The sequence below is a fragment of the Myzus persicae genome, unplaced genomic scaffold (assembly GCF_001856785.1).
Source record: "Myzus persicae strain clone G006 unplaced genomic scaffold, MPER_G0061.0, whole genome shotgun sequence".
Lineage (NCBI taxonomy): Eukaryota > Metazoa > Arthropoda > Insecta > Hemiptera > Aphididae > Myzus > Myzus persicae.
In genome coordinates this window covers 1,258,256-1,384,374 of record NW_019100581.1, presented here as the reverse complement: position 1 = coordinate 1,384,374, position 126,119 = coordinate 1,258,256, and the positions used below count along the sequence as shown (strand labels likewise).

The 126,119-nt window shown below is 29.2% G+C and overlaps 1 protein-coding gene across 2 annotated transcripts; it reads left to right on the top strand.

The window, feature by feature from the left end:
- Window positions 1-14,084: 14,084 nt before the first annotated feature.
- Window positions 14,085-92,475, top strand: LOC111034377 (chaoptin). 2 transcript variants are annotated; one of them, XM_022315572.1, is made up of 7 exons: window positions 14,085-14,179; window positions 72,785-72,932; window positions 73,497-73,644; window positions 78,694-78,804; window positions 78,910-81,382; window positions 81,540-82,056; window positions 89,983-92,475. In XM_022315572.1, the coding sequence occupies exons 2-7, from the start codon at window positions 72,785-72,787 to the stop codon at window positions 90,330-90,332; spliced, it is 3,747 nt and encodes a 1,248-aa protein (XP_022171264.1). In that variant the 5' UTR covers window positions 14,085-14,179; the 3' UTR covers window positions 90,333-92,475. The 2 variants fall into 2 exon arrangements, with proteins under 2 accessions (XP_022171264.1, XP_022171261.1); XM_022315569.1 differs by lacking the exon at window positions 14,085-14,179 and having other exon boundaries at window positions 72,752-72,932.
- Window positions 92,476-126,119: the final 33,644 nt, after the last annotated feature.

Here is a 126,119-nt window from a genome sequence, read left to right as displayed (position 1 = left end):
CCAGCCATAAATACACGTCCCAACAAGACGAATGGCGATTAACGATACACATCCATAATAATAATATTATGCAGGCAGGTAAAATTTTTTAACGATTTCTTGATATTATTTAAACATGTTTGTTTTTTGATGTACGTGTAGACACGTGCTATTCACGATAGGTTTTTTTTTCGTGGAAACGAGTTAATTCTCGTACGTAAATAAACTAGCGTGAAAACTCGCATGTAAATGGGTTTTTTTTTGCTACCTGAAACTTTAACGATATTCACTCTTTTAATTTATAAATGTTTCGTTACTTTTATTAGAACTTTTTTATAGTCTAGATAAATATCTGATAAAATGTCTTTAATTTTCGACGTTTGACATTATTACGGTATTTTTCCTAAATTTATAATACTTTTTACAATACTTATTTTAATGGTTATTATTTTTTGTTATTACGATCATTACTTATAACAATAATTCAAATTCTTTTTACAGTGATATTGAAATTGAAATAATTAATAAAAATAAAAATTATTAAAATTGTATAAAACAATATTGTTATAATGCAAAATTAACAATTAGTTATTTTCAATTAAGTTTATCCATTGCATAAACAGTTAGGGATCTGATATAAAAGTGTGTACAGTAATTCGATAAACGCAGTAAATGCAAGTCAACCTAATTTTAAAACGTATTTCTTTTTTTATCATATTTATTTACGTTAAAAATTATAACACAATTTTAACGATTCTGTTTTTACAAAAAAAAAATATACCCAAAAAAATCTCATCGTTCAGTCAACCGTATATTTTTCGGGTCTGGTGAGTATTTATAATGCAGTAGAAAAATAAACTTGCTTATTTTACTTTCATTTATCACAGACAAAGTTAATATCATTTATATATTTTATATTAAGACATTCAAAATTAGCATAATAATAGCGTGAATGGACATTTTAGTATCTGCAGTTTTCATTTTTATATAATTCAGTAAAAATAATTATAATTATAGGTGTTTAGACAAACACTAAAGCATTTTAAGATCAATTATAAATTCCATTTTAAATATCATATCAATTTAAGTAATGAACTATTGCTTTTATCATTAATTTCTGTAAAATTAATTTAAATTAAAAACATAATATCTATGTACGAATGGTCCTGAAAACCCTATGGTTTAGACGATGAAAGATATCATTTAAGTCTTAGCTTATTTTACTGTTGCACCTTTATAATTTTATTCGTCGTTTGTACCTTACTATGCATATTATTTTAAATATGTTTATGAGTCTTATACAATTTACTTATTATTGAAGATTCATAATAAAAAAAAGGTTAAAAGCTATTCATTGTATATTAAAAATTGTTAATTAAACGAATGTATGTACTAGTATTATAATGAATAAATAATTAATTATTAATATTAAATAAATATATAATATTTATGGTAATGCAATATCATTCATCAGAGGTATTTTATTTTCACATAAGGTGACCTACAATAGTAAAAATATAGTATAGCATGTAATATCTGATATTTTTTCTGTAACAAAATTTACAAAATAAAAATAAAAATATATTTAATTGCTTAAAATCAGATTTTATAAAATTACACATTGCATTATTTACACTTAACGACTATCTAGTGCATTATGAAGTTTTGGAACAAGTATAAAAATGTAAAAGGAAAGAGTACATATATTTATTTTATTAATTGTTGGTACCATTAACACTATCTATAGAAAATAAAATGTCTACCTAAATGTTATAACGCTCTAATTGAACTTATATTCGTTTCGTCCTACCGAATCATATCCTTCATTCTACGTTCAGCAAACAATTAATTTCTTTTTATTTAAATTTATAAGTTTATTAAAATAATATATGTACATACCTCACTGATATTTTTATAAAACAAATCAATACCAATATGTATACTTTTTTTGTCCAACCATTATTTAAACCTTTATGAAACTTGCACAACAAATACAATTAGAAATACATGTAGTCTTGTTATGAGACTAATTTATAGACATCATGTAAAGTTGGACTGGTTACTTCGATTTTTATTTTTTACTAAAAGTTTGAGCACAGAATTTATAGAGAGCTGGAGTTGAATTTGAAGTAGCGTTTACAAAATTTAGTTTAGTATTAGTAAATTGGTGGTCGGGGATTTTTTATTTTAGAGTAGTCAGTAGACAGTCTTAGCGGCACCGTCAACCCACCGAAAAAACATATTTTGCTAAAAGACTCAAATATTTTTGAGATTTATTAGATAGATGGTTGTCACCATAATGGTCACATGTTAGTAGCAGGGGGTCAATAGGATTTAATGTGACCCTAACAACAAAAACATTCTTCTTCTTCTTGAGCTTTTACAGTCCTTGAAGGACTTTCGCTGCCTCTACTACTTTCCTCCATCTATCTCTATTCATGCTGTCTGCTATAGTTACTCCCTGGGTGCATTTGTTTAAATCATCATCGATCCTGTCTGCCCAGTTCTGTCTAGGGCGACCCATAGGTCTTTTCCCATCGATTTTTCTTTTCAAAGCTTTCTTTAAAATTATATTTGACCTCCACACATGGCCTGCCCACACGATTCGTTTACTCATGAAGTACGCGTTGATACCAGGTTTTTGGTAAATTTGTTGTATTTCTCCATTAGTTATTCTTCTGAACACTTCATTCTCTAAAATAGGTCCATATATCCTTCTAAGAACTCTTCTCTCGGAACACGCCATTTTGTACTCATATCCTCTTTAGTATCAACCATTTTTCATACGCGTACGTTAAAGCTGACCACAGGAAACTTGAGTTTATGCGTTCTTTTGATTGTCTAGAAAGAAGTTTTGACTTGAACCATTTTCCCAAAGCATAGCAGCCCTTGTTAGTGGCAGATATCCTCAATTTAATTTCGTTATGCAAGTTATTGGGTTGGTTTATGTACTTCCCAAGATATTTTAAATCTTCCAATTGTTCGAAGGTCTAATTTTCTGCTACCAGGTCCGAGCCACCTCTCTTCCTTTTAGTCATGACTAAATATTTGGTTTCTTCCAGGTTTATTTCAAGGCCCATTGGTTTTGCTTCTTTCATCAAATCATTGGTTCGAGTTGTGTATTGCCTATTATATAACTATGTCATCTGCGTGGACAAGGAGCATACTATTGGATAAAATCGCCATGCCTGTCACATTGACATTGACTTGGTCACCTTCTCAAGAGCTAGGTTAAAAAGTTCTGGTGATAACGCACCACTCTGTTTAAGTCCAGTTTTAACCTCAAAACTCTTTGATATACTGTTTCCAAACTTTACTTTGCACACTGTATGCCTGTTGCACGCTTCTATAAGTTTTTTCTGGTTTAATTATTTCATTTCAAATATGTTAATGCCAGGTTTAAAATGAACAACAAAAAGTGTGAGAGAAAGCTTGATGTTGTGTTAAAGAACATTTTTCATACTTCTGTAACAATACTATGATAGTAATTGATTCCCTCTATCAATAGGTAGAGTGGTGAATATTTCTGAGAACCACTTTCTGAAACTACTCTATTTTCTTTGAATTGGTATATGTGTCAAAGTCTTCTTTGTGTGATAGGAAGTATTGAATAACTGAGAAGTGAGACTCTGAATATGAAAACTTTATGACTGAAGATGAAAATAAGACTGAACTGGTTGAGCGTTTAACATAATTTGATGAACTTTTACAGGAGAAAAAATCACTTGTTGGAGTATCACAGAAATAATTGAAATCAGTTACTATACACGAATGAAGATCGGGAAAAGTAGTTTGGTTGTGATTATAGTTCCACTATAGTCGGACTCTAATTCAATGTTGTGTGTTTGGTTATCATGGTTTTCGGGAGTTTTTCTTTTTTTAGAACATAAGGTATTTTGTTTTTGTTTGACGATAAGCCGTGTTTAGTAATTGAGTTGTCAAAATAAGACATTTTAGAAGCTGTATTATAGTAGTGATGAACCCGTTATTTTGCTTAGATTGAGATGCTGAAATGGTATAATGCGTTGACACACTTTGTTTATGAGATTATTGTATTATTTATGTAGTTTTATTTAGGGTGGTTATATAATGTTTATCTGCCATGGTGTATGCCGGTTTAAGTTTATCGCGAGATAACGGCTATGAGCGGGAAAGCGTGTGTGGGCTACCACAGCCGTAATAGTTAAGTCTTAAGTACAACCAATTTCAGTCATTATAGTTTGCAATTAACTTAGTTACAAAATATTTTGTGTTGGCGACGCTCCTTTTCGCTGACGGCACTTACACTATAGCTGGAACTTAATTGATAAAGCAAGTTTTTTGTTGTGAAAAATATCAGAGAATAACTTAATAAAATAAAAGTACCAACCTACTTAATTTTTATATTATAAATAATTAATAGTTTTCTAATTTATTATTAACAAGATATTAGGGACATCATGTCTTATAATGTAAACTTAAAAATGTTGTATATTTCTGCCTAAAATTGCTACAGCCTTCTGATTACTGATTACCCCCAACTATACGTATATACTAGAGTGTAAGACCTTTCATTATGAAATGCATCGTTCTTAATTTTATCGACTTAATACTAATTCACCATACCTGTCAATTAGGGTTGGAACTCTCGGGAATTTCCGGGATCTATCTCTTGAAAAATAATATTCCCATTTTCAGGAATTCTCGAAGAGGTTAGTGCTGGAAGTTACCAGGAATACCCAAATGTGTCGAAAATAATACATTTTTCAATTAATATTCTGTTTTTATGGTATAGATTAATTGCTCATTGATTTATTTATTTTTTTACTTAAGCTTAATTATACATTTAAATAATTTCAAAACGTATTATAAAATCCTATACCTACCTCATATAGTAAAGTATAGTTATTAGTTATTCATCGTCATTAGGTCCAGTTAATATTTTCACCATAAAAAATTGTGATGTTGTCCATAATAAGTACCTGTATGGCTATAAATACTACTCGACTAAAGATGAAACCTTTTAAGAGGTATTCACATTCTGAGAGGAATGAGTGAAATATTTTTTTAAAAACACCAACAATAGATATAGTTACACGCAAATGGTTTGTTAATATTATATTATGCATTGATATCGTTGCACAAGAAATGCAAACACAATAGTCATATCACATACACGTATTATAATACAATACCTAGTGTATTTTCGTTATTCGCCATTTACAAGATATAATAAGTATTGACAGTGTATATCACCCGAATTGGTTTTAGTCAAGGACGTGTCCTGAAAATCTTTATCAAGTTTTCGGTAATATGTCAAAATAATATAATTCGTTATTTTAAATTCTTATTGCATCATTGATAATTTATATTACCTTTCTGAGGTATCTCCCGTTTTTGCTATACATATTCATTTAATAGAGAGATTTTGATTGTTTAAAATCCTTTAAAATATTACGAAGAAAATAAAAAAAAATCTGATTTTTTTTATAAATTGAAATACCTAAATTTATATTGAGTTATTATTAACGCTAACGTTAATTGTTTTTTTTTCTGTACTAATGCAATAAAAAATCAGATCATTTTAATGGGTCCTAAGCTCAACGATTTCACCCATACAACATGAATTCCACCAGTACAGGTACATAATATATATATCCTAGTTGAAATATATTTTTCGATTTTTTATATTTTGAAGCATGAATTCTATAATTGTCTTTTTTAAATGGTAATTTCCCAAAAAACTTGAATATTTAAAATTTAAATGAAATACACCATTATATTATTTTAGCCTTATACGATACGTAAACTATAATTAGTTCTCAGTCAGTATTTCCGTATGGTACTCGAGAGGAGTGAATACCCAAAATGCTTCCAGGAACTGTTCATCCTTGATGTCAATTAATTTAGTTTACAAAATATCATCTATAAGATACTTAATAAATACTTATCGGCTAAAACGAAATCATGAATACGAATTAAAACATTTTTTAGTCAATTTAAATCGTATTTCTGACTAGTGTAATGCATTGTTTCAATCTGATTTTTTATAAATATTTTAAAATTACCAATTTATGTTTTAATTACTCCGTGAAAGTATGGTGGAGGGATATCCTCCAGTTAATGTTGATGAGTTGGAAGTATAAAATGCTATTATTTTTTTTATTAACATTGACGAAATTTGTACAGTAAAAAAAATTGAAAAATATTTAGGTAAGTAGGTTTTTTCCAAATATAAAAAAATACTATCAATATGAAATAAAAAACAATTACATTTTTAAAATATTTAGACTAATAATTTTAATATATTTAAATAAATATTTTAAATTTTTGAATCTTTTTGGTTTTTTTTTTTCTATAGTGTTCACAAAAATGTTTAGGAACAACGTTTCTGAATATTAGAAAAACATAACTTACATCACCATAACAAGTTTCATGGTTTACAAGGTTGTGAATATAATATTAAAATACTATGAATATTTATAAATCGCCAATTACTTTAATTATAAGACCAGTGCCCACAGCGTATAGCTAACTAAACTTATGTTGAGTGTGGGAAATCGATGCAGCGGCATAACTATATACCTGTAAACTATGTACCACGAGGGAGAGATAATTTTGGGGCAACAGTGTTTCACAATGGATTCATACCAAACTAACCGTACATTAATCAAGGGAATTCACTTTAATATATTATATGGTTAATATAATAAAATGTAATGTTTAGGGGTATCAAAAATTTGTTGTACAATAATGGTGAATGTCTTATCGTAATATGTACTTATAGATTTCACTTGAAATCATTACTATTTTACATGCAAGTAAAAACTTAGGGCTTTCGTACGGTTTATTTTAATAAGACTTATATTATTTATGTCAATTTTTAATCTAAATGTTAGGTACCTCCTATACTCATAAATAACTGCATTCTAAAACGGCTAGATTGGTTTATTTTTCATTTACTCATTGTACTATACTATAATATTATATTATACACACAACCAGTTTTCACTTTTTATTTTAGATTATTTACTACGACTTTAGAGAAAACAAAATATTAATGCGATTGATTACTTAACACTGACTTTCCAAAATTGAAATGCACCGTACTGCAGTTGATTAGTGAAATAAAATACGTCGACTTTTTTTTAAGCAGAACTCAACCCACTAAGCCTATTTGAATGTCAATATATTAAACCACCCACTGACCACTGTTGCAGCGATTTCCCGTTCACTATAGTTACAGTAAGTTTTGTTATGGACAAATGATAAAAAAAAAAAAAATAAAATAAGAAAATACCGTTGAAACGCCGGCGTAAGGCAATCACGGTAATTGATAAGTAATCACTGAACATCACGGAATAGGTTTGGGAAAATGTAAGAGTTATTAATTCGCCATGAAAATTGATTGTTATTAATTATTATCGATCAACTGGCACAAAATAAATGCGCGCGCTGCATGTATACATAGAAATGTAATTTCACGTTGAAATTGTACGTCCATAGGTGAATCTTCTATGGAAAACGTTACGTAATGCCATTACTTACGCGATTATGTGTACAGTGTTATGTTGGAAGTAGAAAATTGAAAACACACCCGCACATGCATAATAATATGAAACGTATCGACTGTGCCCACCCTCTGCAATTTCCTGCTATTCGTGCTGTAACACTGACGGTGCTGTAATTACAATTAAAGCAGAAAAGGTATGTGGAACTTTTAAATCATATCCGCAGATTTCAAACCCGATACAGAACCGATGTGTAGGTAGACCGTGCGTGGGTAGGTAGGTATAGGTGTATACCGTATTACGATGATGGTATAGTGCTCGTGACAGTATTATAGTTGTTTGCTGTCAGTACATGTGAATGTAAAACTCCACACAAATTAGATATTATAGTTTATCAATCCGTTTCTCCGCGCTCATATCATATTATTATTATGAACAACAATAATCGCAATAATATTCAAGTGCGGATATCGTCGTTATAATAAACCTACGCGTTATCAGGTATATACGGTGCACTTTATTCCGTTTGTCTCGGCATTTCGATTGACATACTATCGCGGCCGAAAATAAATGTTAATGTTTTGTTTATTTATTTTTAAATCGAACTATAATCACATTTTTGCCGCCAGAGCGTACTCGAGCGAGAAATTAAATATTTTTATAGTTTCATAAAATGCAGTATGTTTTGCAAAATATTATACTTGGCCGCATTGATTCGCCTACGATCTGAATTTAACGTGCTTAATTATAATTATTATCAAAAATGAATATTGCTGTACTTGTCTGTAACGTTATTAATAGAGTACCTCTGTAATGAAACATCTATTTTAATGTGTCTTTAAAATTAAACAAAATTTTTTTTGTGTCTAAATAAATTAAGCTCGAAAACATTTCGATAAGTATATTGAACAATTATATACATATCAATAGTTCATGCACGATTGCATTTATTATTGAAATAGTAATTTAGGTGTTAAGATAAAAACCACTTTCTTAACGAGTGTATACATTAGATAAGATACGATTATTTAATTTTTAATTCACTGGGAAAAGAATTTTTCGAAAATTCAACGTTGTAGAGTTATGTATGTACAAAATGTTTCATTGTCATTTCAGCTTAACCACTTAATTAAAAAAAATTAGTTCATGCAATTATAAGACAATATACTGTACAAAATTCATGATTCTTATATAATAGAATAATAATTGATGATTTTAAGTTATAGTTATATAATTATAACTTGTTGGGACATCAAAGCAATATATATGGTGGTGTTCAATTTAACATTAAATGATGTTGAATCTACCAGAAAAGTTTCAGCTGCTAACTGAGAAATACAAACAAATATCTACTAGTTTCAATAATATTTAAATTTGTGTGGGTGAAATCCATATTGAATTGATTTTTTTTTAATTTGTATATTATACAATGCTAAATCCTTTTATTGAATTTTCAAAAAAAAAAAAAAATTAATCGTAAATAACGCTTGTAATTATAAACTTAATTTTTAAATACAACATGTTTTCGCAAATAATAATCAATATTCAATAACATATTTTTAATTGAGCCGATGTCAAACTATTTTTGTCATAATATTTTGTTACTCTTGCTAGCGTATAACAAAAGTATGTTCATTTTTAAAAAAAATTACCATACAAATTGACAAATTCAGTGTAATTAATGGTCCTACAAATTCAAAAGTTGTTTCTATACAATTTTTTTTATTATTACGGTTACCCTCGGCCACTATAGCATCTGAAGTAATTTGCAGACATTTATTTATATAATTTGTAAACACAAAATTATTATTGTTGGACTTTGAACATTAAAATATAAAGATATTTACAGTGACATAAATTGTAGAGTTACATATTTTATTCTATTGTCATATTCTTAGTTTATATTATATTTTCACTTTTATTTTCAAAATTAGACGAGCATATTTTTTCTCAAATTTTTAACCAACAATTTTATTGTTGCTTTTAATTGCAATGAAAATTATCATCGTCAAGCGTATAACATTTTATTGTACGATTGGTTTTGAAATGTACAAAGTTTGAGATTTTTGGCTCGATAGGGAAACTTAATTAGTTTCCAGAAACGTTGGGTGAACAAATAAAAGCTTTACACTGTCGTTCAAAGCATGTGTTTCCTTCTATTTTTATTTTTTCATTTTATTTCAAATCTCAAATTAGCAAAAGAGTAAGTTGTTTTGATTTGAGCCTTTTAAGGTTTTTTTTCACTCTCTATAGAATAATAATTATTGAATGTGAATGCACACATACATGAATTGGAGAGACAAAACATGATTTACGGTGAAAAATATGGAAATCATCCAAATTATTCACAGTTCATTGTTGTATAATATTATATCGACAATACAGCTGAGCTATAATACTAGTATACTACTATGAAGTATAATAATCAAAATAATAATATGTTCAACGCTGAAAACAGAAACGTTAGAGTAACAAATTATTATTTTAATATCAAGTATTTAGTTACGATTCGTATTGATTTAAATATTCTGAATCATCGATGTAGGTGCTAGCATTAATTGTAATCGATGGTGCTAGATAGGTGCTATAGATATAGGTAATAATATCATTTAACTACTAGTTGTGTACAATAAATTTAAATAAAATCATCTCCATATCATTGTAGTGTAATATAATTATAACTGATTTTCTTATTTGGGAATTTTGTCAATGATTCCCCTTGTGTATTATATATTTTTTTTTAATTCTGCACTATACCCACCTCGCTTAATTTTTGTGTCTTATTGATTAATATTTTTAAAAATAAAAGTACAAAAACAACAATTATAATAATAATATTTTAAGGAATAGCTGTGTACTGTATTTGTTTCTGGGGAATCAGTAACTGAATCAATGAACCAGAATAGATTTTCTTTGAAACTAATTTAATTTAACTAATACAATACAGTTTTACAATGAACATTTGCTTAATTTTTTTTTTTCACACCACTTTGATTTGTAATGCTCGGGTAAAAAATAAAAGAGATGCCAAAAATGCAATACCTACAAAGTATTAATTGTATTATTTAAGACTAGGCAAGGCTATCGTTGTTTTAAATACATTTTATTACCAAACGCTTATGCACAGAATAAGATTAAAAAATATTACTATTCAATAAATAAATGTTAAAAATACATATATTGATGCATACTTAAGTACTTTATTCATATTGTTTTATTTTTCATAACTCAAAACATATAATATGTTATAGATAATACATACAGAATCATCAGAATGTAGTGCATATTATACACAATTCACTGAATAGGCATGTTTAAAATGTTAAAAACCGTACGTTATTGTTTATAAATATGATTTAATTAACTATATGAATAGCTTATAAAATTAAGTTACATTTTTTACGATTATATCATATGTATATACTATATATATATATATAATATAAATAAATGTACCAAAATGTGTGAGCAACAAGTTTATCTTGATTAAACTATGTCATTATAATATAACTATTCATGATACATTATCATTACATTACTAAACATTATTTTTTTTTTTAGAAGGGAGGGGGATTAGTCGGATCCTGTAGAACAGACCAACCGGGTTATAAAGGTATTTTTATTAATTAATTCGATTTGTCATTGTGTTTTACTGCTGACTTATAAATTGCGTAATATTTTTAATAGCATCTGTATCACAAACTGAATAATTAATCGTTTAGGTCAAGCAATGTAATTTTAGATTACATCATGAAAGTCAATACACGTATAATTATGAGTACAACTCCCAAAACTGGGTACCATTGACCCGGTTGGGTACCAATTATAATCAAATGGTCACGGCATTTTTGGATAAATTAAGGGTAGGTACCTATATAATATTACAAATACATATTTACATATTATTATATGTATGCCTAATAAAAGTGTATTGAAGTTTAACAAAAATTAATGAAAATTTTTATCGAATTGACCACTAACCTTTTTTTTTTGCCACTGTTATGACACAGGTAGGTTTATTTTTTGTAGCTGCACACGCAACACAGTGATGTTATAGAAAACAAGTGAGGCAAAATTTAAAAACTAAATATAATAATACATACTAAGTCACGAATTAAAAGAAAAAAGTTTCGATATTTCATGATTTTTGAAAAATAATATTATATGACCCCTACTTTAAGAATTTATAACACAGCAATAATCACTTTAAAATGTGCAATGAAATCGAAAATAATAGGTGTAGAATTTTATACTTAAACTGTATAAAATTAAAATATATTAAGAATATCAACTTGCATCCTGTTTTAAATTTATGTTATTATTTTTATTAAAAAATATTAATAATTACTGTTTTTACTTTTTGCATTTTGTATGGTATATTTTGTTTTTAATGAAAAGTAAGCCGTGATCAATATACTAATGAATATTTTTTGAAGGAACACATTTTAAGAAAGCTGTTATTATTTTATGTGCTTATTATAAAAAGTATAGTAAATATTTGTTTCCCAAAATGTATAAAAGCCAATATGAAATAATTACGATCGGTATACATCATATAATATATAATTTATTATCGTGAGTCAATAAGTGAAAGACAAGAAAATTACATAAACATTACAATGTTTAAGTTTTAAGTTCTATTATTCTGAACACATGATGTATGCCTGATTCGATACTAATCTTGTTGTTTAATTTTAATCAAAATATATTCGATGCAAAAATTTCAAACAATCCAATTGTATTTAAATTTTCTTTATCTACATGTACACAATAAAATGTTCAAAATATTTAGACTGATTTTAGACTATGTTTTATACCAAAAACATTTTCAAGCTGTTATACGGGGTTAAATTCACAGGTAATGTGCGGCATACGAACATTATAATGATCAATAATAATATTTAGGCGATGCTTTTGAAAAAAATGATTTCAACCTCCCAAATTATTGATAAAAATAAAAATAAATATTAATAACGACAAATACCTATCAGCCTAAGAATCCTAAATATCCTTAGAAATATAAGGTGACAGATTGGTGTCACATTTCAGCAGACCGTGTTCGTTCAAAATCGTTTTTCGTGTAAAACGATTAATCATTGAATTCAAATTTAACACATCCGTTAAATTGACCTATTAAATTACAAGGAACACTCGACACCTATTATAAACAGTAGAGCGAATTTCCCCGTTTCTTTCGGTGTTGCACTCGGTCGGAAAACAGTGAAATACTGTGGCCAGTGTATTATTATAATGCATTTATTTGTATTATGTTTATTTATTATAATAATATGATATTCTCAGCAAATGTTAAAGAAAATAAAAACGTAAAAACTCCAACGTAGGTACGTAATTAATATAATAAACTGCCGATTAACAACTTTAGAGATCACTGCGTGAAAAACCAGACATCCTGTACCGTAATCAAAGCATTTTGGTCATGTGCCAATTTATCTTGGAACATTATTCTGCTATTTAATAAACACTGGTAGGTACTGGTGGTGTTATGATTAAATTGTACTGATATTTTTTATCAAAGTTAATATTTTTTAAATACAATTTAATACCAGTCATAACTGACATTTTATTCCTAAAAAAATACAACTTTTCAGTTTAAAAATGACTATATTTCTAATAAAACATTGTATTTAAATTAACAATGTTAACGTCCTCTAGCCTAATTAGCACCTATGTAAATAATGACGAGTGTTCCATTCAATATCATTTATTGTGTGAAATAATCATAAAAACTTTTTTAAATAACATTAATTTATTTGTTTTTTTATCTTCATCTTAATTTAAGTATTTATATTTATTATTATGATGGACACAAATATTTATTTCAATCCAAACTTAATCAGGCTTAATCACTTAGTAAAAAAATGCAATTAAAAATTATAGTAATAGAAAACACAATCTTATTCAGAGTTGTACTGTTCAAAAGCTGCATAATAATTTATTAAAATATGCGTCCATATAATGTGGTGTATAATATAAAAATAATATTTTATCGCTGTATCTTCTCTGTGTACATTTGACATAAAATGTAGTTGCCATAGAACACTTTTGATGGTTTTGATTTTCATGTGTTAATTAGACAATATTTCGCTTTGCCTTCTTCGTTTGTTCTAAAGCCGAGAAGACCTTAGGTAGTTTTGATAACAATAAACCGATTTTAAATTTTCACGATTTGGCCACACCGTAAATTGGTCGCTTGTTTAACGTTTGGACGGGCGTAAGACAACTTTGAATTAATGAGCCGACCTTTTGGTGGCATCGCAAAAGGCAAGGATGAGACAACGACAAGGGAGGTGCTGCTTTCAGTAAAGAGACGGGTATTTTGTTAAAATACCCGAAAACTGTTCGGGTGGGAAAACGTTTGGGAATCAACGTTAATCGAGATTAATGATTGTACAAAATTGAAGGACCTTTTACAGGATAGATTATATTGTTCTTCGCATTCTCAATGTACAACCCATAATATAAATACACAATATACATATATCGATAACTTTGTAATATATAATATATATACACATAATATATGTATACAATAAATGTATGTAGTTATTTCTAGTTTGTTGAGAATTATACAAAATATTGTTTTTCGACAGGGGCCGATTTTTGAAAAGGACTCAACACTACATGATGTGACGGAGAAAAGAAGATTATTGAAAAAGAAACCGTGACAAAGCAAAAATATTATTTCGAAGGTAAGTAATTTTTTATACTTTTTTGGGATCGTTAAATCCTTTAACCCGAATTATTATTACTCTTAGTATTATTATTATTATTATCATCGGTCTTTGATACCATTTATGTTTAAAAAGTAATGAAAATAATTTCCCAAAAACCATCCTTTGCAAATACTGTACTACTATGTATCAGAGAGAGTAACTTTAATAATATTCATAAATTCCTGGAACAAAATAACGTAATTATATATTTTTATATTTTACATAAATGTAAATAATATAATCATTTTATATAAAATGTAAGTATCTACGTGTTCATCGTACATACTTATGAGTAAATATAGAGACTATAATAATGAAATAATATACGGTTGAAAGATGTGTCTTTATTCTTGTGTTGTTCTAACATTGTCACTTTACAACTCGCAACTGACCTCTCCATTGTTTTTCGGGAAAGCTTTCTTAAAACAACCCAACAGAAACAACCGCATAGTGAAAATAAGGATTACTTACTTCACGTGTCAACGAAAATGCAGTTAAATTTCTATGAAATTAAAATTCTGACCACACAGTCGTTTTTGGTATTTATTGGTTGATGTACCTACCGCTTAAAGGGTTTGTGTCTCACTACTAAGTTGAGATTAAAAAAAAACCAAATTCAACACATAAATATTATAAGATTGTCAACAATTACACTGAAGTTAATAAAATTGCTATCGGGTATTAGATATTTATTCGAATTGCTCTATCAATATACATTATGTTATATTTTATTATTATATTGTATGTTGTAGCAATTAACAAAATAAATTAATAACTTTTATTTTGGCTTAAAAAAATCATGTGATAAAAATTTACTTAAGATAGTATGATGTTGAAGTTAAAGTTAAAGTTAAGGCTACAATTTTAAGTACTTAATCAACTAATTTAAAAAATGTATTAGCTTAACAAATCATAAATTATATTAGATAGACATAACATAAAATCTATTTATATTTCAAGCCAATATTCAATAAAAATAATAAATGAAAAAAAAACAATAAAACTCATTTAGTAGGTTAGGTACACAAATATTGTGTTTCGAGATATTACAGTCGAATTTCCTACTAAAATGGACATATTTTTAAATTTGTATTCCTAAATGTGAGAAAGAAATTTTAGAAACTACTTAAAATTCAATATAAACTACCGTGCACGTAATGAAAACTTAAAAATAATCACGAATTACTGCTGAGTGAAGAATTTCCTAAAGCAGCCAAGCGTCAAAACTCTTGAAAGTTTAATATCGTTTGATTCAGAACCTTCAAAGAAGACATACTCAGTTTTAAAATTTAATTTAAATAGTGTCACCATGCATTTCTGAGGACGCGTCCGGGTGAGGCGAAAAAAATGGTTATAGGCAAAGGGTTTTTTTTTGTCAAATAATATTATTAAAAAAAAAAACTGTTCAATACCACGTGGGAAATGATACAAAAAACCTAAACATAAATATTCTGACAAAACAAAAAAAATCGCATTGTTAAAGAAAACAAAAAGCAAAATATTACATTATAATATCATCGCGGTAAAATGTGCAGTTTCGTTATTTTCTTCGATGTTGCTTCATTATAATGAAATAATATTATGATTAAAAACTATATACTGATATAGTACTTACAATACACATCCACCGTTCTAAAAATAACATCAAGTATTGTACCTAAATTATGTAATTAAATTGCATACACACAACGCCGTCTTCTGAATCCGTTCTAATGGTGTTATACACTATTATAATATTGTAAATTGTAATACTGCGCGTTTTTGAAGAAAAACACTTTTTCTTTACCTCGGTGGTATTAAGTTCTTGATATTATACGAAAAATTGTCTTTAAGGTGTAGCAAACGAAAAACATCTGGAGAATGATAAAGTTAATATATTATTATAACGAACCAACAACAAGATTATGCCTAATGTCTTGTGCACGGCGTTCCAATTTTTAGACAACAGTACGTTTTTTTCTCCTTTATTTTTATGCCCATTACTATTCGCTACGTGACGTTATTATACGCACAAAAGCATCTTATGTATAGATAAACAGGAAGCTTAATTTTTTCTGTTTTTTTTCCTTTATATCCTTTTATTTCCTTATTTATTATTTTTTTTTTTTTTAATTGAGTTCTAGACGGTGGTACAATTTTAAAAATTTGCTTTCGAGGCGTGTGCACGACTTTAATATTATATTACACTATAATTATTTCTCGATGAAATATGCATCGAAGAACACACTATTTACTGGGTGTGCCGATAACATTATATCGATAGTGTTTCTCTAGTCTCATAATGAAAATTAAATTTCCCTAGAAACACTCTCTGCTTATTCAACAACGGAAAATGTTCACTAATTAACTGCTACGCTTGCTAATCTCCTGCAATGGTGAAAATTTAACTTGTGAATTAACAAAAAAGATTAAAAATTAAGTTTTGTATTCCATACTAGAAACGAAGAAAGAGTTAAAAATGCGTTTGGAATCGTCAAATGTTCATTTGATAATACTACATCTTTTATACATTTTAACTAATGGTTCTAGTTTTGATTATAGCTACCATCATATTACATGAATTTTCTATCAACTCTCCCTATTCGTGGAAATAGTAATTACTTTTACCCGTTTGTAAATGACGAACTGAATTTTTTCTCTGCGACATTATATAATGCGTGTCCAGTCAATATTTACAATATTTTACTACACATATCTAAAGAAAAACTATTAAAACATTAATGGATGATTCTGTGGGTTTTAAAAAAAAAATGTCAATCTATAAACAATATATTGGTATGTAAAAGATAATAAGTACTTCTATAGCAAAAGTTTTAATATTATTTTCTTGTCAAATAAATTGCTTTAATTAACATCATATTAAATAAATTATGGTTCGCAAAGGAAACATCTCTTCATCCTCAAATAATACATAATATAACTAACCTAACCTAACCCTAAAATATTATTTTATTTAAACTCTGATTTATGGAATTTCCATATACCATATTTTTGAATAATTTTTATTTACCATTTAAAGAGTGCTTTGAAACCTTCCTTTTCTACTCTAAATAGTTGTTAACCTGCTGATTTTTTTTTTTGAAATGTCGATACAATATCTAAACGTATAATTTCTGAAATATTAGCCACGGTGTATAATAAAATATGTAATTTATTATAATAGTTATACAATTTTTAAAAATTATAACATTTCAATAAATTAATATAATTTAAAATAAATAAATAAATAGCCCCAATTTCTTCTAAAACTATTTTCATCGAGAATAAATAATTATTCGTAGAAATTAAAGTCAAATAACTCTAAATCAACTGCTTGATTCAAATTAATTATGTCAACATTTAAAATAATTCACTTAAGCAATTTATCATTAAAAACTGATACTTATAAATAATTGAAGAAAAGAGTATATCACCACGCTAATTAAATTATAAATCTCTTTTAAACGAAGTTTTTGAAAAAAGGTGCTTAAGGTCTACACCCTATACATACCTTCATGTGATTTTTAATTAAACACTCATTGTTCCAAAAACTATTTATGTTCTTTAAATTAGGTACTATTCATAGTTTAAGTCGTTATGTACACTTGTAAAACGATATTAAAAAAAATATATATTTGTATTTCAGTTTTCTAGTTTTTTTAAATGACAACACACATTATTGATTTCATATTCAGAATCAGATTATTATTCGGAGTATTTTTAATATACAAAATGTACAATTTGTTAATGAATTATGTATATGTATTATGTTTAAAATTAGTTTGTGCGGTGTAGTGGACCGACATTTTTCCCGAATATAGTAGCCACTCTATTCCGCTTACCTAAATTTAAAATTCTTTTAAATCATTTATAATACTAGTCAACCAAAATTTAATTTTCATACATTGAAGTACTCCGGATAAAATATTCTGCCTTGGAACAAGACATTTAATATACAGTTAAGCTAAAAAGAAAAAAAATTAAAACCTATCCCTAACGACAAAAATAGAAAAAATATTTTTTCAAAAATGCTTTTTGTTACGACTTAAATTATGTGAACGCAATAGTAAAACGTTAGTTGGTGTCTGTTATTTCATAAAAAAAATTAACTGTGTATATACCTACAAATTTCAAAAATCAGAATTCAAATAAATTCATTATTGGTGGAAAAATGGACTTTGCATGCTTAGTGAATCGCCCTGTATAATATAATTTATATAATATATGTTATAATTATATTGTTGGATAGTACTAATGTATGGAAAAAACGGTATATGCGACGAGAAATAATAGTAGGTAATAATAAAAAAAAAACAAATGATTTATCACGAAGGGGAGCTAAAACTTTTTGGTTTAACTTTTTCCGTGAGATAGATACTATAAGGTTTTTGTCCGTGTATTAAACAGCGATGGGACATATACCTGGGCCAAAAAAGTTATGTATGTGTGTGTGGTTTGGCTGGAATATTAATTTATGAGAAACGTCTGTAACACGCGTGTTGTGGGGAGATTTTTTCATGTGTTTCTACCAATAATTCCTTCGAGCAAGGAACACATTGACCTAAATATATCATCAAAGCACAACAATACGAGTATGTACAAAGTCATCGAATTTATTCGTGTGCGGTCGTGTTGCATTTCACATGCATTTTGAAAAGTGATACTCTTATAGACATTCAAATAATTTTTCCAGTGTAAATTATACTTTTGGAAATAGAACTGTCTGAGAACAATTTTTTTTATTTTATCATCCAAGCTATCAATAACCACATTCAGCATTAAATATGATTTAGTAAAAACACAAACGACATCCAATATGATTTCTCATTAATTTCTTTAACTGCTTATATTTACTATAGAAATAAAAATTTATTTTTAAACCGATTGCACATTTGCCCGTGATCTTGAGTTACTCAAAGTTCAACTTTTCATGAAAAAAAAAAAAAATTTATTTCTTTAATATACCTGCGTCATTAGTCATTTGTGGATAAAACATAGGTACATGATATATATAATACTACAATTTAACATTAAACTCAGTATGTAAGATAATAATAATAATAGGTAATATTGATTTATATAATATAGGAAAATTTATCATTAACAAAAAGCAGTTTGCATTATTTTTAGTATTCATATGTTCAAAATTGAACAATTGTTTGCTTTAAATTCGAATTTGGCTTAGAACATTCTAAATTTCTAAACTAAAAAATGTATCTAGTATTTTTATGCATTTATAAAAATAAAACAAATTGTTCGCAATTAACAACAATAATATCATTTTAGATGAATACATATTTAAGTTATAAGTACCTAAATGTTAAATTGAATACATATATTTACCTAATCTATGCATAATATATTATAGTACTATTAGTACTTACTTTCTACAAAAACAAATAATATAGTACTCATTATATAGAAGTACATTATTACAAAATAAACTACTAAGTACCAATTTTTTTTTTTTTTTTTTGATTGCTATTAATATTTAAAAAGATGTTAGTTAAGCAATCCGATCAAAATCAAATAATATGTAAAAAATAAAGAGGTCGGTAATCAAACAAAATGTATGAAATCATCAAACCGATATTATATAAATTTATAAATTAAAGTAGAATTTTAATTTTAATATATATTATATATGTGTAATAATATTAATTACAAATTAAATTTATACATATAATAATTGTATGAAGATTAATTTAAGAAAATAATTTATTTTGATTGAAACATCAATAAAATATGTATAGTAATAACCATGATTATCTACTATATTCCAGGGATAAAAATAAAGTAGATTTTTTCGTGATAAAATAAAGGTTTATTATGTAGTATTCAACTTGGACAGATCTCGTCAAAGATACATAAATAAAACATTATCTTAAAGTGACACCAGTCGACAATAAAATATTGTGATTTTTCTTATTTATTTGGGAATGAAAATAAATGGCGGGTGATAACGATAAGGAAAGTAGGTGACTAAGAACATTCTTTTTCTAAAACTGAGTAAAAAATTTATAAAAACCGAACAGTGTTAAGAATATTATTGAAGTTGTTTTATTAAAAAAAAAAACTAGTACAATTAAAAACATATATTGTATGTTTTGTTTTTATTAATGAAAACATTAAATATTTATAAAGCATAATAAGTAAAATATTATTTAATTTTTTCTGTTAAAAAAACTAGTAGGTACAGATAAAAATATATCAATTTATTATCTTTTGTTTTTATTAATGAAAATAATATGAAGTATTTATAAAGCATTCTAAGATACTACTGAATATGAATATAATTTTAGTATTAAAAACGTTTTATACTTTAAATTAAAAATTTCAATAAATATAATACTGCATATATTATTGGCAATGATCTCCTTTGTACAATACATTATTAAAAACCAATAATACAGTATACAATTTGTTTGAATTCAATAGTTGACGATTCTTCTATATTATAATTATGTCTCATGTTAATAATAACGTACTAAAAACATAATTCTTTTTTTTAAATATTGTATTTATTACATTTATATCCAACAATAAGTTTTTATAAGCAAAGGTCACTGCTTTGACATTTTCATTAGTTAGGTATTATAATGTTACATAAATTAACGAATTCAATTTTTAAATTAAATAGAATGTATGCTCTATATGGTTTAAATTGTACATATTTAATTTAAAAGATTTTACCATCTGAATATTTTTTATATTTATATTTACAAAAACATTATAAACGCACAACCTACGCAAGAAGCAACTACTGTGTATATTTTTTTTGTTTTTCAAATTATCTGAATCTGAACCGAGTAATATAGCGTACATGGTATTCGGATATCAAATGGTTGTTTCAGCTATTTTTTTAACCTTTTTATAAAAATACAATACTTATTTAGGATAGAATCGCAAAAACTCTTCACTCCAAGTATTAAAAATAAATATATTTATCTCGATTTCGAACCAAATTAATTGCAAATTCTTAAAAAAAATGTTTATATTCAATACGCTATGCATATTAATACCTATCGCATTTCACAAACAGTTAAACTAAGCATTTTAATGTTAACAAATTATTTTGGAATTTCGCTTGCAATTATTTAACTCGATGAATTACATCCTGAAATCTTACAAAAACACATAATATAAAAAATATTAATTGTTAAGTTGAGACTAATAGTGAACAATAGAATTTTTAAAAACTATACACATGCATGAACAAACATATTCTTTAAAATATATAATAATTTTCTATGATACAACTTTAGAATAATTCAAGAAAACAGAGTTTAATGTAATTATAAATTATAATACTCTTGTTCAGTTGATAACTTTTTGGTAAACACACATTTGAAGGACCCCCAAAATTAATGATTTTTTTTTTAATTTATCATGGCTAAATGATAATTAAATTAATTTTGAATTCTAAACGGAGCAATAATAAAATAAATGATCAACTATAACATAAAAATGTTCATTTCATGGATCATACGAAACAATTTACTAGGCATGCCATTATTTTCTTATTCTAATGATTCTTTATACCAAAATGATTGACGAAAAACATATATCAACCATTTAAAAATTAAAAGTATTTTGGACACATGATTTATCAAAAAATATGTAAGAACGTCATTATTATATAACATTGATAACCATTTTTTATAAATTTCGTTTCCGTTTGTAGTAATATTTATATAGTACAATAATTTATAACTATATAATGTATATTCCTGATTTGATTTTTACTTTTTAGTTGATTATCATCTACAAAGTTTAAGTTTAATTTTTGCTTATAGTTACCTACTTTAATTTGATATAAAACGGTTGCAAAATAAAAATAAAAATAAAATACATTTTCAGAAGACATCTTATATTTGTAAAATCAAACTAGTTTCCAAAATTAAAAACCGATCGGTTAGAAGTATACTTTTTCCCCGCTTATTGGACTATTCTTATGAAAAAAGGTTGTTCTGCCCCCTTAAAAATTATATTTTATAATTCGATGAACAATTTAAAGATCATATTTCAATTTTCAAGTCACTATGCGCCAGTGAGAGTTGACCCGTGGGTTTTTGAAATTGTAAAATCGATTCTAAACGAACCGGAAACCGAAAAAAATAAAAATATATATTTGATATTAGCTATGTGACATTAATGAGGTAACTGCAGGTGCCGTGAGGCATAAGTGTACGAAGGAAGTTCGTGGCCTGTGGTAAGCGATGAGCGGTTATCGAGCATTATAATATGATGGCCACTTTCGGCAGCGGTGCAGCATCGGTTTAAATTGATATTCGATCAACGAGTATTGGGTATATGCCGTATACGCAACATGACATGACCACACGAAACATTATAAAACTGATTTTAGCACATTTCTCAATTTTATGGTTTTTAGTGATTTGAAAATATATATATTTTGTTAAATTTAAAAATGATTTAAGACAGCTCTAAGATCTCATTTAAAAATGTCTCAAGTTATAAAGGTGAACAGTTTTATAATATACACTTTTTAATCGCCTAAAAGCCTTTCAAACGAGAATACATGACAAAATGTTATAAAGTTTTCGAAACTACTTCGTATACACTTATACGACTTACGGTAAAAGCACTAGGTCCTTTTTCATGTCCGGTAGAATTAAAGAAGAAAATATATTAGTATTGCATATTAAGGGGGGATCGGTGGTAGCTATTGGAAACTTCAAAAGGATAAAAACTGACCGCAGGCAAAATTTGAGAAAAATGTATTTGCAGTAGATCTTTGAGACGGTTAGATAAAAGAAGAAGCGTCGCAATTAGGATAAATCCCAATATATGAGATGAAAATAGGAATGATGTATAAAAAAAAACATACAGAAATTTATTACTCTAATTTCAAGGAATAATGTTTTGTGTATCAAATAAATTATATTTTTATACGAACAAAATAATAAACGGTTCCTTTTTAAGAAATAACAATTTCTCACTCAAAAGTAAAAACACTTTTGATCACATTTTTCTGCTTGTAAGTACACCCACTCTAAATTAAATGTAATTTACTATATATTTTATTATAAATTAAATATTCAATTGAAAACCATACAGACTCGAGAATCAAATAAACATTATCTTTTGACTGAGATATAAAACTACTATTCATATCGGCTTAATTTAATTAATATTTAAAAACTGCTTAAGTGTACCTAATAATGAATGTCTGGTTGAAAATAACTTATAATTATTTGTTTTTCTTATTTTTGTAGTAACATTACCACTTGGTTATAAATAATATGTATTATATGGTTACTAGTAAGGTTAGGTTATCCTTAGTTTATTCCTATAGATACTAATAGAATAGTTTGATTTTAATAATAATTACATTTACATATGTACCTACGAGAAAATTTGTATTACAAAGCATCATTCAAATATCTATTGCATTTATCCTAAATAAATTATAATAATGTTTTCCTACAATATTACGAATTCGTAATAATAAAAAAATATAAATGAATGCAAACTATAAATTTTAATGTTTGATTATATTTATGTTATCATTTGTATATAAAACTATTATAATACCTAAACCTTACAAAAAAAAAATTATTTTAATCATACCTTTTTCAATATTGTTCTTGGTAAGACAAACATGTTATTTTATGTTTGAAATATTTAAAATATTATAATACATCTGTAAAAAAAATTCTTCATCTATTTTATAGCCTATGATATACATTGAGTTACAGTTCTAATATTTGAGATTTAAAAAAAAAAAACGTTCAAATACTGTATAGAATTTTCCTGTGTTTATTATTGTTTATAAATATTGTACTCGATGTTTGCTACCCCTGACGTGATTTGCACTTATTTTGGACAACTGTGATTTATATTGTATTACTATTTTAAATAACGTAAAAGGATTAATTATAATATGGTATTTTTAAATATTATTATTTGTTATATCTAAATTGGTGACAGAAGTTTTTTTTATTCAGATTCCATGAAAATACAGCACTTAACAAATAACAATCAAAATAAATTAAGCTCAACATTTCAAAATGGCGAAAAAATTAAATAATAAAAATTAGAAACGTTGTTTGTTCAGAACAAAATTTAAAAAAAGTAAATAATAAATATTGTATACAATACTGCGAATATTGTTATTATTTTGATATTTCTATCGTGATTATTTACCATGTTATTTTGGCTTTACAAATAAATCAAATCGTTGTTGAAATGCTACTGTAACGGCTAACAGAAAACGTATTCTACTTATCTATATGTATATAAATGAATGTACGTTTTGTGTGGGGCTAAATGAGGCGTATAGACTTGGAAACTACTGAACAAATAGCTCTTACTCACCTACTCAATGACTAGGTGGTACACGTTGGTACACTTCCCATACAGCAGAGCGAGTTCCTCGATTTTAATTTTTAATCATTTCCATCCAACCCGCCCGTTTCTGTACGTAGTGTAAAGGAAATAAATCAAAGACTTAAAGATTTTGTTCATTATTATTTATTTTATAAAAAAAATATGCGATCCGGTTAAGAAGTGGTTTTATAACATCACTGTCGTACTCAAGTATCTCGATATTTTATAAATGCGTCTTAATGAAATACTTATACAGTCATAGCTTAACTGCTTCTACTTATAACTCAATGTATACAACTGAGAAGAGAATGTCAATGCCATACCTACGCGAAAATATATAAAATGGAGGTATGATTTACATTTACTGATATTCAAACACCCACTCAATACCTTACTCACATACATGATACATGATATTATACTTAATATTTTGGGCGTGTGTGTGTGAATGTGTGTGTGTGTGTGTGTGTGTGTGTGTGTGTGTGCGGCTATCTGGTTGGCAAGTTTTCTGGCAGCAGCTCGTCGAATGATTTAGCAAACCGTGTCACTCGGTTGGATCACGTCGAAGGGGAAAAGTAGCTTTTGCTGTTACTCGATGGTATATATCATATATGATATACATTGTGGTACAAGCAGCCAACATCCGAGTGTATTACTATACAAGGGGATCTCCACTTCCTGGTTTACAATTGCGTACGTCGTAGTTAATGCGCGAGTGCAATTCAATATTCCAAATTAAACTCGCAGTTATGCGTCGAGCACAGTATAATATTACTAGATATTTTTCACGTTTTATTAATAAAAAAAAAAAAAAACTAAATATAAACAATATAAAATTAGAAACGTTTCGTAATCGTCATATCACTTTCTCGTCGCATTTGATTCGTACATTTTGTTTTTAAACGCATTTTTTATACTTATTTTGGACTTTAACAGCTACGTATAGCTTATAATTTATTATTTTGTACACCCGAGAACATTCAAAGATCGATTTGGGTGAAGGGCTGGAATTCGAACTCTTTTCCCGTTTTACCGTGACATGTATTAAACATGTACATTATATAGGTACAACGAGATGTGCATTTTTATATCAACGAGCATTAAATTAAAATCTAGTTAATGGGAAATAATGCTGTAGGTATTTAATTATTGGATAGTGTTTTATCTAGGAATTTGTTAATTAATTTAAGCCTTCGTCATAAACATCGAACGAAAATGTTGTTTCATCCCTAAACCGAAATACCTACTTGTAGAAATGGTTTTGAAGTCGGCGGGACTCCCGTAGAAGTGCCGGCGCGTCGTGAAAAACAAAATAGTGATCGTCTTGAGACTAACCACTTGTCATCGACGGGTCCACGTGGTTTATTTAACGGTGGTAAAATACACAAGCTTCCCGACCAAACCTTCTGAAGAGAACACGAAAACATCAGCCGAAATGTCTAGTAGGTACTGTCAGAATAAGCTCTTATTCGATATCAAACGTATATAATATAATACTATACGAGTACGAACAGGAAATATCGTGTCAACGTACCGCCGATTGGTAACGATTCATTGTAAGCACGAAGTCGGATGAGAGCTACTCTATTATAGGTACAACAAAAGTTTTCTGGCTGTATGTCTAGACTCTGCGTAACCCACATACACGGTGTTCGGAAAATGAAAAGAAAAATTGCTTACACAACACGCATAATGTTTACGATGTATGCATATTTTATCATATATTAACAGTTTTGGAACTTGGTTTAAAGAACTTAACGTTATAAATATTAGTTGAATTTATATTCGTTATCACCTGCTAAGTCGTTTTCGTCAAAGAAAAATACATTTTTCTCGGGGAAAAAATTAATCCAGGAAAAGAGTGAATATGGAATATTAATGTGAAATCAATATTATTTAAATAATGTAAACATATTGTTTTTGTTTTTATTTGCTTAAAATTATTTTGAATTTATATGTTAGCTATATTTATGACGAAAAGTCTAAGTATTAATAATTTTGTTTAACATAAATTTATTTACTTTATAGTGAGAATATTTTTGATTATTTTGTTTTAAGCCGTATTGAGACTCTACGGAAGAATGGCTATTTTTGAAATGTTTTTTTTTTCATGGATATTTTTAGTATAGTAGCACACCTTCTACTAAGGTATCAAGTAAATCTATATTTTTTTCTATTTAAAATTGACTATTGATGAGTGATATTATAGTTTTGGGTACTTCAAAGAGATTTTTTTTTGATTTTTCATGTATCAATCGCATCACATAAAATGTATAAATATACACTTTCCAAATATCTAATAATGTTAATTGATTTATTAATTAAGCTGTTTGAATAGATTATGTATGTTGTATATAAAATTGGATGATTATTTTATGCCAAGTAATTTTTTGTTTGTTGAGAATTTAAAAAAAAAACGCAATAAATTTACAAATTTTAGTATAATTCATCCTTTTTTCACCATATATCTACAAAAAACCTTTCTCTTTAGCCTATATTATTTCCGATGGTATAATTTTATATACATAATTTATATACACAGTCAATGGCTGGAAATAACATGTTCTCTAAACTAATAATTACAAACTAATCATTAATCATGATTTAAAAATAAAATAATATATTCTTTGAAATATTAAACTTTATAATATAATAACCCGAGGCGAAAAAAAATCTGTGAATTAATATACAATAATTGTCTACGTTATTTTACTTATTATGATATAAAAAATGAAACATTATTTCATGCAATACTATATTTAGGTATCTATAGTAAGTTAATATTTTATTATATTTTGTTTATAAAATAAACATAGATTTTATAGTCATATTTATAATGATATGAAATCGTACTTTCGGAAATAAACCATTTTAATTGCACATAAAAATGAATTTAACCGATTCTAAATTATTATTTATTAGTGCCTACTCAATTGTATCGAAATACAAATGAATATTTTATAGGTGTTTGATTTCTAAATTAAATTAAATATTATAGTTGCACGTACCAGGTACGAACAGAAAAATAAACTATGATTTCTCACGCTGAATTATTTGATGTAATAATCATACTACACCATAATGTATTGGATAATGTTATATTATCTGTCTCATGATAGCATTGTTCAAGATTTTAATAACACGAACGGTGCTTCATATCAACACTTGGACAATGTTAACAATTCGCATTTATCGTTACTATTTATAAAACACTATACCTATTTGTAAGTATTTATTAAACGATATAAATTGACAATATAATTTTCGTGCAATATTTCGTTTATAATATTATCCATCGAGCTCAATACTGTTATTGGTAATGGCTATAATTATATGAATTTAATGCTAGTGAATATACACATTAATATCCTCCCTACAGTAACCATGACTACTTAAAATAGCTTAAGAGGTGACAGTCAATGTGTATTGCATGGTATTGTATATTGGAGAAAACATTTGATACTAAAAAATTAATTTTGTATATTATATAACTACTCGAGTAGTTATATATTTAAATGATAACAATGGTAATCTTTGGTTAATAAAATATGATGGTATATTTTTGGTATAAATGTTGATATACATTTCTGGTATATATTTGGTGTGTAATTCTTAACTATTTGCTTTTATAAAAAAAGGTACACCTATACTAATAAATTACATTTTTAATTACAACATTTACAATAATTATGAATTTTTCAATCTTACCAAATAATGTTTTAACATTTATTTAAATACAGGCAAAATATAAATATTATTATTCAAATTTAATATTGTATATATAGCATTTTATCTTCCTATTTTTATATTATTTTTCAAAATTTGTTAAAACACTTACCGTTTATGGCCGGAAACGTTCACCGGGGGAATGTTTTACGATGACGGCCATTGATCGGCTTAATTTTAAGCACTGCGCAAAAATCAACAATGTTTGTGGGCGTGGAAATTTAGGACATGTACTTACCTCTAGTCTGAGAAGAATAAAATAAACTTATTTCACGCGTGTTTCAAATTGCACTATGTGTCTGAAAGAGATTTTTATATAAAAACTACATTCTTTTATACCTACTATAATATACATACTACATCAAGTAACTTCACGTTACCACAGCCTTATAATTTATTGGAGTATCAATAATATAGACATATTAAATTATATATTTGCGTCATGAAAAGCATAAAAAAGTACCTAAAATGATTATGGACCATGATGTATAAAAATATTAAGTTAGTTCCGTAAACATTTATGTGAGAAGTTTATATTTACAACGTCGATCATATTTTATTTTATTTGAATACAATTACAGCACATTTTTATCACTTGAATAAGATTTAAACAAATATTATTTAAACGACGCAAACGTTAGGTACTTAAATACATTAAAAAGTTTTTAAAAAAAGATTGTTGAAAAAAATATAAATATTTCATTGGTATAATCTCACAGTAGTCTAATTTATTTTGACAGCGAAATTATAATAAGTAACTATAATATTATCGTAATAATAAGAAAATAACGTTTTATTAACATCATAAATTCTGACTAGTGATGAGTGGGTTTTTTCTCAGGTGGTTAACCAAACATCTAACACAAGAAACAATATTATGCCATCTACTACCCTAATTAGACGTAAATTTCAGCATGTTTAATAATTGGCATAATATGCTATGAACTTGTACGAGGACGAGTATACTATTTTATACTTACATGTTGATCACGTGATTGGTCGAACATGTATTGGCTAGGATAGGCATTTAAAATTGGCACAAAATAGTAATCAAACGTGACGATATTTTAAAGGCTAACCGAGTTGCTGTGGGAAAGCGTAAAAAGTTTTCTCTGGGTAGCCACAGGTGTCGTATAGATTGTTCACGCACGAAAACTTAAATTAATCTAGCAAGAAAAAAAATAACCATAAATTAAATATGGTAGAGAAACTTCGGGTGAGCTCCCGGTTAAAATTGAAAACTTTATAAAGTCATTTTCACCGAAATCAATAAGGTGAAGACATATTGTGCGTGTACAATAGGACTGAATTAAAAAAATATATTATCAAAACCGAGGAAAAAATGACGGAACAGAAAAAAAAATGATTAAGAAAAATTGTCTCTTGTTGGCAGCTGGTGTATTATTATTATTATTATTATTATTATGTAAGATGCTGAGTTTTCGCATTTTAAAAATAATTCGCCCGTGTGAAATGATTAACACCAACATTTACGTGTTTTTGTGATTCGCTGTCTAGAAAAAATAAAACTAAGAATTTCGCCAACGAAATATTATGTATTACATACAAAAATGTAAATATTATGTTTATATCTTCCATGTTATTACTATTTGAACTACATTATTGTTGTGTAAATTCTCATCATTTATTTTTATTTTTACCATACCATTGAAATAACAATTTTTTTCATCATCGACAATTCAGGAATTCCGTGCTGACCGAATAAAAATACTTTTTTTTATCCACTTCTACACTTTTGTATGTAATGCTATGAATTCTTGAGATTTGAATATAAATGATGTGTGATTCGTGATTTTCTTTAATAAATTCGTATAATAAAGTTTTTCAACGACTATTATTGTTATTTTAGAAACAGTTGCGTTATTATTATTTTTTTGAACCGGAAATGAACAAAATTTAATTTTAACAAAACTATACCTACCTACTTTTGAGTTACTATATTCAAGTAATTTATAAATATAAGTTGACAACTTCACACTATAATATAATATGAATGCAACAGTTTTTTTTTTTAGCAATAATCACACAAAAAATGAATTTACAATAAATAGCTACAGTTCAAACATAAAAGTAATTCAACAAACATCAAAAAAATATTTTCAATATTAAACATTAGAGAGAGGTAAGTATTGAATGTATTTTTGACGAAATATATCGAACATAAGCATCTGCCACAATATGTGTAGTTTGAACGAATAAAGTTTACTAGAAAAATATTTTTCAATAATGAATCCCAGTAATCCTCAAAGTCATAAACTTCAAATGTTATACTGCAGAGTGCAGGTTATAATATTTTTAAAAGTTTTAATAACGATTCTTTCAATTTGTTGATAAAAACTAGACATGAAAACACTAAATATTGTGTTGGCAGATTACACCATATTATTTATTACCTACATCATAAATATAGCACAAGATATAACTATGATTACATACACTATATTTTATTCTAACCTAACCTTAATATCGGATAACACATTTTACGTAGTAACTTTCAGATGAAAGTATGAAACATAATTATCATAATGTATTTGTGTATACCTTTATAACCGCAGCTATGGATGAGTTTCAATAATATATAGTGAGATGGCGTGCGCCAACTAAAAAATGGAATAAAACTTAATTTATTTTAGTCGTCGAATCTATCTGCAATGTTATGAACAGGTACCTAAAAAAATGTCTAAAATAACAATTATATAAGCTCGATGTTCCTTTTCGAGAGTTTACTAGAATTATAAAGTGTTAATAAATATATATATATCTATTTAACTGCAACAACCAAAACCCTATATTTTGATGTCACTAATGAATAGTTACGTATATTGCATAATATCGTACTCCTAAGTGCATTTGTTCGTCTGAACGTCAACTGTGCGATCTTGTATCATATTATTACCATATCGGGGCCTTGTGCATGCGAAACGTAGTAACACCATATTATATAGCCGTTTATTACTCCTAACACTCCGACCGATTATTACTCGGAGGATTTTAGACGTCTATAAGAAGTGGGCACAATAATCAATAATTTAAGGTGGATACTTATAATATCAATAATGGACGAGGCGACGTCGTCGAGTATCATGTGCCTATGATGTCCGTCGTAAAAAAAAATTAATTTAATTATGATCAGTATTGTGGTAACAGTGTAATACCTATAATAGTACTATATAGTAGGCATTGTAGTATAATGCGCGGATTGTCATATTCTTCCCTCGGGCAGAAACTCTTTAACCTGGTTGGCGGTCGCAATTTATCTATAAGCCTTATATTATTAAGTCTTAGTTCATATTTCGATTTGAAAATGGTCTTAAGACGCTGCAGCCACGTCCACGTGTGTAGGCTCCGTCCTAAACGCGTAGGTACAACGTAACAAGTTTGGGCCAGGTAGAATTTATTTTATGTTTTCAGTTTTAACGAGAGGTTTAATCTTGGAGTGAGTTGACCTATTATCTTTATATGATTAAAAGGTTTTATTATCTTGGACAAATTATCGTAGACTTTAATTAATATTTAATTTTAAAGTTATAAATATTTGAAGATAGTAATGTTTTACTCTAAAATAACTGACTTTAAAATTAAAAACTAAAATACCATTGAAAGCATACGAAATGCCTTTAGTAAACAATGAACAATGATTTTTGACGATTAATGTTTTTCTTCATATCAACTTTTAACTTTTATAGTTGAATACTTAAATCAATTACTTATTAACAACCTGTCAATTGATAGATTGACGTCGAGAGTTAACTCAACTAACTCGAGTTAACTTTTTCATCGAATTGCCAAATTTGGATAACATACTTATTGCGCAATAAGGGATCTATTTTAATGAATAATAGTACATGATTAAAGCTACCTACTCTATCTACCTATCTACCTACTATAAACCGATGTTAAATAATTGATAATATATGAATTAGGTACCTATGCCTACACCTGTATACACCATGAGACATTATAACACTTTAAAATTCAGCGATCTGCAGCATAATAAAATTATGAAATTCCGAAAAAAAATTTGCTCACAATTCACACTCTCCCCCCCCCCCCCCCCTAACAAGTGCCTTTACTCCTATCATAAAAATAAACCCCTGTATAAGTGGAATAATTGCAATAACCTCGGAATTTAAAAAAATCGATTTTCATTTTTACATTGTATACTTTCTTATAAATTACAGTTATAAGCAACCGATTTAAGATTCGATAACGTATCGTATCAATTACGTACATCGAAATTGATCATATTATTTATTGGCAATTGTAATAATATTATGGTTTTATTGGGTATTGATTACAATGCTAAAAAACAGTATTCTATTTGCCGGTTTAATGGTTTGTATTTTAGACGCAATATTGAATAAAATTAGGACCAAGTGCGCAGTTTATACAAATTACAAACATGCGTGTAATACTGTTATGTATAATATATCACAAACGTGTTTTGTAATGCTAATAAGTAATAACTCTCTGTTTCGTAAATATGAAAAGCAAATCATGCATAAATAAATTGCAATGTTAATATGTTATCAAATAGCAACTAAACTTTGAACGAGGTGCTATTAGAATTTACATAAGTAAATAGGACTATAGGATATAAACCCCGAAGTGAAGGTTTAGTTTAATTAATTAAACGTAATTTTATCATTTATCTCTATCAATATAGTAGTACCTATTTAATAGCACTTCTCTAATGTATCTTTTCCTCTACAATTTTCTTCTTGCTTTCGTGTGATGGTATCTACAGTATTACGAATAGACATATCAAAATATATTCATTATACTATTTTTGAATTAAAAACACATGGTTTTGACCGAAAATCCATATTCATATAATATATTTGAAGTCGTACGCGACTATAAAGACATTTTACCATAATATTTGAGTTTGAATTTATGTCCATCGATTCGTCATTTTAACCTATATAAGTACCCAAGTGTACATGATATAATATTATCGTAGTATGATCCATTGATAGCTGATAAAATGCGATTTTAAAATTGCGTTGATTTGTTTTTCGATATGACGTGGGTAGGTATCTAATTATTCACAACGACAACTTATGGTTCATTTTTATTCTCGTTTTAAAATAGAACGTTTACGCCTCAGTGATTATCTATTGCATTATATTTATCTATTCTGTGATTTCTGATTGCACAGCACGCGGCATAATTAATCGTCCTTCACCGACGACGTTTTGATTTCAATACAATCCATCAAAGTCCCGGGTGAAAAATGTCGTTGCCTTTTCCCGGCGAGTCCGAGTTTGAGTGAGATTGTGAGCGTAAAAGCGGTTGTTGAAAAAATGAACACGCAAAAATAAATTACGCACAGGTTACAGTGGCGGTAAAAATAAAGACGTACTTAACTTTTAAATTTCATGGAAAATTAAACCCTCCGTGAGGCGACTTTTTTTGCTACATTTTAATAACTTCGTATATATGCAGCCACCGCTAGACGAAAGTGAGATTTTATCCATTGGATCTCAGCTAGGGCCTGCAAGTAAGCTGATAAGGTAGAGCTAAGCATTAATTGTATATTCTATATTATATTGGACTAGTACAGATGTGATCAAACACAAAAATGAGTAATGGCCAATGCCCATCGATCAATGTCTCATACGGAATTTGAAAAAAAAAAGAGCATTACGGTTTTATTTTTATTTAATAATATATACAGTTATTGATGATTTATACATATATTTGTATTGTATTTGTATTCGGTAAACAAAGTGAAAACATATTTTGTAAATAAAATTATACTTTAACAAAACAAGATGAGTAGTAAGTATAGAACTTACAAGGAACACACAAAGTTTTTATTTAAATAATTTGTTCAGTTTTATACGATTATTGAATGACAAATGAGAAGTACCTACATGGTTACATATTATATACGATATAAGACTCATCTGCAGATTTAATATTTCAATATGTATTATAAGACAATAGTCATATTTTATTGTTAATAATAAAATGTTAATTAATTAGTTCCATCCACTGATTATTGATCTATACATAATTACGAAAACTATTTTTTTATACTGTCCATTGTTGTAACATATGTTATCGTTAGTTAAAATAAGTTTTATATTTACTTTCTAGCCATACAATATGTACAATATTATATGGCCACTCGTTAAGTAAATGAGGATCGATTAACGCATGTTAAAAAATAAAAAATCTGAACAGAAAGTCGTTTTCATCATTTAGTATAAATATTTATATTCATAAAAATGAACTTTTTCAGTTAAGAAAGTTATAATAAAAAAATATTAATATTTTCTAATTTAATAAAGCGGAAATATTTACAATATTCGATGTAATAAAATAAAATCTAAGTAGTATCAAAAACATTATTAAACTTTTTTAATTATGCAGAAAGCCTATAGAAAAATTATTTGTTTGAAAATAGTACCCATGTAAATTTACTATTTAGTTTTTATCCACGATTGTTTACTTGAGTTATACGAATATTTAAATTTGTAATACTTATTAAAAATTATACAAGAAATGCATACATTCAAAAAAGTAATAAATCTGCAAGAATACAATTTTTAAATTATGACTTTATTATTCACTTATATAAAAATATAAACATTCCATAGCTAAAGGTTATAAGTTCTTAAATGTCCGTTTTACATTTATACATTATTACCCAACAAAAAAAATAAAAATATTAATAATAATAATAATATCGAGTTTACCTATTTCAATTATGTGTCCGACTTTTCTAAAGAATGCCAAACACCATTTCCTAAAACTTCACTGACATTGATTCAGGAAATACGGAGGCTGTCGAAAAAAACATACTTTTATTATTCGCAGAATATATTATTAAATATCTGAAGAAGATAAAAAAGAGAAACTAAATTGTAAGTATAAATAACTTAATAAACATTATTGATATTGAAAGCTGAATAATGCAATACAATATACTATAGTTTTAGTATGATACTGTTTGCTCTTATATTGTTCTTTAATATTTTTCTCTCATTCGGTTAATTTGTCTGCACAAAATTAATATAACACGTCAATAAATGTACGATTAAAGCATAATTTGGAGTAGTAGCGTATACATTTTAGGAACACTAAGCAAAGTATAACTTTTATTTGAGGTGTACCTACCTTATTTGTATATTTTATAGGATAGAAAATCTGAATATTTAGGTTTTGTTTGTTGGTGTTTTGGATACTTCATTATAGCATCCATCATCGAGTAACAGATTTCGAACTTTGAAATTCAAAGTTTTCAGCGAACAAGTTAGACGAAATAATCACCGAAATTGACACCTTGGGACTAATAATTTTAAAATAGAACCAGTGGTTTTGAATAGCCATCCTCAGATAATTCACGATAAAATTAGGTATATATATTATTTATAACTCGATACTATTTTAAATAATATAAGCTTATAATAATATATAATTATTATGAGTATAATACATGAAATGCTCCACGCCAAGGAAATCGTCAATAATCGTCAATGCTTTATTCGATAATCTTTACCTTCAACGAAAATTGTCTGGAAATTGTTTTTTACATTGTTACTTTAGAACAAAGTACATTTATATTTTGGGATTATCTGACTGAACAGTTCTTCGTCGCTTGAAATGTCGCTGTTCAAATATTCTGAAAATGTATGAAAATGTGGTGAATTAACATTTCTAGTTGTTTCCGCGTAGTGCGTAGACTCGGAAGTCTATTACAATAGTGTGTCGTTCATCGTAGAAACGGCTAAATTGCTACATCCGGTTATCAATAAATTGTCCATGTGGTCGATCGTTAAAAACAGTGAATATACATGTATATATATAATTTTAAGCGAATTAGAATTAGAATTTTTGACCTGAAGCGGTCAATCTTACATAATATTAAAACCATAGACATATTATATAAACAAAAATATACGTCTACGATTAAAACAAAATCGTATCAATACGGGTATGTGGGTGGTTTTAGTTACCAATATAATATAATCGCTATTTATTTTCAATTCGGAAAATTCGGTTCTCGACCTCTCCCCCTACCAAAAGCTGAAATCCAGCATATCCCGCAGAGGTTGACACTTTATTCCATGCGTTATTCGCGCAATACAATTAGGCAATGAACTCTACAGTATTTGGCGTACAGTCAGCGAGATTTCATTACTGCGGTACATCATCGGATTACAATAATTACATTTTATAATGGACGATTTTCACCAAAACTATAGTCGCGAGCACGTACGCGGTGGACGTGGGTACACCTTACCTCCTCAATTCGACCCTGTAATCGTGTGCTTTCTGCTGCACCGACATATTTTTCAATATCGTTTCGGACAGGCACACGATGTAAAATAATATAAAATAATATGAACATCTATTAAATTATAATGTTAATACTATTTGCTTACAATTATGGCGCCTTTTTGCATGGGTGCCAAAACCCACAAATAAAAACTTATTTAATACCGAGGTACCCAAAAGCAGGTCAATAATACCTCATCGCCAGGCACCAGATATAATGATAATATTCATAGCTACACAAAGATCTATCGACGACGAAGAGATGTTGGGACGTGAGCGATCCGTTTGCGCGTATTATATTGATCTATATCAGCGGTTCTCGACCGGAGGGTCGCCAACAATTATTTTAGGGTCTTCTGTCCGTGTGGGGAAAAAATTGTTTCACTTACTATCTTATAATTAATAGTAAGTGTTATGATATATATATATTTGGATAGTCCGATAGTCGATAAAAACGTTCATTGAAGTGTACATAATACACCTTTTTTTGTGAAATATATACACAAATAAATACAATAATAACAGTTGGTTCAATTTTTTAATGCTTACATTATAAAAGGGTCGTTGGACATCTTGGTGACATTATAGGGGGTCGCGAACTCAAAAAGGTTGAGAACCGCTGATCTATATGATATTATTATTATTATTATAATATACATTTTCATTGTGATTGATTGCTAACTATACGTGTGGGTATGCAATATCGGTATACGTTGTCTAGAGAAGGGTTATCGGAAACAAATCGCAGGTACGTTAATGTTTTGGCAAATATAAAACGATTTGTGAACCAAAGTTGTATAATATTATTTATCATTATGATACCTGCCATTTCTTCGAGGGTTTTTGACGCGTGCTAGAAATGTGAAACCTCGATTTTCCAGCCACGGGTTTTCAGACTATTTCAGACCCCGCAGTATTATTGACTTGTGCAAATACAATCTCGGTATCTGATAATGTTATGTAATTAAAAAAAAAAAATTAATAAAACGGATCTTAGGAATATAAATTTCAAAGAATCTTCGGGTTTCCAAAAAATATTTTATTAGAAACAAATAAAATCCAAATCCATTAAAAAATCACCTCTTATTAAAGAAAACGCTGTGAGTTTTCATTCCAATAAAAATTATCGGCTGTCAAAGTGTTGGCCGTGAGTATAATATTCCTTATATTTAATTATTACCAACTAAACTTCATTATCCCAGTTTTCGCCTGCCACTTGAATAATGATCTTTTAAAGAGTCCCTTGCTAATCAATCATATAACTACATTATTTTAGGTACCAAACGAGTAACGTTGTTTAGTTTAAAATAGTTTAAAGAAGTAATTTTGTAAAGAATTATATTAAATCCTAACTCGAGAAAATATATTCATTTTTTTTTTATCATTTAGTATTATGATACCTAAACTACAGCTAAACCGTTTGGCAAATCGTTAAAAAACATTTTATTTCACGTCCACATTCAATATGTCTATGCTATTATGTTGCATTGTGTTTAGGTGTATGACTATTATGTGAATACCTGTACTATATAATCAGTGGCGTCATCACGGACATAATACATTTCGGGGCCAATCGCCCCTCGAACAATATCAGGCGGGTGGGTAATTTGGGTAGGGTGTAAAAATATTTTTTTTATGCAACCGCCGTTATTGAACGAGACGTAACAATAAAACAATGTTGTCTTTAATTCGGTTTGTTGAATATTACTAATTACCTCCAAAAATAGGTGTACTTTACCGACTTACTCTAGGAGTCGGCGCACAAGAGGTAACAAAACGCATGGCGTAGAATCATAATTGTTGTGCCTATAATAAGGCTATAGGGGAACCGGAAAGATAATACTACTACACTATATCCATTTGTAGGGTACTTATTGTTGGAAGTCTGTGGCGGTCGCGTTGGTGTTTATTGGTATCGTAAACTAATATCAATATTTATTTTATAGTAAAAAAAAAAATACGCAGACGGGTTTTAATTGTACGCGTGTGCACGGGTGGGTGGGTATAGCACTTTGGGTTCAATAATTTCCCTTATCCACACACAATGTTCGTGACGCCACCGTATATAATATACCCACCACTCGTATGTTATACGCATTATGTTCCGTATTTATTTCCGGCAGTAAAAAGTAAAAACTGCTGGCACCGTGATCTCGCGTATTCTATCACGCGTTTTTACGTTGTATATATCGGTATAAGTATACGTACTTACCTACTTCTTTTTTGACTTTTTCGATTTCGTACGCACTCTATTGACAAAGAGTGCAGGTCCCCCTCGCTTCGTATTATGATACTGCACCCGTAATATAATGTATACGCGGAACTACCGGAAGTCCACGAATCGACCTAAACCCTAATACTGTTCGACATAAACGTCTTCTTGTAATGTGAGGGAAAATATAAATGGCGAGGTCTAAACGGCGGCGCAGGGTTGGAACGATTTTCATATCTACCGTATTTTCCGAAACGTAGCGACGTTGCAACTCGGATAAATATAAATAATAGAAGTGTAAATATTGATGAAAATCGGCCGATATCCGATAACTCGTGTGCGTAGTACTTTAGATTGTGGGTACTTGCTGGCCTCCCCTCCGGTCAAATTACATTTCACAGTACCTCTATACTGGAAACTATATTTTTATTTAGATTTTTCTTCGTGCACTCCTAGAATATTCTTGACCCTGCAGTGTATCGCATGTATTTTATTTCATGCTTTATCGTGCCGCGGAACACAAGACGATAACAATGCAAAAATACGTAAGAAATGCAATAAAAATACATAATATCGTTACGGCGTACCTAACGAGCGACAATATTATTATTTCCTCTATCCGTATGTTATCGTAATTGTTATTGTCGTATTGGAAAAAATAAATGCGTAGTGTTTCGTGTCATGTGGAGTTTTGTAGGCTCGAGTACAAAAAATCCACAAACCAACAATAATAATTTCAGAACGAATACGTACCAGGTACGCGACACAATGATATCGGCGTAGGTAATACACGACGGTAGTGATAAATTATTATGACTGTAAGCGATTTAATTTCTAACGCGCACGGACAGCCACGTGTTTTTCGCTGCTTTTTTTCCTCGCTCGGGACTATCACAGTTCGTATTTAATGTATAAGTCTATGGCCCGACTACTCGAGTATGTTTCATATCGCACAAATGGAAGGACAGCGGTCGAAAAACTATAAGCTCGAGCGCACAAAAAAGAGGACACGCAAATATTAACATGAAAATATCGAGCACTATAAATAAAAATTCGTCATTTTTCATGCATACTTAATTTGTTATTAATTTATTAGTATACTGTGTATTATTATAATACCGCATGTTATAGTCGTAGAACATAATAATTTATTCATCGATACCCAACGACACATGTAAATAATTTATTTATGCTCTATAATAGTACGGTATACCTAAACATCTTGAGCCAAGCACGTACCGATTGATTAATTAATTTATATCCAACCATACGTATGATATGGATATCATTTGATATTTTTATAAACGTTCACTGGAATTTTTATGAATTTTCGTCTTTGTCCCAACACGTCTTCTAACAGTGATCGGGATTTGATTGGATTCATATTTAGCTGAAAACACGCTTGTGATGCACCGCAGATTGTCGACCCTTAGCCGGTTACAGCTACTGTGTATCGAAAACATACAATACACTATGAGTTGTATAATTGTCTCGGACCACGATGACCACCGTATGTTTACACACAATATTATCTGTCACACAATAATAATACCGTGCTCATAGTATTCTTAGTACAGATGGTTATAGTAAAATAAACAGCATGATATTATAATATATTATTACACGATTAAGACACATGCAACAATATAAAAACGTACAACGACCAACTGAAATCGTCGTGTAATTTATTGTTTTTTCATCGGTCTAATTGCGTACTCGTATATTAAAACAAATTAAATTTTATTTCCCCAGCTGCAACAGTATACTATTATAATATAGGTACAGACCATTATAATAGTAGGTACATCAAAAAGATAAATGGCTATTTAGGTACCTACTAACGTAAACTATTAAAATAAATACACAGGGACAGGTACCACTATTAAAAATAATAGTTGCATTTTTTTATTTATCACGTTTTTATTTTAATGTGACCTTCATTTAGATTTCAACGATGTTTACGTAAAAAGTCTAAAGATCGTCTACCTACCTACTGCCGCTACCGCTCGACTTGTTAAATAAAACAATGAAGAGTTAATATTTTCATCTTTGTAACAATTGCGTTAATAACTTTTATGAGATTAGTCAAAGTAAACTAACGTAGGTATACTTGGAATAAATTAAAAACAAAATTATTAATGCTTAAAACTATAAAATATTGTATCTTAGGGTTTTTAATTTTTATTATTGTTGTAGTCGCAGACGAAGACGTATTCTGTGATATTTTTTTTTTTTTGTCAGAAGGAAACCCCGGCACACAGGTCATTGAAGGGTATAATTATTTAATAAACTATAAAATCATAAATAAAATATCGTCATCAATTATATAATATTGTATGTAAAATTAATTTTGAACTCAGGGCTTCAACCTATTATAGGAGTGCATATCTACGTTATGAGAAACTATAGGTCACCATAAAACATACGGTAGACAATTTTACTTATTACTTACCAGGTGTGTATTTGTTTAGACGTTGGGTTTAACAAATTTTTAAAAATGAAAACGAAAATCAGCAATTAATAGTATGGAATTTTCTATATTTTATCTGTAATATATCTTACTCGCACCAGGAATATATTTTGACTTCGTACATTATGTAACAAACTGCAATAATCAGTTTATATAATGTTATTAAAAAGGTCAAGTATTAAGTTTGTATGGTACAAAATGATGCAACGTGGTCGGGAGAAGCTTGTTACGATACTAGTTATCGATTAATAATTGCTAACTACATATAGTATTATTGATGTTTTAATGTTTAATAATAAGACTTAAAACATGTAATGATGTAAATGGGGTAAATGGGCTCAAAAGTTTAACTTGAAGTTCAAAAATGTTTATAAATTTAAAACAAATACTACCGATGACGATGACCGATATCAATGGTGTGATGGCATGATAATAATTATTTACGGTAGATGTTTTCATTTTATGAATCCAAAAGACGGGTCAATCGAAAATTATGTTTGTAAAGGCTGTATTTAAGTTATTTAAATAGCGACGAGAGAGAGGGAATAAAGAGCGGTGTCGCGATTATGTATGAACGTAGTTTGCGTGACAAAAGCCATCCTACAAGTGGTAATGATATTTAGACCATTGTTTGTAATGGGTATGAATTTATTAATAAACATCGGCGGAACACGGTGAACTGGAAACTATGAAAAAAAAAAAAACATAATAATATAAAGTAAATTAATCTTTGAGAATAAATTCACTATACGAATATTAAACGAATAAAATTCAATAAAAAATGTTTGGAATATTGATTGGATATTTTTGCGTTTATCTATTCAATATATTTAAATTACATTTAAAGTATTTATTAATTACTGAATCGCTTGATTAAAAATTGTTAATGTAATCACAAAATTCTAAAACTATCAATTTCTAAATAATAATGTTATATTATTATGTAAAAATATAAATAAAATATAAAACATTGGATTTTTTCAATTCGTTTAGTTTAATTGGATGTATTAAATAGTAATAGGTATCGATTTTTGGACAGTAGATGGAAAAAATTAAAAGTAAGAACAAGAGAAAGTCTAAAAAAAGGAGACCTATCTATAAACAATACTAAACATTATTTTTAATTTTTAATTTAGCTCTGAAACGAAATATTAATAATTAGATTTAATGTTTGAGTATTGTTTGAAAACTACTAAAAAAATTTGCATCAAATGACAAATGTCTTTAGAGACCCAATAATAAGCGTTCTTTGCTTCGCTTCTCAGCCTCCCAATAAGGTGGCTCACACATGAACTTCGTTCAAGCTCATAGAAAACAAAAATTTTAATTTGCCATTAGTTACAATTAACATTAAAAAAAAATTCTTTAGACTATCCAACCCACGATGCATTGTTATGAGATATATTTAAAAACAATTATATGTAATTTATTGTTGTTATTTTAACGTACATAAGAGTGCAATTTTGGTATTTTATAAAATCAAAAACCTACTCGATTTCTTTTTACTAAAACTACAAAGATTGTTCTTATATATACATTATTATATACATTAGAAAGGGTTGGAAAGTAGTTTGAATAATGTTCAAAAATATACCAAGTGCTGTATCCAATCGACCACAGGCAGATTGCCAATCTCCGTCGAATTAGTTCACAAAGCGAGGTACATTATTGATGCGGCTTTTTCCATGAACTGAGGTACACTAAAACCGCGATACACCTTTAGAGCACTGTATTTTGCATATGTTGATTTTTTTCAAGGGCGAATTCTTCTTATACAACTTTATATAATTATAATACAAGGGTTAAACGCTTAGACTTATTGGTAAAACTAAAATAAAGTGAAGTGTTTGAAAAGTCTTTGTTGAAGTGTATTGCTGTATTGGTGAACTTCGTACAAATATTGATAAAGCTGGTGCTCTACCAAAACATAAACATGGTAATCCTGTGAATACGATGAAGATATTGAATCCAAGTCAGGTGGTGAAAGTTTTATTTCGAGTTAAGGAAATCATCAACATTAAAGTCATATTATATAGCGCCAGTCGAATAAAATGTTAAAATAACTAGCCATGATGTTTTAATTATTTCGTTTAGGTAATAATAAACTTAAAAAACTTAGCTGTGATTTGATCGTTTTATATTTTCAACAGACACACTTATGTTATTTCAGTGTAGAAAAACCCTGGGAATATACTTGTAATGTAAATTAGAATTTATGTACTAGCAATTGTTATTAAAAAAAAATTAATAATATATTAAAATGGTCATGAACTATATTATATAAAAATACTTTCTTTAATCTACTATTAGATACTACTATTTATAAATTATAATATATTAAAAAATTACATTATTAATTCAGAATAATGAATTGTTAAAATTATATGGATCGTGGTAAAAATCTCAAATCACTTTGATGAAAACATTACAAATTAGGATCGTCACTGACTCGCTGTGCAGTGTATGAAAACAAAATAAACTACCTAATGAAATAATCAACTTTACCACTAATTTTAAGGTTTTGAGTGAATGCATTGGTTTATTGATGATAATGTTATCTTTAGTAAATCAATCGTATAGAATAGTAATTATTGTACCATATTATATCAAATGTAAATCAAGTCAGAAATACCTTTGAAGGGGTCGTCTTTAAAAGTGTCAACATTTTAATGAAATTTCAATAAATGGTCATATTTACTTGACTCCGGTCTCGGCGCTCAAAATCGTCTTTCAAATACGATGATGAGTTGTTTGATATTGGTCATGCTCATCGATTTGAAAAAAGTTGCACGCATACACAAAACCTGATATCAGCGTCGCTTTTTCGAATTTTTTTCGGCCATCTACTACGAACAACATTATTTTATGAAATTTTACAATAATCGTATTATGTCCTCCAATAGTTATGTGGAATAAAGCAGTTTATATTTATGTGACAGATAAAGTACCTACTGTTCAGAGTTCTGCAACATATACCTATAAACGTTATGGATATTCAAATCATTTAGAAGGGTATACGTAAACAGCATCCAAATTACCTTTTTTTTTTATGTGAAATGTGCCCGGTTTATTCATTGGGCCAAACAGGTAAAATGTAAACTGTGTTTTGGTGCAAAATGGAACTGTAAACTGCTCCCGAAACAAATATTAGAAATGTCAAATGACAGTAAATTTTATAATTAATAATTAAATAAATATTAATTTTGGCCAAAACCGTGGTTGTTATTTCATCGGTCTTCAAGTACTCATCGGGAATTTAACTGATTTCAGCTTTCTTTTTTAATTATAATTTATAATATTTATTCAACCCATCCAAATATTTTGATTTTTGATGTTCATAGAGAGGTTGATACAAATTCAAATAGATACATATTTTTAAACAAACAGATTAAAACAACTGTAATTAGATATCAAAATTAGAGTTAAAAATAAATATTAAATATTTGAAACATCAATGAACCAAATGTTTATCAGCAATTTCTTACTGTTAATGTAAACATCTTTTGACCATATTATTCGTTTTATTGTCTTAATGATGAAAGTTAAACGATAATTGTTTGTATTTATTTTCATTCACAGCAAGTGTCCTACGACCTGTGAATACAAAATAAAATATGTTATACCTACCACTAAACATATTATTACCAATTTGTTTGTATTCATACTTTATTGGTTTATTCGTTTTATTCGTCTCGGGTATACGTGGGGATAATCAGTTGACATAATATTATATCATTTGTATCCAAGATTTTAACCCAGCCCACAAAGTTTATGTATTTGATTTTATTTTACATGTATATCAATTTGTTTCGCAGTTTTCAATAGCCGATTTCGAACGTTGTTCAACAATATTGTACAGTTATTGCTTATATTTTATTGTGTCCTTAGAGATAATTAAAACTTGCATTTGTAATATCGATAATGTACCACCTACTTAGATACTATTTTTTTTTTTCATAATTTGATATAATGTTCTTAAAACAAATTCAATTGTACAGATATTCAACGAAACGAAATTAAAGTTTCAAAAGTACATAAAGTTGCTAAAGTAAAATTACGTTCGAAATAGGTAATCAGAGATTACAGTTTATATTTAAATGATTTATCGAGAAGATTTATTTAAAAAAAAACTGAAATAACAATTTTAACTTAGGTTTATTTTGCAACTGTGAAAATAAGTAATGGGTCGTTCAGTAGGTACATCTCGATAATATATTCAAACATAAATATACATTTTAAAGCAATAAAAATGTTATGGAACTCTTGGGAATTTTTTATAATCAAAGTGGTTGTAAATGAATTTTGACATACTATGCATTGTAATAGTTATTTTAAAAAAATATATACATAGGTAGCATTCATTCGTTAAGTAAAATAAAATAAATGTCTTGTATTATTTTTGTTTTTTATTTTAAGTATCTATATTATTTTATTTTACCGAATTAATGCAGAAAATGTGTAAGACACATAATTGACAATATACGTATAGATAATATTGTCATAACAGAGTAGCAAAAACACGTCATCAATTCGAGTAAAACGAATGAATTCTAGTCATCGAACAAATTTAAGATCTTGATTTAATTAAAGATAACAATTGAATTTCAGAAAGATAACATTTTACTTTTCAGACACTGAGAATTTTGAAACTGTCAAGTCATTTAGGCAGCTACTGACAATTTACTTTACTTCGAAAATTGAATTTAAACTTTAAAAAATCTCTACATACCGATGTTATATAAGTACTCGGTTTATCATGTTCGTCGGTCAAAATATTATTGATCAACGTATTTAAATAATAAAATAAATCATATTGACTAGAGCTCAGTTTAACTTGTAAATAATAATAATATAAAAAATGAACTGCGTTTGAATATCATATTAGGTATGTACTTAATCTATATATATTTTGTGATTCTTGAAATCATTTTTACATAAACCACGTCATTGTTGACTTCTGAATTTCTTCGAAATCGTGACAAAAGTTTTTTTTTTGTGTGACCCTCGTGTTACTAATTGTTCGAATATAATATAGACTATAATTTATTTTTTCTAAAAAATCGTGTAAAACAATAGCGACTGGCGTACAATAATGACTCGAGTGCGGTTGGGCGATCGTGCCGTACACGAAAAAAAGAAAATTAAGTTTTTTTTCGGTTATATTATTATCCTTTTGTCTAAAACTGTAAACCTAGAGCAAGTACAAAAATATATAGAACGACGAGGCATTTTTTTATTTATTTTTTTTTTCATTATTATTTATTTTAAGGATGTAAGGATTATTTTGTTTCATATTTTATAGCTACAGTTGTCCGGTAAACCGAACTGTCATGACGATCGTGTTTGCCGACTACAGAATCCGTTCTATCGGTCAACGTTTAATTAAAAAGACATTGAACGATAATGTAGAAGATAAATTTATACGGCGAATTCGTTCAGATGTCGGACTTCTAATAAATTAACAAATCTGTTTTCGGCCGTGGGCAGTTCGTATGGAGGTACTTACGGGCTTGTGTCTCGACTGCAAAGTGGTCGGCGTGTAACATTTTCCTGGGAAAGTTGAGGCGGCGTCGGTCTGCGGAAACTTTAGTGGCGTTGTATTTATAGGCACACTTATTGTTTACGACTCCCACGAACGTTTTCGACTATACCGGTATAAATATAAATTCGATTGCTTTTACGTCTTACCATAAACGCGATCAGTCATCCACAAAATTACAAAATCCATAGATATATTATTATTAATACTATCGACGACAATCGTACACTGATTATTGCCGCGGGCGAAAAAATTCCAAGTACCTACCTACGGTTGTACGCGGACAGCAGCGCAAAAATAAAACATAATGTGTTACTAATTGTTGGCGAGAATTCATAACCTGACAACAATTATATTAGTAACGTTAATTCAGGCATTTCGTATGAGTATTTTACACTGCCGATCTCTAACATAGTATTACTTTCGATTTTCAAAGATTTCTCTCGCAATAAAATATCTATTGGTTTCACTGTTAGATGTTATAATGTATGGTTTGTTTTTTTTAAGCTTCGGCAACTGAGGGGCCATTAGCAGTAGGTTCTGTGGTGCTGTAGGGTTATGGAACGCGTGTGTGGTATGATTTGTTGTTAATGTGTAGGTACGTTTCCGATTAAGTGTTTTCAAAACACGAATAGATTTACTAATTTCTTTATAATATAATTGAAAAAAAAATTTCAATATCATAATATTATAATATTAACTCATCATACGTAGGTACCATTTTTGAATTACCATATTTGAAAATTTGCACCGATGATAATAATAGGTATAATGTATAATATGACTTGTATCCAAAACATTTTGTTTTATTCACAAAAAAACAGTTTTGGGTTTTTTCATAAATAATTTATCCGTCCATGCGTGACTTTATTATGATTATTATGAATGCCTATCAACTGATTATAGTGGGATTATGACATGAAAGCAAAAACACAATATACCTACCTACGTAACTTTTTTGACAGATAATCTTTAAAAAATCGCTTGGAACATAATAAACAATTTATATTACTGTGCTCGCGAGTACCCTTAGGAAGATATGTATTCTTGTCCGTTCAGTTACTGTGTAAAGTTTTTCTATACACACTAATTGAGCTTCGTTACTTATTTTCGAAAGAATGTACATAAATAAAAAATTTGCATATTATATCTGCTAACTGTCTGTCATGGAATTTTAGAGAAAGATGTTACAAATACCGATTTGCATATTTAATACTTCTTTAAAAACACGAAGTTTTTAATTGAACCTTTACATTTATATAATTGTTCCGAGTTTTAAATTATTTTTAATGTTTTTACTCGCATTTTCATAAAATATGTTTAAGTTAACGGAGCACACGCAAAAATTATGACTATTATGAACAACGATATTAATTTTTTAATATTTTTATAAAAAGCACTCTTTCATAAAATGTATTTAAAATAAATGGCCATATGTGGTCATGCGGATAATACTGTTTTTATTTTAAACTTTTTCAAAATATGATTATACACTTCGGCTACATTTAAAAAAATGAATATCTGCATTTTAATTAATTACGAGTACATTATTATTGAATCTTCTTTTATTTAATATAACTGAATTAACAAAACGTGATTTGTAAATAAGTTTTTTTATTTTCTATACAACAATATGCACTGGAAACAATTATTATGCACTTAATGGTCAATAGGTAATATATCTTATAAATATTAATAACATGACGTCATAATAACTACCTTGATCGATACACAGGAGAAACACGGATTTTCCGTCCACCAAATCTGAACTATACCAATTCGTCGTCTCACAGTCAAACGAGCCCATACCATTCCCATACCGGGGATGGTACACTGCACCGGCAGAACAACCTCCAATACCGACCTAAAGGAGTCGCCTCCTCAAAACCGACAGGAGCGACCTAAGTCGTAGGCGTTCTGTCATCTGCCTATCACCGTCAACATCGGCTGACAGGCCTGGATCCTCTGATTTCCAATTTTCCAAGGAACCTTTTATTCGATTCCATCGGTGAATACATGTGTGCAACGTTAATCCACCTTCGAAAAATCACTCACAGAACAGTTTTGATTTTCAGCTTCAAAATCTCAATGTGCATAACCGTATACGACTGTTGTTGATCCGGAACATAGATTCCTTTATCCTCTGGTGTCGTAATTTTTCCAGTAGACTTTTTTTTGATTACATCAACATTGGTCGTCCGTGGAAAAAACACCGGCATCATTGAGTTTAAACTTCTTCGTAATATATGGTTGCAGGCATTGGCCAGTATGTAGGCTACTTGCAGGAAAATAAAATCTTAAAAGGTAAAAAAACGTAAAAATCTCAATCTGCATAGACGGCTGTTGAAGATCTAGCACATTTTCAATACCCAATTGCCGGATATCTGATGTATTATCCATCATTTCTTGGAGTCAAATTCAGTTTTTCGGGCATAGCTGTAGATCGTACGGGATCAGTCCTCGTTTCTAAGGACTCGATCTTGATGGACCAGTGAATAAGACTCTGCGGCTCTTCGTTCTCTTTTTTGAACGTCAACCCTGTTCTACCAAATTCCCGGCTGGTTATTCCGGCGGGAGCACATCCGATGTCATATTCTTCTCTCCGTCGTAGGCCTTGTCTTACAATTCAGAAGTCGTTGTAGTAATGTCGTTTTGTTTACTATTCACTATTCAGTTGAAATTAGTTGAACTTAACTCAGTTACATGAGCGAGTCAGAAAATAAAACGACTGAGTAAAAATTTTCAATCGGTCGTATATTAAACACACCATGCAATCGAATATTATATTCATGGCATCGAAACATAATAATATAATATAACATGGTCTAAACATTATTTTTTATAATAAAATCGTTTTATTTTTTTTTTTATAAATGGAGAAAACTATATTTTTTTATTTTGAACATAATAAAATACATACCTAGTAGTATTTATAAATCCTGATTGCTACCTATGCCATGAATATAAAAAACAAACCATAGGGTTAAATACATATGTTTAAGAAAAATGCAGAATCGTCATTTTGTATGTATAATATATATATATTTTTTATTTGAAATAAACAATTCATGAAAAAAGGTAACAATGAGCTTATGACATACTAAGAGTCGGTATAGACATGAAAGGGCTTGATTAAGGAGTCACCCATTAGCGATACTTAATTTGATTAATTCATTTTTTTTTTATTTTTTTAAATTCTTTCTCGATTTATTTTATTATATGATTAAATATTATGCTTATCACATCCCTTCCTCTTTGACCTTCGCGGAAAGATCATATTTAAGATGATCGAAATGAGTTTGGACTTTGAAGTCGATTAGGAAACGATATATATAAAATAAACTTAATCCTTCATCTGTAATTGTTATCAAGTTGAGATAATTATTCAGAGTTAGATTGGATATATATGGTAAATCATTCAAGAGTCGTTAAAATGATATATTTCGGAAAGCTTGAACTTTATTTGTTTTAGATTTTTTTGCCATGTCCCAATTAGTTATTTGGTAGGGTATAATATTTTTTGACAAAATATGACTAAGCATAGTCAGACAGCAGCCCATACCGCAAAAGCCTATTCTGCATATCAGAGATTTTGTAAAATTGGAAATTCAAATACTCCTATAATAAATATCGAGCCTATGTATTTTAAATATTTTTAAATATTTAAAGTAACAACCTATGAGAAACCTTTGGTTAAATGTTCAAGTTTTTTTGAATAAGTGGAAAATTTCATGGAAATTAGTAGAAAAAAATCGAATATTTCAAATATCTATAAATTGTCATAATATTTTAAATATTTACCATATGTGTAGAAATAAACATTTGGTGAGAATTTAAAGTATCTATTAACTGCGGTTATATTATACTACAACTACCGTCATTTTTTTTTTTTTTAATAATTAGAACAAAATAAGAAAATCGTTATTTTAAGCGTGAAAATCCAATGTCGTAAAAATTTGAATTTCAACGCTCATTAATAGTTAACGTGACTTTCTGGTAAACTTTATTTTTACACTAAATAAGTAAGCTTATGAAGAATCTTATATTAAATGTTCAAATCGTATTGATAAAAGAAAACAGTTCTTAAGAATTTTGACTCTAAAATAATTTGCAAATTTTCACGATTTTGAAGAATTTCTTCAAAATTCTAACTTCAAACACTCGTTATATAAGATTTGTGTATTTGTCTTCGTTAAATTTTTTTCAAGTTATAAGTGACGTCAAACAAAATATAATTGACTTTGTTAAAAACTATTTGAAATTTTTAATTTTGGCCCCTAAAAAAAGTACCAACCAAAACTAATTTGAACCAAAAATCACCTCCAATATTAAAGTTATAATTATTCGCAAATTGTCTTTTCTGTATTGCACTTATACACTAGGGTATCTGTAATAGGAATATAAAACTTAGAAGCAAATAGATTATACAATGGGGCTATATACCTAAATGATTTCAACACATCATCTGAAATATACTCCAACGGCCAACACCGGCCATTGGAGCTTGTAGTTTTACAAATATTTTTTTATTCGTAATAAACCAGCGGGTACTGTTTTCGACTGCAAAATAAATTTTCATTTCACCAGTAGGTGTTTCATATTTTCAAAAACTAAAGACCAATTTAGTTTTCGTTTACTCAAGACTTGTGCAACACAATAGTTTGCGCTTTACAGCATCTTAATGATTGATACACATTAAAAACGTAACGATATTCGCATTTTCGGGCCGTGAATGATGGTGCGCTAACATAACACATTCCCTCTTTCGTATATAGTATAAAAAAGCAAAATAAAATAATAAAACCGAACTCGCACGAAAGCTCCCGCAGGAAATTAGTTTTGTTCGGAAGGTGCTCCACTCCAGCCCAATGACGGTCACGAGGGAGACTAGAGGGGTCTGCCGCCGACCCGCATAAAACTGTCTTGATTTATTGCCACTCTTAACAACCTGTGTAGTAGTTCTCTTTCCTGCCACCACAAACGTTTTTTTTTTTTACCGTGGACCTCCACTATCCTTTCCATTCTCCAAAGCATAAATAATAAGACATATGTCTCTCCCCAATTTATCAGTTGCACTCTGGGTGAACGTAAAATTGCGAGGAACCTGTGTTCCGTTATTATAACGAAACACAGCATGGACGACATTGCATAAAACATATATGTATATATTATTATTATTTTATTGTTATTTTATTGTTTGTACACGATATATATAGGTATTATATCCTGCACTTGGTCTTTTTTAACATAATTTATACAATTTATTACAGATATGAGTTTTTTTTTTTTTTAAGTTTACATTACTTTGCACCACGCTAATATTGTAGCAATAATATTACATTTTAGTGATTTTATTGTTTTATAATAAAGGCAATACTCGGTTTTCTATGGACCGATTGCTTTTCACGACATTAATAATAGGTTCATCAAGATTTCACTAACGACGATGTTTTCGTACAAAAGTATAAATGAACGAATAATAATTATTATGGAGCATTTAAGTGATCGAAATTACAGCTATTACCTATTTACACACTTTTCAATTGAAACTACTATGAATTATATTTAATTTGGACCGACAAAAAATATTTATGAATAGCGCATTCTTGCGCACTTGTCAATACATAGTATTACTTATCTACTCATTATACCGTTTTTCATAAATATAACTCACAATTATATTCATCGCAGTTTTATTCGAGTATCATCAGATGTAATAAGAATGGTTTTATACATTATGTGAACGACCAATCAATCTTACACTATTTTATTTTTCTGTTTTGGCGAGCACATGTGGGTATTTCAATAACGTTACAGAATTTATTGGCAGACGGGATAAAGTTCTTTATTAGAAACTGCACTTGAGCCAGCGGATACAATGATAAAAACCGGTAAAGGATTCTGATTTCTGGCGCTATTCACTTTGCAAGTATAAGCGGTGAAAAGGAAAGCAGCGAGTTTGATATGTTATCATCTCACTGAAACCTATCAAAACATCGGGAACCCGGATTAACTGAAGCCGGCGTTGACAAATCCAAGCAGAAAAATAGAGGATACGACCGAGAGAAATTTTATTTTTCGGAAACTTTTTGTTTGGTTTTGGTGGGACAGCAAAGAGGTTTAGTGGTTATGTGCCGTCGTCAGGACAACAACAGTGTGTGTCATTTTCTCTACCCTACAACCCAATGATGAAATAAAGGAGGACATGTGTCAAGTACGCGACTATCTATAAGACTACAACTAAAGGGACTTTAGGGTAACATGTTATGACTCAGACGAGTCCGGTATAACAATTACGGTTATTCGTGCACAAGGGGCGATCATTAACTCCCGACATTTTCCTTTGTAAATATTACGCATTTTTTTTTTTACTGGATACTAGTAATTTTCTTTTTTATTATTTTTATTCAAAATGTTAAACATATTTGTTGCTTTTATTAACATTTAAATAAAATAATAATACCTAACATTTTCAATTATATAAAAGATATCATATTATTACTGACATTTAATTTTCATAAATCGTATCCAGTTATAATACATATACTTATTAGTTCATTTTTATATTTATTTCATTTCCCGAATAATACATATTTTATATTTATTTTATGGATCCTTCAATTAATACAATTACATCATCAACAACAATATGTAATCACCTTAAATGACAATTCAGATTAATTTTTATGTTACATAAAAAATTATTATTTGAATAATCATTTAAAAACAATAATAAATTGATTCACAATAAATTGGGTTTTAAATTCATGCCGCATAAAATATCAAATACCATTTGACCATAAAAATATTGTACCTAAGTCCTAAAAGCCTTCCATCCAATATAATAAAAATAACTTAGAAAGAGGTAAAGGAGTTTGTAAAGTTGATAAATAAACTGTAAATACACATAAAAATGTTATTCACGGTGGTAGCGGGTTTCTTAGAATTTATCAATACACTTCTTAAAGTTTTAAAGTGGACATCATATTTTATTCACGAAGTAAAAATCAGTTTTACTAGAATATACAACTATAACAATGTCATCTCGTTGGGAAAATAATGAAACCAATGTATAGGTCATTTTTAGTATAGACCGAGTTTAAAAATTGACAATGCCTGTTCGTTCGTTTTGACAACCAAAGAGAAGTAAATTGTAAATTTAAGCCCAGAAGAATATTTTATAAGATATTAGTTATATGTTTAGTTGATTGATTGCTGCTGCATTCTAACACTCCTCCCAGAGGACATATAGGCGGGAAATGTGAGTAAATTCGATATACCTATGAAAACAAACTTTTGTAACGACTCCAAGGGGGGTTGGGGTTGCCAAGACGAGTTCAGGCGGCTCGAGGGCGACAGGTCATACGCGAAAGACGAGGGTAGGAGACAGGAAGTTGAAAATGTACCAGATTAGAGTAACGCCGACCACCAGTATCGATCGGATGTCTTCCACCCCTTGTGTCATACCCGATGTTGAGGCAAAATCTACCCAGCTATTGCTTTCCCTTATCGTTAACCGATACACTAGCTATGTATACCTCCATGAAGTTTTAGTGCATCAACCATACCCCTAAGGGTATGTATAGGGAAAGGTCCGGTTAAACGGATAATCTCCTCTTGCTTCCTGTAAACCACGTGTGTTGAAATATTACAAGCGATCAGACTGATAATGTCACACTTAAAATTCGAGTGGTAACCTCCTTCCTTTTTTGGACTAACAAAGTTAGTCAGGTAGGTACCTAGATTCATGAAAAAAAAAAAACAGTTTTGAACTTTATTCAAAAACTTCTCGGTTTGTTTGAACAGTCCGTTATGGGTACCTACTGCTAACTGGGCTATACTGAGAGGATCAGTTAACACGACATTTGGAAAACAAACAAACAATATTTTCACAGAACAATATAATGTTCGACGTATTGAAAAAAAGACACAAGATTTATTACATTTTGCGGTCTTTAATTGGATTGTCGTCAACGATATGCACGCAGCACGCTTGTGTAAAAACGCATTCATCTCGGGCTTATGTTGTACAATATGACTGTTAAATATTATATGCATAACTAATATAAACTCACTTGAGAAATTACGTTGATTTGTAAGTATTTTTTTTTTTTTATATATACTACTGACAAGCTGATTATGAATTTATACTGCATAATTGAATTGATTTAGTATTATGATGCCCTTTGTAAAATTATACTCAGACAATATATTATATTATTACCCCGATATCCTGTATCCAATCCAATAATTAGTCAATTCGTGTTTTCGTCTTCAACAAAGTTTTAACACTCTTTTTTCGAAGTTTTTGAACCAATGTTTAACTGCAAAATATAAGATCCACACAAGTAATGCAGATATAATAAACGATTGTATAGTAACATCGTATTTGGAACTATATATAAAGATACATGTACCTAATACTAAGGAATACAATATTCGGCCATACGTAAACTGCGCCCAAATGATCTTTTTTTTTTTGTAAACTGCGCCCGAAATTGTATCTCTGTTATAAAGGTATAGTGTAAACTGCGCAAGACTTATTAACTTATTAAATTTTGACTTATTAATGTCTCTATGTTTGACGATTGTGTACTTTTTCAAGTATATCACAGAATTTTTATTTTCGTCAAGAAATACCAACACGTTATCAAATTTCTATATTGCAATAATACGACGACTGATTGTAATATTTATATTTATTTTGCTTTTAAAATTATATTTCACTTTTAATTATTCATATTATATGTCTGTAACAAATTAAGTATTTTACCTGTAATTTTACCCGGGCGCAGTTTACATGTCACCTTTTTACACTTGATAAAAACTCGGGCGCAGTTTACATGTGTGATTTTGTGTTTACCTGTATTTTAGGCACAGTTTACAATCGCCGCAATATTCATTTGGTATACAAACAAAACTTAAATAAATTAAAAATATATTTATTTCACTGACTAATGAAATAATATTGTATTCTTAATCAAGTCCTAACTAGGTAATTAATTGACATGTTTCCATGTAATGGAATATGGGGTACATTTTTTACGTTTTAAATTCGTCTGCTCTGTATTTAAAATATATAATCACAATACTATTTAAACTGTGCATTCAGTAGAATAAAATTCTTAAATCGATTAAAGTTTAAGCATCTACGTCACAATAAACATAACACCTTACATTCACGTGTAATAATATTTGAAATAATTTTACGAGCTATCATCTTAAATAAATTACTATCACGTTTAATTACCCTGTCAATTGCAATGTTTACTATAAAAAAAAATATATTTTTTTTTCATCAACATAATATTGATACCTATTTAACTCAAATAAATAAAATATATTATTTACTCTGGCCAATTTTAAAAAAATAAGAGAACAAAATGTATCGAATGCTGGTGGCCGTTCACGATAATTGCATACAATTAAAAATACACTGCAGTGCATAATAGATTATATGTTATACCTAATTATATAACTTTACTTTGGTTCCAATGAGTATACTCAGCATATCTCGTGCTTGAAAAAACAGCGTATATGCTGAATTTTAAGAAAAAAAAAACCACGCGAACTAGATTACCCGCCCCCGAATAAGAGTAGGTAAATAAAAAAAAAAAGTTCTAAAAAGTTGACCCCAATAATTAATTTAGCCGGTCACTAATGATCTCTAGCGCTTTTTCTTTAACCACGACCATTATAGTGTTTCGTAATTTCAAGATCTAGGTTTTAGATTACAACATAACCTAGGGTAGTTTCTGCGAATTTTTAACGACTCTAATGTTCTTTTTTTGTACAACTTTAATGTTATTATAGTATAAATAATATGCGTTTCTAACCATTCTCGCTTATCATACAATAATAGTGGTGGTCATTGTCGAAGGTTGCGCTGTTGGGGTTACGGTGCACACAATAAAACACTATCAAACGCTATGCAACAAATTACTCTGATTTATGTGGATAGTTAAATAACAATATTACATTGATTTTAAAATATTTAAATACCGTTACACACAAAACGTATAGTTTAATGTGCAATAGTATGTATTTTATTCGTCTTATTAATATGATTATTATTATTATTATTATTATTATTATTATTATTAAAATTTACCTACTACCAGATTTCTATTATAGTTCTAAAATCCATACAGGTACAAGAGTATTTTGATTTTGATGTACCCATATATAATATTATATAACTACACAGCAACATCGTGGCAACAGTAAATAAATAATTTTATTTAACAATGGATTATATGTAAACATTTCATCGCAGGTATACATTATTTGTATAACCATAATCACGTACTTAAACTGATGTCCGGAACCTATGTTATTATCCATGTACCTACAAAGTACACCATACCTGTTTCCGTTTTATTTACCTAGTCATATGGATCGATAATACGCATAATATATTATAATGTGTTTATTGGTATTTATTGAAAACATTTTCGAAATATGAAAATAAAACTTTAAGTAACGACTTGTAACACATATTATTATAATATATACCGCCTGTGGTAATTTTTTGCAGAGTTACTTTCTGGTCACCTGGTGTATAAATATTAAATACACAACTTAGTCGTATAGGTACCTACTGGCTACTTCTTTCCACTATCGGCTATCCTTCATTTTCTCTCTAATTTAAGACATTCTCAACTTAAGCTAATTAGTATTGAGTCATATTAAACCAAACGAGTGTATACAGTGATTCACCAGACACCAAGTCTGCTCACATTCTTGGATAATAAGTTTATTCAAACTATGATTTTTAAAAATCGTATGTATACAGACTTACTGCAATCATATTTTTAAATACTTAGATTTTTCATTTCAAATGTACTCTGTGTTCACACAAACTTCTTATTTTCAAACGAGATTTACCTTTTTTCCTGTATTGTGTGAATTGTTAATCCGATAACTTTTTGGAAATGTTGATGTAATATCTAATTCAAAATTCAAACTAGTAGTTATTTGACTTTGTGTACTAAGTATAATGGGTTCGTGATAATAGGTTTGGAATACATCAATGGGAGTTGTGATGATTTGAAAACTTAAGTAATTAATATTAATTTATCAACATTTCACAGTTGCTAAAAATTGTCTGAGTTGGTACCTGTATGATAAATACTAGATCTAATGTAACATCAATTTTATATTTTTATATTTTTGTAAAACCATTTTTAAGAGCTATAATCATTTAACCGAACGCATAATACATCATCAACATTCTCAATAAAAACATCTGATTAAAAAGTAATAACTAAAAAGTTGCAGTATGAAAACCAAAAGATTGTTTCTCATTTTAAAAGGAGAATTTTGTATCGCGAAAGGACATTTCTTAAATCGGGTAAGCAATCTAAACAATTTAAAATATGGTCCTTATATGAAGACTTAAATATTCCAAAAATCATAATTTAAATAATTTCGTTGTTAAGGAAAAAATGGAGGTGAGCATGCTTGGTGAATTGCTCTGTTTATATTATATACCTAATATTATATCATAAGCGACTTGATTAAAGTTGCTGAACTTTACAGAGTATATTATAATATAATTGAATATACCTACTTAAATATAATTAATACACTTTTCATCCAAGTTTTATGCTTGACGATTATTGTCTATTAAATATTTAAAGAAAAATGCAGTGTTCTAATACCCTCCTTTTATTTAATTATTTTGTCATTTTAACAATTAATTATATTTTTACAGGTTATTCTCAAAATTAAAATGAGTAAAAGTTTTGTTGGGGTAGATATATAACGAATGAGTTTGACCGACTGAGAAATACTTCTGTAGTCGATTTAAGTAATTTCACATCAAATAATTTTCAATTTACGTAAGTAGTGTCACGTCAAAATATTGCGTCAATAAGGTGGTGGTAAATTTATAGCACTAAAAACGTCGCGGCCACTTGATCGCACTTCATTAATGTCTCGCGTCGTGTAATCACATCATATTATACATTGATGCTCTGAACATATTTAACCTAGGTACTGATAGTAAATTCGTTTTGAGATATGACTAGTAACAACAATAGTAATCATGTTGTTAACCGAAAATCGGAATGTTACTGAAGTTTAACTCTTTCATACTTCAAAAGGGACTTGCAACAGAAAATAAAATAATTTGAAGATGTTTGAAAATGTGAAATTTACACACACAAAATGTAGTGGAAGATTGCATTCAACTGATAAATATGTTTTTAAGACCAAATAGGTATATCTGATAACCTCTACCGGCTATAAATATATATATATCAATTTACCACAAAAAACTATCCTCAAAGTTGCAGATTTAATCGTTTTTACTGCCCCAAAAGACGACGACACACACGAAATAAAAACAAAACCGAATAAGTCGCACCCCTGTATGGTAGTTGAATTTCATCATTTTTTACGTCACTTTGTCGGCTATATAAAATTCAATTTGAATTAAAAAAATGTAATTTAAGATTTTAAAATAACTATATTTTATAGGCATAGGTTAAAATATATAAATCTTTTAAAATTGTATTGCATCTATAATATAATAATGTAAGTACCTAATAGTTAATTTTAAAGTTTCTTTGATAATTTTTTTTTTAGTACTGACAAAAAAAAATTGTAGTTACTTTTTTTAATTAAAATTGTTATTTGAAGTTTGGATATTAAATATTGTAAAAATTTGGATTTAAATCAATCATTAAAAATGTATGTGGGTTTGGGATAAAAACTTTTTTTAACTTCCAGTAAAATAAAGTCATGAAAATTAATCTTTTATTAAATTTTCAGACTGTAGGTGTTAAAACTATTAAGTTCTCGAATTTTCAACTACAAAATAATTTGCAAGTTTTCGTACAGAACACGTTGAATTTAACAGCAATTTGTAAGATACGTACTTGTACACAGTACGATGCATGCGCAATTCATGTTTGTTTAGTGAATTTAATTAATTGTAATTTTTACTTTTTGTGCCTTTTGCGCACAGTAAAAAAAATAATAAATCATTTACAATACATATTATACCTACACATGCGTCCCTTTGGTCTACAGTGGTGAATAATTTCTCACTGTAACGACTTTGGTACAAGAGCAATGCGACGATGCGTTTGAATATTGTATGAGGTCTCTGTTACCGGACAAGACTCCTTCATTCATTTAGGGGCGGAATGGTTGGGGTGCACCATAGCAACTCCCTGTGGCTAAAATATTCCTTAAGAGGTCGGTTTTCTTTACTGCCAGGGATAGCTTTACAATTCGGATGTCTCGAACAAACCAACTGCCTCGAGCAACATTAATACGTAATGGCTAACATTCCTGCCTCACATATGAAGAGATAAAGTAAGGATATAAAATTGCTTTATTTTAAGTTTAAAATGTATTCTACACGCATTTTATGACTGTTATCGCATCGTAAAATAATTACTATGGGCAATTATTATTACTATTATATATGAATAACTATAATATTTGTAAAATGAGTACAGAAAATAATACTGTTAAATAATATTGTATTATAACGGCCACATGATACTCGTGAGTAGGGTACGTTAAAAAATAATATAAATACCTAAGGACCTACTCGTTTATATTAGTAAAATATATTATGTATAAAATTACGTATAAATAAGTGTATATATTATCGAGAAAAAATATCAAGATTCAAATTATAACGAATAAAAATGAGAATATATATGATATCATAATGTTAAGTTTCAATATATATATATGCATTTCATATCGTTAACATTTTACGAAAAAATATTTAAATGAGTGGAATTAACAATTGATATTTACATATTTGCCGGTGAATTAATTCGAATAATTAAAGAGACTTTATTATCACTAAAATTGATTTTACAATTACATTTTTTTTTTTTTAATAAAGAGTTAAAATCAGTTTCATTCCTATGTAACTAAAATAAAAATTTAAAAATCTTAAGATATTTTCTATATTTTAAATGGGCAAAAAAAATTGAAATCTACCATATTCAGAAGGGTTGATATAGTGTTTCCACTATTAATTTAAAAATAAAGGAATCATAAAAAATTATTTTGAATAGATTGTATATTTTGATTTTTGAGTACAAATTGCAGAACCAAGGTAAATTATCATTATTATTTCATCAAGTAAAAATAAAACAAGCAGGATTTTGTTCTAGTAAATTAATTATGAACACATATACCTGCTATGATACCACACATCGAATGTATAATATAATGTATTTACATACATAATTATTATAATATGATAATTCTTACATAGGTAAGTACTTTCCAACTTATTTGGGTGTACAGGGGCATTACTGCATTATTTGTTAATATTGAAAATAATACTGCTTAGACAGCAGTGATGAATATTTGATTACATCCTTTGTAGTTCTCAATGTCCCTCAACCTTTGAAATGTATTTCCAAGTGTGTAGATGTGTACGCAATGTGATGTGAGTAAGTATAAGATCAACTGAGATTGTGACTATTTTACATATTAAAAATTTTCCAACAACAATAAATCTAATCTAAAAATAACATTTAATCCTGATGAATTGACGACTTACAAAAAAAATACAAACTTAATGATCTACTTTAAAATATGTATCAAGTCAAAGCGAAGTCACACCAGATGGACGAGTTCATAAACGCAGCATATTTACTATTATTTGTATTATTATAATGTAAAATCAAAGTTACTATATTGATTTTTAACTATAAGTTTATTATTCATCGATACAAGATATAAAGACTTTCGACGAAAATCTGAAATTGACAAGGTGTACATTATTTTAATTCGGCACCAATATTGGTGTACAAATAACAAAAAAACAACTGACTCATAATCTTGATTACCTTAATTTCGATTGACTTACATTTAATTTTTAGTTTTCAAACTAGAAAATCGAATATTTCATTGAAAAGACGTATGAAACACAACAGTAACGTTATCGTTAATTGGACATCATCAAAGTACCTAAAATTCAATACGGGGCATGATAAAGTAGTTCTAATATGTCGAAAAATCGTTTATGAAAAAAAAAAAAAAACGTTTGTCAATGACCGTGTTATATTCTCTGTCGATCGCGAAACTATTATTATAAAACTGGTGGACTATAACAACTTGTTGTTGAGCAAGTAAAATACCGAAAGAAACACTATTCTCGATATCTCAGGCCGAGCTTTTAACGTAAAAAAATCATCGGTATAATATGTCTAATGTAGCGTGGAAAACGAATTTATCGTTGCATGATTTGTTTCGGAGAATATTAAAACTCCGACACACTCACTACATAATAGTCATTGGTACCTATCCAGCTTGTGACATAAGTTCTGCTATTTTTACGTTGAAAGGTTTTACTTTTTTTGATTTTATTTTTCCACTGTCAAACAAAACTCCTAAATAATAAATAATATCTTTACAAGTCCACTGTGCAACCACATCATATGTTTTACATTTTTGTCTAAGGACTAATGGTAGATACATGGTAAATAATTGACCTACTTTTATTTATTTAAACTGTTCTTTGCGGTAAGTGTTGTATACTCTTTAGAGTTTGTTGATACACAATATCTTGATTGCATAGGTCATAGACTAAAAGTTTCATAGCACTTGGTTATTCATCAAACTCATAAAAACCTTTAATGTACAATTAAATAAAAGTATAGGCGTGACTTTGGTCACATGTAATATTTACGAATATATAATTTTTACACGAACAATAAATGCCTGTTGAGTTCAAGTTTGTTGAATTAGAATATAAAATGTGTTCATTAAGCCACTTTTAATTTTTTTTTTTTTTCGTTGTTCAAAAGAGTTAAGCAATCTGTGTACAATATAAGTTAGAATAAGAAAAATGATGAAACGTGATTATTGATAACATTTAATTTTATATAGTGAAAAAGCTATCCGTCCACATGCTTACCTCAAATTGTTTGTCGTTGTTCGTCTTGATTAATGTTTGAATGATAGATGTTCACCAGGCCAGCTTCTTTTAAGTCTTCTATTTGTGTTTTCAGAAATGGTTTTTGGGAATATTGCTGAACTTCTATGGGTTTCTGTTGTTAGGTTAATTGGTTAATTGGTCATGGAGTCGTCTGTAGTGAAGTTTGAAAGTATGTTGACTGTTTGAATTTTCAGACTTTCGTGCCTATGCCAAAATTAACTTTCACCGATTTCATTTCATTTATTTTCATCTAAAAATAATGGTTCACTAACATTGTACTCATATACAATCTACAATTATAATTCAGATATAATTGTATCATACTATCATTAGTTATTATTAATTAAAGTAAACGTGTAAATTATATACCTATACTTTTTTTAATAAGACATAGTCGTTGGCTGAAAATAAATAACAATCAAACTTGACAACCACAGATGCTTCTAGGCAGGTCGGTATCGACGTGGAATAATAAACAATTATTATAATTATTTAGTTTAGCAAAAAAAAAAAAAAAACAATTGATTTTATCTGAATATCTATTATTAGTATTTATAATCAATGGTGTTACATTAGTTATTGGTAAAAAAAAATAATTAATAACTAATCAAATTTTCACAAATTGCTTGCTAAGATGGTTGAGTTGCACTTACAGCCGCTCATCGGCGTATTCACAGTCAAAATAAAAATAAAAAATACTATTCACATAGAGTATTTACCTAGCGTAGGGAAAGATAATAATAGTTTAATATAGTATAATATAATATCCTATCTGAAATACATTGTTCGCATTATAACAAGCGAGTCTCATGTATAGATTTGGCATTTTCAACGGGCAACGAAGTGCAAAGGATCAGCTAGTAAGCTAGTTACCTTATATAAGTTATCTATTAATTTATTCTAATAATATTATTTAATCAAATATGTATTTCGGAAAAAATTGTTAAAAAAAAAAATATCTTATACTCTATAATTATATTCATATTTTGATTGAATATTGACAGTTATTATTCTAAACTCTTCCATCACTATTAAAATAAACTGGAGACTACGTGATATAGTATAATATATTTATTTTTACCTATAGGTAAAATTTAAAGGTCCACTCCTCATTAAAAACAAAACAACAAATAAATATATGAATATTAAATTATTGCTTGGCGGAATATAATATAGAACAGTGTATTTTATAAAAACATCAAACTGGTGAAGTAGGTACAAATTATGGGCATAATACCACTTTTTCAAAGCATATTACGCAATCATGTATGGCATATTTCATAATATAATAATATACCTCCAAGTTATACCTATAAACAAAATGCGGTACCAACTATAAAGGAAAATTAATATATAATCCTTGTACTCACAAAAATAATTTGATCAACAGCATAACGGATTTTATCAATAAACGAGTAAAGCTCGATTTGGTACTCTGAAAATTAAGGTCTTTATGTCAAAAGTGTTCTTGGAGGATAATATATTATTAATGTTTTGAAAACCCTTTGTGTTTTCATACGTGTAGGTGAAAAGTTACTTAACCTGGGAATATTCCTGGACTCTGAGTGGATAAATGTGTGTTCAAATATTGACTTTACTAAAAGTTAATTATTCACACACATTCTAATCCTGAAAGTAAAATTCAATCAGTAAAAAGGAAATACAATTCTCTTAGTGGTGTCCCGTGAACACAGATTTCCATGTAAAAGTTTTGGGCACATAAATCAAAATACAAATTTATATTTGAAAAACAAACACTTAAAATGTTATCATTAAATACAATCTGAGAAAATATATGAAATGGATTGTATTTGAAAATGATTTATTACACCTACTTGAATCGGTCGTAATTAATAATAATAAGTGTTAAATTTTTACCTATTAATTTGCTCTACTTTTTTCATTTGCATAAAATTGAAGTGTTTTATTTCATTTCACAAAATTCTTAAAATAATGATAACCCCCATGTATGTTATAACTGATAATATTGCAAGCACCTAACTTGTACGATTTATATGTTAACAGTGTTGTATAATATCTTTATTAAATTGAATTCCTAAGAGTTTTTATTATTTAATTAATATCGATATAAATTATCTTTTTTAATTTTTATGCACTTGCTTTTACCTTTATATTTTTTTTTGTGCACTAAACAACCTAACAGGGTCAAATTTACTCACTCGTTACGCTCGCTCAAATCGTATAAATCAAAATAGTATCCTTGAACTTACCCCCAAAGTATTTAGACGACACGTGGTATTCATGACATGCGTCTAAATAAAATTTATTCAACTGAAATATTAATTTATCGTGCTGACAAACGTTGTCAAGTTATAATAACATTTACAATAATTGTGTTTATTTTATTTTTTCAATATAGCCTTTATCAGTGTATATGAAAAATACGAGAAAACGTTTGTGTGATACGTAGAATGGAACATTTATTTTTACATGACTTAATCGTTTAACTGTTTGAAAAGTACCTACTACGTATACAATTTAATTCAAAGTTTTTGTAATAATAATTGTTATAAGTTATAACGTTCAGCATGACTAAAGACTCTGACTATTAAAATAAATTGTACATCATTAACTAAAGTTACTTTAAAATAACTATGATGCATTTTTCATTCCTCTATATTTCGCATGTCATTAGATCTTAAAAATACTCTACTAATTTCGTTTTAATTTACGAAATAACGATGCTACTTATTATAGTCATAACAAGACGGTTTTGTTGTAATCGTTTTTAGCTTTTTGATATCAAGCATAATATTATATCTTATTATTTTTACAACTCAAGTTTGACTATATGGACGTATTATTGAACATTATTTTACTTTACTGTGCAAAATGTACTCCATTCAAATTTATTTTCATTTATTATTGATGATCCCAACGAATATAAAACGATTAAAAATAACAATAGGTATAGTACTGTGGTATGATATATACATATATATATATATAAATCTAAAACGTAAATTGAAAACATATTTTTTTCTAACTTCTTGTCAATAACTATACTGAAGGTGAAGCTTAACTTTTAATTCTTAATTGGAATTAAATTTAGTATCAAGACTTGTTATTATATTCAATACCTACCTACCATTGGCACTTTTTTAAAGCTTTTTTTCGTACAGTATTTTATGTACTGTTATTATTCAATATCAATAGGTGTAGGTATTGCATGAATTAAATACAAAATTATAAAACATTTACTATGAGTTTGACGGTTGGTCCTTACCTACTAGTAATTAAAAAAAAATTAAATACTGTCAGACATGACGTCGCACGACAAAACATCATATTTTTAGTTTATGCGTTTATATAATGCAATGCAATTATTTACAAATTGAAATTAGTTATTATTCGACGTAACGTATTTTTTAATCTTAAATAATACACAGTTGTAAAATACACGAGTTTGGCAGTACTTTTCTATTTTAGTCTATTAAAAATGGAAAATTTGTATATTCCATGGATTGGGCAATGTCAGCACGTACGACTTGGTCTGAAGTATGACAAACTAAAAATGTTAACAAAAATATTATTAAAACGCTGATATAGATAAAACGGGTTTCAAAATGAATTATGGATAGGTAAATTGAGTGGACATAATGCACATAAAACTTTTGAACATACTTAATAACTATATACCTACAATATGTTAAAATCGATCTTCTTGGAAGATTCCTCTCATCGCAGAGGATTAGGTATTTAGTAAAAGTTATACAATTACAATTATTATGATGGATTCAAATTCAATTTTTGATGCACATTATCAAACCTCAAACTTTTACACAGTAATAGGATATTTAATGATTTACAAGAGAAAGTAGTACTATGAAATACTGCTGCCCATGAAATCCCTTACTAATATGTAAAGTTATTAAAACTTACATTAATGAAAGCAAAAATTAAAATATTAATGACTCTTCTATTTGAATTTTGTTTTGTATTGTATTCATTTTATCCCTCTTCTGTTGGGGAACGATACAATGTTCAAAGTAATTAACTGGATGAAAATCCAATCCAATACATTTTTTTTTACTGAAATTGATTTTTTTTTTTTTTTTGTTACTGTATGATGATCTACTTTTGATGAATCTCGTATTCAATTGTCTGGCCTTATAAAAATTTAACATTTTATACATTTTTAACACATTGCCACATCATCTCACATTGTCTCACGTTGTCTCACATTGTCTCACATTGCCTAACATTGTCTCGTATTGTCTCCCATTGTTTCACTCAGTCTTCACCCACAGCCCAATCGTGGCGCCGGGGTGTCTACGGCTGCGTTCTCAGCCCTCTTCAAGGTTACGTCAGCTGACATTTCTTCCGTCCTCGCCAGCGGGCTATCTCGACAATCGTCGACGACGGCTCTGCCGTCCGTTAATTTCCTTTTTGATGTTGAGCATGGTTTTTGGAAACAATTTCTAGTTTCTAGTGCCAAACGAAACGCCGGAACCGTCTTTTTAGTCGATTTTATGGTTTGCGAATTCATCACAGATGACCGAAACAATATCTTATGCTAGACACGGTATAATATTATACAATGACTGGAGTACCAAACTTTTCAAATGTATTATATTACTACTGTAACAGTAACTTAAAACATGTTACCGTAGAAAATCTGAAATATGCTCAAAAATATATAAAACACATGTGTGTCTTAGGTTGCTATTAATATGTGAGTATAATAATATTCTTGGAAAATAAATTACCGCGAAAACTGAATACACGAATTTGAATTTCGAATACCGCGGCACGTCTTCGCATATTCTTTCATCCGAGAGACTGGGGAATGTAATACGAGAACAACCGAATATTTTCTCATACTGTTTAGTTTTAAATATTCAATTTTGAATTAAAAGACCGTTGGAATTAAAAAATTAGAAGTGTAATCATTTTTCTAATTTTACAAAAAAAAGTTATTTGTATGGTTTTCTTTTAATACAATTTGTTGCAGTTTAATGCGGTTCGGCCTTATAGTAATTATTAATCAAAAAGAGTCAACATTTTCATTAATTTTATTCGAATATGGTTGAATATTTATTTAGATAATGTCCAATACCGTTGAAATAAAACACATTTCCTCAAAACTAAACGAAATTAGTAATGTTGCTACAGCTTAAAGACCTAATCCACCTTTTGTTGATTGGATTCGTATTGCCTATAAATATTATCACAACGAGTGATAGACGATAATCAATTGTAAATGGCGCATCGACCTTATTTCCGTAGGTAGTTTGTTAGTCATGGTAAATTTTAGAAATACACACAATACAAATTTCGAGATATCGATTGACATCAAACTGATCTTAGTCCACGTTAATTTATATTTCCTCTTTCCACAAAATAATTCTCAAATCGTTCAAACAAAGGCTGTAGGTATTCCGGTAAACTAAGATGAACCTATCGACCGAATCAATTGTTCTGTCAATATGACTGTACAATCAAGATAGTTAGATTATTAAATTAAAACGAAATAGAAAAAAAATAAGTTTTTTACAGATAAAACAAACTATTATTCAATATATTATATTAGAAAATATTTAAAAACTGTGTTTTTTGCCATTTGAAAATGCTTCTTACAGGTATCTTTAGCATGTTAACAATGTTAAACTAAACGTCAAAACCAAAATGTAATTATTAATATAAATTATAAATAAATTGATAGTAATTTATTGATTATTTTTATATTTTTTCGTTGTTGCTAATTTTTGATATCCAAATTTCCTAGGAAATAAACTAATATTGTAATTTCACTGATTAAACGTTTTAATTACTTCACCGTAGTGCTGCATAAAGGTAAGTAAATCAAACGACTTTTAAAAACAAATTTAGATTAAACTTAATAAAGTTTAATCTAATCACATATAATAAGTTTCAAACGATTTGTTTTAAATAGTTGTAGTGTTTATTAAATCATTTTTAATTAAAGAGTCTAAAGATAAAATTGAAATTCATAGCTTTTAAACTTTACGAAGAATAAAATAACGACTAGGAAATTATTATTCAAGCTAACCTATTTTGAAAACATAAATATTAATTCTTTTTTAAAACATGTACTTCAAGAGCGAATGTGTTTTTTTTCAATTTCTAATGAAAAATCTCTATATAATATTTAACATTTTATTATTATTTATCGCTATGTCAGTGAATAATAACGTTTATACTTACCGTGTACTCACTTTATTTAAAAAAAAATTTATTACGTGATAAACATTTTCATATTTTGTCGAAACTGAAAAAATCACAATAAACATGAATGTTCGGCATTAATGATCCTTTGATTGGTCTTATAATTTAACGCTGTTATAGTGCACTTTTTTTACAACAAACATTTGTCACATAGCTATATCATTATTACTGGAAAGAGAAATGGGGCGAAGCTTCCTCGATATTTTAACAGGAAATAAATAGTGATTTACTCGTATCTGTCAACGTTATTGCGTAACGGTGTTTGTTGCGCGTCCGACTAAAAAAAAAAATATATGTAATAAAAATTCGAAATGTGTGTACAAACATTTCGAATAGAAATAAATAGTGGACGATTGGACGGAAATATTATTAACTCTGAACTCGAACAAGGTATGACGATATATCATATAATACAGTATTCATGTACAACGCCAGCTGCACCCACTGCAGTACACAAAATCGTCTAATTATTTAATTTTAGTGTCTGATAATAGTATAATGGGTTATGGGGAGGATAAAATATTGTCGTTATTGAACACTATATGTTTGACAATATTTGAGCTCGGCGCCGTAACATTATTATGACCGTACCGACTGTGTGCAAAAGATTCGAAAATCGTAAATAGCGATGCCCAGTATTACCTCCATGGAGCTACCCTGTGTTATTATGATGGCACTTCTTGCCTTTCTCCGACGCCTAATACTCTATCGGAGAGTCTTTGACGGAATCGGTTAAACTTGCACACCCGACCTTTCGGTTTAACGGACTTACTTGAGCATCCGTCGATCCTTTTCGCCCTGCCAACCATACCCGTCTTCGTGCTCCACGTGTGCACACTCCATCACGACGTTTAATCACGTGACTCCGTCAGCTTCGAATATTGTCGAGTCGCGTGCACCTGTCTACCTTTTTGGTTACAGTACTGCCCTGACACACACGACGAATGTATGACGTCATTTGGTAATTGTGTGGTGTTCGTGCCTTTGTGCAGGTCTCAAAGTCAAAAACAGTAAGTGGCCCGATAGAATAGTTGTTGTATAATAGTGTTTAGTTTAGATTAAGTTTTACCGTTTAGCGCTTGTTGTTCACTCCGAAAACTCCCGATTAAATTACGAAAAATGTATGATGGAATAATAGTATTAATTGTACTGGATTTAGAAGTATAATAAGTATAATCGATATTCCGTGGTTAGGTAATAACATTCGGGTTCGATTCCGTTCAAACATATTATTATGTTATGTTGCCGACCCATAGAACAACAATATTGACCGTAGTGCAACGTCGACGAGCATTGAGATTTTTATTTAATAATACTATTTAAGTTCGGAATAGTAGCACTTTTTTATCGTAGAGTTAAAATGGATATATTTAAATAGAACTCAAGTTCAAAAATAAGGCAAAGTTGTACCAGCGTAATTTTTCCAAATCATAAAGATAAAACTGTCAACTAGAGAGGCGTGCAAATGCTCAGTGGTAAAATACATTTGGAAGTATAGTTTCCTCGGTGCAGGCTTTATTTTATAATATGGTTTAATCACTTCCCGGCTGGCTAGACAATCGGAATTATTAATCTGCGTGATAATTATCCATTAAGGTGTAGTGCAGCCCAAGATCGTATTTATTTCCCATAAATTACCTCTCATAATTATCATAATGAAAAAAAAAAAACAATTTTTACCCCGTGAGGGCTATCTCGGTAATTATTGTAATATATTTACCTTAACTACAAAACACCCTTGTATAATACGTATTTTACACTAACAGTTTCTATGCGATCTTGATAAGTATTATTGCTATTGTTAATGTAAACACATGCGAAGTACCACCCCATGAGTAATAAACTGCTGATACAGCAGTGTAGAAGATTTACTAGGTTTATTGTTCTAGATCTAGAATCTAGTTGATTCAATAATGATGCCCCTGGTCATATTAATTTCCTAAATTCACTATTAATGCCCCACGTGGATCTTACCCTTTTTCATTCGCTTATTCGCGAGTGTCACACCTACATTGTCGTGATTATTTTCATGGCAGACGTCGCGTCTCATGGGTGGATGATATACTGATTATAAGCGATCGACACTGCAAGAGGGCGATGGACTTTTGCCCGTACAACTTTTGGATGGGGTGAATATGCGACCTCTGGAATGTTTCCGTATTCCGGCTACAAACAGCGATATCGCATTATGGGTACACCTAATCTCCGGCCGTGTCTGCTCAGCTCTATATATCTACCATCAGCTGCAAATGAATATTCTGTTGAGTCTCGTACTCTCGTCCACTATAGGCGTGTACAAGGTGATTCACAGAGCATGTTCGCCGCTGTTCTGACCTCATATACCTACTGCATTTATTCAAATATTTTCATCTTTTAAATGTTTTTGAACGGATCGTATTTTAAAATCCTTGAAACGCCTACCGCTCAAACAGTGTTGAAACAAATGTTCTCAAACAAATGGAAAACTTTTAAAAATTGTTGTTTAGAAATTTAGATTTAAAATCCTCATAGAGTGTATGTCTTAACATATTATACAGTGGACTATAATTATCCCCAAAACGCCAATTTGTACGTTTAACTTGTTTACATTTTGATTTACACATCGCCATTTTCAACAAAAAATCATCCGGTAAACAATTTACAACAAGAGGAGATGGTTCTCATTTGAAAAATAAATTTGTGTCACACGTCAGACGGCATAACGATTGTTTTAAAATGTGGTCACTGGTTAGACTAAAAAAAATTCCGAAATTCAGAATTAGAATAAAATATTATGGATTGTTAAAGATGCACAAGAATTGCTAGTAAATCATCCTGCAGTATACCTGTAGCCAAACGTCATTAGCATTCATAGCTATGTCGTTGGCGCGACGTGAGTACATTTCTTCTCTCCGATTTGTGTGTGATTGCCCATAATGCAAACGCCAATGTGAATATATATATATATATATGTATATTTGAATAAGGCTGTAGCTGTAATCTCAACGTCTTCAGACACAGGCAGACGCCTGTTATTTAGACTTTTTCCTCCCTTGGGCGACACAGAGCCGAGCAGCTCCACGTCCGCTGCCATAACAAATTGTCGTGTTATTATTATTTTTTGCGCACGGCGGAATCGTACATTTAAAAACAACTGTCTTTCTATGCTTTTTTTTTTTTGTAAGTTCGTGTACGAAAAAAATAGTTTAATCAATTTAAAATGTAAATACGCTGGGCCATTTACGATTTGCCGTGCTTTTAAAACGTCTATTAAGGGCAATCCTTGCTCCCTTGAATTTTACTCTGGAAACAAATCTGCGAGTCCTACGACTGCAGTTTATGACAAAAACGCTGTCATACTGCAGTTGGACCGGTCTGTCTATGTTACAACGCAGAGTGATAGAACTCAACCGCCGTGTAAGCCAAAGCTGATGGGTACTCTGCTATAGCTGAATTGGATAATATATAGTGCCAACTGCAAACCTTATACCGGTGGAACTTTATATCATATTATATAATTTAATACGGCGAGATGAACAATAAAATGCAGTCATACGCGTATGCGGTGATAATGAGGACCACTATAGTAGTGTAATATAAAAATGATGATATTGTATAAAATCAGCTGCCTATTGTTGTTCAACCCATTGTGTTCAACATAATAACAACGACGTTTTTTACCTGCATAAATAAAAAATCAATTAGTTAGACTATTGGTGACTGTGGAATGCACAGCACGTATAATGTACCTGTACCTGCTATAATGTGCTGTAAATTGGGGCGTTACCACAAGCAGTAAATCATTTATGAATGTTATTATTACACGTTTCGATAGTTTAAAAGGACATATGATAACACCGATCGATCAATTTATTTTTCAGATGAAATCATGTTTTCCACTTCTGGTTATCACGCTCACGACAGTGGCAGCGACGCCTTGTATTTTCAACAGCATGTGTACATGCAAGACAGACGAAGCTTTAAGAATGCACATCGCATGCGTTGCAGTTCCTTTGTACACAATTCCAGGTAATTGGAAATATGCATATCCAATCCATAACTTTGGTAAAAAATAATTATAAGTTACTAATCTATGCGATTTTCACCGAGAACGTAAAACACCTATGTACGCATATGTTATAGTATTTGTTTTCGAATACAATATATAATGGAATAAATTTAAATGATTGAAATATGGCTTTACAATAACTAAATAGTGGTGTTGGAATCGAAATGGCACAAAACTATGTAATTAAATTGATTTTTTTATTATTTGTATTTCATAAACTATTCTAGTTTTATTTTATTTTAATAAAACTTACTAAGGTATAAACACGATGCGCGACACTATTTTATTATTTATTATTTTTTTAAAGTTTAAAATCAAATATTTAAAAAAAAATCATAATTATACATGTAATTAGAATCAATAATCCGCTACCTATCAGCTGTATAGTGATTTAAATACATTTTCTAAAATTCTCTAGTATACTAAATAAAAAAGTGTAGTTTTTTTATATTCATTGATCTTTACATTATGAAAGCATGCCTATCGATGATTTAAATGATACAAGCTAAATTTTATTTTTATAGAAGTAGCAACTGGTACTCGGATAAGTCACATGGATGTCATGTCATCTGAAATCGAGGCTGTCGACAATGATATATTACAAGGAACACACATCGAATCTCTAAGGTTGATGAGCAATAGAATCGGAATAATTTCTGAAAGGGCCTTCGCGTAAGTCTTAACTATTTAATATAATAACAAATATTAACCATTTAATGTAAATATATTACACGATTAAATAATATAAGCGTTTGATATTCATAACCGTTTCGAGTTTTGACTAAGTACAAAAAAAATTAATTTAGGTTCTTTTAACGAAAGTGTCATCACTGGCGAGCTTCTTTCCTCAAATTATTAGGCTCGTTTGCTATTGTTTTCTTTTGCCGATTGGCCAGATATACTTATAATGTATACGATATAGATTTTAATAATTTCAATAATATCTATGTCATTATATTTCTCGTAAGTAATTCATACCCTGAAATTAAAAAATATATAAAAGCACAGTTTTTGTGTAGACATTTGAAGTTCAATTTTCGATGAAGTTAGATGTTTAAATGAAAATAACAATTTCAGTTATTTTGCAATAATTTAAAAATATATATCTCCAGTGGAAATGAAACTTTTATTTAACTTTTATTTAAGTATATTATTATATTTTGTACACACAATGGCATTTTTGAATGCGATCTTTTCGGAAAAATTAATTCAACCTTCCTCATTATTAAAGTGATAAAATAAATTACTCTGATGGCAATATGAATGCAATATTAATTGACGGTCTGTCTTTTCTCTAAATCATTTTCAGTACCTCATTTTTGGTCTATCATAGAAATCAAATTTAACACATACATTTACTATTTCTGGGTGATTTACCAAAAGACAAGTTACATTCGACACCTATGACCTATCCACTGTATAGGTGTAGAATTAGGGAAGCAATAGGCTATGGGCCCCCCTCCCAGAATTCTATTAAGCTCCCTCAGAATTCGGTTTAGCCCCTGTGTACAAATTTACTATTCTCTACTACATGAGAACTGAAACATATAATAATACATTTATGTTTTCATTATAATTATTATAAGCTATAGCACCTTTGCCGTAGTAATTCGCAAGAAGTTTTGGCTGAAGCGTAATCGATGTCACGAGGACAAAAAAAAAGCTTTAGCCCTCTCAGTACCCTCCCCATATAATTTCATGCCTTTGATCAACCGTATAGCAGAGACGTTATATACCCCCTCCCCCTCATATTTTTTTCGATTAATTAAAAAAGAGTAATTTCAACTTTCGACCCTTCAAAAAACAAACTAGATCCAAATTTCTAACAGAACAAAATTGACGATCGCATAATATTTTCTACTACAAAAACATTACACTAAATATGTTTTTAAACACAAAAATTAAATATTAAAAAACACATACATCATGGTAATATCAATACATTCGTTTCTCCACTCAGAATTTAAAATAATATGAACATAAAATTGTAATGTTAGTTTATTATGCCCAAAATATAGAGATTATACATTATACATTTTGTAAAGTTAAGTCACTTATTAGCTTATGAAGTTATTAGCATTTCTGCACAAATGATAATATTATGGCATATTAAACCATTTATGTTTGCCAAACTTAACTGTAGTCCTACAATCTGCTGTCATTCATCTTATGCATTACATTAGTCTTAATAATATTAAACGTTATATAGTTTTATTTGCAAACATCTCGACAAGTCTTTCCTTGTTAATCACTACTACAAAGCTATTACCTTTCGTTTTCGTTACTAATTTTGTAGAGAAAAGCTTTAAACTATTTTAGTAGTAAATAATGTTAGTTAAACCTCACATTGTTAATTAACCCAAGTTTAGTTTTTATTTTTTTTCAACACAATAGTTTCAAGTGTTTTAACGTTAATTTTATTGATGAATCATTATAGTAATTTCATCAATTAAATAACAAATTCATATTAATGTACATTTTTCATTTCAAATGTATTGCATATTTAATTTAAATTATGAAATTAATTTGTAAATTAATATTTCTTGATGAATTACTATTTAGGTTACATGATTTTACTTAACACATAATATCTAATTTCTTTACGTAATTCAAGATAGTTTCTGTAACCGCTGTAATATTAGAAGTGGTATTATCATTAACATATTACTATATTAGACGCTTTGCATAATATTATTAAAAGGTATTATAAATTCATTAACGTTTTGATGTAGTGCCATTGTTTCTACAATAATCAGAAACAAGACATTTGCATTGTTTTATTCTGATATACCTTAGTAGTATTAAATCATCAGGTGCCCTCTTATAATAGCTAAAACAGGATACTTAACCCAAGTTCAAAACATTTGCATTGTATTTTTAAAATATTTAGGGATGCAAGAACTAATATTTAAACACGAAAAATGTTTTCAACTTTCTCGGATTCTAAAAACTGTACAAATGTTGTAATCGTATTGTTTTAAAAATTGTAAGAAATTATAAGAATGGGCGTGTTAAATTTTAATTCAATGATACAACATTGCTAACGAAAAACGATTATGATTGAGGAATACATGTCAGCCTCTACTTCTTAGGATATTTTAGAATTTATTTATATTTAAAGTATTATTTATTTCCAAAAGAAATTAATTTTTCTATTAGTTATACGGTGGGTATGACAGCCACACTTTACATCAGCATAATCTGTCGTGGGAAGAGGTGTACAGAAAAATATATATTCCAAATATCATATTTGACATAAAAAATTTCTAAGATTTGATGCATTGTAAAAGTATAATTATTTAAAAACACAAATTGGGTCACATTGATTATTTTTACCCTATAGCTGGAACTATAATTAATATATATTGAAAAATAGAACTTTAACCGTTCGTTGTAAATTATACACTGTAATTTATCAAGCATGATCACCCGATTTTTTTATTTAATAATACATTTATTTAAAATTTGATTTTTGGAAATTTTAAGTTTACTTTAAGGCGTATTTTTAAATTCTTAATATTTTTTGTACTACCTAAAGAGTGTCCTGTAGAGGTAACGAACTTTTGTTTTTCACATGAAAACCCTTTTTTCTAACTGTAATTTATTCAGTGAATAGTTTTTACAAACAATTCGACGTATCAGAATCAAAATTAGTAACAGTAGTTTTTGAGTTTTTAACTTTACTAATTGCACTAAAATAATCTAGAATAATAATTATAAACATATTTTATACAATCATATTATGTAATATACTCTATGTAACCTGCCTATATATTTATGAGGAATGCTCTAAGTTTCCCAACCATATGTATGATATTAATAGTTGTTTTCGTTCTAAGTCGAGTTAAATATCATATAATTATCAAGCATGTTATCTTTCATGGTAATTAGCAGATTACGATTTACAAACTTATGTATACTGAATTGGTTTTATAAATCTTAGATACACTTTTATATTATGAGGGGTCCTAGTTGAACCTCCCACATATATCAAGCTATTAGCCCCACCTATATTAGTTTTAGAATTGTTTGTATTTTTTTTTTTTTAGTGTTCGCCTCTTTTTTGAGCACCGAAATTCAGATTCTAGTAGCTAATAGGATATTGTAGGTACTTCTTTTGATTTGAAAAGTGGAAATTCAAAGTAGGTTCAAAGTAAGGTATTCAAAATAATCGAGATAAGAAATAAAGTTTCTGCGTAAAACCTAGATTTTGAATTTTTGTAATTAAAAATGAATAAAGTTACTTATATACAGCACTAAATATTTATATAATTTTTTATATTTTATTCAATTTTAAAAATATTTTAGTTTTATTTTTTCAATTTATGTACGACGACATTCTTGATTTGAATAAAAGCTAGAAAACTTAATACAATGTTCTTGGCCCCACGGTTCTACTTCAAGTTTTTTTAAGGGTATGTGAAGCGTATCATTTTTTTCATTGTTTGATTGAGTATTGTTATACTAACTCGGCGTCACAGGGCTCATACATTTATTATGGGTATGTTTATTAACATGATGCAACGTATATTTAACGTGTCAGTTAGTCAAAGAGCTGAGAGATTACAACTAACATACATCGCAAATTCGCAAATATTATACTTAGTTCCAAAATGACAATAAAAACTATTTTAGTGAGCTTCTGCTATCAGGTCAAATCGATCTAAGTATTATTATTGATCAGTCCAATAAAATTGGAATTGGGTTCTCATGAATGGCACAAATGAACAATATAAAGTTATCACTTTCATTTTTTTGTAGTCTAGACGAATTTAAATCTACTTTATTCTTTAGACTATACATGTGTTTTTTTAAACTTAAATATTAGATTATTTTACATAGTTTTTAAAGTCCATTTAAAGCTGATTTTACACGATTGCAGCTCTTGCCCTGTGTTATCATGTTTGGATAACATTTACTAGTAAAAATAAGCTCCCTCTACGATTAATTTTGTTTACATAACTATAATATATACAATTCAAACTTTGAACATTTAAGCACGACGCATATATTTTAAAGAATATAACTAATTTAATAGTAGGCTTGTTTAAATAATGTTAGTTACCACTAAAATATTGAACTCAGCTGAATAATCAGTTTGTCATTAAAAATAAACGTGGAAAAATTCTTATTAGTAAATCACTTCTACAGTCTGCAATGTTTAATTATATTAATGTATACTTAAGCGTAAAGATAATGATTAACAATACACAAGTATTGTCCGAAATATAGAAATATGTTTCTGCTATCATTAAAATTAAAACATATTTTATACAAATACTTTTAACACAGACACAGCCATATTCTAAGACTTTTACGCCGGGTACAAACAGGTTATTTTTCAGTTTTTCCATTAGTTTATTAGCCATCTATCTTTATCTCGTATTCAGTAAAGTTTTTATTTTGTTTTAACAAAATTCCTTCTGAGGATAATGAAACATTATTTTTAATAAGGTTTTTTTTCTTATTAAATTTCCTTATAGAGTTATGACAATTAAAAAATGTTTGTAGGTACTTCTAAAAAAGTTCTATTCAATTTTTTTTTTACAATATTAAAAAGTTACAAAAATCGGCGAGAATGGCATTTGTAATTATTTTTGCCATAGATAATTATTTGTATAAATCTGTAGTTATGTGATAACTCCTAATAAAGAATATTGTTATTTTTAATTATAAAAAATACACTCGTAAATATTATATTTGTATAATCAATGATTACAGGTCATCCGGATCAGTTCTTAGAGCCCTGGACCTCAGTTACAACCAATTGGATAAAGTGCCACTTAAATCATTTTCCAATATAAAAAATTTGGATTGGCTTAATTTACATGGGTGATTATTTTATATTTTTTAATTATTTACATTAAATACTTGAATATCATTTACGCAAATTAACAAACAATTTAATTAATTACTATAACATGTTGTGAATTACAGTAACAACATAGAAGTTGTGGAAACGCACTGGAATCATTTGCAAGATACGTTACAACATTTATTTATTGGCGAAAATGATTTAATATCATTTCCTGAACACTTTTCAAAACTACGAACTTTATCTACACTAAATCTAGATAATAATTTAATTACATCTATTCCATCTAATATTAGAACTCCTCCAACGCTTGAAACATTAAGCATATCAAATAATTTTCTACAAGAGTTTCCATTGTCACTATTAGAAACTGGAACTGCATTAAACAGATTATACATTCGAGACAATTATATAGAAAATATGACAAAAATAATTCCAAATAGATTTGTTAAGCTAGATGTTTTAGATTTTGGTATGAACCGATTAGACAGTTGGTCAGGTCGAATGTTCGGTGGTCGTTCAGAAGTACGAAATTTACACTTAGATATGAATCGATTAGAGTCCCTGGATGCTAATGCATTTGATGGATTGCGGTCAGTTCGGATGTATCTGTCATACAATAAGTTAAAAAATTTGAACCACAAAACATTTGAAGGCCTTGAAAGAATATTGGAGTATTTGGACTTGGAACATAATAATTTAGGAATAATACCTACAGCGATAAAAACATTAAAAAATTTAAAATTTTTGTATTTATCGTCAAATGATCTCAATAAATTAGATTCAGCAGATTTCACAGGCGTGTCATCAAGCTTGAGATCACTTTCGCTATCTGGAAATCTCCTTACAGAAATTCCAAGCAATGCATTAATGAACTGCACTAAGCTATCTCATTTAAATTTAGGATACAATCTCATCAGAGAAATAAAAGAAAACGACTTTGGAGAATGGGCCACACACCTTGATACATTACTACTGATGAACAACAAGTTAAAAGAACTCATCGGAAGACCTTTCAAGAATACTAAAGCTCTTCGGGAATTAAGTTTATCTTTTAATAATATTCATTACGTAGATGCCGACGTATTTTTAGATTTAGCTACATCACTAGAAAGTTTAGAAATTAGTTTCGGTGTTTACTATGACAACTTTCCAGTTAAAATACTTAGACATCTCAAGTCTTTGTTGTGGTTAGTACTTGATAATAACGATATTTCATCTGTGCCATTTGATTCATTGCATTCATTAGATAGTCTTCAATATTTGAACTTGGAATCTAATAGGATATCTGTGTTGGCTCCCAGGACATTTAGCTCACCAAACCAAACTGATCTTCGGGAAGTAAGACTGAATCAAAATTATTTAATGTCCCTAGAACCAAATACATTTTCCAATCTACAGCAACTACAGACAATTACTATATCTAGGAACAAAATTATTGAAGTTATGTCACATTCTTTTAAAGAACTTCCAAGGCTACTCAATATTGACTTATCATTTAATCAAATTGAATACATTCAGCCATCGGCATTTGACAGTTTACCAAATTTTAAACGTCTTGATTTGCAAGGAAATCAATTGAAGGAATTGCGAATGAAGTCATTTGTAAATTGCACTAATTCAAAAACGCCTTTGTCCTTAAACGTATCCAACAATTGTATTGAAAGAACGCCGATTGACGATTCATTGACGCCCGTTCACATCAAGATATTAGACTTAAGTCATAATAGTTTACAAGATTTACCTTTTAAATTGTTGTATTTCATATCTAGCTCACTTAGAAACTTATATTTAGATCATAATCGGATAACCAAAATATATAACTCCGAGTTTGTAAATTTAACGAACTTGGAAGTACTCTCAATCACCGAAAATGGTATGACATCAATAGCGTCAAAAGCATTTAGTAATTTAACTTCTTTACAAATACTATATTTATCTGGTAACAAGATACAACAATTATCGTCCGAACAGTTTGCAACATTACCAAAACTTAGAGTATTATCTTTAGCCCGAAATCGACTAAGCACATTAAGTTGGGATGTATTATCAGGAACGCCATTAGATTATATTGATCTATCCAATAATGAATTACTCGCAGTACCGGCTGGTGTATTATTGAAAACTGGCTCAACTCTAAGACATCTTTTATTGGCTGGTAATCGGATAGATCATGTTGATGGGACAACGTTTTTTGATGTGCCCAGATTAGCCAATTTAAGTTTGGCAAATAACAAATTGACAATAATACCAGACAACACATTTGTTGGACTCACAAATCTTATTTCATTAGATTTGTCTTCAAATAGTCTTAGAGCAAATTTCAAAGAACTTTTCCATTATGTACAAAACGTTAGGCATTTAAACCTAGAAGATACGGGGCTAATCGAAACGCCACCATTACCACTTCCCAGTTTAATTTCACTTCGACTGTCAAAAAATAAATTAGAAAAAATATCCAGATCTTCAATGGAAATGTTGACCCGGCTCAAGACATTGTTCCTAAATGACAATAAGTTAAGTTCTTCTCCGTCACACACTTGGTCATTATTACCATCATTGAAAACATTGGATCTATCTTCGAATCCTATAAAAGTAATTTTTTAATTTTAACTACCTAATTTAAACTTTTTATGGACATACTGTAAAATGTGAATACATTTTTAAGTATATATATTCAATATTGTTATGAATTGGAAAAAAAGAAGTTTCCTTGATTCCTTGATTCTTTATTTTTATATTTTTCTTTCAGACAATAACCAAAACAAGTTTTTCGGGCTTATCCCGTTTGCAACATTTACGAGTCCAAAATCTCGATTATTTAGATCGTTTTGATGTGGGATCGCTGTCCAAGTTGTCCACACTTCGGTCATTAGCTACCGATTGGCGACCCAACCTTGGACAAATCGTATGCGCAGCTGTTAAGTCAATCCGCAGACTATCGGTTCACGTGAAAGGTTCTAAACTAATGGGACCAATAGTCGACACCTGCGGTCCCAAATTAGAATCAGTGGCCATTACGGGATCGAAGTTACAATTCATTGACCGGCAGGTATTCTCAGGTCTAGAGCGTGGGGTCGGCGAACGACTAACAATCAGCATACGACACACTGCGATTGAAGATTTGCCTTCCGATCTATTGCTACCACTGGTTGGAGTACCAAAACTCGCATTGGATTTAACTGGTAACAAGCTTACATCACTCAATCCATTGACCATATATTCCAATTACACCACATGGGAAAACTCGGGGACAAATATATTGAAAGGCAAGTGTTTTCTAATTAAATATTTATTTTTAAAAAAAATATAAAAAATAAAAATTTATTTAAAATTATAATGCATATTATACGTATTATGTATGAAATCATAATTCAACGAGTTATTAACCTAAATAAAACATTGATTATATAACTTTACAAGTAATATAATATATAAAGTGTATAAAATAATAGCATATTAAATATTTTTCTACACACGTATTTTACATATTAGGGGCATTTTTTTACTCTATATAGCTTTTGAAAGGTTAGGTTCAACAAACGTTTTCCATTACCAATTGACCTATTTTAGAGAACGAGTGACAATGCTGATACTTACAATATAATATGTGTGTTATGTGATATTATACGAAGTATGAATATTATAATATAACTATTAATTTTAACGTGTGGAATAATTTGTGAAATGTTTTACATTTCGTTGTATTATATTTAATATATAATATAAATTATAATACCTATACTTACCTTAGTTATTTAATGAATGTATTCTTAAGTTCACAAAGTAAATTTTCTATTGACATACTAATAATTTAATAAATACTTGTCACATTTCACAGTATTTTACACTTCCAATAATATCAGACTTCTAAAATCTAACATGTATCCAAACATAATTTATTAAAGTTAATGACATATTTATTATTAAATGTATCTATTACGCCATAAAATACTAACAACAATTATCGTAATTTTAAATAACATTTGGATGTACCTACTTCAAAATTTATCATAATAGTTCATACCTTCTTTTTTATCAGGTGACAGTTTTATTTTTTGAGGTTTATACTGGCTTATAATTTACATTCTACATTTTAGATAATGATTTAGTTACTCATTCGTGTAAATTTATACTCTAATTTACATTTATGGTTTTGTATTCTGGCTGCATAATGAGTTCATTAAAAAAAAAGAGAAACAAAAAACAACGGCTTATATACGTTGTGTTGGGGCTGACGAGTGTAAAAAGGAATATAAAAGAAGACAGGAATACAAAGAAAACATGAGATTCGAGCAAATTGGGTGACCATAGAATTATAATATAATATGTATATAAATTTAAACAATGTCACACGCGGTTTATTTGCCGACCGGTCATTGTTCATGCCATGCAAACATAATGGTATTTTTTGTGTGTATATATGTGTCTACAGGAATAAAAAAAATTAAGAGAGGAAAAAAAGTACCAAGCACTTCGAGTATTTAGGCTGACAAGAGTGCTAGTGTGCGGAAGTTTGTGTTGTATTTTTTTTCACATTTATTTATTTATTTTTATTTTTATTTTTTTTTTGTTTCTCCTCCAGAATGGCTGTGTTCGCTACTGTGAACTGAAGTGCTGACGAAGTGCCGCTTGAAAAGAATGAGTATGTGGTGGCACTGGGGCGAGTGAGGAATAGGGGTTATATTAAAGCACATCTGTGTCGGGTAGGATATATTTTCCACCCTCCACGACATCCAACGCACGACTTTTTGTCGCACCGCGATTTTATTTTTCGGTCGCTCCTTCTTCTCTGCACTCCTCTATACACGTGTACTTATTTTTGCTTTTCCGTTTGGTCGATATAAGTGAACACAAACACACACACACACACACACACACACACAAACACAAAGAGTTGTCGAAATGACAAGTTGAAAATATGTCTTCGCCATATTATTATTATTATTGTTAAACATTTAATACTGAGAATATTATATTGTGTGAGTGTCTCTAATATCGACGTAAAAAAAATATATTATCAAAATAGTAGGTATTATAATATTCATTCCTTACTGTTAATAATTTATTTACATCGATGATGACTAGAGGCGGGGCAAATGACACATGCCCGATAACAATCACAATTTTCATTATAATCGTGCCAGTGTAACATGTGATTAAGGGGACAAACGTGTTCATCATTATTGAGGGAAATGTTGAATGTATATTTAACTAGACATTTCAATTGTGACAGTTTTATTGCACGAGCTTTTAACGGCTCAAAATAAACCAATACTTAAATCTTAAAAACATAAACCACTTGTCTTCCTAACTCTATTTCTATAACTTGTAAACCTCCCGAGTTTAGTGCATTTGATTAATTTTATTCTATTTTTATGGCTTACTCTATTTAAAAAAAAAAAAAACTTAATCGCAACCTCACAATTAAAACTATCAATATTTTAATAGTATCGTCACGAACAAAAATTTATTATTTTCTCCGAATGTAAAATGTCATTGGAATCAGAAATTAAATTTTAAGAATAATAAAATGTATAAGTCGTTTTAGTAATTTATATATGCTACGATTCATTATTTTTAATATATATTAATTTAGTAAATTAATATATTATTATACTACATAGACACATAGGATATGGACCATAGTAATACGTATTATATCATAATTTCCGAATAAATTTACACTTAAAAAAAATATATTGTTAATCTTTAATTTTTAATACACCAATAACTATTATTTTCCATGACATATAATGTTATACACGAGATGCAGCATTAAAATATTTCTCCTAGTTAACAGATTTTATACTTTGCTTACCTTACCTTTTAATAAGTTGTATTATGATTTAAGCATAGAAATAATAATTAATGATGTTTATTTTTACAATTGTTCGTACATGGATATTATTTTGTATATAACTAGGATAACATATTATAATATGATGCTTTTGAAGGATCACCGACAAATAAAAAAAAAAATTCGTCCATACTCGACCTTAAACAACAAATGTATAATTTATACAACTCAGAAGAAAAATCAGAAATACTCATCGAACAACGTTTATTTTGATTTATTAGTTTATTAAATTTGTTGGTGCTTTAAAACGATTTCAACTGACACCGTGAGTCAACGTATTCAAGTTATTTTAAACGAGATCGTTTTTATTCATCGAAAAAGCACGTAATCTTTATCAATAGAGTTACCAAAACTTTTTGAACTTACTCCATTGAAATCGTATTTATACGCTAGAAGACGTCTGAGTAGATGAGAGACACATTCGCTGAAATTTCATACCGTGCAACTACGCCATAAATTATCATAGGCCAACGAATTTAAATAATGGTTACTATTTTAAAAGCTGGAGAAATTGATTTCGAATATGCGAAGACAATAATATTGTTTTACAAACTTACGATGAAATTTTGCCTGATTTGAACTGTCTACATCAATTTTAATTACACGTAGGTTGCTTAATTATTTTCGAAAACAGAACCTATATATAGAATACAAAAAAAAATTCGATACAAGCCAGAATTCATATAATACCAGTGTACTACTTAGAAGATAACCAATTAAATCTAAGACTATACAAAAAAATACAAGTAACATTGTAACTGGAAGTGAAATAAATTAAAAACACTTTTTTTTTATTCTTTGGATTTCATCTTACTTATGCGCAAGTAATTTTATTTTTAATTTAAATTATAACAAAATATTATAATTAGTTTTGGGGGATACACACAACTAGAGTTATACACGACAACACGATTCTAAAGAATCGTCATTAAAAATGATAATAAATAAATGATAATGTAAAGGCTATAAGACACGTAGACCATCAAATGTCTCTTGTACCTTTATTTTTTTAATTCTTTTTGGAGAACGTTTGAGCGTAATGTTATAATATTAATTTTACAATTTTCTTTTTTTTATATTAACTAATAGAGTAGTTTATTTTAGAGGAACTTATTAAAAAAAAAAAAAAAAACGTAACACAACAAAAGCAAATTGAAATTGAAATAATGGGCTATAGTTTGATTCAGCAGTAGAATAACATGCGAAAGACGTGTGTAAATTCCTTAGAAACATTTCCCACCAATGCACAGCCATTATTTGAAAGCTTTCAAAATAAGTTAGTAACATCAATGTTTCTTGAGCTTAAAACGTCTACCATTATTTTTATTGCTCTTATTAATGAAGACTATAAAAAAAAAGTTTACAGACAAAATCGTATTTTTTATCAATGCATCGTTCCTGTCACGTATTGAGGCTTATCCCACGATGCTGTGATAAACATTTCACGGTAAAGAATATATTAATATATTATTATCAACAGTAAATTTATCATAATAAATCATTAGTCAAATGAGTATTTTTGAAAAGGTCAAGGTTCAATAAATCATATTAATTTAAGTTTCAAGAAGTCGTTATTTTTGTTGTGAACAAACTATAGACGGAATAGGTATTTTTATTTTTTAATAGCTTTTAGTTATTCCGTATAAAATATGCAAACATACTATTATTGTAGGAGTTGAAATATATTAATTTTAAACTAATTAAAGTTTATAAATTATAATAAATAATAACATATTATAATGATAGTTTCATTTTCAAATAAAAAACTTTTGATTTGCCTGCATTGAGTTACTATTAGTTATTATTAAATATGCATTGGTAGGTAACACAAAAATATCAGAAAATAATAAATATGACTGTAAACCAGAGAAATTTTCGTGTTAAATCCAAGTAATATATAAAATATAAATTAAAAAAATTAAAAATGTATACCTACAATGAATCTTAATATTACTTATTATTTACTTGGTAACCAATTATATAGCATCAAAAATTTAACTTCGTCAAGAGTAAGATTATATATCTAATCCATACAAATCACAAAGAAAGTATTTTTATTATGTGCAAGAATACTAGAAAAAAAATGATTCTACTTTGATAAAATTTCACAAAGAATACATGAAAAAAAACTATTTTTTTTTAAATATCCGTCCACAAGAAGTAACCAAAAAAAATATGCATATGTGAGTCCTTGGTGGTCATTGAAATAGTGCCCATAATAAATGCGTTTTATTTTTAAACCCTATAATTTTGACCATCACTCAAAACAATTTTAATTTATTAATATTAAACTAAACATTTTGATAAGCGAAAAATCATATACCTACTTGTCAGAAAAATATCTCTTGCGCTTTGATTGACAGATAAATGCAATAGTATTCCCAAACCTTGAACCTTTATAAACTTTGGACAGGGAAAAAAACTCACTAAACTGTCCGTCAGAGTGTCAATACAAATCCGTTTCATGCATACAAGTTCACTAATTAATGGATTCCATGCTGATGGTAAAGGGTTACATTTTCAGACAAATTATGTATATTGTATACAATATGTAAATGTATACATATTATACAATATAATGCGCATTATCAGCAGAATATAATATTATAATGTATCGATTCTATTATTGGTATATTGCGTTTGATAATTGATATTCAAAATAAAGTTAAATCATAATCAAAACCAACAAACTTGAACACATACAGTTTCAATAATATTATTCTGTTGACGAATGCACAACGGAATTTAATGTATGAAAATTAAACCTGTATAATAGGTGTATACATGTACTTATGTATAATACTTATGTACCTATTTATGAATAACTATATTATTGGAGGAAAAATGGAGTGATCATGATTGGCGAATCTCCCCCCTCCGTTTACATAATAATTTAAGCTCGAGAAATTATTTTATTGTAATAGGTATACAAATACTTAACAAATTTCCTTCTGACCATTATAACAATACACCAGTGTGGTATTATGTTCATAAAGGTACTTTTATTTCGTATAATAATTTTTAAAAAATACGCACAGTTAAACCGTTGATAAAAAAAAATCACTCAAGTAACCAGGTTTATGTTTTATGTAGGTACATCATAATAATTTACTTTCGTATATTCATCAAAGTGAGACATAACGTTTCAAAAAAAATATATATTTATTGTATAACTTGAAATTATATTCTTTAAGAGCGAAAACTAATCCGCTATAACATTATAATATATTAATATCACATGAAGTGTCTACATTTTTGGTCAATGATATGAAACTAATAACTTCTATGGTAAACATGATTTTTAACAATAATTGACATGTTCAAAATCCTACAACACAGTAAAACAATGCTAAGATCTGAATTAATTATAACAATTACAATGTACAATAATTATACAAAAAGTACCTTCAGGTTTTTAAACCATTTCCGTTGATTTGAATTTATAGTATCTGGTAATTGATTTTTTTATTGTATTATAAAATAATACTTGTTATGACCAACAAATAAAAAAATCCTATTAAATCCGCCGAATAACAGTAAATGTATGGTATCTGCACTTATACATCGTAAAAGCATCTATCAAGAAACTCAGTCCAATATAATATAATATTATATTAATTATAAATTTGTAATTTTAGACTGATATTCAACTAAAAATATAAAAATTGATTTGTGACTTCTAATATACCAAAATTTTGCAATGGAAATTCAAATGAAATCAAAATTGTATACTTACTCAATGTTTTGCTGCCTTCTATTCAAATTTTCGATTCAACTGTTGATATCTACATAAATAATTATTCAAATTAATAAAAATCTTATAATAACTAAAAGTTATAATTGCATGAATATTTCAAAACGAAACTTAAGCTAAAAATAGGTCCTATTCATTATTTTTAATAATATACTGGTTTTAATAAATCGTAAACAGTTTTATTGTTGTATGTTTTGAATCTGCAGGGACATTCATAATTATAATATGCATAGTGAAATGAAATATTTTTTTTTATAACAAGGTATTGTTGAAAAATCTCAAAGTTAAACCATCCAAAACTAATACAAACTTATTAAAATCCATTTACTAAGCGGTATCAAACGAGGTGTTTAATAGTTATCGTGTTTATTTATAGTGTCTTCAACAAAATCAATTACCTATATAATTTTTCACCATAAAATCGCACTTATTAAATAGTGTAATACGCAAACTTATCAGGCAAACAAATAATTATTATAGCATATAGATCGTTATTTGCAAGCAAATAATTATGAGTTTTATAGAAAAATTCAAACTCGTTAAAAACTAACTGGACGAGGTGAATAACAAACTTTTGTCGGGTCGGCGGTAATAAATGTAGAAACACGAACGTATACCGTCTATAGATGTAATATATTAACAATGGACGATTATCGCCACTTATTTATTAATCACAGATAGAAATAATTGTATTTTCAAAATAAATATTATAACTTAATATTATTTTGCGAATGAGCAGTGGTGATTTGATAACGTTCCAAACACATTTCGATCGATTGTGACACATCGTCATCAGGTCACTGATACGATTCATATTCCATACTTACCTCCGCAACACCGCTATTCACGAGGACAGCGTTTCCATGGTAAATGTTGAAAGTAATCTGATGAAAAAACTCTAAGTTGTTTACGAACGTGTGATGAAAAAAAACTAAAAATTCAAAAAGTGAAAATACATTTTCTTTTTTTCAATATGACAATTATTATTTTGTCAGAAACAAAAAAATGTCTGTACTTTTCTTTTTTAAAAGTGAATTGGAAATATCAGTCTTAAAATTAAATACCTACATTAAATGAATATAATTTTACAATGTTGGATAATGTTTTGTTCTAACAATACATTTTTAAAACGGACGGTGTTATAAAGAATCATTGTTTAGGGTTTGTTATAAAATAAGCACTATTAATCTAAACGCTTCTAATAACGTGATTACGAGGTACTTACCTTTTTGTTGTTGGATGAAAATGTTGAGCTTTAAAAATATTAATCGGTTCCGGTCTGGCTTATTTCGGCCGCACAAATCCGACCAATAATTTCAAAAAAATATTCTTTGAATTCAAATAAAAAATGAACTTATAATAGGTGTCGTCATTTAAAACATTTAAAAAACAGTATAAAAGTGTAAAAATATAACTTTTCTTTTAAAACGACTTTTGTTTTGTAACAAAACAGATGTACGAAAGAACGTTTTAAAAGGTTGTACTTTTTGAAAATATAACGATGTTCACTCCAAAATCAACCACTCCGCCATAATATTTTATCAAACTGACATCGCAGTGCGCTTACTGACTTGTTCACAGGTGGTCTGTACCTGGACGACAACCCTCTGCAGTGCGACTGCGGCCTACTGTGGCTGGGCCAGTGGCTGCGTCGGTGGCTCCGGGAGGCGGTGCAGGTGCACACCCTGGGCATGGCCGAGACGCAGCTGGCCCAGTGGACGGCCCGGCGGGCCACGTGCGCTGACCCCAGGAACGGGGGGGCCCGGGTGCCGGTGGCCGACATCTACCCGGAGGACCTGCGGTGCAAGGCGAGCGCGCTGAGCGGAAGCGGAACCGGAAACACGGCGGCCAAGACGTCGCACCTGATCGTCTGCTTGGCCCGTTCGCTGGCAGTGTTCTACCTGGTCACCGTCTGGTGCAACGTCTACTGAACGGACGAGAGACGTCGTCGACCGTTCCCGAACGCGTACTTATTTAAACTAAATGATAATATTATTATGTCACTGTGCTGTCGTATAAAATCGTGTTTCCGCTGTCATGCTGTCGTCTATTGTCGTCGTTCAGAGTCAGTGACGTCCCCTGCTAGGGAGTGGGCAAAAGGAGGACTCCCCCGCGTGGTCATTTTCATGTTATGTTTTTTTTTTTTATCTTTCTACTCGTATAGGTACTTTTTTCGACCAGCATTATGTATAGTGTATATTATTATTATATTGAGTTCAACCTTCCCCCACTCCAAGAAATTTGTCTGGGGACGCCACTGGCCCTGACTGCGCACCCCCTCGGGACTCACTGCCAGTGATGCGCGACTCGGATTGATGATAGCACGTGTGTGCGTGTGTGCTGGTATTGGGCTGTGTGTATGGCTGTGTGATTCGGGCAAATCATTTTCTAATCCATTTTTAAACGATACCTCATTTCTTCCTCCGCCGCTGAAAGATTACGCCTGCAGTCGCAGGCGAGCGCTGTCGTTGAAAAAAGAATTATTAACACTCTGTTTTATTCTCATGGTCGTCGGTCCGTGTGCAAACCGGATCGTTCCCGGCGGAGGAATAGGATTGACCACCCACCTCCCTCCCTCTTACTTGTCCCAGCGCTCCCCGCACGTACAGGGTAATGGCATTGTATTTGCATACGAGCGTGACCCACCACGACCGGCTCGCTAAAATGTGAGCTATTTTCCTAATCGAAACATACTTTCCCACCTTCACCTCCGACCATTAACACACACACACACACACACACACACACACACACACACACACACACATACATACCAAAAGTCACGTCGTCATATTCCCGATCGTATAACACGCACGGTCCACCCTCGACGAGTTTTGGTCCGAACCGAGACCCTTACTGTCCTACCGCAGCAACAGCACCGACGGAACCCCATCCCACTACATCGCCACACCACGGCTAAAATAAAATAAGGATTTCGTTTTGTTTATCGTCTGAAGAGCGCTCCTTAATGCGTACAACGTCATCGTCTTGACCACAGTCGCCTAGTGAATTCCCGAGTTTACCATTCGGGTTCGTATGGTATTATCATATTTATTCGGCATGTTCGTCTTCACATGGAAAACGCACCGGACATTTCGAATATGGCATGATATGGTACCTTCGGATTTCTAGGTATCGAAGCGTCGTATGTATTCCGAACGGTTAGTTACTATTCCATTATTGTTTTACCATTATCTATACTCATATTATAAGAATGTTATAGGTACTACAAAACCGACTATCATTATTTATTACGGTCAAAATGATATTACAAGGTTTGCGATGGTACAATATTATATTTCAATGAGATATCAATTAATTTTGATAAACGCAAATTTTTTGATTTTATGTACCAAAGTAAAAAATTAAATAAACAAAATTCCACGATCTATAGGTAATAAAAATAATAAAATATTATAAATAATAATAAAAATAAAAACTATTTTGTTTCTTTAAATATATTATATTTCGATGATACATGCCCCTTGAAGAAAGGGTATGTTTTACGGACCATAGCTCTTTTTTTCAAATAAACGCATTCATTCATTTGAATATTAAAAAACAACTCGTTATACCAGAGTAATGATTGCATCCCATACTACATGGTTGGTTGACATTTTACATGCGATTTTTATGGTTTAAAATAATGTATATAAAGGATTCCGTTGTATAATATATTGCAGTTTATTTGTAACATGCAAATGTTTGCTTTAGTTGAATTGATTAAATCGGTACATATTATTATGTGGACTGCAAAATATATGTGCCACCGTATACAAACATGAGGATGTCAGATAGATTCCGATTGAACTACGCTGGATACAATTATTTATCCATATTTTATTTCCGTCGTGGAAGCGTATAACGTGTAGGGAAGGCCCTTCCGTCTGATATTAATGAAACTGTATAGAAAAAAGTCCTTAAATAATCACAACGAGATCTAGTAGTTTTATCTACTATTTTATTTCAAACTCAAGTTAGTTACGGTCGACTAATTTGTATCTGAATAGTTTTCAGTCCTTTGACCGTATTCAAAACGAGTCATATTTTATGTAAAACAAAAAAAAACAAAATGAAAAAGGTACCTACATCTTTTTTTTATCTTGGGAGGGAACTTTTGTTATTTCATTTTTTTTTTTTAACTGAATTGAAAAAATTGTAAACCAATAGATCGACTTGAGATCATAGAAAAAATATCAACAACGATAAAGAAAAATATATATTTGTTTTGTATGTACTATGTTTATAAAATATATATATAAATATATATATAATAATAATAATTTAGTATAAGTACAATATAGATATTGTTGTTCAATGAATATTTCGTGTATACTATTCACGTGTTGTTCGAGAAGGAATAAACATATTATTTTGTTACCTAATAATTCGTGTCCTTCAATGCGCCACTTTATCCTTCCAATTATTTATATTGTATGGTAGATTTATGTATTATTTATTTTTACTTTTTAATCCAATATAAATATTTATAGTTTTTGTTGATAATATAAAATAAACCTGTATACATGTAATGCTTACAATTTAAGACAGCTTTGTTTTGTAAATAATAATAAACATGATTATTTAAATATGATAACAATATTATGTGTATTTAATTTCGACCACGTCTTTCCCGTTCTCATTCAAAAATAAAATATTCTTTAGCACTACTGAATATTTTTAAATTTTCTGAAATATAAAAGAAATTAGCAAACATTTTTTTTTTTTATTTATGTTGATAATTGGATATTTTTTTAACAACTAAATACAACGGCTTTTAGACAATTTGCGAATAACCAATTCAAAATGTTTTCACCTTGCATTATTAAAAATATAATTTTATTAAAACTTATAATGATTCAATTCAATGTTTAATACTTAATATAGTTGATATTTTAATCATCCTCGAATAATAAAATCATAGCAATCAATTAATATAAAATAACATAAAAAAAGTACCTACAAAATAAATATGACGTTATTTCATTAAAATTATTCAGTGTACCATAAACAAGTACGACTTTTCAGGAAATGGTACGTTTCAAAATATTCCAAATTTAATTTTAACTGCCTTGATCTGAATAAAAACTTTGTAGACCATTTAAGACGTATTGTCTACTTTGTAGATTTTTAAAACAGTATACTTATAAAGGTAAGTGTGTAAATATAATATATCCTTATGAAAACCCAAAAAACCATTCTATAGAGTTTTATAAAGTATCTACTCCTTACTCTGTGACCCGCCAACAAAATGTTAAAAAATCATTACAGAATCAATAAGATTCTCTGCGAAAAAAAAATAGTTTCTCAATCATTATAGGATTTTCAATCATATACGTATAGAAAAACAAAAACAATATGTTGTCCGAACATTCAATATCCCTAATGATATATTTTTTGGTGAATTTTAGGTTGACAAAAATCAAAGGCAATAACTCAAAACGTTTTACAATGGTTTCGTAAGTTTGTGGTTTAAACGAATATTTTGTTGCTATTATTATTTTGTCATTGTTATCGTTTTGTTGGGTAAATATTTATTGTATTACGTTATTTTAATGAATAAAATACTCGAATAAATTTGTTTGTTTCGAGTACAAATTTTCGAATGTACATTAGATACGATACAATTTAAATCTGATATAACACAGCGTAATTTGGTGTCAGGTTTTGGTAAACAAAGTTTTAGGTTATAATTACTTAAAGCCGTACTCCAGAAAAAATAGAAAGTTGAAAGTTTGTTGTTCTTAGACGACACATTCGTGGTTTTTCATATTGTCAGCTAACCAGTTAAATTGTATTACGACAGGAACCTTGATGCGTTTTCTATAGAATGTACGAAATTACTTAATTTTAACTTACACTGTAGGTACTTGATGTATTATGACTAGTAAATGCAAGTGAACGAGAATATGATTATTATGTTGCACACTTTTTACTTGAGTACCCACTTGATATAATTTTGTATAATATGTTTAGATTTAAAATGTGCAATATTTTTTTAACAATAGCAAACAACTTTTAATTTATATTACTTTATTATAAACGTAGGTATACGAAAAGTTTGACAGACCATAAAATTGAGACTAACGAGTTTTTCTCCTATTGAATCTTTACAGGAAAAAAATTCTATTTTATCCTAACACGGAGTGCACAATGTTATCCTGATCAAACACATAGTTTCCATTTCTCTCTCTTTCTGTAGAAAAAAATAAACAAAAACTTTCTCTTTGTCAAAAGCCAAAGCTCACAGAAAACTACCGGAGTTTACTGTGATTTCTATTTACCTTTTTTCGCTATTAACATTATTATTTACCACTGCCTCCTTTAAACGTATTCCGATAAAGCAATACACTTTATAAGTAGTCACTAGTCAATACTATACGCTGTACATAAAATACACATTTTAATAAAATAAAAACAAATAATAGAAGAATTCGGAAATTATTATTAAAATAACAGTTTATTTCGAGTTAGGTACTTCAACTATTGTTGGGCATTAGTTTTTAGTATATGTAATATGTATATTATTAATATATTATATATAATATACTTAAAATGTAAATATTTGTGTTTTAATATTTATAAGAGTTTTAAACTTAAATATTGATTTTGACAAACAACAATTTCTACCGTTACACAAGTAATGAACATGATAAACTATAAAGTATTTTCTATTTTTTTTTTCATCCAAACGGTACTTACATGTTTACTTATTTTATCTAACGTGATTACTAATTAATAACTGATCATCCCACCATTATCATGTTTTTAAAAGAAAAATAAGATTAACAATTTGATGCATTAAATCAATGCAAATGTTTTTTTCTTCTTCCTAGGATTAAATAAATCGTACATACATTTGGATAATACGAAATTCAAAAATATAACGTCAATGGAAAATTATTAAATGTAAACATTCATTTGACTGGTTTAATATTTAATTATTATATAACCAATGGAATCTTAGCTTACACTGCAAGTTATAAAATTATTTAAATTAAACATTATACAAATGAATAATAACATTCGTATTCATTAATGGTTTTTGAACAAATCAAATTTTATAGTTTCTAAAAAAACAATGTGATTTTAGTGCAGTTATTATCATTCAAATTATTCATTCAGAACTTTAAAATTTAACAGATTTTATTGTATTGTTAGAAATTCAGGAACGGCAGTTTAAAATAGTATGAACAACTCAATAAAAATTAAAAGTATCATAAATGTAATAACTACGACACACCATAAACTGTATGTTTATAAAAAACAAATAACGCTTGATTGTTTTCCTGTAAATCGGGTTCCTCTCAAAATTACTCTTTTATGGGCACGACGGTTGATCATCGTTCTAAAATAAAACGTTATGGTATAATTATACATTAATAGTTAATACTGCCCCGCAATGATGTGAGCAAAGCGAGGCGAGTGCCCTCAGTTTCAGTATCCCATCTGTAGGACGAAGGTAAATATTTTTTTATTATTTTAATTGTACGCCGTACGTAAACTAACAATGATAACGGTTTTTAATGGTTTATTGAGGTGTTAAAATGAACTCCAAAATTAATTAAGTAGATGCCTACACTACACGCTTTAGTAGTAACAAATTATAGCGAAACGATCCTAGATACATGGACAGTTGTTAATTAAATCACCCAGTATAATACCCTTATGGCCTTTCCTAAACAAAAGTCCTTTAACCTTTACGTAACATATTGGGTGTAAATCTATCACAATAAAAGTGGCTAAAATGGTTTCCAAACCGAATTGGTGGTGTGCAACTTTATCCTATGGTAAGTATAGTTAATTAAACACTAGTATAATAATTACTCTTATAACATGTCATTATAAACATTGCATAGATTATAATATTATAACACGTCCAGAGTTAATCCAACGATTGCTCCATATTATTATAATACGATATTATTCAACGAATAAAATTATTGGAAATAAATATTTACAACATTTGTAACATAATGTAAGTTTGTTTAGGACAGTTTCCTAATTAATTCGAATTCGTAATTTTGCATAATTTGTTCGTTACACAGTTTGTACACTGCGGCTACCGAATTAAATAAATATTGCAAAAAAACGAATTAATACTAAAAAATAACGCACAATGAAATTAACGATTCCAATATATTTGTACACAAATCTAAGTGAACTTTGTGACTTACAATCGAAATTTACTGTTATTAAAATACTCGATTTCGATTGACATTTATGACGATACCTGATAGCATAATTTCTATTACGTAATAGTGTAAATTAAATAATAATATGTCTGTAATGTATTACATTAAATTCAATCCGTAAAAATATTAAAACGCAACTACACATGACTAAGTAGTCGGGGGCTTCAAAAATCAGCTGGCATATAATGTTATACTCAGAGTTTTTTACATACCTACATCAACAACGACTAGAAAATATTTTACAATAGAAGGTTTAATGTAAGACAAATGGTCGTGTAACAATAGTTCGTTTTCAATTATTATTATATTTTGTTTGGAACAACTCATCACAATAATAATAATATTATCGTTGCATTTGTTGGCCTACAACTTTTATCTAATAAAATACATATTGTTATAAACCTGGAGTGCCCGTATGATCACGATTTTCTGATTCATAAAATAGATTGGTATCGTTGCAAACTGCGAAAAACACCACAAAGCATTGAGAGAGAATTTTTCGAATTTAATATGCAAACCACGGGAATAACTCTTTTATTATACTGTCCTGTTGTACACGATAGCTGTAAAATTTAAGAACGTTGTGTTATATATTTTTTTTTTTGGTCGAGAATGAAACATTTTAAACGTAAATTCATCCAATGAAACCCCTCTGACGATGAATGGCAAATGTCTACACTTGCTCATTGTCGCAAAATAAGCCCGTCACGTCAACTGTAGCCGTTTCATCTGTTGTTCCGAAACATTTCTATTCAACATCGACGACATGAAATACATTTCATTAGTGTTAAGTGTTATTGTGCCGTTTTGGCTGACACAAAATCGCAAGTTTCCAAAAACTATTCAAAAAACTAAAATTGATTTAAATAAGGTTTGACGGGTACAAACAGTATTTATTTTCAGTAACTTTTTTTTCAACGGAAGCAATAAAAACACTTTCCGAGTCTACAATATGAAATACTAAACGTTTTATATGTAGGTATATATTTATTTGTACAAATAAACAAAATTCTATTGAAAGTTTTTTTTAATAAGTAATAGGTTACACTTACACGCATAACTACATGTTCGTAATACACACTGTACCCGATATCATAATATACGAGTAAATGCTTGAGTACACGTTTCATATAATATATTTTCCATGAAATAAAGTCGACTTGAATCGACCAAACAGCAATTATATATATTACAGTATCGATGTATTATGAAAGCAAACAATGTTTGCCTTCGGAGTGGCTAAATAATCGATTTTAGTCGTGATCGATATTACATCGTAGCAATGTTTGTTGTTTATTTAGATCTAAATCCACGAGAGCTATGTTCTACTGTTCAAGTAAAACTAAAAAGTGATATGGAGAGTGCCGAGCTAAATTTCATTGGCGCCCCGTATTAAACATGCATTCTTAAACATTTGCCGCCCTATAAAACGTTTCAACGTCTGCCGCCCTAGGGCACTTACCCCATTTTACCCCCCCCCCCTTGACACGGCCCTGGTTGTAGTGCCATGGCCAGGGGGGTTTCGGGTACTTCAACTCCCCCGTTGATATTTTTTCCCCTAATAAATGTATTATGTATATTATCTGTACATGAAAACTGTAAAAAAAACTAAGTTAAATTTATACTGAACCCTGCCCCCCTCCCCCCACCCAATTCATAATAACGGCTACTCCATCGTCCGCTTATATAAAGTAGTATACGCATCCCGGAACAAATAGTGATAATTAATTTCAGTAAGATAACAAAACCACAAAGGTTAGGTTAGGCTTGGTTCGATATTCAGATTAAACTCGTAGTCTGCTCATACAATTATAGTATAATTGATGAATGTCAAACGCATACGACGACGTTAAGTTTAACGACTCGATAAGAAATTTTAATCGTACTTGCGCAGCTGTTGCAAGTCATACAAACTATTTCGGAGCAATACACTGGACGTTGCGGTTCTCTTTAATCAAACCTTAAACTTTTAGGGCCCTCTAAACGCACAAGAAAACACCTCTTTCGATTTGTAAGTGCTTCTCAACGTGCACCATTTGTGTTGAGATGTTTGTCAAGTACAGTGATATCGGTTAGTTGAAACGCACAAAGACAAACTTGTGCAGCTGCACGCGCGAAGGTAAGCGAAACGCCTACCTCTGACCGTTTAAACCAACTGTCAATACGGGTGATTAATTTCGCAGTAAACACTGGCAAGTACAAAAAGTATTATCTTTTTTCTACAATTTTCTTGACGATAAATTCTCGACAAGGTAGGTACCTAAAATTGTTTATCGACGTTATTTTTTCGAACCTTTTTTAATGCCTACTTCACATTGCCACGATTTAATTTACTTTAAATATTCATGTATTCATTGTTCATTATTTCTTTTTGATGTAGAATAATTTAATGCGACTTATCTGAGAGATTCGCAAATATAATAGTAGTTATAATTGGAACATGTGCCTATTACTACCGACTACATAAAGTCACATATTAAGTATTTCTTCAACAGTTTCTTACCACGAATTATCCTGGACTTCAACAATTATTTGTAATCTATTTGACGGTACGTATAAGTTCAAATGTGCACTCACGTATTTTTATAATATCACTTAGAGGCCTCACATAGATAATATGAACCTTGCATTATTGCACGGGGGACATGGAGATGTTTTCTAGTAAGACCAGTAGCCACCATCAACTTTTTAATTTTAAATGAAACCTATATTTTTAATTGCATAGTATGAAGCGTAATAGCATTGAATAACAAACATACAATATCATAAGGATGGAAAATATAAAGGGTGCATAAAGTTATATCACGGACGTAAATAAAACTAAATTGACGATTCTGTAAATATATTTTTTTATACAAACATCTCAGTTTATTTTGTGAAAAAAACTCTTTGATTTTTAAATTGAATAAATATAAGTGACACAATAATATTGTAAAATGCAATGCTATATCTAATATATAATATGAGTTATTGTTATAAAATGGAATTAGTGGTTCAACACTGAGTATAACCTAGAGCTATGACTATGAAATTGACAACTTATTGTTTAAGTAATGTAAACAATAAAACATAAAATACGGAAATCACAATATTTATATAGTACCAAAAACGGTTTACTTGATACCACACAAATAATGTGAATCTACGGTTTATTTTTATTTTGTATTATTTATTGCTAGTATAAATTTTTATTCATAGCACGTATTATATTTAATGAAGTGAAAATATTGATAAATTTATAGCAATAATAAACTGATATTTTCATATTATTCAGTAGACTTAAATTCTAAATGTAATAAAATACAAATATTTGTTTAATTTTAATAGTGTGTATAAATAGGCTATTATAATTAATAGAATTTAGTTAATTTGCATAATAAACAATACAATATCATCGGAGTTATCGATATAAATCACAATATTATGTGTTTCCAAAAAAAAAAAATGTGATGTTCAAATATCAACGATTCCATTTGTATCGATTTATCGAAAAAAAACAGCTTTCACGTTTAATATGTTTTAAGAATCTTGGTTAAAAAGCTACATTATAATAATGGTTAAGATCACAGTTTCATATTGTATAATAACGTTCATATTTGTTATTATAACAAAATATAACAATCAGTAAAAAAAAAATTATTATTTCATATTTTATGAATTGATAATACTATATACTTGGTATGTTGTAGAAAATGAACAATTGATGGAAGTCTATTATTTTATCAATAAAATCTACCTAATTACTATTACAAAATCATTGAATATAATGGGAAACCTCATCAGCTGAAATGCATTTGCATGCATTTAAAATAACTTATATTTGACCCCAATATTACTACTGAAAGGGTTGTTTGTTTTTTTTTTTCATACTTAAAATCACAATAATTCTGTTAACTTTTTATCTATAACGCACCTATAGGAGGTACCTATTATACTTATATATAGTGTAATTTTGACAAATTTCATAAATTATATTAATCATGTAATAAATTTAAGCGTTTTGCATTATTTTCAGATGTTTTCACCAAGGCCGTAACTAGAAATTAATTTCGGGGAGGGGGGGTCAAGTTAAAAAAATTATTCTAATTTTATTATAATCTTTGAATCCCGTTGTGGTTTTCAACCCACCGAGTATCATTGATGTCAATTTAGTCCACTTAGTATTAGGTACAATGTTTTTATCTTAGTTTTTAATATATTAATATATAGTTATTTTACTACCACATACACGAACAAATTTCGGGGGGGGGGGGTCAAGCCCCCCCCCCTCCCAGATACGGCCTTGGTTTTCCCTGATTTGTGTACATATAGTCATTTACGTTTTATGTATTAATATTATTTTCTTTCCTGAACCTTTCAAACACATAACATTTTATACTCTTATCATAACACTAACTCATGATACTTTTTTTTTTGTTTACGACCCAAAAGTAATGGTTATTCCGCGAAAATAATGGTTCTTTTTTTTTTAATCCACGGGCGTTGTAAAAATGTAGTTTTTCTCAGACAAGTCGACGCGGTCGAGGGGGATATAGTAAAACAAATTAAAAAGAAAAACGCGGCCACGTGAAGAGCCACACGACGGTTATCATTACGAATAAAACAATCGTGATACTTGAAAATTGTGCGTCGGGAACGTTAGATATGCAAATCAACCGACACATTATTATTGTTATTATTATTATGCGTGCGTGCACGGTGTAAAAGTTGAATTTTTTTTCACACTCGCAGTTTTCGGTGGGCGGCATCATTATTGTTTCCTATCCGCATGATGCCCCGACTGTGTTGACGACGTGCGCTCCAAAAATGACGGGGCCCAATTGATGAACCTTGTTATCACGTAATGTGCGAAACGAACGCAACAAAGTTTTCTCTCGCTTTTCTTCCTCCTGCGTGTGTGTGTGTGTGTGTGTGTGTGTGTGTGTGTGTGTGTGTGTGTGTGTGTGGGCTCTATAAAAGGACTTCGGATGTCCGCCGCGAGTGTCGGTTTTCCGTAGCGGACAACGTCTGAGAGGCGTAAACCGAAAGCGATTCGTAATTAATTATCGATCGTCGCGGACGCGTCTACGGCGGGAGCGGCAGCGGAGGACTGCTGCAGGACACGATACGGATGACACAATACCACCGGCGGCTTGGCCTACTATGAGCGCGGCCGCCGCCGCCCACGCAACCGGAAACAAATCGCGTCCTGTGCACATATATAGTGCAGGAGTGTCTGGTGTTTTCGGACAGCGAAGACGACGTCCGCGAACGCCAAAACGTACCGCATTCCAATTAGGGTTTGGCGCATGCGCATCACGGCGGTGTCGCAGTCCGGACAACGACGCCATATACGTTATACTCGGACAATGGGACTACGGGTCATTGATAATATTATAATGGATCCGGTGCAGGAAAATATATATATATATATGTATATATATGCACACACAATTACAGCAACTCGCTTGCAGCGGAAGTTCCCCGCGTGATCGGAAATCGTTTGTGTGAAAAATAAAAAGACCAAAAATAATAATAAAATAATAACTATATCGCGCATAATAATATGATATACAACTGCTACTGCAGTGACGGCGAACCGAGAGCACGACAATCCCCCTCTGCCGCGTCGAATTTCCGCGAAAATCATATCCGGTCGGGTTTTTTTCCGGCGTCGCAGTAGGCACTCTTCAGCAAATAATACGAAAAACGTGTATACCTACGACGTCGTCGTCTGCTTCGGTGTAGTTGCGGTGCGTGCAATGTTTACCACAGTTTCGCAGTAGCGACTTACATAATGTACATTATTTTGAATTTGTTTTCGAATAATTAATAGACTCGGAAGTGAGTGCCACCGCCGCCAGCTCGCCGATAAAACGGTCCATCGATCGAGGAGTCGAGGAGTGCGAGACGGCTGGCGCTTTCGTTCGAAGGGTGTATTTATTATTTAGTTCCGGTTAAAAACTGTGGCGCTCGAACACGACTCACACACGACCTACACGGGGAAGGGGGGGGGGGCTTCTAGCAGTCGATTTACATAATTAATTATTACACCGATGGCGGCGGCGGCGGCGGATATCCCGTGGGACGACACGGCCGAAGACTGTTGTAGTCGCCGTGTGTACAATAGCAGAATAGCGGCGTGCGCGGGGAGGGTGAGGGCAAAAGCCCTGTACCCGCCTACACCAGTAGGAAGAGTATATAATAAAGTCAATTCGTGATATTGTTATAGATTTTTTTTTTTTTCAAAAGAATTCGTTCACATTCATCATTTGACGTCGCCGTGTACTATACATTATAGCTGGTATATATACCGCTCGTGCTCACGTACCTCGGCGTTCTACTTCTTCTGTTCGACGCGAGTAGTATATGATGTCGAGACGAAACAAAATCGATGGGTTGCATTTTTTTTTTTTTCTCTACCTAGCCAAACAAATTTAACCTATGAGGTCGTTATGTGTTTTTTTCCACCGAATAGGTGTATACAGTGCGTGCAAAATTGGATACGACACAGCCGACGTTATCATTCTCGTACAGTGATTTCTATTCTGTTTGTTTTTACTATTTACACCGATTTGTTTTATTTAACCCATAAATATTGTTCAAGACTTATAGATCAGGTTTTTTTATTTTTATTTTTTTTCATGTGTAACTTTATAACTCGGCCGACGCTTATATAATATATATATATATATAGGTAAATAAAAAATATATGATTGAATGTTTCCGAGATGCCAGAAAAAAGTGCTAAAATAAGTTTAACGTGCGTGTAAACCGACACTGAGTGACTTTCGTATTAGATAAACGTGCCTATTTAATTTCCTATTGTCAGGTATTGATAAGGTACAAATTAATGTAGCTATTTATGTTTAAACAATTGGGGGGGGGGATACATTTAACCAAAATTGAAAATATATATTATTTACATCGAAAGAGGAAATACAAAGATTCTAACAAAACTAGGTAATAAAACACTGTAAAAATGTGCAGCAGACCCGATTGGTTGATTTTACTAAAATTGATTTATTGCTCACGCAAGCTTTGGTATTATTCATTAATAATAAAAAAATTAAATTCAAAATACAATATTTATCAGTTTTACTTAATTTGAAAATGTTATATAGGTAAATTATAACTTAAATTTGTATGAATAATATTTATGCACATTGGTAAATTCCAAAAATGTCAATAATTTTTACTTACATTTTAAAATATACTTTACTTTTTCCTTTTTTCATTTTATTAAAATTATGTACAATCTATACAACATAATTAGGGTAATAAGCAAATTCGATGGCTAATAATGGTTAATGACAAGAGATTATCATTTATGGGCAGGCACTCAGCAGTGCCACATGACCTGGGAAAATATACTTAAAATTAATTTTTTATACTTTACCGGGAAATACTTATGTACCGTGTACGTATAAGAGCATGAGGCACTATACATACTATACTATACTATACTATGACTGCAGTAACCCATTATACACAATACTTTAAGGAAACATCACAGAATGAGCTGAGAAATAAAAACCTCTCACATCGATGTTCGTGTCGATTTTGGGAAAATCAAACAATTATTCCACTCCTGCTAATTAGTATAAACAACTATATTGTTTTGTATTATTATTTTCAATTATTTCTTATCTCGTATTCATCATTAATTCATAATTCACTAGAACATCGATAACAATTTGGTATAGCTTTACATCGAATGTAATTAATACTTTCATATTATATTGTTATAGATAAATAAATAAATTGTCCCTACCTGAAGAACTGTTTATAAAAAATTAGCAGTACAGCCAAGAGTATTTCAGTGCTAACCTTGTTTAAATTTTGTTCTTGTACGCTCAATCTTGGTATTGGTCTTGCTGACCAAATCCAATTCTTGTCATCACTAAGTAAATACAATACCCAGCCAGTACGTCATAATAATATTAAATTATACAGTAAGTATTTCTTACTCAAAATCTACATTTGAGAGTAATAATTATTTTGATACTCTTTATGTACGCTAGTGCATAAAGGAATTCCCTATTTATAAATAAAGTTTATTAATAAACTTAAATTGTGTGCATTAAGGAGAAGGTATTAACACAGAACTACATGAAGTGCTTAGAACAACCAGCGATAAGTTTCGTAAGATGTCAAAGGATTCACAAGGTCCTTGTCAAGGTTTGCACATCTCGTGAGGAGTAAAGGAATAGAAGCAGTATGAGGGAGGCATGGGCTGTGTTTGAGAGGAAAGTCAGAGGGGGCAGACGATGGCCGAGTGACCGAGAAAAGGTAGATGGACATTGCGTACAACTAAAAGCAGACAAGCAAGCGTTGGGATTACCAGTGAGGAGAACAGATTACAGGCGATAGAGAAAGGTGGAAACTTGGAAGGGCATTTTAATGGTATCAAAAAAGGTAGGTAGTAAAGCAAATGCAAAATAGGTTCAAACATTAATACCCCATTGAATTTTATCATACCTAACATGCTATCTTAATAGAACAATGTATAAAAACCTATTCTAATTCAAAATACTCACAATTATAAATTTAAATATTTAGTTTTCTCCATATTTTAATTGATTACTTTTTTTCAATAATTATTTAATTACTTTAACATAATTCTCCGTGAATTACTTATATTTATTCTAAAACAATACTATAACAATACAAAATTATAACAGTCCTCGAGATTTTCACAAATATACTAAACGTGCCATTGTTTTGGTGCTTATATAAAAAAAAAAACAAATTATTATTATATTATTAATTGTTCACGTGTTTTTAAAAAAAAAATAATGACAGTACACTAAATTTAAACCTTTATTATATTTTAATATTTAATCAATAATCTCGATACTACGCGAGATATCGTGCAATTAACATTTTTAAAATAAAAAAAAACCCTAAATTATTTATTATGTCATTGATGCGCTATATAAATATTAACGTAAATATATTTTAAATAGGTATAATAATGTATTAATAATGTCTATTTTAAATAAATGGATTTTTACAAAAATTATATTTATACATTTTATTTGGTATATGTCTCATTAAATTATCACCGAAGTGTAATGTTTTTAAGCTTAAGCAAATAAATACCACAAATATATTTTTTATTTTATTTTCACATGTTATGTGTTTCAAACTTTCAAATTTAAAAATCCATATTTACTACCACAAACGCAAAGAAAGTCAGATTTAAACTAAATATGACATATTTTATCTCAACACCCAATATTATAATATCACGTGAATTCAAGTTTAAACCTTTGGAGAATTGCTCCCCACAATGTAAGATTTAGTTTTGTATCAAAATATATAGCTCGAATGTAATGTCAACTTTTTTTAACCGGTCGTTAATAAATCCATAAGCTCAACGGATCAACTCTTGAATGAATAACAAGTTTCAATAATAATTTATATTTTTATGTTTATTTAATTTACCGTATTACAATATGTATTATACTTATACCACACACACACACACGCATTTCCATTAATACATTACACTCTACATTCCGCTGTAACCAGGAATGTCGAAAATAGCACTATCAAAGTAGCATCGAATCCCCAGCTGATGACCATAAAACTCTGTGCCGGAAACACAAACGATACGAGTGAAATAATCGTATACAAAATAAAAACTTGGACAGTCGATGGTGACACTCGTGGTGCATTCCGATTTTTTTTCTACACTTGAAACTTTTTCCGTTTTCTGGAAACGGATTAAAAATTGACATTAAAATATATTCTCGTAGTGCGCACCTATACTGTATTTCACGAAAAAAAAAATCTATATTATGACAAAACGAAATATTTCAGAAGAACTATAGAGGTAAGATGTAATAAATATTCTCGGATAAAAGTTATGATAAAAATACTCATAACACGACAATGTTCTCAGAAAATATGGAAAAGTCTGTGGTTTTCATAAACTTGAGCTCTAATAACTACAATCATACCTATATAGCATATTATACACATTATGATATGGCATTTTCTAACTTTTGATTAGAGGTATACATTTTTACACAAAATACTATATAGAAATATTTCATACATTTCTAAAGATTTTTTTAAACATGGAAATAATACTGCAATGCATTCATGGCAAAAAATATATAAACTTTTAATGCTTTAATTTGTTTTTTTAATTATATACAATAGATAATATAGGCAAAAAATTATAAGATACGAAGTTACAAGTTCATTAAGATTCAATTTAAGTATTTCAACTACTATATAACTTTTATCACAATTATTGATCTTTCAAAAAGTACAATATAACAAGGTAGATAGGTAGGTACTCGAAAATGCCGTCTATAATAATAATTGGTTAGTATAAAAGTTAGGTAGACATTTAAAAAAAAAAAATGATTTTCACAAATCAGTTAAGACATTAATAACTATAAAAAAATAAAATGTAAATAATCATTACAGTATTTAATATCCTCTATATTGATGCTTAAAAATAAAAATTAAAAATTAGAAAAAATTGTATTTGGTAGGTATTTTAATTCGTTTTTCACCGTCTTATTTCTATTTTGTTTCAATGTATATAAATATTTTTATGATGGAATCTAATCCGTCGTAACAATATAATATTTTACTAATTTTTATGACTATATAATAAAGTTTCTGATGATTCTGTTAAATCGTTGAGTTGTGTTGTTCATCGTTGAACTGTATTCCATCATAATAACACCACAAGAAATTGTTTGGGTTCACATAAAAATATTATTTAAACTTTTAATATTAACTGAACATGTTTTTTCAAGTTGTGATTATAATAAGATAATGTTAAGATTGTATAAAATAAACATTGCAGTATAAGATATTATTCATAATTATAAGTACGTTGAACATTAACAAAGTCGAATTTCGTGGAAATTAGCATAATATTATTTTAATAGTAATAACTTAAAATCACTTAATAGTTAGTAAATAAGTATATTAATTACCTATTTTTGAAGTTTTTTTCCAACGTACCTAATTATATTATGTGTTGATAACATAAGTTATTTACCGTTAAAATAATTGTATATTAACTCAAACTTGAAGTTAAATAACTTTAGATCAAACCGTTTAACATCAAACAACATAATTATTATTGTATATAATATAACCTGCACAGTACATAATATCATAGTACCTGTACTATTATGATATTAGGTACCCATATCAGCTGAATATTTTGTTATAATATAATATTTGTATAATAATAATTATATTATAATTATATTATTATAATTATATTATTATTATCATTATAATAATTATATTTTTTATAATATTTTATAATATTTTATTGTAATGTAATTTTTCTACCACAACAGTGTACAATTTGTATCTATGAGGTTGACGAAAGTCATAACTGTACCTACATGGTTTTATGTGCCTACAATAATAATAATATCTTAGAAAATTAAAAAAGAAACCGATAAAATAATACATGACGGTTACATGTCGTACATCTTGTAAATGCACCTGTTCACCTCGTTAAATATTTATTTCTGGGTGAACAATATAAATTGTTGGAATGCTTTTTTCGATGCTAATTAAATTATACTCTGGTTCGGCTGGAAACTTTGCTGTTTGCCGAGAGTAGATGCTGAGTTGTTTCGTAATTTGTGTTCCCTTGAATATTCATTCCGGTTTTAAAACCATTTCTGAAGAAAATGACAAAACATTGAATATTTTATTCAAATTGGCCATGCCACGACGTCAGTTGTGGCTTTGGAGAGCGGTAGCGAAACAGATCTAAAGCTTTTCAAATTTTCTCCTAATTCAGTTAAAACGATGTATAAACATTTGCCAGCTATCGAGTATTGTAGTACGCCATTGCTACGCGTACACAGATTGATAATTTAATATTTTAATTGAAATAAGTACACAGAGAAAACTGTATCATTTAGCAAATAACCGTTGGAAATGTTTACGATATAATAATGCACGAGTAAATAAATTTAAATTAGTTGTGTAAACAATACATTATATTTATTTATTTGTTTTAATGTCAAATATGAGCTTTTTTAGACCAAATAAATTAAATATTGTTTGACGATTGTAACCTTGCCTGTATAGTTGCGTATAACTAGTCCCCTAGATAGGCCTTATTTCCACTCTACGCAATTCAAACTTTACAGGCCGCTATACGGAACGTTATTTTTAATTTTAAAACTAAAAAATTAATTACATTTCAATCCAAGTTGCACATCTTATTTTGAATAAACAAATTAGGCACAGTTAATAATAGATAGTTATTTTTAGCTATACACATTTGAATAGAATTCTAAAAATATTCACGTAAAGACTTAATGTTTATCACAATTAACTAACCAATATGGTCGTTTTAACGTTAAATGTTTACGGTGGTTAAACGTTTTGCTAAATGTACATTGTTGATTTTTACATGAAATTTTTTTACAAAAATGTCTAGAATTATCTAAAAATGTATTAAGCTCAAACTTCAACTTCAAGTCGGCACGGGTTAACTTTATTTGATTGACCTAAAAAAATTTGCAGTTCATTTTTATAGGTATACACACCGATTTAGGGGGTGAGACCAATAATATTTTGAAATTGAAAATTAAGGAACACCCTAAATTGTACAATATTAATGTAATTTGGTTTTAAGAAAAATAATTGAGTTTAAATAAATATATATGTATAGGTAATACATTATTATTAGGAATTTGAATTAAAAGCATAACTGTATAACTATATGACTGTTCTCGTTTATTCTATTATAGACAACTCGGCGATGTATATTATATTATAGTAATGTACGAGACCTACATCGTCGTTTTCAGAAAATTATTATTGTAAAAATTTAAAATTAAATGTTATTTCGTAAATATTAAAGTTATGATTTTATAAAGTTTCAAAATGAATCTCCGATTTGTATGCATATAATAGGGGAATTAGAAAAACCCGTAATTATAATTATAGAAGTGTTTAGTTTTTTTTTTAAACATTCAACTGTTCTAAAAAAAAAAACTATGGCTATGATAAGCCAGAGAAAACACCTATTACATCCATATTTAATTCAATATTATATTACTGTGTATGAATTAATTATAAAATATATTCTATGTAGGTGCATTGTATATATAGAGCTTTCACTAAATCACAGTCCATTCCCCGAATCTTTTGATTGTCACACAGATGGTGGCAACATTGTTACTAAAATGAGTGTAATATATTTTGTATAATATTACATCACAGTAGGTATACCTCGTTTTATATGAATATTCCATAGTTGTTGGCAAACAATATATTTTATAGGCTAATAACCACGTTATTGAACCCAAAAATATTTAATATATTTGGAACAATAAAAAAGTAGGTACATTTATATATTTTATTTGATATAAAACAATAGTTTTTCACAAGCTCCCAACTAAATGTATTCGATTCACCAATTATTGCAGTTTCCCTTTATTTTATGAAAGTCGTATAAAAAATAAACGTTTCGCGTTATTTGTTCGTCGTTTTGTTTCCTGACATTACATTAAACTAATAAACAATAATTACATGGTTACATCTGTGTCACCTCCCACTGTTCCGAAGTTACCTAGTTGTTTGAATTTTTGTCATATTCTTTATTCTTACAGATTAGCTATTTAAACAAACAATATCACTGTTACCGTATAATATTATATAAACACATATTATGTTTTTAATTAACTTTACAAGCAATGTTCAAAATTAATAAAATAAAAAAATCATACAAAAAATCAAAAGCTACCTAATCAATCAGAAAAATGTATCGTCTAATATTTTATATTAAATTAAATTTACATTGTATTCTATATTTTATTACAATAAAAAAGGGATTTTAAGTGGAACGTTTATAGTTTATAAGTATCCGTTTTACACAGACAATCTGGTAACTATAACATAATATTATCAATTCGCATTGCAGTACATGTAACTACCGATTTTAGAGTCAAGAGCGCAGAGCTCATTATTACATTTCATTTATTTTTTTTTTGTTTTCGAATTTTTTGAAGTAGATAATTTACTATGGGTGCCTATTCAATTTCAACATATAGGTACCGATCGATACAATAATCATACGTACTAAAACATATTTTGATTTGTCCAAGAACATTTTTTTCCTTTTTACCAAACCAATGTGATAAGTAATGAATTGTTATAAGTTTTTAAAGTTTCAAATTTAAATCATTAGGTTTATTTTGATGAGTTCAAATAAGTAATAAACAAGAACATCGTTTTAAGAAGACGCAATGTGAAATAATTTGTGTTAAAAAAATTTGTTAATTATCGTATAAATTATAAATTATCTTTATAAATCATTTGATACGAATGTATGGCTAATTAACCTGAAAAAAACGACCCATTTGATGTATCCTGAATGCAATTCCTCTTATGCACTATGTGTCTAATTTATAACTAGACTTAAAATATTTACTTAGTCTAGTGAAGATGACATTAATCAGCAGACATAGACGTTAATAAGATTAAGGTTAATGAAAGGCTTACATTTCTATGCATTTAGGTGTAACGAAATTTTAACTAAAGTGTCACAATTTATATTACATGAAACGTATACAATACAACGAAAGGAAATTAAATTATACATAAAATAATTTAAAAACTAGTTTACATTTTTTTATTGATCGTTTACAAATTTTAAGAATACTAAAGGCATTCATACTTTTATTTTACTTTTTAAAAAAATAATAAAATCATTTTTAATTTAGATCTTTTTATTTGTTATAAATGTTTGGCATTTATGAATTAAACATTTTTAAAGACGGGCTTTTAATTTAAGAATAAAATGATAACCACTGAATATTCAAAGTGTAATCGATATTGGTTTTAATAAATTAAATATCAATTACGAATAAATAAGTAGCTACAATAAATTATCATAACAAAGTAAATTATTACAGTATACTTGGAAGTATTATATTAATTATTTATTTAATATAGCCATATAAGTGTTATGGTAAGTTGTGGTTTGTATTTATTTTTAAAATTTCCGTAGGGTGATATAATTTGTCAATAAAATAATATAACAATAAATTTGTTAATACGTACTAAACAATTTCTATCGGTAATTTAAGTCCGTCGGAAATAAATGTACCTAATATTTCATCGCTATTGCATGATTTGTGCTATATATTGTGATTTACTCCGTATTGCAAATGCATTTTCCTTCAAATTTCACGACGAATCGTTTCCAAAGTTCTAAATTGAACATCACTGAGCGACGACGAAATCCTCCACCTTGACGTCAAAGACATCAAATAGATTTCGTGACAATGATAAAAAAAATTAAGTCACTGTATAACAATAGTCAACTCGTGAAGTTCGATAATGATTTTTAAAAAAAATGTTTTATATTTGTCGAACGTATCGTTTTATTTTGGTTTTTTTCATGGATTGTTATGACTGTCAAATGGTTGTCCATCTCTTCTTGTAAATGGAGGTATACATATTTCTATGTCTTTATTATGTAGATTCCCGAACATAGGAAAATCTCCATCAGTTGTCTACAGTCGAAAAATATTTCATCGATCATTTCAAATTAAAAATTATAACGTACACTATTTTGTAAGTTGTGTTTTGTAATATAAATATAAATCGTTTAATTTGACGTTATAGTTCAAATGACATAATTTAATAACAAAACGGGTTATTAGGTATTTTTATAATCAATGCAACATCGATAAGAGTTAACTGAAAAGGTAATTAATGATAATATTTGAAATGCATTTTATCTTGAAATGTGCGATGAAGGTTCCTGTAATGTTGAATATAATATCGGAGGAGTATTTATAGTTTATGGCCGACGGTCAATTGAATAGCAGACAAAACTATGACATCTGGATGTTTAAAAAAAACTCTTAGTTAGGTACCACCTTCCCACTGTTAATTTATTTTTGGGGCACGGCTAAAAGCTTCATTGCAGGTATTATGTTTGTCTTAACTATCATATTTTATTGAACTCACTGAACGCAGTTTATGTTATTTTTCATTCGCTCATTTGATGACGATTATTTTTGAATGTATGCTGTAAGAACATGACTATTTGTTTTTACTTTTTACATAAAATATGTCTTCAGTCTTACTGTTGACGTATTGCTTGTACAGCCTGTTACACAAACCACTCTGAAAGAATCTCCGAAACCACAGCGGAAAATTGATTTCTAAAAATCAACACACACCCCTATAGATATCTCGAATTCCCATAATATATTATAATATTGCACAACCGCGGTTTTAAAAAGACCCTCCGTCTCGTGTCGTCGTAATTTCCATTGATTTCATCAGCTCCCTCTACACACTTACCCCGAACCTAATATACCTAACCTCATATACCTATCAAAAATCCGACGCACCGCGAATTTTATATTTATGCACCGTACGCTGGGTACGTTCATTTTGAAGAATTTAAAAGCAGCTGCCATCGATAATCGACCGACAAACACGCGTATACGCGATGGGATACGACTGACGACTGTATTATCATGTCGAGTCTGAATGAACGGCCGCGCGGGTCGTCGGCGCGGTGGGCGGGTGTGGCAGGTAAATGGGAAATGCAAGTTCAAAATGTTAATAAAAGAGCACCGGAGGGAATGTTACTATATATACGTATGTATATATATATATATATATATACGTATAAACCTACCCTCTTTGTGATGGAGATTAAACTACGCAACTACTACACTACACCTACCTGCACCGACCGTCTCTTAACACTGCACATTATATATACATATTTGCCGACATATACACATCGCGGGCGTGTGTGTGTGTGTGTGTGTGTGTGTGTGTGTGTGTGTGTGTGGAGGTGGGTGGGTGTCGGTGTGGGTATAAATATATACGTACAGAGTGGGAGGGAGACAACATGTATACGTGGAAATGAGTAGAACTGCTACTATATAACCGTATAAAGCCTGGGCTAATTATCGACGGTTAATTGCAACGATTGTGTTCTCCTGAGTATATGATGTGATTAATTAAAATTTATATTGAACACGCGCGTCTCCACCCACCGTCGGCCATACTCGGTTAACCGGCGGTAACGTTTAACCGTGTTTTTGCATAATAATCAAGTGGCAGACTCCGCCACCCTGACCATATTTACAGCTATGCACTATATGCACGATAATACACACTTTCATATAATGATACCAACGTCACAGGGACACGCGCACTCTTTCAGAGTTCGAGCCGCGCAAAGTATCAATATAAGATGTCTAGACACAAACGGCAAACGATAAATAGAAAAACACTCACGCGGGTGTCTGTGTGTCTGCGAGAAACAATTAGTTTTACGGTGATGTGAGTGTTGCATAGGCAGAGATCTTGTGAAATATTAAGGGGGGCTCAAATATTTGATGACTAACAGTCCCGTGGGGGCATTGCCCCCACACCCCCAACAAACTAATTTTTACATTACTCAATTGTTCGGTATGTTACTGTAAATAATAAATTGGTAAATAGTGTGTTTGTAATGTACACTTATATAATTGTGAATATAAGAATATGAAATAATGAAAAAAGTTCTGCAAACTGTACAAAATTACGGTATTGTTTGTTTAATATTCTTAGGGGGTCTTTAACTTCAAATCATTTATTTTGGGGGGGACTAAGCCCCCGTAAGCCCCCCCCCCGATCTCAGCCTATGGAGTGTTGTTTTTTTTTTTTTTTTGATTCCCGTTTTGGAACAGAACATATTATGATTCAATCTCCGACATTGTGGTTGGTTTCTAGCAAAAAATTAATAAATGACTATTGATGCTCGAAATGCCCATGCAAATATTTATAATAATATTTTCTGGACATGTTATTTTCAAAATATTTTGGCAATTTCAAAGCTTATACTCAAATTTTCAAATTTTTTGTTTTTTGTTTTCTTTCAAAAACCTTGAACATTCAATAAAAAATTCTTCATAATTTTTTGTAGTGTTATTTATATAAATATTGAAAATACTAGCACAATATTTTTTTATTAATGTTTATTAAAAAAATAGTGATTTATCGTAAATCATCTTAAGTTACTTTATTGTAATTTAAAAAATATGAGTCTTAGGAATTTGAAACATTCCATCATTAAGTATATTATTATAATTTTATATGATATACAAAGACACTTTCAAAATATTTAAACTAATTTTGAGCTATTTATATTAGCAACTCATTCATATGATTATATGGTATCTGAGGAATTCAGCCACCCCCTCTTCCGTTGGGTAAATCATATATTACGTATTTATTTACATAGTTCATAAAATTTAAATTCCATAAATTACAATAATAAATAAAATTATAACTATTGATAGGTATCCAATCTTCTCTATAATCCTTTGTACAGACGTTTTAACAACTAAGAAACTACTCATTCGAATTTTGAATAAGATACATCAAAATTTTCAAAAAAAAATATTTATTTATTAATTAACAGTAAAAATGGGGTTTCTCATTTATAAAACAGAAAATTGTATCGCCATAGGACACTACTGAAGTAGTTCTTTTTGAGTATATTTAAAAATTCAAAAAGAAAAACAGAATTAGATGAAAGATGGGGGTGCTCATGCTTGGTAAATCATCCCGTACCTATAACATAAACTGTAATCTTAGAAATATATACTGATTCTCAATTATTTTTTTTGATCACAGTTGATTATTGTATGAATTGACATTATATTTATATTACTTCATGGAATTCAAATTTAACGCATTCGTATAACGGTGACCTACTCTACGAAAAGTTACACTCGAAACCTACCAACAGCATATTATTAAACGGTGACCTGATTCTTTTTTTCTTAAACATACCTAATAGATTTCAAGTTCTTAAAAGATGAACTTCTTTTAATATCGTTGGGATTGCATTTCCATGAAACGGTGAGGGTTCATAGTTACTATTCCACGTAACTATACTGATTATAGATATTACGAACCGTACATTAATTATACGAGTTTGTCGTATGTATTTTCACACAAACTCTATCGTCACGTATATCATGTACATTATACAATGACGTAAAGAGTGCTTAATATATGCTTCCCTGTGAGCTGCAGCTCACTCGATTTAAATTCTCGTTATGATGTGATTGTAAAATGTGTATTAAAAAGTGAAAAAGATTCATGACATGTGCATCCACCAGTTTAAACATACCTTTTATATTATAGTTATATGTCCGTATGTACAAAAAAACATTCATAAACATACGCTGTGAGCATAGTTTTAAATCATATCCCAACGTAATATAATGAGGTGAGACATTTAAGATTGTACACAGGCACATTGTATTTCAAAAATGAAACGGAAAGTGGTATGAACGTATGAAAATCCATATAGAATTCGAACTCCAATACAACAATATTATTTTTCACGTTACGGACGAAACAAGGTAACTATTGGTTTCACAATAATGCTTTTTTTATCAAGTAAAACACTTTGTAAAAAACATTGTAAAATTGTTACAAAAGAATCCTGAAGGGTAGATTTTTGGCCAAGAATTGTATGTATGTTGTTCTTAGAAGGATATGTCGAAATTGTAGAACTCTTAATAATTTTCGAAGAAATCACAAAATCTGTTGAATACTACCTTGTCAAAATATTTCTAAACAAATAAAACCAATAGACAACACATAATAAATAAAAAATGTACAGTAACAGTATTTACCTACCAAATATATATTATAAATATATTATATTGTTATAGGCGCACAATGCAGAATGTGATGCTATATTATGCAAATAAAATTAAGATTTGCGAAATGTTCATCAACTAAGCTAATGCATCGTAGCTACTACGAGCACGTCCATCGTCCATGTCAATATACTTTATCTGGTATTATTTGGCGTTCTGAATTATGACCATATGTGTTTTTTAAGTATAGATGTTTTTAAAAGATACAACGTAAATTAAAAATAGGTACTAATACTCAATACCTAATCAATAACACTTTAACGGTAAAGAAGAAGTGTTTTCAAATTTTACAATTTTAGTTTTTTTGTTGTACCTAACTCAAAAAATAATAATCGTAGAAACTTGAAACATTCCACTGTTACTTAAATTTTTTTTTTCAACAAAATAATTTTTTTTTTAATATTTTAACTTATTTTAAGATGTTTAAAGGCATTTAAAATTATAAAATGAAAAAAAAAATTTTTGATGTTTTGATAGAATTTGAATCATTATTCAATAAAAGTTTTTCTAACGACTTCCCGCATAAAAACATTACAAATACGCACAGTTTGTAAAACATGATCACCTGAAGTTATAATTTTGAAGAAATTCATCAAAATCCCAAACATTTTCAAACTATTTTGTAGTTATTAGTTGATATAACGTTAAATTGTTGGTAGCTTAGGCTTAACGAATTAATACAAGGTGTCTAATCATAAGCAGTTCTTACTGAAATTGAAAATTCTAATAAGCAAAAATGTAGGTATGCACAATTTTTTTTGTAAACATTTTAAGTGTAAGACGAAATTATATGCTTAAACAGATAGTAACGATTTTGGTTATTTTGTAGTAATTCAAAAATAGTATTCGCAGGGACTTGAATCTTTTAAGTATATTATTTTATTTTATATGCACAGTGATATTTTCAAAACATTTAAGCTATTGCCCATTTCTACCATGAACCTATCAAGCCGTTCTTCAGTGAGTCGACATTGGCTCAAAAGTTAGTAACAATAATAATAATATTATAATATGATATTAAATAAAATATATAATATTATTAGTTATTACAATTAAATATTTATAAAAAAATTAATTCAATCTTTTGGACAAAAATTAATTCAACAACTACCAAATATAAAATAAACTTTAATAGCAATATAAATGTATCATAAAATATACTTGGCAACATAGTTGGCCATCTTCGCTCATTATCGTTTTTTTTTTGTTTTGTACCAATGCAATGATTTATCATTGAGTTTAAATTTAACACTTGCACCACAATGTCTTACTCAATGACGAGGCCTAACCCGACACCTACTGTTCAGCAGAGCAGTTATCTACTTTCCCCCTTTTTTATGCTTATGTAATCGCTGTTTAGGGTAAAATAAATGTTCCGATATAATGTACTAACTTTTTTAGATCAGATATTTCATCTCGTGAGTACCTTCTTCGAAGATTTAATTTTTAGATTTACTCAGTAGTTTCTACGAATATACTTAAAGAAAAAACTATAGACAAATTGAAAATGTTAGTAACGACAATTGTTCATGGTAAAAAATGAGGACGATAACTATTTTAATTTTATATCGTGTAATTATATTTTCATTAGGTATATTATAATATTAACACGAGGCTTTACGCTTTGCCTTCTGCAGCACGTTGTGCTCGCCATCCCCTTAGATTTTTCCATAGAAATAGTTTATGCAGTAGAAATAGTAATCATAACTGCCTTATTATTTTTTTTTTTTAATGAGTCATTTGATTTAGTACTGGGTATTTCACAGGTTCGATTAAATTAATAAACGTTGAGTGAACAATTATGGCGTTACGTACTCGAGACGACTTAGATTATTTCAGTTTTCGAGTTAATGACTTTAAGGATATTGTGAGTATTTGGATTCATTCTCCTACAAAGTCTTAAGTCTTAAGAATTAAAATAAATCCTTCTAAGATTTTTTTTTTACTTATTATATAATAGTATCATATCCATCCAAATTACATGGCTACCAAATACCATTAATCGCTATATAAAATGTATTAAATATTCAACTTAACACTTATATTTACCTATTATACAATTAATAGATTAAATAAAGATAATATATATTGTATTATAAAGTGTCAAAATAATAAATATAATATTGTATTAAGAAACTATGGAAACAACACATACGTACAACGTGTTAAGAAATGATTAAATGTAAAACAATTAAAATAAAATATTTTTGAATAATCAATATTTTAAAATAAATGAGATACCACTCAAATATAAACTTGAAGGTAGAGTTCAAAGAAGGGGGCATAGCCTTTTCAAAATAATATTAGATCCAAAGACGATTAAATCAACAGGCTTATAAACCAAATAATTGTACACATTACAAAATTTTAAAAGTGTTACATTTTAAATTTATTCGTTCTTTTTGAGTTATTTAAACTTGAAAATGACAAAATATGTATTGAAATACACACAGTTATTATTATTATTAAAAGTACAATAACAGAAGGACATTTGCAAATTTTGGGCTTTATAATAATAATATAATATCAAACGCAGAAAAAAGGAGTATACGCCATCAATCTTGGTATTGGCATAGTGTGTGTGTGTGTACCACGTACTGATTTATCAGAATAAAAAGAATAAACGTATAATAATATGCTTTCTTTCATTCTGTGTATACAATGACGTTATTAAACCTGCATCCTTAGAAAAACGTACAAGCCTCTCTCTATTGGCAGAAGGAGTGAATGAAAAAAAGTTGTCAGCCGCCTTAGGATGTTTTATTATATATTTATTTGATTTTTCACTCGACCATTCACGGTAAACGAAATGAAGAGTTATTAGTATTAGTATAAAACATAAACATCCTAGTAGTAGAAATACTTGTTGTAGTAGTATTATTATTATTTTCGGAACAATATAAGTAGGTAGTAATATTAATAGTTTAAGTTGATTTTAGTAGTAGCTGTGTTCTGCTGTTGAAGAAGTCAATAAGTCATAGCAGATGTATAATAGTACCTAGTTGAAGTAGAAGAAGTATAAAAAAAGAATAGGCACATTGAAAAAATATGGAACGTACAGAAAAAACACCTCATTCTTTTCTTTCGTTTAGTTTTCCAACAGTGAGAAAATAGGCATACCCATATTTATTTATATTATTTTATTGTTCTGAAAATACGACCGTTCGTTCTCCAAACGGGATTTATGAATTATGACGTATCCGAATCCGATACAATAGTTTGTATTGGAATCCTATGCGTATCCTATATTATCTTCAGCACGTGTCCTGAAATCTTAATTCCATCCTCACTACTTGCGGATTGAATCGATATTACTACTCAAGTACACGATAAAACAGTTGAAATTATTTGTATTATTATTGTTAGCTACACTACATAGCTGTATCATTCATTACTATACGCTGCCGCTTGAGCGTTAATAAATAATCACTGTATATACCATAGGTATTAATGAAATAAAACCGTACGTTATTGTCTACAAAATGCCTTACACATTAAGTACGTACTTATCCCATGTTTCAAATTATTTCAAATATTTTATTTTAAATTAAATGTATACTTTTATAAACACAAATAGTAGGTAATACCAAAAACATATTATTTTCTTGTCGTTTAATGATTTCAATAGTCATCACATTTTATGTACCTTCCTATGTTGTACGTCATTTAATGTGGACATGCAGATGGGAAATCCCATGTGCACAATTTTAAATATGAACAAAATATACCTAACATTTAACGTACACACATTGCACCAAGCTAAATAATATTATCGTGCTATGATGTATCCATAGAAAAATATTTATTAGTTTTGCATGCAAAATGCAATGACGATGACGATGTGTATAAATGATATTCCGCGACAGCCTGTGAATTTATGCCGGAACAGTTATAACATATTATGTCCATTGTCTGCGACAGAAATAAATAATGACAGAACTAGCGATAAAGCAAAAAACAAAAAAAAATAAATAAATCAGTCAGGCGCGGGTTTCGGTTAAAATGTTCGAACAAAATACAATATATTTCAATTCTTTAGGTGGTAAATATATTTGTATTATAATATTATAATCGCAGCACCTGCAGAAATCGGCTGTTACATACATTTACCAGTGGCCCGACCAGGACACGCAATTATTTAGTGGGTAGATATACTACGACGATATAGTATAATATTATGTTTTTTTCGGAGTACGATGGTAGCAGTACTTCACCATTCAATGCAGATGTGCCAAGTCGTGCTCAGACCTCAAAAGTGTATTATCGCGGCCCAATCCGCAGGTGCGGCAAAATATTCGACCGGTCTACTATCTAATAATTAGTGTCTAAGCTAATAGAATTTCATGGATGGAACATAAAATGTCTTGGGTGTATAAAAAAAAAGTTTCGCGTAAGATAAATAACTGTAGTTGGTAGACATATTTTATAAAATATCATAGTAAACATTGTAATCACGAAAATAAATAAATGCAACTTTTCGCTTAACGGTGCTCAAATTAAATTTTAATCGTATTTTTTAATTTTAATTATTGGGTAATTATTCGTAGAGCCGTAGACAACTATTAAATTAACTCATTAGGTACTGGTATTTTTTCAAAGCTCAGGGTAAACACAATTTATTTTCAAGCACCGTGTTAATTTTTCTTAAATATTAAATTGTACCATAAAGGCAGTAGCCAAGCATATTTATAAGAAACCGTTCATATATTATGCAAGTAAGGGATACCAATTTGACGTGAAATAAAATCAGAAATAATTTGTTTTACTATTTTATGTATTTTTTTTTATTACTAACTTAACATAACAATTTTCTAGTGATTTTTTGTTGGAAGCAACATAATAAATAAATGTATGACACGTCTATATGTATAAATTGAAGGATAACTTTTCTTCAAATACGTGAATTGACGCTTATAGCACAAGTGATTTCGCTGAAGCAATCATGATATCGGGATGTAACTTTAATAATAAAATAACAATAAAAAAAAAACATCATAAGATAATTTAATGTTTAAAATTCGTCACACGATTGATGATGGCTTTGATGATATTGTCTTCAGTTCAGACGTCTAAGAGGTGACACATGGTCTAGTGTTCTGAGACCATTGTGTGCTCCGAAGAGGTTTTGTCACTGTTTTAGAAGCGTAAGAGTCTATAGATACATTAAAACTAACTACAATTTACTAATACGACTAACCCGCGACTGTTTGTCATTTTAACCGACCGAAAAGCCCTTGTATAGAATCAGGGAGAAATTACTATTCCTTAATCTACGACGACCACATACATCAAAACGAAAACTGAAACAATCAAATTGTTATCTTTGTATTGAAGGTATGGATAGTGTTATCAACTGCAATTATATTATTATAACCAAGAATACTCAACATAAATAAACATTATTTAATTCATTATTTACATGACGTCGTTGTTTATTGAAAAAGATAATTTTTGTATTTAAATAGACTATTGTACCTATTCCAATACAATATTACAGATTTTAAATATTGTAATTTTATTTCATATAGTATATAGTCCACAAAGTTAAAGAAAACTTTCACGTTTAGAAAATTTATTATGACACCAAAATAAGGAAGTTATAACTTATAAGCAATAAAAGTATTTTTTAAATTCAAATTATTTCTTAAAATATTTTAAAAAGACACGAAATTAAAAAATCTAATTTATGTTGTTTTCTTTTATTGAGCTCTTACCTAAAGCCATAAACAAAGCTTATGTGCTTTTATATAAAGTAGTTAAACAACATTTCAATTTAAAGCTAGGTATACTGGTATACAAAAAAATACAATATCGTGCTCAAATTTTGGAAAAAACATCTGATCCACTGAAAAATGTACAATTTAAGTATTTTACTTTATAAATAATCATCGTATCTATGAAAAAAAAATTAGAATACATTCAACTCATATAAATTCTTGATTTAACAAATATAGGAACTATACTGTTTAAATAGAACTTACGTATAAATAAAAATTTAAAAGAACTACGAAATCATTAAAACCCTAGTCTAGCATTAAAGTGTATATATTATATAAAACTGCAAAGTAACCAAAATGCATTATTAATAATTCAGAAACTTCGTTGAAAATCTGGATTCCAAAGAACTCACTTATTTCAAGTCTTCAAAAGGTAAACAACGTACCTAGTACTACCTACCAATATAATATCCTTTTAATATTAATGTATGCTTGAATGTCGAAATGTTACTGGCTAGATAGTTTCCTTTTTAACGACTTACGAGACGAGATTCAATCATTTTATACATTCGTTTTCATCAAAATTATTAACTATGTAATTCACTACCTAATCAATTGTTTTTTATTCAATTCATACTTTTTTTATTTTATAATATTTAACATAATATATCGGTGCCATTATAAACAACAAACTATGTCCAGTGTACCTTATCATTGAGCAAGTCACTGCAGTAATGTTGTGTTCATTTTGAATTCAATGATAAGTCATTGCATACGAAAAACGATTCTGAACGAATACGGTCTGTCAGCTTAAATAACTAAGTGATTGGGTATTACAATTTTAATTCATATTATAGGTACATGTAGTATTTATATTGCTATTATAGTGAATTAATTGTATAATAATTAAACGATACGTTGGATTATTTTTTGCCAAAAACATTGCATTTATTATATTATTAATATTTAATTATTATACCTAATGACTAATAGTATTTAATATTACATCATATTGTTATTAACTTGTTATTTTTTTTAACTTTCGGTGAACATTTCGAGCATTTACAGTTATTCGTTTTTGAATTACAACAAAATAAAGATATTTTATCGAAAACTGTCTGAGTAAAAATTCCGGTTTTCCCTGAATATTTAGAAAGTACTGGGAATTTTTAATTTTGACCTCCCTGAATTATTAACTATTATAAGAGACATTGAAGTAAAAAACCAAAGCTTTTTTTTCTATTAAAAATCGTTTGCACATGCACAAAAAAAACTAATAATAACTAAAATGAATATAGTTAATTTGCTTTTTGTCACATATTTTTTGGTAACCGATATTATTATTAATTGACCACCGCGACGGCGTGGTGTCAATACAAAATTTTTTTTTAATTTAAGCGTTCTGTAGTCGGTTTAAAAACTTTTCCTAATTTAGGTAATTTTTTTAGATAAATTATTTTTGCCTGGTTGTATAAGTTATAAATGCTCATTTGTGTGATTATAATGATTTAATTTGTAGAAAAAACGTCTAGGTTGGTTGGACTATATTATATTGTAATTCTTCATGATTTTTATTTTTCCCATAATATAACATGTTTTTTCTTCTGATAAAAATTAATATTTCATGAATCAGCTTAAAAGTACTTTTAATGATATAGAATAGGTATTATATTCATTATTTATATTTAATTTCTACTACATATTTTCTTTGTCTAAGCAAACAGCTGCAAGCATGTCTTCAAGCAAGAGGTAAAGCATCGTTAAATTCATGTAAAAATGAAAGATGATTTTTTCGACATACATGTTTCATGTGAGTAATAACTCCTATATTATATGGTACCTATACTTGTATTTTATTTTTTAATATTTTTTGAAGATTTTGATTGGTACATAAGATTCTATAATTAAAAACATTTGTTCACTTTTATTAGGTTCAAACCTACTGTAAAACAAAAAAAATTTTTTTTTTTATTGATCTAAACAAAACATCGGTGACAACGGGCATTAGTTTTTGTTGTTATATTAATTACAATTATTTTTTTTTCATGTATATTTCTAACTACAATATCTTTGTCTTTCACTTAAAATTTAGCACATTATTAAGCATAGAACAACTTAAAATACATTTCTTAAAATGCTTTGAAATGTAACAGGAAAGTTAAAACAAAACAGCCTTGGCTTTTCGTTTTAACTCTAATTTATGGTACCTTATAACATGTATACTATGTCGAATAAAATTAAGTAACATATTATGTTCGTTCAGAATTGTAGGTACTCGGGTATATGTGTAAATACTATTCGTCGGCTGTCAACGGAAAAAAATAATTTTATATAATACCGTGCATTATCCGCATAATATTCAATTACACATTTTTAGCAGGATATTTTCAAGGGAAAAATATTTTTTTTTAAATACTGGGCGTCGTACACGCCCCATACGGAGACCGTTAATCAAAATCCGATGCATACCCATTTATATATATGCAGCACTTGTACACCGCGAGCACGATGTCGTCGTCCGTCCGTTCGTTGGGTATAATGTACGGTATACGTGGTCCGGTATGCGTGCGCACGGGTACACGATGACATCGGTTTGTTAATTTCGGATGTTGACCCGTCCCGCAGGTGGGAAAGGGACGAAAGGATTTACCTCGGCGATTTTATCGTGCTCGACGAAATGTTTTCGTCGAGCATTTTTCCCGTATAAGTGGCTGCGGTGCGGCGGTCAAAGAAGCGAAAACGGTCGGCGGCGGCGGTGATACACGGGCCCTACTGATTCTCGGAACCCACAAATTGAGATGGCATGTACATCGTCACGGTGGGTGGAGTGTGGGTTGCGGTACCGGGAGAGGTTAATTGTCCGTTCATTAGAGACCCAATTATAACGCCGCCGACCGTCGTCTGCCTAAGTAAACGGACCGTCAGCATTGGAATGGAAATCTCGGGCAAAGTTACTCCTATCCTTCGTCCAGTACCCGCGCCACCCATTGGGTAAAGCCCGGAAAACGAGTGCTTGTGTAACAAGCGGTGATTTTTTCGTAAACGTAAGAAAATAATATCGACCGTTTTTAAATAATTTAATATATACAATCTGCACTCACTATTTAATTAGGTGCCAGTATAACGTCGGTGTTGTATTAAATTGTGTGAATTATAACATAATATACGGTACAAGCGTATGTATTTTTAAATAATTTAATGAAAGACACTCATAAAGTAAACAATGCATATTGTGTGTCTTATATTAATCCTATTCAGAAATATCCACCAAACAAATATTTAAGAAAAAATTTAGTAATATAGTGTGTGTTGTTTGTGTATTACAAAGGGTTAATATGCTTGTCGGTTAAAAACAAATTTATAATATTATTATCGGAAATGATTTTAACTATAGATAGATACTGAATACGAAACTCTATTTTATACTAATATTTATGTAATAAGATGTAATCATAATAGTTATCTAGAGTAATTACTTATTCGTTAGAACCAAAATAATTATAAATACTAAAATATGTATTGGTACAAAACTAAATTTAAAATAAAACAAAATTGTATTTAGATATATTTATTGTAATTGTAAATACATTTCTGATTCTTGTTTATATACTACAGATGTCTATATAGGTAGACATACTACTAAATACAAGTTTACTAAAGTAATACCTGAGTAGGTTTTTTTATAAATGAACATTTTAAATTTTCAAATAAATGATCATCTGGACTTGTCTTTTCCATCTGATGAATGATATTAACACTTATAAAATCAATAAATATAACCTCACAATTAATAAAAAAAAAATTGAAAAGCTATGTAACAAATACTACAAGAAAATATAAATATAAATATAATAATCTAACGAATAACGATCTGAATAGTATCTATTATTTTCATTATTCTATAATTATTTGCGTTAGGTATAAATTAACAGTCATTCAGACTTCAGAGCATGATATTATTACAACGATATTTCTTAGAGCTAAATTATATAATATATAGCCCGTAAAATTAAACTTTCGATCATTAGACTTGTATACAATGTCGGATTAACAAATAAACAGGCATTGCTTCGTCCTCGAGGAGGGAGGCGCTCCGCAAAAGTAACATAACGCAATACTTT

Coding starts and splice junctions, on each gene's coding strand:
- LOC111034377 (XM_022315569.1), top strand. CDS start 72,752: ATGATAACACCGATCGATCAATTTATTTTTCAGATGAAATCATGTTTT. Junction 72,933..73,496: donor TCCTTTGTACACAATTCCAG/GTAATTGGAAAT, acceptor TTATTTTTATAG/AAGTAGCAACTGGTACTCGG. Junction 73,645..78,693: donor ATTTCTGAAAGGGCCTTCGC/GTAAGTCTTAAC, acceptor CAATGATTACAG/GTCATCCGGATCAGTTCTTA.